This window comes from Salmo salar, chromosome ssa27 (genome assembly GCF_905237065.1).
Source record: "Salmo salar chromosome ssa27, Ssal_v3.1, whole genome shotgun sequence".
NCBI classification, from domain to species: Eukaryota; Metazoa; Chordata; class Actinopteri; order Salmoniformes; family Salmonidae; genus Salmo; species Salmo salar.
In genome coordinates, this window is record NC_059468.1 from 30,021,857 (window position 1) to 30,143,752 (window position 121,896).

General features: G+C 43.4%; 5 protein-coding genes, 1 long non-coding RNA gene and 1 pseudogene across 9 annotated transcripts in view; 2 read left to right on the forward strand and 5 right to left on the reverse strand.

Moving 5' to 3' along the window:
• Positions 1-32,243, reverse strand: part of LOC106588865 (adenylyl cyclase-associated protein 2) — a 52,975-nt gene extending 20,732 nt beyond the window's left edge. The window contains exons 1-4 of one of the 2 annotated variants that reach the window (XM_045709443.1): positions 32,054-32,243; positions 14,755-14,879; positions 14,440-14,549; positions 11,116-11,193 (exon numbers count right to left, since the gene is read on the reverse strand). In XM_045709443.1, the coding sequence (XP_045565399.1) occupies positions 11,116-11,193; positions 14,440-14,549; positions 14,755-14,869 (303 nt within the window). In that variant the 5' untranslated portion in view covers positions 14,870-14,879; positions 32,054-32,243. Of the gene's footprint in view, positions 1-11,115; positions 11,194-14,439; positions 14,550-14,754; positions 14,880-31,856; positions 31,979-32,053 lie in introns of those variants that run through there. The other variant, XM_045709442.1, reaches the window with a different exon arrangement.
• Positions 32,244-35,346: 3,103 nt separating this feature from the next.
• Positions 35,347-50,798, reverse strand: LOC106588906 (RNA-binding protein 24). Its single transcript, XM_014178452.2, has 4 exons — positions 50,330-50,798; positions 49,232-49,355; positions 48,652-48,706; positions 35,347-38,447 (listed from the first exon to the last, which is right to left on the reverse strand). Exons 1-4 carry the CDS (start codon positions 50,495-50,497, stop codon positions 38,093-38,095), a joined length of 702 nt encoding a protein of 233 aa, XP_014033927.1. The 5' UTR covers positions 50,498-50,798; the 3' UTR covers positions 35,347-38,092.
• Positions 50,799-56,207: 5,409 nt separating this feature from the next.
• On the reverse strand, positions 56,208-58,299 carry LOC106588911 (uncharacterized). Its single transcript, XR_001324730.2, has 3 exons — positions 57,754-58,299; positions 57,147-57,318; positions 56,208-56,997 (listed from the first exon to the last, which is right to left on the reverse strand). It is a non-coding gene; the product is annotated as an uncharacterized lncRNA (long non-coding RNA).
• A 4,741-nt stretch (positions 58,300-63,040) lies between these two features.
• nanos2 (nanos homolog 2) lies at positions 63,041-63,502 on the forward strand. Its single transcript, XM_045709524.1, has one exon. It carries the CDS (start codon positions 63,041-63,043, stop codon positions 63,500-63,502), a length of 462 nt encoding a protein of 153 aa, XP_045565480.1.
• A 422-nt stretch (positions 63,503-63,924) lies between these two features.
• Positions 63,925-95,830, reverse strand: LOC106588909 (nuclear pore complex protein Nup153). 3 transcript variants are annotated; one of them, XM_014178456.2, is made up of 21 exons: positions 95,680-95,830; positions 87,122-87,332; positions 84,909-85,196; positions 84,534-84,667; positions 83,560-83,688; positions 82,296-82,412; positions 81,760-81,804; positions 81,625-81,678; positions 76,889-77,017; positions 75,218-75,400; positions 74,869-74,982; positions 74,544-74,648; positions 74,345-74,429; positions 74,135-74,236; positions 73,324-73,896; positions 72,918-73,109; positions 71,877-72,716; positions 71,367-71,699; positions 70,866-71,114; positions 67,334-67,496; positions 63,925-65,436 (listed from the first exon to the last, which is right to left on the reverse strand). In XM_014178456.2, the coding sequence occupies exons 1-21, from the start codon at positions 95,755-95,757 to the stop codon at positions 65,343-65,345; spliced, it is 4,218 nt and encodes a 1,405-aa protein (XP_014033931.2). In that variant the 5' UTR covers positions 95,758-95,830; the 3' UTR covers positions 63,925-65,342. The 3 variants fall into 3 exon arrangements, with proteins under 3 accessions (XP_014033931.2, XP_014033930.2, XP_014033932.2); XM_014178455.2 differs by having other exon boundaries at positions 87,122-87,335; positions 95,680-95,829; XM_014178457.2 differs by lacking the exons at positions 63,925-65,436; positions 67,334-67,496; positions 70,866-71,114 and having other exon boundaries at positions 71,534-71,699; positions 71,855-72,716; positions 87,122-87,335.
• A 1,828-nt stretch (positions 95,831-97,658) lies between these two features.
• Positions 97,659-111,082, reverse strand: LOC106588913 (phosphatidylserine synthase 1). The gene is made up of 13 exons (XM_014178460.2): positions 110,788-111,082; positions 109,640-109,731; positions 109,338-109,382; positions 109,104-109,228; positions 104,913-105,071; positions 104,455-104,606; positions 103,815-103,956; positions 103,362-103,474; positions 103,082-103,147; positions 100,859-100,958; positions 100,562-100,630; positions 100,370-100,436; positions 97,659-98,606 (listed from the first exon to the last, which is right to left on the reverse strand). Exons 1-13 carry the CDS (start codon positions 110,964-110,966, stop codon positions 98,515-98,517), a joined length of 1,401 nt encoding a protein of 466 aa, XP_014033935.1. The 5' UTR covers positions 110,967-111,082; the 3' UTR covers positions 97,659-98,514.
• Positions 111,083-111,386: 304 nt separating this feature from the next.
• On the forward strand, positions 111,387-121,406 carry LOC106588915 (transcription termination factor 3, mitochondrial-like; annotated as a pseudogene).
• Positions 121,407-121,896: the final 490 nt, after the last annotated feature.

The window sequence follows — 121,896 nt, forward strand, 5'->3', positions numbered from 1 at the left end:
ATCGGTTTGATTTGAATAATAATCTTATACACTCCGACATAGTTTGCTGTATTTTACATACTACAGTTTCTCCTTGTGTGTCAGAGGGAGAGACAGAAAGACATCTATTTTTTGAGCAAATTCTTGCCCAAATCAGATGCACATGATTTTCATAACATGAGATAGACAGTCCTTTCATAGGGAGGACCAACCTCGACTGTCTTACTTTCACGCTCTCCAGATCCCATCGGAAACAATTAGCATGCTAGAGCATCCTTAAAAGAAAACCACTTCTCCATGAAATGGAGGAAATACCCACTGAGATAAAGTGATGCTATGACCAATTCATCTGTGATGATGATGATAAGGCCCAGGAGGTTTTCCTCCTGGCCCTAGTGACGATTAATCTGTGAGTTGTACATATCTTTCAGGCTAAGATCTCCCTCCCTCCCCTCGACTCTTTCATTTGCTGTACCAGGGGTATCTGATGGCCCAAATCTTTTATTTCAGCCACATTGGGAAGACAGGAGCCCCAAATTCCCCCCTCTCAATCATCCTCCACTTCCAATGGAGAGAGACATAAATAGCCAGGATATCTCCAGGCTATGAGTGGGTCAGGGGCCTACATTACACACCATTCACTGAGAAAGAATGTGTAATGAGAGAGAGAGAGATGGTAGAGAGAGTTAGACAGAAAGACAGGGAGAGAGACGATAGAGAGAGTTAGACAGAAAGACAGGGAGAGAGACGGTAGAGAGTTATACAGAAAGAGAAGGAGAGAGACAGTAGAGAGTTATACAGAAAGACGGAGAGACGGTAGAGAGTTAGACAGAAAGACAGGGAGACGGTAGAGAGAGTGAGAAAGACAGGGAGAGAGACGGTAGAGAGTTATACAGAAAGAGAGGGAGAGAGACAGTAGAGAGTTATACAGAAAGACGGAGAGACGGTAGAGAGTTAGACAGAAAGATGGAGAGACGGTAGAGAGAGTTAGACAGAAAGACAGGGAGAGAGATGGTAGAGAGAGCTAGACAAAAAGACAGGGAGAGAGATGGTAGAGAGAGTTAGACAGAAAGACGGAGAGAGACGGTAGAGAGAGTTAGACAGAAAGAGAGGGAGAGAGACAGTAGAGAGAGTTAGACAGAAAGACGGAGAGAGACAGTAGAGAGAGTTAGACAGAAAGACAGGGAGAGAGATGGTAGAGAAAGTTAGACAGAAAGACAGGGAGAGAGATGGTAGAGAGAGTTAGACAGAAAGACAGGGAGAGAGATGGTAGAGAGAGTTAGACAGAGAGGGAGAGAGAAAGTAGAAGAGAAAAAAAGGAACAAAGTGTAGCATCAAGTTATTTGATCTGTACCGTATAAGCACACTATCTGATACCATGGCTTGGCCTCCACTATGCTGACATTCACTGACTGGCCAGGCTATGAGCTATAATGACCAGGCTATGAGCTATAATGACCAGGCTATGAGCTATAATGACCAGGCTATGAGCTATAATGACCAGGCTATGAGCTATAATGACCAGGCTATGAGCTATAATGACCAGGCTATGAGCTATAATGACCAGGCTATGAGCTATAATGACCAGGCTATGAGCTATATGACCAGGCTATGAGCTATAATGACCAGGCTATGAGCTATAATGACCAGGCTATGAGCTATAATGACCAGGCTATGAGCTATAATGACCAGGCTATGAGCTATAATGACCAGGCTATGAGCTATAATGACCAGGCTATGAGCTATAATGACCAGGCTATGAGCTATAATGACCAGGCTATGAGCTATAATGCAAAACATGAGATCAAAGCTCCCAGTGGAAAGTGACCAAGGAGAAACCAACAGTGGGATTCTACAGTGTAAAGCCTCACAGCAGCGCAGAGGGCTGTTGAGGCGAGACAGCTGTAGTGTGAGACACACACAGACACAGAGTGAAAAGCCTCACGTGAGCCCAGTTTCTCACACACACACACACACACACACACACACACACACACACACACACACACACACACACACACACACACACACACACACACACACAGAGGAGCAGCTCAAATATAGAACATGCCCATAAAAAGCCACAGAGCACAACTCCGGGCCGGAGTGGCGGAGAGAAAAGCCAGAGGTTTACCGGCGGCTCTGGGGTCCCTATGGGAGAGATGCACAGGGTCACAATCCCTTTTCCACCAAAGGCTGCTCCAAATGGAAGACAAAGGCCATGATTGAGGTTAATATAAAACTACTGTGCCTTCAGAAACTATTCAGACCCCTTGACTTTTTCCACATTTTGTTACATTACAGCCTTATTATAAAATGGATTAAATAAAACATTTTCCTCGGCAATCTACACATAATACCCCATAATGACAAAGTGAAAACAGGTTTTTAGAAATGTTTGCACATTTATTAAAAATAAAAAACTGAAATATCTTATTTACATAAGTATTCAGACCCTTTGCTATGAGACTCGAAATTGAGCTCAGGTGCATCCTGTCCCCATTGATCATCCTTGAGATGTTTCTACAACTTGATTGGAGTCCAATTGTGGTAAATTCAATTGATTGGACATGATTTGGAAAGCCACACACCTGTATATATAAAGGTCCCACAGTTGACAGTACATGTCAAAGCAAAAACCAAGCCACGCTCTCTACAGACTACAGTCTTTCTACAGTCTCTCTACAGGCTACAGGCTCTCTACAGTCTCTCTACAGTCTCTCTACAGGCTCTTTACAGGATCTCTACAGTCTCTCTACAGTCTCTCTACAGTCTCTCTACAGGCTCTCTACAGGCTCTCTACAGGCTACAGTCTCTCTACAGTCTCTCTACATGCTACAGGCTCTCTACAGGCTACAGTCTCTCTACAGTCTCTCTACAGGCTCTCTACAGGCTTCAGGCTCTACAGGCTAGAGTCTCTCTACAGGCTAGAGTCTCTCTACAGGCTAGAGTCTCTCTACAGGCTACAGGCTCTCTACCGGCTACAGGCTCTCAACAGGCTCTGTACAGGCTACAGGCTCTCTACAGTCTCTCTACAGGCTCTCTACAGGCTACAGGCTCTCTACAGGCTACAGGCTCTCTACAGGCTACAGGCTCTCTACAGGCTCTCTACAGGCTCTCTACAGGCTACAGGCTCTCTACAGCCTCTCTACAGGCTACAGGCTCTCTACAGGCTACAGGCTCTCTACAGCCTCTCTACAGGCTACAGCCTCTCTACAGCCTACAGTCTCTCTACAGGCTCTCTACAGCCTACAGTCTCTCTACAGGCTACAGGCTCTCTACAGGCTACAGGCTCTCTACAGACTCTCTACAGGCTACAGGCTCTATATAGGCTACAGGCTCTATATAGGCTACAGGCTCTATATAGGCTACAGGCTCTCTACCGGCTACAGGCTCTCTACAGGCTAGAGTCTCTCTACAAGCTACAGGCTCTCTACAAGCTACAGGCTCTGTACAAGCTACAGGCTCTCTACAAGCTACAGGCTCTCTACAGGCTAGTCTCTACAGAATACAGGCTCTCTACAGGCTCTCTACAGGATCTCTACAGGATCTCTACAGTCTCTCTACAGGCTCTCTACAGGCTCTCTACAGGCTACAGGTTCTCTACAGGCTCTCTACATGCTACAGGCTCTCTACAGGCTACAGTCTCTCTACAGTCTCTCTACATGCTACAGGCTCTCTACAGGCTACAGTCTCTCTACAGTCTCTCTACAGTCTCTCTACAGGCTCTCTACAGGCTACAGGCTCTACAGGATAGAGTCTCTCTACAGGCTAGAGTCTCTCTACAGGCTAGAGTCTCTCTACAGGCTACAGGCTCTCTACCGGCTACAGGCTCTCAACAGGCTCTCTACAGGCTACAGGCTCTCTACAGTCTCTCTACAGGCTCTCTACAGGCTACAGGCTCTCTACAGGCTACAGGCTCTCTACAGGCTCTCTACAGGCTCTCTACAGGCTCTCTATAGGCTACAGGCTCTCTACAGCCTCTACAGGCTACAGGCTCTCTACAGGCTACAGGCTCTCTACAGGCTACAGGCTCTCTACAGTCTCTCTACAGCCTACAGTCTCTCTACAGGCTCTCTACAGGCTCTCTACAGGCTCTCTACAGGCTCTACAGGCTAGAGTCTCTCTACAGGCTAGAGTCTCTCTACAGGCTAGAGTCTCTCTACAGGCTAGAGTCTCTCTACAGGCTAGAGTCTCTCTACAGGCTACAGGCTCTCTACCGGCTACAAGCTCTCAACAGGCTCTCTACAGGCTACAGGCTCTCTACAGTCTCTCTACAGGCTCTCTACAGGCTACAGGCTCTCTACAGGCTCTCTACAGGCTCTCTACAGGCTCTCTACAGGCTCTCTACAGGCTCTCTACAGGCTACAGGCTCTATACAGGCTCTCTACAGGCTACAGGCTCTCTACAGGCTCTCTACATGCTACAGGCTCTCTACAGGCTCTCTACAGGCTACAGGCTCTCTACAGGCTCTCTACATGCTACAGTCTCTCTACAGTCTCTCTACAGTCTCTCTACAGCCTCTCTACAGGCTACAGGCTCTCTACAGGCTACAGGCTCTCTACAGGCTACAGGCTCTCTACAGGCTACAGGCTCTCTACAGCCTCTCTACAGGCTACAGCCTCTCTACAGGCTACAGGCTCTCTACAGTCTCTCTACAGCCTACAGTCTCTCTACAGGCTCTCTACAGGCTACAGGCTCTCTACAGGCTACAGTCTCTCTACAGCCTACAGTCTCTCTACAGGCTACAGGCTCTCTACAGGCTACAGGCTCTCTACAGACTCTCTACAGGCTACAGGCTCTTTACAGGCTACAGGCTCTCTACAGGCTCTCTACAGGCTACAGTCTCTACAGTCTACAGTCTCTACAGCCTACAGTCTCTCTACAGGCTCTCTGCAGGCTACAGGCTCTCTACAGACTACAGTCTCTCTACAGTCTCTCTACAGGCTACAGGCTCTCTACAGGCTACAGACTACAGGCTCTATATAGGCTACAGGCTCTATATAGGCTACAGGCTCTATATAGGCTACAGGCTCTATATAGGCTACAGGCTCTATATAGGCTACAGGCTCTCTACCGGCTACAGGCTCTCTACAGGCTAGAGTCTCTCTACAAGCTACAGGCTCTCTACAAGCTACAGGCTCTCTACAGGCTAGTCTCTACAGAATACAGGCTCTCTACTGGCTCTCTACAGGATCTCTACAGGATCTCTACAGTCTCTCTACAGGCTCTCTACAGGCTACAGGCTCTCTACAGGCTCTCTACAGGCTCTCTACAGTCTCTCTACAGTCTCTCTACAGGCTCTCTACAGTCTCTCTACAGGCTACAGTCTCTCTACAGGCTCTCTACAGGCTCTCTACAGTCTCTCTACAGGCTCTCTACAGGCTACAGTCTCTACAGGCTCTCTACAGTCTCTCTACAGGCTCTCTACAGTCTCTCTACAGGCTACAGTCTCTCTACAGGCTCTCAACAGGCTACAGGATCTCTACATTCTCTCTACAGGCTACAATCTGTCTACAGGCTCTCGACAGGCTACAGGCTCTCGACAGGCTACAGGCTCTCGACAGGCTCTCTACGGGCTACAGGCTGTCGACAGGCTACAGGCTCTCTACAGGCCCTCTACAGGCTACAGTCTCTCTATAGGCTACAGTCTGTCCACAGGCTGTCCACAGGCTCTCCACAGGCTACAGTCTCTCTACAGTCTATAGTCTCTCTTCAGGCTGCAGTCTCTCTACAGGCTACAGGCTCTCTACAGTCTCTCTACAGGCTACAGTCTCTCTACAGTCTCTCTACATGATACAGGTTCTCTACAGGCTACCGTCTCTCTACAGTCTCTCTACATGCTACAGGTTCTCTACAGGCTACAGTCTCTCTACAGTCTCTCTACATGCTACAGGTTCTCTACAGGCTACAGTCTCTCTACAGTCTCTCTACATGCTACAGGTTCTCTACAGGCTACAGTCTCTCTACAGGCTCTCTACAGGCTCTCTACAGGCTACAGTCTCTCTACAGTCTCTCTACATGCTACAGGCTCTCTACATGCTACAGGCTCTCTACATGCTACAGGCTCTCTACAGGCTACAGTCGCTCTACAGTCTCTCTACATGCTACAGGCTCTCTACAGGCTCTCTACAGGCTAAATTACCTGATCCACCTCTAAGCAGATGACACCATTCTGTATACATCTGGCCCTTCTTTGGACACTGTGTTAACTAACCTCCAAATGAGCTTCAATGCCATACAACTCTCCTTCCGTGGCCTCCAACTGCTCTTAAACGCTAGTAAAACCAAATGCATTTTTTTTTAAAACGTTCGCTGACCGCACCCGCCCGCCTGACTAGCATCACTACTCTGGACGGTTCTGACCTAGAATATGTGGACAACTACAAATACCTAGGTGTCTGGCTAGACTGTAAACTCTCCTTCCAGACTCATATTAAACATCTCCAATCCAAAATTAAATCTAGAATCGGCTTCCTATTTCGCAACAAAGCCTCCTTCACTCACGCCGCCAAACATACCCTCGTAAAACTGTCTATCCAACCGATCCTCGACTTCGGCGATGTCATCTACAAAATAGCTTCCAATACTCTACCCAGCAAACTGGATGCAGTCTATCACAGTGCCATCTGTTTTGTTACCAAAGCCCCTTATACCACCCACCCCTGCGACCTGTATGCTCTAGTCGGCTGGCCCTCGCTACATATTCGTCGCCAGACCCACTGGCTCCAGGTCATCTATAAGTCTACGCTAGGTAAAGCTCTGCCTTATCTCAGCTCACTGGTCACAATAACAGTAGCACGCGCTCCAGCCGGTATATCTCACTGGTCATCCCCAAAGCCAACACCTCCTTTGGCCGCCTTTCCTTTCAGTTCTCTGCTGCCAATTACTGGAACGAATTGCAAAAATCGCTGAAGCTGGAGACTTATATTTCCCTCACTAACTTTAAACATCAGCTATCTGAGCAGCTAACCGATCACTGCAGCTGTACATAGTCCATCTGTAAATAGCCCACCCAATCAACCTACCTCATCCCTATATTGTTTTTATTTACTTTTCTGCTCTTTTGCACACCAGTATCACTACTTGCACATCTTCATCTGCTCATCTATCACTCCAGTGTTAATCTGCTAAATTGTAATTACTTCGCTACTATGGCCTATTTATTGCCTTACCTCCTCACGCCATTTGCACACACTGTATATAGACTTTCTTTTTTTCTATTGTGTTATTGACTGAACGCTTGTTTATTCCATGTGTAACTCTGTGTTGTTGTTTGTGTCACACTGCTTTGCTTTATCTTGGCCAGGTCGCAGTTGTAAATGAGAACTTGTTCTCAACTAGCCTACCTTGTTAAATAAAGGTGAAATAAAATTGTAAAAAATACATGCTCTCTAAAGTCTCTCTACAGGCTCTCTACAGTCTCTCTACAGGCTACAGTCTCTACAGGCTCTCTACAGCCTCTCTACAGGCTCTCTACAGTCTCTCTACAGCCTCTCTACAGCCTCTCTACAGGCTCTCTACAGGCTACAGTCTCTACAGGCTCTCTACAGCCTCTCTACAGGCTCTCTACAGGCTCTCTACAGGCTCGCTACAGGATCTCTACAGGCTCTCTACAGGCTCTCTACAGGCTACAGTCTCTCTACAGGCTCTCTACAGGCTACAGTCTCTCTACAGGCTCTCTACAGGCTCTCTACAGGCTACAGTCTCTCTACAGGCTCTCTACAGGCTCTCTACAGACTACAGTCTTTCTACAGGCTACAGTCTCTCTACAGGCTCTCTACAGGCTCTCTACAGACTACAGTCTTTCTACAGGCTACAGTAAAGATACAGGACATGAAACTCCTTACCACCCGTCTTGTCATCCCTCTCCCCTCCCCTTCTTTCCTCTCTTCCTCCACTATCTCTTATTCCCTTCCTCTCCCTTCCATCCCTCCGTTTAAACCCTTCCTCCTTGTTTGTTTATCAGACAATTGGTGAATTCTCTCTCACTGCCACTTGACCAATGACCTACGAGATAGGAGTTAATCACTTCCTGTACAGCTCTGAGCTCCCGCCTGGTTCAATACAAACTGAAGGCTGACGGGATGATAACACATTAACCCCTCTTCCTCTCCATACCCCCTCCCTTTCACCCCCTTTCCCCCCTCCATTCCCCATACATAAATGCATTGGGAATGTGTTGTATTAGCGTTCTTTTTTAAAAGGGGTAATCCTATGTGAACAGAGCTCCGGGGCGCCGCATGGCTGCCCACTGGCCCAGCAGCACAGGGAAACACAGAGAGGAAAAGTCTGCTACTGGAACTCTGGAAAAGGTGTTCCTGAAATGGCCGATACTGAAAAGGGCAATACTGAAATGGCCGATACTGAAAAGGGCAATACTGAAATGGCCGATACTGAAAAGGGCAATACTGAAATGGCCGATACTGAAATGGGCAATACTGAAATGGGCGATACTGAAAAGGGCGGTATTAAAATGGGCGGTACTGAAATGGGCAATACTCACTTTAATATCTCTACCTACATGTACATATGACCTCAGTTACCTCGACACCGGTGCCCCCGCACATTGACTCTGTACCGGTACCCCCTGTATATAGCCCCACTATTGTTATATACTGCTGCTCTTTAATTATTTGTTATTCTTATCTATTACTTTTATTAGGTATTTTCTTAAAACTGCATTGTTGGCTAGGTCTACACCTGTTGTATTCGGCACATGTGACAAATACAATTTGATTTGATTTTTTATTTGAAATGAGCAGTACCGAAATGAACAGTACTCAAATGGGCGACACTGAAATGAGCGATACTGAAAGGAGTGATACTGAAATGAGCAATAATGAAATGAGAGGTACTGAAATGAGCAGTACTGAAATGAGCGATACTGAAATGAGCGATACTGAAATGAGCGGTACTGAAATGAGAGGTACTGAAATGAGCGGTACTGAAATGAGTGATACTGAAAAGGATGACACCGAAATGAGCAATAATGAAATGAGCGGTACTGAAATGGGCGACACTGAAATGAGCGATACTGAAATGAGCCGTACTGAAAGGAGTGATACTGAAATTAGCAATAATGAAATGAGAGGTACTGAAAAGGACAACACTGTAACGGTCGTCGTATGTAATGGACCAAGGTGCAGCGGGTTGAGTGCTTATTTGAACACTGACAAAACGGTAATGCAGGCCCCACACACACACACACACACACACACACACACACACACACACACACACACACACACACACACACACACACACACACACACACACACACACACACACACACACACGTGCAAAAACAACTTCCCACAAAACCCATTACAAAAACACCCCTCTATATAGGACCTTCAATCAGAGGCAACGAGGAACAGCTGCCTCCAATTGAAGGTCCATCCAATAACCCTAAACATAGAACTAAAAAGACTAGACCAGAACATAGAAATATACTAACATAGAACATAACCAAAAACCCCGGAACACTCTAAACAAACACCCCTCTACCTAAACACATAGCCTAACAACCCCAAAACACTCTAAACAAATACCCCCTGCCACGTCCTGACCAAACTATAATAACAAATAACCCCTTTACTGGTCAGGACGTGACAAACACTGCGACACTGAAATGTGTGACACTGGCTACATTAAGTATAGGATATAAGTCCACATTAGATAACTCCGTTGAAGTGAAATTGGCCAGTAGTCCTGATCCAGACAAATTTGTTTTACTTGCTTTGGGTACCAAAGAAGGCAAAGATAAGTGAACTAAATTATTATCACCCCGTAGCACTCACTTCTGTCATCATGAAGTGCTTTGAGAGACTAGTCAAGGATCATATCACCTCCACCTTACCTGCCACCCTAGACTCACTTCAGCATGCATTCCAGTCCACAGACGATGCGATCGCCATCACACTGCACACTGCTGCCCTATCCCATCTGGACAAGAGGAATACCTATTCTGTTCATTGACTACAGCTTAGCATTCAACACCGTAGTACCCTCCAAGCTCATCATCAAGCTGGAGGCCCTGGGTCTCAACCCCGCCCTCTTCTACTCCCTGTTCACCCACAACTGCGTGGCCATGCACGCCTCCAACTCAATCATCAAGTTTGCAGACGACACAACAGTAGTGGGCTTGATTACCAACAACAACGAGACAGCCTACAGGGAGGAGATGAGGGCACTCGGAGTGTGGTGTCAGGAAAACAACCTCTCACTCAACGTCAACAAAACAAAGGAGATGATCGTGGACTTCAGGAAACAGCAGAGGGAGCACCCCCCTATCCACATCGAAGGGACAGCAGTGGAGAAGGTGGAAAGTTTTAAGTTCCTCGGCGTACACATCACGGACGAACTGAAATGGTCCACTCACCAGACAGTGTGGTGAAAAAGGTGCAACAGCGCCTTTTCAACCTCAAGAGGCTGAAGAAATTTGTCTTGTCAACCAAAACCCTGACAAACTGGTCTGCACAACGCATTACCGGGGGCAAACTACCTGCCCTCCATGACACCTGCAGCACCCAATGTCACAGGAAGGCCAAAAAGATCATCAAGGACAACAACCACCCGAGCTACTCCCTGTTCACCCCGCTACCATCCAGAAGGCGAGGTCAGTACAGATGCATCAAAGCTGAGACCGAGAGACTGAAAAACAGCTTCTATCTCAAGGCCATTTTACTGTTAAACAGCCATCACCAACACAGAGAGGCTGCTGTCTACGTACAGACTCAATCATTGGCCACTTTAATAAATGGATGACTAGTCACTTTAAATAATGCCACTTTAATAATGTTTACATATCTTACATTACTCATCTCATATGTATATACTGTATTTTATACCATTTATTGCATCTTGCCTCTGCCGCTCGGCCATCGCTCATTCATATATTTATATGTACATATTCTTATTCCATCCCTTTACATTGTGGGTATAAGGTAGTTGTTGTGGAATTGCTAGATTACTTGTTAGATATTACTGCACTGTCGGAACTAGAAGCACAAGCATTTCGCTACACTCGCATTAACATCTGCTAACCATGTGTATGTGAACAATAACATTTGATTTGATTTGGGTATTTGCATTCAGAACAGTCCTCCAAGCCATTGCACATATCATCCTTACCTGAGCAGGCTCCTGGTGTGTGGTGGCCATTTTGAGGAAGCTTCTCTGAAGCTGTAGAGCGTTGTTCACCATCTCCGCCTGTCAAGCACAGCGGGAAAAGGTTAAAAGGTCAAATCTGAGGGCATTATAAGCCACATTTCCCTCTCTAACGAAACCTGCACTGCATCATGCTGATATAAAACTCTGCATTAGTCAGGTCCCATGAGGCATGTCCCATGTTTGGGAAAAGACCTCCAGAGGAACCCATAAAAGGAGCTTTCCAAACTTAAAAACCCCCACCTCTAACCCAAACACCCCCTCCTCCTCTTCCCTCCTTCACTGTGATGGGAGAAGGAGATTAAGTGAATGTTGTTTTACAAGGGAAAAGACCCATGAAGGACTATCCTCGCCCTATCCCCCAGTCCCATTTTCACTACAGATTGGGGCTATTTCTCTGTCATTCTGCTTTAACACATACTCAGTTATTTCATTCCCATTGGTAATCATGTCTCCCTTGAGAAAGTGATTTTTTCAAATTGGACATCCTGTCAGTGCCTGGTATGAATAAAGGTAAAAAATGTGTGCTATTTTGGGAGTCAAAAGAGAATTCATCAAAGTGGTTGTCAACATGATTACTAGCCACAAACTACGCCCCAACTCCTTGTGGAAAACGGCCTGACATCAGGGAGGAAAAGGTGCTTGTGTTGCGGTTTAATATTGGAACTCAGGGTTAAAGTTCAAACACACCGCCTCCCATTGGCTTTGTAGGGGACAGGAAACAGACTGTCATTTAAATCACTCTTCCTCTTCCCAGCTCTCTACAGTGGTTTTCCCTGGCCAAGGGCTGGACCCCACACAGTCAGACTACAATGCTCAGCTCCCAAAGCCAGGCAGACCTATGAGAGATAAAACAAGGGGAATCCTCCATGTCTTTATATAAAACTAGTCCCAATAACAGAGAGCTGGCAGGGAAGTGAAGTGGTCACTAAGTGCTCAACATTCATCCATCCCTATGGTCACTGTTAGATCTAGAGAGAATCTCAGTGTGTTAGAGAGAAATTACTATTACATGTTAGTGATGTTAGAGTTGGCTGGGTGACAACACATACATCAGGGATCATAAACTAGATTCTGCCGTGGGACAATTTTATCTTGAGCCGATGGTCAGCGGTCCGGAACATAATAACAAATCATTTGTAGACTTCAAATTGACCACAACAAGAGCATATATAATATTTTAAACCTTGCTTACATTTGGATTCGATCACATATGTCTCTCTATTATACGTGGGTATATACTTTGAAACAGATTTGCTGGTGTTTTTACAGTCTTTTATGTCAACAATAACATTTTGCTCAGAAAACTTGGGAGGGCAAATAAAATCACCCGCAGAACCCTGATATACAGTATCATTAATTAAATTTACACACAGAGTTTCTCTTAATGGAAGTAGAATAGTAGCGTGTGAAAACAGAGTAGAAGTAGAATAGTAGCCTGTGAAAACAGAGTAGAAGTAGAATAGTAGCCTGTGAGAACAGAGTAGAAGTAGAATAGTAGCCTGTGAGAACAGAGTAGGCAACTTCCTTATTGTCATACTTATTTATTTATATCATTCTGTGGTGATCCATTCTTTTCTTCAACTCCCTTTCTTTACTTTTAGATTTTCTTGTCTCTCAGTTTAATGATTTAAATGTGTTTTCTGGTATGTGCTAATGCTGTTCAGCTTTTAGCTGCCATAGTACACATTAAATAAAACTCAACTCAATTCAAATCCTAATTATATTTTTTGTGTATTCTCAGCGCCTACTCTGTTACAAATATCACATACTTTCAGTTTCTGTCCGTTTTTAATTTCAATTTTATTTCATCTTTATTTACCAGATAGGCCAGTTGAGAACAAGTTCTCATTTACAACTGCGACCTGGCCAAGATAAAGCAAAGCACTGCAACAAAAACAACAATACAGAGTTACACATAAACAAACGTACAGTCAATAACACAATAGATAAGAAAAATAGAAAAATCTATGTACAGTGTGTGAAAATGTATAAGAGTCGGGAGGTAGGCAATAAATAGGCCATAGAGGCGAAATAATTACAATTTATCATTAATACTGGATTAATGTGCAGATGATGATGTGCAAGTAGAGATACTGGGGTGCAAAAGAGCAAGAGGGTAAGTAATAATATGGGGATGAGGTAGTTGGGTGTGCTATTTACACATTGGCTGTGTACAGGTACAGTGATCGGTAAGCTGCTCTGACAGCTGATGCTTAAACTTAGAGAGGGAGATATAAGACTCCAGCTTTAGAGATTTTTGCAATTCGTTCCAGTCATTGGCAGCAGAGAATTGGAAGGAAAGGCGGCCAAAGGAAGTGTTGGCTTTGGGGATGACCAGTAAAATATACCTGCTGGAGCGCGTGCTACCAGTGGGTGTTGCTATGGTGACCAGTGAGCTAAGATAAGGCGGGGCTTTACCTAGCAAAGACTTGTAGATGACCTGGAGCCAGTGGGTTTGGCGATGGATATGTAGTGAGGGCCAGCCAACGAGAGCGTACAGGTCGCAGTGGTGGTAGTATATGGGGCTTTGGTGACAAAACGGATGGCATTGTGATAGACTACATCCAGTTTGCTGAGTAGAGTGTTGAGGGCTATTTTGTAAATGACATCGCCGAAGATGAGGATCGGTAGGATAGTCAGTTTTACGAGGGTATGTTTGGCAACATGAGTGAAGGAGGCTTTGTTGCGAAATAGGAAGCCAATTCTAGATTTAATTTTGGATTGGAGATGCTTGATGTGAGTCTGGAAGGAGAGTTTACAGTCTAACCAGACACCTACATATTTGTAGTTGTCCACATATTCTAGTAAAGGGAAAGGGACTGCTTCGTTTCACTTACTGTAGACTAACAGTTTCAGATAAAGCCCAAATATAACACCAGTGTGTTAACCAAGACAGCAGCTGTGGACAGCCCCCTGTCTGAGACAGCTGGTGTGTGTGTGTGTGTGTGTGTGTGTGTGTGTGTGTGTGTGTGTGTGTGTGTGTGTGTGTGTGTGTGTGTGTGTGTGTGTGTGTGTGTGTGTGTGTGTAAGTGAGAACGTTTGAGGGATTTGGGGATTGAGGAGGAGACTTTGTGCTCTTAATGGCACAGAGCCATTTCCCATTTGCAGCCTTTGCAAGACGCCACTCAAATACACTTAAGGAGAATCAGACGCACACCACGCGCACGCACACGCACACACACACGCGCGTGAACACACACACACACACGCGCACACACACACACGCGCACACACACACACACGCGCACACACACACACGCGCACACACACACACACACCACTCACATGGTTCTCCACATCGTCTCCTATGGCTCGGCTATTCTTCAGATACTCTGACACTGGCCCCAACAGCAGCAGGTCAAAGGCATCCATACACTGGGACAGACCGGTAGAGACTGGAGTGGAGGAGAGGAAGAAGCAGGATAAAACAATGACTATACAGTACTTTTACATACAGTATTATATGTTCATAAATGTTCATTGCATAAAGTAGTTCCCACTTGAACCTAGAACCTTTTTGAACCTTAAACATTGAACCTCCTGGTTACTCTGCCTCACTACCCAATGCTGAACCTGGACCATGAGAATTCTACTACTCACCTCCGTTGATCCCGTTACAGTCCCCGTTGGCCATGCCATTGGACACCTGCATGTTGACGGACACCTGCTCTAAGCGAATCACGGCCTGCTCCAGCCTCTGAACTAATTTTTCCATGGTGGCGGCCCTAGAAGGAAGTGGAGGAAGTCAGTCTGGGGCTGTAACCATGGCTGGTCCAATCAAAGAGACTTGAGCTGTAAGCATGGCTGGTCCTGTCAAAAAGCCTGGGGATGTAACCATGGCTGGTCCAGTCAAAGAGCCTGGGGCTGTAACCATGGCTGGTCCAATCAAAGAGCCTGGGGCTGTAGCCATGGCTGGTCCAGTCAAAGAGCCTGGGGCTGTAGCCATGGCTGGTCCAGTCAAAGAGCCTGGGGCTGTAGCCATGTCTGGTCCAGTCAAAGAGCCTGGGGCTGTAGCCATGTCTGGTCCAGTCAAAGAGCCTGGGGCTGTAGCCATGGCTGGTCCAGTCAAAGAGCCTGGGGCTGTAACCATGGCTGGTCCAGTCAAAGAGCCTGGGGCTGTAGCCATGGCTGGTCCAGTCAAAGAGCCTGGGGCTGTAACCATGGCTGGTCCAGTCAAAGAGCCAGGTTTAGATCAACAGTAAAATGCTTACTTATTGGCCCTTCCCAATAATGCAGCGAGAAAAATTATAGAAATAATAGAAAAGTAAAACACAAATTAATAAAACAATAATAAATACACAATGAGTAACGATAACATGGCTATTGTCACGATTCCCACCGACGGTGGCGCCCTCTCCTGCTCGGGTGGCGCTCGGCGGTCGTCGTCACCGGCCTATTAGCTGCCACTGATTCCCTTTTTTGGTTTTCCCTTCCTTTTGGTTTTGTGCACCTGTGTTTAGTTTGGTTAATTAGCGGGGCTATTTATGTTAGCTGGTCCGCTTCCGTGTTGTGCGGGATTATTTCTAAAGTGACGGTTCATGTTCGTGTCGGCGCTATTTTACGCCGTGTGTATTTTCTCCCCTGTGTGTGGGAGTATTTTGTTTAATGAGTGAGTGTACATTAAATACGCCACTACCCTGTGCTCGCTGCTTCCTGTGCCTCATTCCTTCACCACGACTGCCAATCCGTTACAGCTATATACACTACCAGTCAAACGTTTTAGAACACCTACTCATTCAAGGGTTTTTCTTTATTTTTACAATTTTCTATATTGTAGAATAATAGTGGAGACATCAAAACTATGAAATAACACATCTGGAATTATGTAGTAACCAAAACATTATAAACAAATCAAAATATATATTATATTTGTGTAACGCCCTGGCCATAAAGAGGGGTTTTTTGTTCTTTATTTTGGTTAGGCCAGGGTGTTACATTGGGTGGGCGTTCTATGTTCTTTTTCTATGTTTTTGTATTTCTTTGTTTTGGGCTGTGTGTGGCTCCCAATCAGGCACAGCTGAAGTTCGTTGTGGTTGATTGGGAGTAATTGTTTCTGTTCAGTGTTTCACCTGACAGGACTGTTGGCTGTCAGTTTCTTATTTTGTATTTGTATAGTGTTCACTAGTGAACACTAACTCCGCTGCGTTTTGGTCCACTCTCTCTTCAGACAGCCCTTACAATTTGAGATCCTTCAAAATAGCCACCTTGATGCCTTGATGACAGCTTTGCACACTCTTGGCATTCTCTCAACCAGCTTCATGGAGGTAGTCACCTGGAATGCTTTTCAATTAAACAGGTGTGCCTTGTTAAAAGTACATTTGTGGAATTTCTTTCCTTCTTAATGTGTTTGAGCCAATCAGTTGTGTTGTGACAAGGTAGTGTCACGCCCTGACCATAGAGAGCCCTTGGTTCTCTATGGTATAGTAGGTCAGGGCGTGACTGGGGGTGTTCTATGTTGGTTATTTCTATGTTGGTGTGCTTGGTATGGTTCCCAATCAGAGGCAGCTGTTTAGCGTTGTCTCTGATTGGGGATCATAGTTAGGCAGCCATTTCCCCACTGTGTTTTGTGGGATCTTGTTTTTGTGTAGGTGCCTATTTGCACTTCACTGTCTTCACGGTTCGTTTGATCATTTACTGTTTTTGTATTTTGCTGAAGTTTCACGTTATAATAAAGATGTGGAACGCTACTCATGCTGCGCCTTGGTCCAATCATTACGACGACCGTGACATGTAAGGGTGGTATACAGAAAATAACCCTATTTGGTAAAAGGCCAAGCCCATATTATGGCAAGAACAGCTCAAATAAGTAAAGAGAAACAACAGTCCATTACTTTAAGACATGAAGGTCAGTCAATATGGAAAATTTCAAGAACTTTGAAAGTTTCTTCAAGTGCAGTCACAAAAACCATCAAGCGCTATGATGAAACTGGCTCTCATGAGGACCGCCACAGGAATGGAAGACCCAGAGCTAGCTCTGCTGCAGAGGATAAGTTCATTAGAGTTACCAGCCCCAGAAATTGCATCCCAAATAAATGCTTCAGAGTTCAAGTAACAGACACATCTCAACATCAACTGTTCAGAGGAGACTGTGAATCAGGCCTTCATGGTCAAATTGCTGCAAAGAAACCACTACTAAAGGACAGCAATAATAAGAAGAGACTTGCTTGGGGCAAGAAACACAAGCAATGGACATTAGACCAGTGGAAATTTGTCTTTTGGTCTGGAGTCCAAATTTGAGATTATTGGTTCCAACCGCTGTGTCTTTGTGAGACGCGGTGTGGGTGAACGGATGATCTCTGCATGTGTATTTCCCACCGTAAAGCATGGAGGAGGAGGTGTTACGGTGTGTGTGGGGGTGGGGCTTTGCTGATGACACTGTCTGTGATTTATTTAAAATTCAAGGCACACTTAACCATCATGGCTACCACAGCATTCTGCAGCGATACACCATCCCATCACTTGTTTTTCAACAGGACAATGCCTCAACACACCTCCAGGCTGTGTAAGGGCTATTTTACCAATAAGGAGAGTGATGGAGTGCTGCATAAGATAACCTGGCCTTCACAATCCCCCGACCTCAACCCAATTCCAGGTGAAGTTGGTTGAGAGAATACAAAGAGTGTGCGAAGCTGTCATCAAGGCAAAGAGTGGCTATTTGAAGAATCTCAAATATATTTTATACACTTTTTTGGTTACTACTTGATTCAATGTGTTATTTCATAGTTTTGATGTCTTCACTATTATTCTACAATGTAGAAAATAGTCAAAATAAAGAAAAACCCTTGAATGAGTAGGTGTTCTAAAACTTTTGACTGGTAGTGTACATGGGGTACGTGCAAATTGAGGTAGATATGTGCATATAACTAGGAATAAAGTGACTAGGCAAGAGGATAGATAATAAAAACAGCAAAAGCAGCGTATGTGATGAGTCAAAAATGTTAGAACAAAAAGGGTCAATGCAAATAACCAAATAGCTACCCAGACTATTTAACTAACTATTTAGCAGTCTTATGGCTTGGGGGTTAGAAGCTGTACAGGGTCCTGTTGGTTTCAGACTTGGTGTATCGGCTTGCCGTGTGGTAGCAGAGAAAACAGTTTATGACTTGGGTCGCTGGAGTTTTTGACAATTTTTAAGGCCTTCCTCTAACACCGCCTGGTATAGAGGTCCTGGATGGCAGGGAGCTTGGCCCCAGTGATGTCCTGGGCCTTACGCACTACCCTCTGTAGCACCTTGCGGTCAGATACCAAGCAGTTGGGATGAGGCATTGTCGTGCCCTCTTCACGACTGTGTTGGTGTGTTTCAACCATGATAGATCCTTAGTGATGTGGACATCGAGGAACTTAAAGCTCTCGACCCACTCCACTACAGCCCGTCGATGTGAATGGGGCGTGCTTGGCCCTCCGTTTCCTGTAGTGCACGATCAGCTCCTTTGCCTTGTTGACGTTGGTCCTGTCAATGAGACTTGATATGTCCAGGACTGGAGCTGTAGCCAGGGCTGGTCCTGTCACTGAGCCTTGATATGTCCAGCACTGGAGCTGTAGCCAGGGCTGGTCCTGTCAATGAGCCTTGAAATGTCCAGCACTGGAGCTGTAGCCAGGGCTGGTCCTGTCAATGAGCCGTGATATGTCCAGCACTGGAGCTGTAGCCAGGGCTGGTCCTGTCACTAAGCCTTGATATGTCCAGCACTGGAGCTGTAGCCAGTGCTGGTCCTGTCAATGAGCCGTGATATGTCCAGCACTGGAGCTGTAGCCAGGGCTGGTCCTGTCAATGAGCCTAGATATGTCCAGCACTGGAGCTGTAGCCAGGGCTGGTCCTGTCAATGAGCCGTGATATGTCCAGCACTGGAGCTGTAGCCAGGGCTGGTCCTGTCAATGAGCCGTGATATGTCCAGCACTGGAGCTGTAGCCAGGGCTGGTCCTGTCAATGAGCCTTATAAAGGAAATAAATTGAGGGTAATTTGGGATGCAGTCAAAGTTTATCTTCTGGACCTCAACTTTTGCTACCCATCAATCATACCATAGGTGTATCAAAGGTGTATCATGACCAGTGGTGGGAAAAGTACCCCATTGTCATACTTGAGTAAAAGTAAAAATACCTTCATTTCAAATTCCTTATATTAAGCAAACCAGAGGACACAATTTTCTTGTTTTTTTAAATTGACAGATAGCCAGGGGTACTCTCCAACACTCAGACATAAAATACAAACAAACCACCCCCTAAAATATACATATATATTTGTTTCAAATAAAAAAAGAAGTATAAGAAAGTTATTATTACAAAAGAAAAAAAATGGAAAAAAAGCATTAGTGAGTCTGCCAGATCAGAGGCAGTAGGGATGACCAGGGATTTTCTCTTGATAAGTGCTTGACTTGGACCATTTTCCTGTCCTGCTAAGCATTCAAAATGTAACGAGTGCTTTTGGGTGTCAGGGAAAATGTACAGAGTAAAAAGTACATTATTTTCTTTAGGAATGAAGTGAAGTAAAAATAAAAGTTGTCCAAAATATAAATAGTAAAGTAAAGTACAGATACGACATAGTAGTACTTTAGAGTATTTTTACTTAAGTACTTTACACCACTGATCATGACATGGGTCATTGGTCATGGCTGATTCCTGTTGATTGAGTATGCCTGAGTTAATTAACCAATAGAATAGTAGCCTGTAAACTCCCCCTATCCGGCACTCCAGGCAGGCTAGAGCAACAAACGCTCAAAAGTCCTTGAAAGATTTCGAATAGAATTTGCACCCAGGTCTGAAGGAGGGTCAGTTCAGTTGTCAGGCCCCCAGCCACAGAGCCACACCTTCAGCTGGATGCTGCTCCATCTACTGGAATGTCACTAGCTATTTGATTATTCAGGGACAGGAACAGAGGCAGCGCTAAGATATCTGTTAGAGGGGTCGACAAACTAAGTCACAAAGGTGACAGTACAGAGTAAATATATACTGTCTGACTTTTATTTCAGACTTCTGAAGAAGCGAGAATCCCATTCCACTCGAGGTGTTTTTATTCCAAACTTGTGTCATTCTCCAAGACTCAAGATGTTAGAAATCAGGCTTCGACCCCACTATGGTAGGCTACACACAAAGGGAAGTATTCAAATCTGTGTGTGCACAGTGCCCCTGTGACAACAATTTTGGACCCCCTTGTGGCCCCCCTAAATGTGGAGTATGAAATCATTTTTACATAACAAAGTTTTGCTATCGTTCTTTTTTACATCCATTATTAGACAGTGGCAACGATGATGATTATGAACATGGTCTTCTGCCTGCTAATGCCTGCAATGCAGTGAAGAAAACAATGTGACAACAATAACGTCTAATGTAACTGGCCCCTCTAACAGTACAACTGGCCCCAGCTTGGCCCCCCCAGTTGAAATGGTCTAGAACCGCCACTGTATACAGGGAGTAGGGATCCATTTGGGACACAGACAAAGATAAAATAGAGGGAGATTGACAGGAGGCCAAGTGTAGAAGATGGATCTGGGACTTGCTAGAAATGTTCACCCAGCCCTGTCCAGTTAATTCTCCTCTGTATCAGTTATCTGAATGAACAGGGGAAGTAAAAACTACGGTACACATTACTTCACCTTTCATTTCCTTCTCTACTTTCATTCATTCAGGCTTCAAACACCAGTGATCAAGGAAGGTTAGAAGGAAAGAAGGATAGAAGGAAAGAAGGGTGCATTTCAAGCGTATTCAATCTATTACGTAAAGCAGTGAGGCTGAAATAAACAGAACACAGCTTTTAATACTTTCCTTTGTGTGTAGCCTACCGTAGTGGGGTCTATGCTAGATGTGTATAGTGCACTATTTTTGACCAGAACTCTATGGTCAAAAGTAGTGCACTATACAGGGGTCTGGGGATAGGGTGCCATTTGGGACTCACAGAAGTTCTTCCCTCTCTTGGTCAAGGAGAAACATTATCAATCTGGTCACCTGATCTGGTTGTTATCAGTGGAGATTGACCTCACTGGCCCGGCCATTCGCCTGACTGCGTTAGGAAGCCATCCCCATGCAGGGATCTACACCAGTGATGTCACTGTCACAGAGACTGGATTATTAGCCCTTCTAACACACGCACATGCACGAGCACATGAACAAAGACAATTGCAAATACACACACTTCAAATGTTATTTATCACATGCTTCGTAAACAACAGGTGTAGACTAACAGTGAAATGCTTACTTACGGGCCCTTCCCAACAATGCAGAGAGAAAAGAAATATAAATAATAGAAAAAGAATAACACAAAGAATAACTACACAATGAGTAATGATAACGGGGCACCAGTACTGAGTTGATGATAACATGGCTATATACACGGAGTACCAGTACTGAGTTGATGATAACATGGCTATATACAGGGGGTACCAGTACTGAGTTGATGATAACATGGCTATATACAGGGGGTACCAGTACTGAGTTGATGATAACATGGCTATATACAGGGAGTACCAGTACTGAGTTGATGATAACATGGCTATATACAGGGAGTACCAGTACTGAGTTGATGATAACATGGCTATATACAGGGAGTACCAGTACTGAGTTGATGATAACATGGCTATATACAGGGAGTACCAGTACTGAGTTGATGATAACATGGCTATATACAGGGAGTACCAGTACTGAGTTGATGATAACATGGCTATATACAGGGAGTACCAGTACTGAGTTGATGATAACATGGCTATATACAGGGAGTACCAGTACTGAGTTGATGATAACATGGCTATATACAGGGAGTACCAGTACTGAGTTGATGATAACATGGCTATATACAGGGAGTACCAGTACTGAGTTGATGATAACATGGCTATATACAGGGAGTACCAGTACTGAGTTGATGATAACATGGCTATATACAGGGAGTACCAGTACTGAGTTGATGATAACATGGCTATATACAGGAAGTACCAGTACTGAGTTGATGATAACATGGCTATATACAGGGAGTACCAGTACTGAGTTGATGATAACATGGCTATATACAGGGAGTACCAGTACTGAGTTGATGATAACATGGCTATATACAGGGAGTACCAGTACTGAGTTGATGATAACATGGCTATATACAGGGAGTACCAGTACTGAGTTGATGATAACATGGCTATATACAGGGAGTACCAGTACTGAGTTGATGATAACATGGCTATATACAGGGAGTACCAGTACTGAGTTGATGATAACATGGCTATATACAGGGAGTACCAGTACTGAGTTGATGATAACATGGCTATATACAGGGAGTACCAGTACTGAGTTGATGATAACATGGCTATATACAGGGAGTACCAGTACTGAGTTGATGATAACATGGCTATATACAGGGAGTACCAGTACTGAGTTGATGATAACATGGCTATATACAGGGAGTACCAGTACTGAGTTGATGATAACATGGCTATATACAGGGAGTACCAGTACTGAGTTGATGATAACATGGCTATATACAGGGAGTACCAGTACTGAGTTGATGATAACATGGCTATATACAGGGAGTACCAGTACTGAGTTGATGATAACATGGCTATATACAGGGAGTACCAGTACTGAGTTGATGATAACATGGCTATATACAGGGAGTACCAGTACTGAGTTGATGATAACATGGCTATATACAGGGGGTACCAGTACTGAGTTGATGATAACATGGCTATATACACGGAGTACCAGTACTGAGTTGATGATAACATGGCTATATACAGGGAGTACCAGTACTGAGTTGATGATAACATGGCTATATACAGGGAGTACCAGTACTGAGTTGATGATAACATGGCTATATACAGGGGTACCAGTACTGAGTTGATGATAACATGGCTATATACACGGGGTACCAGTACTGAGTTGATGATAACATGGCTATATACAGGGAGTACCAGTACTGAGTTGATGATAACATGGCTATATACAGGGAGTACCAGTACTGAGTTGATGATAACATGGCTATATACAGGGAGTACCAGTACTGAGTTGATGATAACATGGCTATATACACGGGGTACCAGTACTGAGTTGATGATAACATGGCTATATACAGGGAGTACCAGTACTGAGTTGATGATAACATGGCTATATACAGGGAGTACCAGTACTGAGTTGATGATAACATGGCTATATACAGGGAGTACCAGTACTGAGTTGATGATAACATGGCTATATACAGGGAGTACCAGTACTGAGTTGATGATAACATGGCTATATACAGGGAGTACCAGTACTGAGTTGATGATAACATGGCTATATACAGGGAGTGCCAGTACTGAGTTGATGATAACATGGCTATATACAGGGAGTGCCAGTACTGAGTTGATGATAACATGGCTATATACAGGGAGTACCAGTACTGAGTTGATGATAACATGGCTATATACAGGGAGTACCAGTACTGAGTTGATGATAACATGGCTATATACAGGGAGTACCAGTACTGAGTTGATGATAACATGGCTATATACAGGGAGTACCAGTACTGAGTTGATGATAACATGGCTATATACAGGGAGTACCAGTACTGAGTTGATGATAACATGGCTATATACAGGGAGTACCAGTACTGAGTTGATGATAACATGGCTATATACAGGGAGTACCAGTACTGAGTTGATGATAACATGGCTATATACAGGGAGTACCAGTACTGAGTTGATGATAACATGGCTATATACAGGGAGTACCAGTACTGAGTTGATGATAACATGGCTATATACAGGGAGTACCAGTACTGAGTTGATGATAACATGGCTATATACAGGGAGTACCAGTACTGAGTTGATGATAACATGGCTATATACAGGGAGTACCAGTACTGAGTTGATGATAACATGGCTATATACAGGGAGTACCAGTACTGAGTTGATGATAACATGGCTATATACAGGGAGTACCAGTACTGAGTTGATGATAACATGGCTATATACAGGGAGTACCAGTACTGAGTTGATGATAACATGGCTATATACAGGGAGTACCAGTACTGAGTTGATGATAACATGGCTATATACAGGGAGTACCAGTACTGAGTTGATGATAACATGGCTATATACAGGGAGTACCAGTACTGAGTTGATGATAACATGGCTATATACAGGGAGTACCAGTACTGAGTTGATGATAACATGGCTATATACAGGGAGTACCAGTACTGAGTTGATGATAACATGGCTATATACAGGGAGTACCAGTACTGAGTTGATGATAACATGGCTATATACAGGGAGTACCAGTACTGAGTTGATGATAACATGGCTATATACAGGGAGTACCAGTACTGAGTTGATGATAACATGGCTATATACAGGGAGTACCAGTACTGAGTTGATGATAACATGGCTATATACAGGGAGTACCAGTACTGAGTTGATGATAACATGGCTATATACAGGGAGTACCAGTACTGAGTTGATGATAACATGGCTATATACAGGGAGTACCAGTACTGAGTTGATGATAACATGGCTATATACACGGGGTACCAGTACTGAGTTGATGATAACATGGCTATATACACGGGGTACCAGTACTGAGTTGATGATAACATGGCTATATACAGGGAGTACCAGTACTGAGTTGATGATAACATGGCTATATACAGGGGTTTCCAGTACTGAGTTGATGATAACATGGCTATATACAGGGGGTACCAGTACTGAGTTGATGATAACATGGCTATATACACGGGGTACCAGTACTGAGTTGATGATAACATGGCTATATACAGGGAGTACCAGTACTGAGTTGATGATAACATGGCTATATACAGGGAGTACCAGTACTGAGTTGATGATAACATGGCTATATACAGGGAGTACCAGTACTGAGTTGATGATAACATGGCTATATACACGGGGTACCAGTACTGAGTTGATGATAACATGGCTATATACAGGGAGTACCAGTACTGAGTTGATGATAACATGGCTATATACAGGGAGTACCAGTACTGAGTTGATGATAACATGGCTATATACAGGGGGTACCAGTACTGAGTTGATGATAACATGGCTATATACAGGGAGTACCAGTACTGAGTTGATGATAACATGGCTATATACAGGGAGTACCAGTACTGAGTTGATGATAACATGGCTATATACAGGGAGTGCCAGTACTGAGTTGATGATAACATGGCTATATACAGGGAGTACCAGTACTGAGTTGATGATAACATGGCTATATACAGGGAGTACCAGTACTGAGTTGATGATAACATGGCTATATACAGGGAGTACCAGTACTGAGTTGATGATAACATGGCTATATACAGGGAGTACCAGTACTGAGTTGATGATAACATGGCTATATACAGGGAGTACCAGTACTGAGTTGATGATAACATGGCTATATACAGGGAGTACCAGTACTGAGTTGATGATAACATGGCTATATACAGGGAGTACCAGTACTGAGTTGATGATAACATGGCTATATACAGGGAGTACCAGTACTGAGTTGATGATAACATGGCTATATACAGGGAGTACCAGTACTGAGTTGATGATAACATGGCTATATACAGGGAGTACCAGTACTGAGTTGATGATAACATGGCTATATACAGGGAGTACCAGTACTGAGTTGATGATAACATGGCTATATACAGGGAGTACCAGTACTGAGTTGATGATAACATGGCTATATACAGGGAGTACCAGTACTGAGTTGATGATAACATGGCTATATACAGGGAGTACCAGTACTGAGTTGATGATAACATGGCTATATACAGGGAGTACCAGTACTGAGTTGATGATAACATGGCTATATACAGGGAGTACCAGTACTGAGTTGATGATAACATGGCTATATACAGGGAGTACCAGTACTGAGTTGATGATAACATGGCTATATACAGGGAGTACCAGTACTGAGTTGATGATAACATGGCTATATACAGGGAGTACCAGTACTGAGTTGATGATAACATGGCTATATACACGGGATACCAGTACTGAGTTGACGATAACTTGGCTATATACAGGGAGTACCAGTACTGAGTTGATGATAACATGGCTATATACAGGGAGTACCAGTACTGAGTTGATGATAACATGGCTATATACAGGGAGTACCAGTACTGAGTTGATGATAACATGGCTATATACAGGGAGTACCAGTACTGAGTTGATGATAACATGGCTATATACACGGGATACCAGTACTGAGTTGACGATAACTTGGCTATATACACGAGGTACCAGTATAGTGTTGATGTGTAGGGGTGCGAGGTAATTGAGTTAGATACACTACATGACCAAAAGTATGTGGACACCTGATTGTCTCATTCCAAGATCATGGGCATTAATATGGAGTTGGTCCTCCCTTTGCTGCAATAACAGCCTCCACTCTTCTGGGAAGGCTTTCCACTAGATTTTGGAACATTCCTGCGGTGACATGCTCCATCCAGCCACAAGAGCATTAGTAAGGTTGGGCATTGATGGCGAGTAGGCCTGGCTCGCAGTCAGCATTCTAATTAATCCCAAAGGTGTTCGGTGGGGTTGAGGTAGGTGCTCTTTGCAGGCCAGTCAAGTTCTTCCACACCGATCTCGACAAACCATTTCTGTATGGACCTCGCTTTGTGCACTGGGACATTGTCATGCTGAAACAGGAAAGGGCCTTCCCCAAACTGTTGTCACAAAGTTGGAAGCACAGAATCATCTAGAATGTTATTCTATGCTGTAGCGTTAAGCTTTTCCTTCACTGGAACTAAGGGGCTTTGCCCGAACCATAAAAAACAACACCAGAACATTATTCCTCGTCCACCAAACTTTACAGTTGGCACTATGCATTGGGGCAAGTAGCGTTCTCCTGGATTCCGCCAAACCCTGATTTGTCCGTCGGACTGCCAGATGGTGACGCGTGATTCATCACTCCAGAGAATGCGTTTCCACTGCTCCAGAGTCCAATGGCGGCGAGCTTTACACATGGTTAACTTAGGCTTGTGTGAGTGTTGCAACCGAGGACAGATGATTTTTATGAGCTTCAGCACTTGGCGGTCCCTTTCTGTGAGCTTGTGTGGCCTACCACTTCATGGCTGAGCGTTGTTACTCCTAGACGTTTCCACTTCACAATAACAGCACTTACAGTTGACCGGGGCAGCTCTAGCAGGGCAGACATTTGACAAACTTGCTGGTTGGAAAGGTGGCATCCTATGACAGTGCCACGTTAAAAGTCACTGAGCTCTTCAGTAAGGCCATTCTACTGCCAATGTGTGTCTGTGGAGATTGCATGGCGGTGTGCTCGATTTTATACACCTGTCAGCAACAGGTGTGGCTGAAATAGCCAAATCCACTAATTATGGGGTGTTCACACACTTTTGTTTATATGGTGTATGTACATATAGGATAAAGTGACTGACTAAGCAAAAGGATAGATAATAAACAGTAGCAGCAGTGTATGTGATGAGTCAAAAGAGTTAATGCAAAATTGGTCAATGCACACAGAACAGAATGACAAACACTCACACTTCTATACTTGTCACAGGACAGTCAAGTTCAGTCCAGATGAGCAAAGAAGGAGCTGTGCTGTGTCTCCCGACATCCCCTGCACTTCAACATATTAACATCCCTCACCGGTACTTAAATAAGAAGCAGAACAGGGTTTCAGACCAATGCCTCGGCCTTCCTCCTAGCTAAAATCAAATCAAATCGTATTGGTTGCATACATGTTGAGCAGATGTTATTGCGGGTGTAGCAAAATGCTTGTGTTCCTAGCTCTAACAGTGCAGTAATATCTAACAATACACAACAATACACACAAATTTAAAAATAAAAGAAAGGAATTATGAACTATAGAAATATTAGGACATCTGCTACAATAGGACCTAGCAGCTAGCATTCATCAGTGAGCTATAGCCTGCAGCAGGACTCAAACCAGCAGTCCTGTGAGTTCACTAACTCATTGGTGGTGGATGGGAGGTGCAGCCTGGGCGTAATCTGTTAATTACACTAGAGAATTCTCTCAGCAGTGCCAAATGTCTAACATGGGCTTCACTGTATATTTATGTGGGTTGCCAGACAGTACAGGGCCCTAAAGAGTCTGTTTAAGATTTGGTTTGAGGTCTTCAAACTGGATGTTTGAGAGATATTCAGACACCCTTGGAAGACAGTGTAAGTTGAAAGATAAATATATCTTGTTATTTATATATATATATATATATATATATATATATATATATATATATATATATATATATATAGTTGAAAACTAATGTGTTATGGCAATGTAACTTCATCAAAGTGACTCCTTAAAATATACAGTTGAAGTCGGAAGTTTACATATACTTAGGTTGGAGTCATTAAAACTCGTTTTTCAACCACTCCACACATTTCTTGTTAACAAACTATAGTTTTGGCAAGTCGGTTAGGACATCTACTTTGTGCATGACACAAGTAATTTTTCCAACAATTGTTAACAGACAGATTATTTAACTTATCATTCACTGTATCACAATTCTAGTGGGTCAGAAGTTTACATACACTAAGTTGACTGTGCCTTTAAACAGCTTGGGAAATTCCAGAGAATGATGTCATGGCTTTATAAGCTTCTGATAGGCTAATTGACATTGTTTGAGTCAATTGGACGTGTGTCTGTGGATGTATTTCAAGGCCTACCTTCAAACGCAGTGCCTCTTTGCTTGACATCATGGGAAAATCAAAAGAAATCAGCCAAGACCTCAGAAAAGAATTGGAGCCCTCCACAAGTCTGGTTCATCCTTGGGGAGCAATTTCCAAACGCCTGAAGGTACCACGTTCATCTGTACAAACAATAGTACGCAAGTATAAACACCATGTGACCACGCAGCCGTCATACCGCTCAGGAAGGAGACGTGTTCTGTCTCCTAGAGATGAACGTATTTTGGTGCGAAAAGTGCAAATCAATCCCAGAACAACAGCAAAGGACCTTGTGAAGATGCTGGAGGAAACGGGTACAAAGGTATCTATAACCACAGTAAAATGAGTCCTATATCGACATAACCTGAAAGGCCGCTCAGCAAGGAAGAAGCCACTGCTCCAAAACCGCCATAAAAAAAGCCAGACTACGGTTTGCAACTGCACATGGGGATAAAGATCGTCTTTTTTGGAGAAATGTCCTCTGGTCTGAACTGTTTGGCCATAATGACCATCGTTATGTTTGGAGGAAAAAGGGGGAGGCTTGCAAGCCAAAGAACACCATCCCAACTGTGAAGCACGGGGTGGCAGCATCATGTTGTGGGGGTGCTTTGCTGCAGGAGGGACTGGTGCACTTCACAAAATAGTTGGCATCATGAGGAAGGAAAATTAATGTGGATATATTGAAGCAACATCTCAAGACATCAGTCAGGAAGTTAAAGATTGGTCGCAAATGGGTCTTCCAAATGGACAATGACCCCAAGCAAACTTCCAAAGTTGTGGCAATATGGCTTAAGGACAACAAAGTCAAGGTATTGGAGTGGCCATCACAAAGCCCTGACCACAATCCTATAGAAAATTTGTGGGCAGAACTGAAAAAGCTTGTGCGAGCAAGGAGGCCTACAAACCTGACTCAGTTACACCAGCTCTGTCAGGAGGAATGGGCCAAAATTCACCCAACTTATTGTGGGAAGCTTGTGGAAGTCTACCCAAAACGTTTGACCCAAGTTAAACAATTTGAAGGCAATGCTACCAAATACTAATTGAGTGTATGTACACTTCTGACCCACTGGGAATGTGATGAAAGAAATAAAAGCTGAAATAAATCATTCTCTCTACTATTATTCTGACATTTCACATTCTTAAAATAAAGTGGTGATCTTAACTGACCTAAGACAGGGAATTTTTACTAGGATTAAATGTCAGGAATTCTGAAACCTGAGTTTAAATGTATTTAGCTAAGGTGTATGTAAACTTCCGACTTCAACTGTGTATATATATGGACTGTGTAGGGTAATGACTGATAGGTGGAGGTGTTCTAAGTACTGATCTTGAGTCTGTTTTTGTGCTTGTGTTCCAATGGGTGAGATAAGGTCAAATGTAGGGAAAGCTGATCTTAGACCAGTGCTCACTGGCATACATAACACTGAATATCTGATCAAAGAGTGTACAGAAGTAGGATCTTCATTTGACCAGTTTCTCACATCAGGAAAATAATCCTTCAGCAACAGGAAATGTGAATTATTATGTGAATTATGGATATTTGTTTAGGGGGTGACACATTTATTGTTAGGGCAAATTAAGTTGTAATTTTTTTAAAGCTTAAATACACCACAAGTTTGCACTTCTTGCAACAACATGGTGATCAAATTAAAATCCTATTTATTCCAAAATATCAAGATGTGCTTTGTTTGAAATAAAACATTTGACAAGCCTTGCAACGTGCTATTGAACAGAGTACAGTCTGACACTATTTTCCCAAGCCGTATTCATAATTACTTTTCCCTGGAAGATATGTTGAAAACATTCAAATTGAAAATTGAGTGAAAGCAACAGCTAGAATCTGGCACAGTATGACTTGATTAGCATCTCTTCACCACTGTGAGTTGGCCAAAGAATCCATGGCGATCGAAATTGCATGGAGAATGACATTTTTAGCTCTTTCGCTGTTGAACTCCAGCTATACAGTGTTACAATAAGTTATTTGTATACAGTGATTGAGGGAGGAGAGCCAGCACAGGATTTGAACCCACAACCCTGAGGTTAGAGATTTAGAGAATTATATACTGGAGGAATATTGTTTTCATAGCAAACAAAGCACCTAACAATTGTCTGACCAATGGGGAGGGATTTAGACCCAACAGCTGTGAAAGCAGACATTGGGGGTGTGTTATTATTCTACTGAAATGAGAATGGCATTTTACTCCCAGATCCCCATGGGGTCTCAAACTCCATGCCCTGTGTATCTGATCTCAGAGCTATATTGGGCCCCTGCTTCAAGTGAGTGGTGGTGATATACTGTCATCTATTCTAAGTCTAAAGGTTCTATGGTTGGTGCTTGATAGGCCCCAAAGGTCTCTGGGCTATGGACCATCTATTTCTTAGACATGATGATGGGCCTTCTACCTAGAGATCTGGAAACTCTTATAGTTATAGGGCTTATGAATAGTACATTTGAGAATATGAAAATAATCAGAAAGGCTTACATGTGAGAATTGAAAAATTGTCAATCAGTGAAATAATATTTCTAGACATCAATCTTTGTGAAGCTCATACTGTTTTGGACAGCATTAAACTGTGTCAACATTCATAGTGTTCCCGAAAAGGTTCATTCAAGGTTGGTGTGACACAGGTGCACTGATTCTGTGTGAGAAGTATAGTATGTTGTGTTTATGTGTCCTCACATCACATAGAAAGTAGGTATGAGAGGTATGACATTAGCATCACATAACATAGGCATACTAAAAGCGATGATGGACTCGGCGCCACACATTACACCATAATAATACTACAACTATGTTGACATGTCATCTTTCCAGTTTCGTCCTGCGTCATTGGCATGCTGCATTGTATGGGCTACCGTTGTCATCACATACACCAATTGCAATGACATCGACATACATTTATGAAATAAAGTTAGAAATTATTATAGTCCAACAGTAACGGTAGACTGTTTGACGCCTCACCCGTTTTCTGGAAAACAATGAAACGCCGCGAATACGCAATGATGTAACTAGCCATAAAAAAAAACACAAACACAAGACACACAGACCGCACACAAAGAATATGAAAAGGGCGATTGTTCAGACCTTTGTGGTTATCGGTGTCTTCTTTTCTCCTGCCAACACAGCGAATAGAATAACCGCACGCGTTTCAATGAGGCTGAGCCAGTTACAAACGTACTGCCCTGGCCCCCACCTCCCTGCACCACTCCCTCCCGTTCCCATCTCGTCAAAAACATTACAGTCGGTTGAAAACAAACTAACCAACAAAGTAACATATTTACCTTCGACTAAAGGTCCCTAACAAATCCTGGTGTAGTGTTTTCTTTCGCTTTTGTAATATCCCGGCAAGATTTGTCCCTGGGTATTCCGCTGTACCCAGCCTCCCTGTCAGTCAATCGCGCAGCTAACTCAGTTTCCGGGACTTCCAAATTAAGTAACATTGGTGAACCTGAGAAGACAGTGGATTAAGTGGACCACTGGCAAAGTACCAGTTGGTGACTCCAATCTTTCTCTGCCCCACTGCCCGGTTTTGAGAAGCAGTAATGTGAGCCCCAGACACCTAAATATGGAATGTCTAATTGAAGTCTAATGTTGTGTAGGCAGGCTAACAATGGACTTGCCCATGACTCAAGGGAGAAAGCACTAGTGCCTAGTTTCTCCATAGTGCTGGGTGGACAATGAAATTCTAAAAGCTTGTCATCATCATCACCACCACCACTACCATCACCATCATCGTCATCATCACCACCACCGAAACCATCATCATCTTCACCACCACCGACACCATCATCATCCCCACTACTATCATCATCATCACCACAACCACCACCGACACCATCATCATCATCACCACAACCACCATCATCATCTTCACCACAACCACCACCGACACCATCATCATCACCACTACTATCGTCATCATCACCACCACCGACACCATCATCATCACCACCACCGACACCATCATCATCACCACTACTATCATCATCATCACCACCACCACCGACACATCATCATCATCACCACAACCACCACCGACATCATCACCACCACCACCACCACCACCATCATCATCATCATCATCACCACAACCACCACCAACATCATCATCATCACCACAACCACCACCGACATCATCACCACCACCACCACCACCACCATCATCATCATCATCATCACCACAACCACCACCAACATCATCGCCTCCAAAATCATAAGGTTGGGGATCATTCTGCACTGATATAATCAATGGTTATAGCTAGTTTGGTATTTGTTATTTTATTAGGATCCCCATTAGCTGTAGCAAAAGCTTCCTGGGGTCCACACAAAACATGAAACGATCACATATAACAGAACATTAATAAACAACAACAGCTCAAGAACAGACCTACATAAAAAAATGTAAAGGCACACGTAGCCTACATATCAATGCATACACACAAACTATCTAGGCCCAGTAGAGGAGAGGCGTTGTGCCGTGAGGTGTGGCTTTATCTGTTTTTAAACCAGGTCTGCTGTTTATTTGAGCAATATGAGATGGAAGAGTTCCATGCAATAATGGCTCTATAAAATACTGTATGCTATCTTGAATTTGTTCTGGATTTGGGGACTATGAAAATACCCCTGGTGGCATGTCTGGTGGGGTAAGTGTGTTGGTCAGAGCTGTGTGTAAGTTGACAATGCAAACCATTTGGAATTTACAACACATTAATGTTTCTTATTAAAAGAAGTGATGCAGTCAGTCTCTTCTCAACTCTTAACCAAGAGTGACTGGGGCCTGCATAGTATTTATATTAGCCCTCTGATTACAACGAATAGCAAGATATGCCGCTCTGCTCTGGGTCAGCTCCAGTTTAACTAGGTCTTTCCTTGCAGCACTGGACCCCACGACGATAATCAAGATTAGACAAAACAAGAGCCTTCTGAACTTGCTTTTGGTGTGGTGTTAAAAAAGCAGAGCATCTCTTTATTACAGACAGACCTCTCCCCATCTTTACAACCATTGAATCTATATGTTTTGACCATGACAGTTTATAATCTAAGGTAACGCCAAGTAATTTAGTCTCCTCAACTTGTTCAACAGCCACACCATTAGTTCACATCAACTCAAATAAAACTGAGGGCAAGTTTCAATAGGGCTATTCACCGTGACCCTGATCATGTTAACGGCTCCTTCTACTCCCTGACTGTCACATCCCAATTCACAACCTGCCTCTGAATTCCATCATGGCGGACGTCAGATGCCATGGAAGCCGTAGTGATGTCATGCGAAAGGCCTATCTCTGCTGTGTCATGGCAGCTGCCTGGGCCTGGCTGGCCAGCGTCTAGTTACACTGCAGGCTGAAATAGACCATTTGTGTTCCAAACGGCAGCCTGTTCCCTATGCAGTGCACTACTTTGGTCAGGGCCCAATGGGACACAGCCCATGCTGCCTCCATGCCAGGTTAGGGGAGGACAGGGTTGGGAGGTACGTCTTGGCAGCCAGCATCCAGGCCTCTTGGCATCTTTTATTGATTAGAAAGCCTCTGAATTATTTATATGCTTTCCCAGAGGACTCCATTCTCTAACTCTCTGCTTCCAGACAGGTTTGTTTGAGTGTGAGGTCAATGCTTGTCCCATGTCATCGACGGCCCGGCTAAAATGGTGGAGAGGCCTTGGGTGACAGTGTTAGACAATGAAGAGCAGCAACACACCAGGCAGCGGACACCCGGCGGACATTTTGTGTGTAATCCCATAAGGCTCCTGACTACCTATTGGCTGCTCTGTGGTCACTCGCACACATGCACGCAAGCACAACCACCCACACAGTGACATGTACTCAGCTACCTAAACCAACTAAACTAAGAACATTGTTTTTAAACACCAGTCCCCCAAAAAGGTTTTACAACCATATTAACAGTTTTTTTTAAATGTTTTATGTTTATGTTTGCACAAAAAAACAGCAAGTCTGTTTATAGGTGTTTCAAAGACATCAACAGCTTTTGCAGCTTCATATGTAATTTGCTCTGCAGACTATCAATGGTCTCAGGCCTCCATACTAAGGCCCACAAAAATACACCCACCCTGAAGACAACATCAATTCAACATCAACTTAACATCAATTCAACATCTATCTTAAAAAAAAACAACAGTATTCTTTTTAAATATAGAACCTTTTATTTCAATTTCGAGTAAATAGTGTTGAAATTCTGAAAGAAAGTTTTAATACCAACAGGACCTTTGCATTTAAATATAGTAAATAACACTGTACATGCCTTAATCCAGTGACAATGAAAAGCTTCCTTAAAATGTTTTTTTTCTTCATTTATTTTCATATTTTCCCTTGTAAGAAATAGTTCAAGTATAAAAATTCCCAACAGTGTAAAATAGCCCATCTGATGTATATTAAAAGCAATAGAAGCACAGCTATCTGAACCATGACAATAACTATACATTCTAATGTATAAAGCAGCATTTTGCTCATTTTTGTGAGGATTTTTTTTGTCTTTTCCAACAGTTCTAAACACAAAAGAGACAGAGTAACAGTCTGCATGCAAATAGGCCTGCATTTAAATAAAGTTTCATAGAAAAGGCATTAAACTAACCAATATTTATTCTAAGATTTCAAAAGGCAAAAAGTATAATTGTACAGTGCACATACAGAATTGTATCTTATATAAATCCTACATTAACATTTTTGGTTGAGTATGTTAATAATAATTATAATACAACTAAACCTACTCAATAACTTATATACCTTGAGATGAATACATAATAAAATGAACAGAGTACCATCACTAAGCCTCTGTCCTTAGAGCGCATAGAACATAGTCCAATCTCAAAATAAATATCTTAAATAGTACATCTCCTTTCTTACTCTCTTAAATAGCAATACAAATGTAAGGCACACTAAGAACCCATAGATTCATATGTCAAGCCCCTGCAGCCCCACCCCCCCACCCCTTCTCTACATCCCCCATCACCACTCCAGGGTACAGGGCCAGGGGGCTGGTGAGGCTGTGAGGAGTGGGTACAGGGCCAGGGCCAGGGAGTTGGTGAGGCTGTGAGGAGTGGGTACAGCGCCAGGGCCAGGTCCAGGGAGTTGGTGAGGCTGTGAGGAGTGGGTACAGGGCCAGGGCCAGGGAGTTGGTGAGGCTGTGAGGAGTGGGTACAGGGCCAGGGCCAGGGAGTTGGTGAGGCTGTGAGGAGTGGGTACAGGGCCAGGGGGCTGTGAGGAGTGGGTACAGGGCCAGGGGGCTGTGAGGAGTGGGTACAGGGCCAGGGGGTTGGTGAGGCTGTGAGGAGTGGGTACAGGGCCATGGGGTTGGTGAGGCTGTGAGGAGTGGGTACAGGGCCAGGGCCAGGGGGTTGGTGAGGCTGTGAGGAGTGGGTACAGGGCCAGGGGTTGGTGAAGCTGTGAGGAGTGGGTACAGGACCAGGGCCAGGGGGTTGGTGAAGCTGTGAGGAGTGGGTACAGGGCCAGGGCCAGGGGGTTGGTGAAGCTGTGAGGAGTGGGTACAGGGCCAGGGGGTTGGTGAGGCTGTGAGGAGTTGGTACAGGGCCAGGGGGCTGGTGAGGCTGTGAGGAGTGGGTACAGGGCCAGGGGGCTGTGAGGAGTGGGTACAGGGCCTGGGGGCTGGTGAGGCTGTGAGGAGTGGGTACAGGGCCAGGGGCTGTGAGGAGTGGGTACAGGGCCAGGGCCAGGGGGTTGGTGAGGCTGTGAGGAGTGGGTACAGGGCCAGGGGGCTGTGAGGAGTGGGTACAGGGCCAGGGCCAGGGGGTTGGTGAGGCTGTGAGGAGTGGGTACAGGGCCAGGGCCAGGGGGCTGGTGAGGCTGTGAGGAGTGGGTACAGGGCCAGGGGGCTGGTGAGGGTTAGCATAGGAGGGAAGTGTGTGTGTACCTGACACCAGCCCAGCCGGTCGGCTCTAGGAGAGAGGACAGAGGAGAGAGGACAGAGGATAGAGGACAGAGGATAGAGGACAGAGGATAGAGGACAGAGGAGAGAGGACAGAGGAGAGAGGACAGAGGAGAGAGGACAGAGGATAGAGGACAGAGGATAGAGGACAGAGGATAGAGGACAGAGGAGAGAGGACAGAGGTGGAAGTGCTGACAGGGCCAGGCAGGCAGGCAGGCAGGACAGAGGAGAGACAGTTCCCAAATGGGCCCCGGGATTAAAATGTGACAGCTCAACAAATGAGGACAAGTGATGCGTTATTTCCAGAGTGATCCGTCTGTGTGGCGCTGGGCGAACTGCGCCAGCCCCCTCCCCAGCTGCTCCCTCTCTCTCTCCCTCTCCCTCCCTCTCTTTCTCCCTCCCTCCCGCTCTCTTTCTCTCTGACTAGATCCCATTGCACAGAGCCAGAGAGCACGACTGGGCCCATTGTCCTTTACCACTATGTACGCAATTGTGTATGCGTGTGTGTGTGTGCGTGTGTTTGCATGCAGCCATGCGTATGTGTTTGAGACTAACTGATTTGGTGCTTCTCATTGTCTGAAAACATGCTTTTCTTTCTCTCTCTGTGAGTTGCCTTCATATTGTTTGTGATGCCCTTTGAAGAGTTGACGGCATTTTCGGTTATTCCTGCAGTTTTTTTGTCTCCTGGTGAACTGTTTGCTTTGCATAGGTCAAGAGGTCAAGATACAGAGTCAAAAAAGGGACATTCAGCATCAGGAAGTTAAAAAGGTAGTTCTTAACGTGTGACACGAGCTACAAATCTTCTCCTTTTCTCCACAGTTATTTCAACTACTCCCTGACATGCAGAGGTCGTCTTTACTAACACACTGGAAACTGGTACATTTCCCTGATTATCACAACATTTACTTCAATGCACTTGAAAAGACAAAAGGACAAGAGCCCTCGAAATGTGATAGTAAATATAGGTTGCAAGGGCACTTCGGGACACGTCTAAGTGTCCCATAAAGAGAACGCTCTCTCTCCTATGTTAATGACAGCAATGGAACATAAAGTCATGTTTTACACCAAGCTACAACCACTGTGATTAGTTGTTGCATTTCTCCTCTAGAAATAAATACTCTACTACAATTATAATGATAGTAATAATTCTATTAATAACAACAATAATAATCATAAGGATAAATCCACCTTCCTTACTTTGCTTTGTGAATTTATCAAGTTTTTCTTTTTTGGTTTAAACACAGCAAGTTGGAAAGCTACTGTATGGAGTTCTCACCATCATCATCATCACCCTCTTACCGACTCCGTCACTTAACAACACGGCCCCTCTCTCTTCCTCTTCATCGTCCTCTCCTCTTCACAGCCAATCAGCCGAGGCCGGCCGCGGGCCTCCCATCCCATTGTGTCCAATGGCTGCAGTGGCTGCTATTGCATGCGGTCAGCTTGCAGCTGCTGAGGCTGGTACTGACCGAAGGCTGCGGCTGCAGCGACGGCTGAACCCGGTGCGGCCGTAGCCAGGGGCTGCTGAACATAGCCATAACCGGCTGCGGTTAGGTACCCGGCCGCCGCAGGGGAGGCGGCGTAGGGATACTGCTCGTAGGCTGCGGCGGCAGCAGCGCTAGCCGCCGCGGCGGAGTACTGTGCGTAGGCTGCTCCGGTGTAGTCGATGTACGGGGAGGAGGCGGTGGAGGCAGAGGCTGCGCTGGGCTGCATGCCGTGAGGGATGACCATGGTGCTTGGCTGCATGAAGGCCTGAGGGTACACGTAGTGAGCAGGGATCCTGCAGGACAGAAACAGACAGACAGGGAGTTAGAGGTAGAGATCCCAGACCTGGCCTTACACAGCCACCGACAGACAGCAGCAACCCCCCAGCCTGACAGCCAACCCAACCACACTGCGGCCAAGCGCCCCCCAATACATCAAAACACCAGTCAATAACACCACGGAGACACTTGCTAGTAGCTAATAGAGATATAGGGTTGCCAAAATAGAGATCTCTCTGTGGAAAAATGGTGAGGTGTTCAAAGCTCAGAGGGGTTGTGTTCTCTGATAAGGGATATGAAGACATTTTGGGTTTTCAATGTCCCTGCCTGCCTATCACATGTTGTAAGAGATTTAGGCAAAGGAAGTGTTTGGTAGCATTGATGCCATCTTGGAGAGACAATCCATGTACACTAAGCTTTGCTGACTACAGGATTGAGTTTGGTCGATGGAGAGAGAAGAGAACATGATTTGTCATGTCGATTTGACCCTGGTGCCATTCCTATTTAGGAGGGGATAGAGTAAGGGAGGGCGGGAGGGGGAGGGGAGAATATGGTAAAGAGGGAGGGAGGGGAGGGAGGGGATGGGGTAAAGCGGGAGGGAGGGAGGGGATAGGGTAAAGAGGGAGGGAGGGAGGGAGGGAGGGAGGGAGGGAGGGAGGGAGGGAGGGAGGGAGGGAGGGAGGGAGGGAGGGAGGGAGGAGATAGGGAGGAGGAGGGAGGAGATAGGGTAAAGAGGGAGGGAGGGAGGGAGGGAGGGAGGGAGGGAGGGAGGGAGGGAGGGAGGGAGGGAGGGAGGGAGGGAGGGAGGGAGGGAGGGAGGGAGGGAGGGGGAGGGAGGGAGGAGATAGGGTAAAGAGGGAGGGTATAGGGTAAAGAGGGAGGGAGGAGATAGGGTAAAGAGGGAGGGAGGAGATAGGGTAAAGAGGGAGGGAGGAGATAGGGTAAAGAGGGAGGGGATAGGGTAAAGAGGGAGGGGATAGGGTAAAGAGGGAGGGAAGGGGAGGGAGGAGATAGGGTAAAGAGGGAGGGGATGAGATGAGGGGGGCATTGTGAAAATGTCACTGTCATTTTGACAGCTGGACAGCTTTCAAAAAGTACACTGCTGGCTGTTTCCCCCTCTGTGCTTAGACAAAGAGCCCCGGGCGGGGTGCTAGGCTAGCTGCACTCAGAGGGACCTTTTCATTAAATAAGCAATCAGGAACAATGAGCACATTCTGCCTTTCATGACATATCCTGACCGTGAGGCTCGGCTCGCTAGGCTCTCTCTCGTGCTATCAGCTAGCATGATGATGGGAATGTTATACTATTGTTTTGGTGGAGGAAACTCAAGTTGTTGACCTGGATGGGGAAAACATGAATCCAATTCCTCAAAATACTAAACAAAACTAAACTGCAGTCAAGTTCATGATTCATGATTCAAAGGAATGAGTAACAATCAGTGTTATGACATAATGAGTGACATAATCACTTTATAATTGGCATATCACCATTTTATCAGTTGTGAATGTTGGATTTAGATGAGTTCTGGTCTGGTGTGGATTTTTGACAGTCTGGAATGCTGTGCATGATGTGATGTTGTCATCAACAGCTCATTACAATCTGTTGAGAAACAACCTAACATTTGATTGGACCAAAAATATACTGACATCAATTAAGCCAATAAGAAACAATATGGCGAGATGAAGCTTTTGTAGTCATACAGTTTGGAAATGAAAGACAAGATCTATCGTGGCAACCCTATTGTCAGGACTCCATTACCCAACCAATCACATCTCAAAACACTAGCCCTGAAGAGGAAGCAGGAAAAAACAACAGCAAGTCTACAAACACAGGCGTCAAAAATAATAAATGTCAACACAGTCCACATGGATCACCAACACAGCACAACCACAACCACTCATTGAAAGAAACAAAAAGGAAATAAATTAAACGGGGTCAGAGGTTAGAGGCGCTCCTTTGACATCACATCCTTGGCAGATGCCTCGGCCTGGCCTGCTAGCACGCTTCTATCTCAGCACAGTGTTACAGTCACAACACAGGCTGGAGTCACACACACACACACACACACACACACACACACACACACACACACACACACACACACACACACACACACACACACACACACACACACACACACACACACACACACACACACACACACACACACACACACACAGGCTGGACGACGCACAACAACACAACAAACACACACACAGTGGATGTACACAGACCACAAAAAACTCACACAACACGAGACACAAGGGCGATTACAAAGAAAAACTCTCACACAAACAGGCACGCAAAGGATGGTGACAGCGAAATATAAAATGCGGTGTCCACCGCAAAACAACACAAACGCCCAGACTGCCCTAGTCATTCTAAACCGCAGAGTGAAGAATTTAAACACATTCAGACACTTTGGTAAATTCCTCAACTAACACCCATGGCCTCCGTAGTTAAGTAGACATTGTTGTGCCTCCCCATTAATAGCTATATTAAGACATACGGTTCTGGTTAAAAGTAGTGCACTATATAGTGAATAGGGTGCTACCCAATCATGTTCTCCCGCGGGGTCAAATAGGTATTTCATAATGCTATTTTCGACACTATTATATTTTACAGTATGGAGAAAACTCACACAAAAATAAGCTCTTTCACACCCCATATGAAACATGTTATAGGCTATCAAATCAAAAAGGCATATTTTGAACAATGTGTTACGTATTGTGTAGATAATCCTCTAAGAAAACCAAAGGTCCAAACCTCATGTCTCCATCACAATCCGTTCAAAAGTTAGAGGTTTTACCCTTGTAGGATGGCCAAAATTATGTTGAGTAAATCAATGGAGGCCAGAGATACTAAGTCGTATGTTTTCGCCTCAGCTAGGCTGGATGCGGTGCAAGAATGAAGGCTACCTGACAGGCTCACTTTCCCGTTGAACTCAACCCCTCCTGTCTCAGCCTCCAGTATTTATGCTGCAATAGTTTATGCGTCGGGGGGCTAGAATCAGTTTGTTATATCTGGAGTATTTCTCATGTTTTATCCAGTGTCCTGTGTGAATTAAGAATGCTCCCTCTAATTCTCGCTCTCTCTTCTCTCGGAGGACCTGAGCCCAAGGACCATGCCTCCGGACTACCTGGCCTGATGACTCCTTGCTGTCCCCAGTTCACCTGGTCATGCTGCTGCTCCAGTTTCGACTGTTCTGCCTGCGGCTATGGAACCCTGACCTGTTCACTGGACGTGCTACCTTGTCCCGTACCTGCTGTTTTCGACTCTCTCTCTACCGCACTTGCTATTTAACTCAATGATCGGCTATGAAAAGCCAACTGACATTGTCTCCTGACGTGCTGACCTGTTGCTCCCTCTACAACCACTGTGATTATTATTATTTGACCCTGCTGGTCCTCTATGAACGTTTGAACCTCTTGGCCATGTACTGTTATAATCTCCACCCGGCACAGCCAGAAGAGGACGGGCCACCCCTCAGAGTCTGGTTCCTCTCTAGGTTTCTTCCTAGGTTCCTGCCTTTCTAGGGAGTTTTTCCTAGCCACCGTGATTCTACATCTGCATTGCTTGCTGTTTGGGGTTTTAGGCTGGGTTTCTGTATAGCACTATGACATCAGCTGATGTAAAAAGGGCTTTATAAATCAAATTTGATTGAATTTGATTGATTATCGAATCTGCAGGGCATAAAACAATACAGAGGTGAGATAGATATTGATTTTGAGACATTACGTAGTATTTTAATCTTTTAGTATAAACTTCTCATACTAATGCGAAATTGCTATAATTTTTCAACGATTTCTCACAAAAACAAACGTTTTTGGGCACATACAAAGCTTGAAGAAGACACAGACGCTAAAATGGCCCATGCTCGTAAGCCTAAATTGGACTGTTAGAAGTGATCATTCTTCCCAAGAGAGAATCATCCCTGTTTGTTTTTTAGAAATATTTCATAGTCCAGTATAGGCAAGGTACAAACAAGTACGTTTCCATAAGTAGTCATATAACTGCAGGAAGCCTTTCCTGTAATGTGGATCTGGTCTCCGACATGCTCTTTGTTGCCTGGCCTCATTTATGATTGACAGGAGAGACTGGAGGCTGGGCCCCAGCTATTTTCTGCTTGCCTATCATCCTACATACATTTTACTGTGGAATGTTCCCATCCCTAGAAGTAATCTGGGAATAAATCCCACCCTACCTTTATTCACTTTCTCTTTCTATCTAGCCCATCCTCTCTCTCCCTCCCTCCATCCTTCCTACTATTTATCTCTCCCATTGAACATTAGACTACCACAACCTGTTTCTCCATCTCCAACAGCATAAACCTAAAACACACACACACACTATTCTACCATGGATTCATTTCTGTATCACTGTTGATCATGGGAAGCACTGTCTACCCTCTGACTCTATTGGATACAGGTGACGTAAAAAAAATACTAGGGTTACTATGTTTCTCAATGCTCTGTGTGAATATACAGTGCCTTGCGAAAGTATTCGGCCCCCTTGAACTTTTCGACCTTTTGCCACATTTCAGACTTCAAACATAAAGATATAAAACTATAATTTTTTGTGAAGAATCAACAACAAGTGGGACACAATTATGAAGTGGAACGAAATTTATTGGATATTTCAAACTTTTTTAACAAATAAAAAACAGAAAAATTGGCCGTGCAAAATTATTCAGCCCCCTTAAGTTAATACTTTGTAGCGCCACCTTTTGCTGCGATTACAGCTGTAAGTCGCTTGGGGTATGTCTCTATCAGTTTTGCACATCAAGAGACTGACATTTTTGCCCATTCCTCCTTGCAAAACAGCTCGAGCTCAGTGAGGTTGGATGGAGAGCGTTTGTGAACAGCAGTTTTCAGTTCTTTCCACAGATTCTCGATTGGATTCAGGTCTGGACTTTGACTTGGCCATTCTAACACCTGGATATGTTTATTTGTGAACCATTCCATTGTAGATTTTGCTTTATGTTTTGGATCATTGTCTTGTTGGAAGACAAATCTCCGTCCCAGTCTCAGGTCTTTTGCAGACTCCATCAGGTTTTCTTCCAGAATGGTCCTGTATTTGGCTCCATCCATCTTCCCATCAATTTTAACCATCTTCCCTGCCCCTGCTGAAGAAAAGCAGGCCCAAACCATGATGGTGCCACCACCATGTTTGACAGTGGGGATAGTGTGTTCAGGGTGATGAGCTGTGTTGCTTTTACGCCAAACATAACGTTTTTCATTGTTGCCAAAAAGTTCGATTTTGGTTTCATCTGACCAGAGCACCTTCTTCCACATGTTTGGTGTGACTCCCAGGTGGCTAGTGGCAAACTTTAAATGACACTTTTTATGGATATCTTTAAGAAATGGCTTTCTTCTTGCCACTCTTCCATAAAGGCCAGATTTGTGCAGTATACGACTGATTGTTGTCCTATGGACAGAGTCTCCCACCTCAGCTGTAGATCTCTGCAGTTCATCCAGAGTGATCATGGGCCTCTTGGCTGCATCTCTGATCAGTCTTCTCCTTGTATGAGCTGAAAGTTTAGAGGGACGGCCGGGTCTTCGTAGATTTGCAGTGGTCTGATACTCCTTCCATTTCAATATTATCGCTTGCACAGTGCTCCTTGGGATGTTTAAAGCTTGGGAAATCATTTTGTATACAAATCCGGCTTTAAACTTCTCCACAACAGTATCTTGGACCTGCCTGGTGTGTTCTTCATGATGCTCTCTGCGCTTTAAACGGACCTCTGAGACTATCACAGCGCAGGTGCATTTATAAGGAGACTTGATTACACAAAGGTGGATTCTATTTATCATCATTTGTCATTTAGGTCAACATTGGATCATTCAGAGATCCTCACTGAACTTCTGGAGAGAGTTTGCTGCACTGAAAGTAAAGGGGCTGAATAATTTTGCACGCCCAATTTTTCAGTTTTTTATTTGTTAAAAAAGTTTGAAATATCCAATAAATTTCGTTCCACTTCATGATTGTGTCCCACTTGTTGTTGATTCTTCACAAAAAAATTACAGTTTTATATCTTTATGTTTGAAGCCTGAAATGTGGCAAAAGGTCGAAAAGTTCAAGGGGGCTGAATACTTTCGCAAGGCACTGTATTATCTTCCTGTGTTTGGACCGTTGCAGTCCTGGCGACCAGTGGTTCGTAAAGTTCAAGGCTAAATAAAGGTCTGTTCCCATCACATGCCATGTGGGTGACATCGTCGATGAGGGGGGGGGGGGTACACACCTGTTGTTCTCCGCCTCATTAGAACCGTTGGGATTCTGCTAGCTGAGGAGCCAGGCCTTAACTAAATGTGAGAAGCGTAGAGGGTTGGCATGGTGCTATAATAACAACTATGGACCGGGTTGGTGCTGCTACATGGTATAGTGTGGTGATAGCCATGGAGCTGGTTGCTGCCCTCCCACAGCTGTTTCTATGGATGTGCCCCATATGGTACCCTATTCTCTTCATAGTGCACTATGTTTCATCAGGGCACTGGTCAAAAGTAGTGCTCTATATAGGGAATAGGGTAGCATTTGGGACACACCCTATGTCTCTGGCCTTGGGCTATAATGTATGGATGTGGTTGACCTACCACAGCTGTATCTATGTATGCCTGTGGCCCTTTAAACCTCCCCGGGGCCGCTAGCCAGCATCTGTTGGGCTGTTTTTAAAGAGCGGACGATTTTGACATGACAGAGAGAGCCCTAGCCCCCTGCTCCCCAGCGCACACTTCATACGACTGCAGCGTCAGCACTCCAGCCTTTGTGTGGCACAATGGAGAAGCTTGTTTTCCTTAACGCTGCAGCCCATGTGACGAAAGCTTGTTCAGAGGCTGTGGCATCCAGACATTTGTTTGTGTCACAGTAGAGACTCTGGGGCACTGCTCTACCACTGCACTGGACTACTACACACAACAGGACACACACATACTTACACAAACACACATGATAGTAAGGTGTTTTGCATCAACTAAACTAGTAAAAATATATCCTTTAGTGTGGAGATACAGTGCCTTCGGAACGACTTCAGACCCCTTGACTTTTTCCACATTTTGTTACATTACAGCCTTATTCTAAAATGGATTAAATATTTTTTTTTCTCAGCAATCTACACACAATACCCCATAATGACAAAGCGAAAACAGGTTTTTAGAAATGTTTGCAAATGTATTAAAAATAAAAACAGAAAAACCTTATTTACATATGTTTTCAGACCTTTTGCTATGAGACTCAAAATTGAGCTCAGGTGCATCCTGTTTCCATTGATCATCCTTGAGATGTTTCTACAACTTGATTGGAGTCCACCTGTGGTAAATTCAATTGATTGGACATGATTTGGAAAGCCACACACCTGTCTATATAAGCTCCCACAGTTGACAGTGCATGTCAAAGCAAAAACCAAGCCATGAGGTCGAAAGAATTGTGGGTAGAGCTCTGAGACAGGATTGTGTCGAGGTACAGATCTTGGGAAGGGTACCAAAAAATGTCTGCAGCTTTGAAGGTCCCCAAGAACACAGTGGCCTCCATCATTCTTAAATTGAAAAAGTTTGGAACCACCAAGACTCTTCCTAGAGCTGGCCGCCCGGCCAAACTGAGCAATTGGGGGACAAGGGCCTTGGTCGGGGAGGTGACCAAGAACCTGATGGTCACTCTAACAGAGCTCTAGAGTTCCTCTGTGGAGGTGGGAGAACCTTCCAGAAGGACAACCATCTCTGCAGCACTCCACCAATCAGACCTTTATGGTAGAGTGGCCAGACGGAAGCCACTCCTCAGTAAAAGGCACATGACAGCTCGCTTGGAGTTTGCCAATAGGCACCTAAAGAATCTCAGACCATGAGAAACAAGATTCTCTGGTCTGATGAAACCAAGATTGAACTCTTTGGCCTGAATGCCAAGCGTCACGTCTGGAGGAAACCTGGCACCATCCCTACAGTGAAGCATGGTGGTGATAGCATCATGCTGTGGGGATGTTTTTCAGTGGCAGGGACTGGGAGACTAGTCAGGATCGAGGCAAAGATGAACAAAGCAAAGTACAGAGAGATCCTTGATGAAGACCTGCTCCAGAGCGCTCAGAACCTCAGACTGGGGGCAAAAGTTCACCTTCCAACAGGACAATGACCCTAAGCACACAGCCAAGACAACGCAGGAGTGGCTTCGGGACAAGTCTCTGAATGTCCTTGAGTGGCCCAGCCAGAGCCCGGACTTGAACCCCATCGAACCATCTCTGGAGAGACCTGAAAATAGCTGTGCAGCAACGCTCCCCATCCAACCTGACAGAGCTTGAGAGGATCTGCAGAGAAGAATGGGAGAAACTCCCAAAATACAGGTGTGCCAAGCTTGTAACATGTTACCCAAGAAGACTCGAGGCTGTAATCTCTGCCAAAGGTACTTCAACAAAGTACTGAGTAAAGGGTCTGAATACATATGTAAAGGTGATATTATTATTATTTTGTATATATATATAAATAGTCTATATTGCAGTATATATTGCAATATACATTTGAAAAAAATGTGTAAAAACCTGTTTTTGCTTTGTCATTATGGGGTATTGTGTGTAGATTTATGAGGAAATGTTATCAATTTTATAATAAGGCTGAAACCTAACAAAATGTGGAAAAAGTCAAGGGGTATGAATACTTTCCGAAGGCACTGTATATGTACTCATCCCATGTGCCTTGATAGTCATTTTTCCAAAGATCGCTTTCCTGTGAACAGACATCATTATCTCTGAATGAGACACAGCAGCTCTCCTGAGAGTCGTAAGGGCCTGAAGTATACCATATAGGGATAGATAGATGGAGGGAGAGAGAAATAATGAGAGTGAGAGAGAGGGATAGAGAGAGAGTGCGAGAGAGAGCGAGAGAGAACGAAAGCGAGTGTGAATACGAGAATGAGAAAGACAGAGAGCGAGAGAGTGAATACGAGAATGAGAGAAAGAGAGAAAAGAGAGAGAGAATACGAGAATGAGAGAGAGAGAGAATACGAGAATAAAAGAGTGAATACGAGAATGAGAAAGACAGAGAGAAAGAGAGAGAGAGAGAGAGAGAGAGAGAGAGAGAGAGAGACAGAGAGTGAATACGAGAATGAGAGAGAAAGACAGAGAGAGGGGGACAGAGAGTGAATACCAGAATGAGAGAGAGAGACAGAGAGGGTGAGTTTGAGAGTTTAGGTGTTAATGCTAGAATTATTAAAAAAGACACATTCAAGAAATGAGTTGATGGGTTTTGGTGGGGGTCAGTTAGGAGTATGGGTGAGAAGTAATTTTTTTAAATCACACCGCAAATCGTCACTCACTCCAACAAGACATCCCAAAACATATAAAGAACATCCTATTACCAAAGAAAAGGTCAACCACAAGCTACAGCACAAAAGCATCAAATCAAAAAAAATGTTTTACTCTCCTACTAAAGTCCACATTCTTCCAGAAAAATGGAAAAGAACACCCCCAAAAATCTTCAATTCATATATTTTTTTCATTAAATAGAAAACACAAGGTTTAGCTGTCAACACCACTTCATAACAGTAAAACAGCACACAAAGCTCTAATTGCTATTCAAAATAACAAATTTAAATTCAAAACCAAAATGTAAAATCAACATACATGCATCTATAATCACCATTTGAGCTTGTTTGTGTGTGTTTGAGATTACAGGTAATTCCCCTGGTCTGATCTGTGACATGGCCACAGAACTAATCCTGAAACCACCAGTTAGTTATCTTAACCCATATCGAGCCTGTCGGACCAGAGAGATAGATAACATTGAGTCATTGAGGCTGTAACTTTCCATCAGTTGTACTCAACAAATAACACACACACACACACATGCACACGCGCACACACACACTCATACTGTGAACACACACTTTCTCTTTCACTCACACAAACCTTAAATGTATATTTTGGTCAACTGTAGTCAGTGATAAAAAGAAAGAGGATTTGTGAAATGTTTTGTTTCAACATAATTATCGTGCAAGTATGGAGAAAAATCAGAGTAAGCACAAAACAATTAAATAAACAGATTATATAAACATACATGTCATTGTATGAACATGTCTATCAACGCTAGACTTTAGCCAAATGAGGGACATTCGGTCTTTAGATGTTGTGTAGTTACACCAATGAGGTTTCATATACAGTAGCTCAATGATGATGAGGTCATTTAGAAATGTATTCTTATCAACACCCAACCATCCCTTTCAACACAAAGATGCTGCAGTTCTTACCCATAAGGCCTTTGGATAAAGGCAGGATGAATTTGTGGAACCCCAAAGGTGAAACCTGGATGGAGATGTGGAATGGTCAAAATGAATTGATGATCTTATTCATGTCACTGAGTATGTCCCAAATGGCACCCTATTGCCCATTTAGTGCACTACTTTTGACCAGGACCAATAGAAGTGCACTATATAGAGAGAAAAGGGTGCCATTTGGGACACAGATATTCAGAACATTCTAGACACAAGTTATTTTAAGAACATCCTGAATCATGTATTGAATGAACACATTCATTTTGCATATTTATGCGACAAGCATTTAGCTCATCATGATGGTATTCTGAACCAGGCATGATTTGTGTGGAAAACATGTGGACAATATGAAAAAGAAATGCAAAGCTATAAGATGATACATGATGTATGTTCTTTAGGACACACCCTCAATGTTCTCAGAACATTAAGATACTGGACAGGTGGCTGAAAAAGTACTGTGTGTGTATGTGTGTGTGTGTGTGTGTGTGTGTGTGTGTGTGTGTGTGTGTGTGTGTGTGTGTGTGTGTGTGTGTGTGTGTGTGCGTGCGTTTTTTACCTGGCTGCATCACCCGTGGCTTGGCCCCCAGGTACGCCAGGTTGACGTTGGCTTTCCTGCCGTCGATGATGGGGTTCGGATCTTTACATGCCCTGTCTGCAGCCGAGCGGTCAGCCATCGTCACCTGTATGGACACACAGAGAGGGAGAGAGCATAGGGAAGAAGCAGGTTAAGGTGGTGAAGAAGAAGTGTGAGGGGGATGGTTAAAGTATGATCAAAACAATCAGTATTCAGCAATGTTCATATTCATTAGCTAAAGGGGCAAACACTTGAGAAAATATGGACATTACACTTGGAACCAACTGTCACTCAATATTTATAAAATATAGGTAACTGTCATTCCTTATAGTAAGTTGAGATCTTAGGCCCTGCGGAGTTCTTTCTTTGTTTTCCAGAAGAGAAACTGGATAGAAGACTTCTCTATCCACAGATATTATTTACTCAAAATAATTTCACCTCTTGATGTCACTACATAGTTTTTCACTGTACTTGGCTGAGGACAAGCTTACTTTATTAAGATCTTAACTGCTTCTAGCTGATGACTATAAGAATGAGAGTAATTACTCTTTGTAAGAGCTTTTGGGGCTGCGGTAGGTCTTTCTCAAATAAGTTGACACAGAAACCCAAGGAAAACTTTTCAACTCAGATACTACAGGATCATTTTTCACATAAAATGTGTTTCAAACTAAATGGCGTCAAACAGGGGGGGGAACCATGGTCCTAAAACAGTTGTATAGTAGCCTATCTGTCTCTCATCAATGCTCTTATAGACGTTGACATGATGATGACGTCATGCACATCATCTTCCCAAGAGTCATTTTCTGAACATGCCAGGGCGCAACAAGTTGGAATGTAGCCTATCGGTTGTTTCAATGATAGAACGCTCCGAACTGAAAACACAGGCCTACTTATGAACAATAAAACATTTACACTTTTCAATGTCTATTAAATATTATGAAATACACTAGCCTAACCAACACCCACTTTAACGATGACATGTGATTTGCTGCCATTTCAAAGATTGCAGGCATTTGACAGACAGTGCAAGTGAGGTCCCTGTTTAAAGTTATGTCAAATAAATACTATATTGATACTTACAAATCCATACCCCCTGGATTTGCCGGTTTGTCGATCGGTAATCACGACAGCTTCCTCAATTTCTCCGAACACTTCAAAATATTTCCTGAGACTGGAATCCGTGGTGTGATACGGAAGACCCCCGACAAAAATCTTCGTGTAGGTCGTGTCCTTCTGCGTGGTGTGCATCTTCACCAATATTTTAGTGCAAAATAGTAGAATAGAAACAATCCAAAATATAGTGCAATGTTTCCTTATCACCTAGTTACGTTATTTATAAGTATTTCTATAAAAATGGACAATATGAGATTTACAATTGGAGAGGCTTCAGAGAAATAACACAGAACTCAACAAAAATCAAGATTCGAGGTAGATTATCTTTCGACACTTAAATGAGATATGGAGCGGATTGTCCAAGAGATCATCAGGTGTTTTCAACTCTTCTCCGTAACTGTCTTGACAAACTAAATTTGTTTCGGACCCATTCCTAAAAGCGCTGCCCATTAACTCCACCCAGTTCCAAGCACAAGGGCGGTACAGCGCGTGCATTGCTGCCCGCCCACATGCTCCGCTACACGCTCCAGCTAACAGCTGGGAAGCGCGCAGAATGAAAAAGATCCATTCCTGCAATGTGATGAGGAAGAATAGGGTATATTACCACATATTTAACCAACATGACGGTTATGGTCATCATTCCCCCCCCCCAACTGTATAGCTCAGAGGGAGGATGGTTGGGTACATTTTTGGCATTAACCCACAGTCTCACATACAATACCCAGTTATACTCCATAAAGGTATGACTTAAAAATGAACATATTGGTTCTCTCCCTGTCCCAAGGGATACCTTCCAGCAGGTGGTCGGCCCGAGCCGGCCCATTACGCCCGGAGAGGATCAGTGGCCAAACCCAGGGACGCATGTGTTTTAGTGGCAGCAGCAGTGCGGCGTGACCAATGCAGACAGGTGTAATCTCTGGGCCTCAAGATGCCAATTAGATTGAGTTTCTTTATAGAATAATGCAGTACCGTCGTGTTTAGTTTTGTTCGGGACTATCAAACACGGGACGCTGCTATACCAAGATCGTTAGCCTATGTAGGCATATAGGACAATGGGTCGGGACAGCAATTTACAGTTTTCTGGTCCCCTGATGTCTCATATGAAGATACTGATGACTGAACTGTGGTAACACGCGTTTAGGAGTGAATTCAACCGAGTGTTGATGGATCTTACGCCGTTTATGTTAACCTTTATATGTGACTTGCATGGATGATCTGTGCGTGCGTAAAGACGCGGCCGAAGTAATTGCGCACGCTTTGCACTGTCCATTCAAGATCATATATTCAGAAAAAATGTTTAATGCTTAAGCGTGTGGTTATATATCATACGAATAGGTTAAATTGTATATTTTAGTACAGGAGTGCCTTGAGGTCAGATGAAAGTCCACTTTTGGGTCTTGAAGGGCTTGTAATACAACATAGCCTAACGATAATGATAATGAGACGTAATGTGGTGATTATTATCTCGGTCGGAAATCATGGAGACCTCTGTATTTCATGACTGAATGTACATTTCATATTTTAGTCATTTAGCAGACGCTCTTATCCAGAGCGACTTACAGTAGTGAATGCATACATTTCATCCATTTTTTTCTCCGTACTGGTCCCCCGCGGGAATCGAACCCACAACTTCTACAATTATGAGCCTCTCTCCTGCTTTCCACAACAACTGGTCTAAGACGGATAGTTGTATTTTCCTGTAATTTATACGGAGACATCTGATACGGAACTCTGTCTAAATCATTTATATGGTTCCACCTTCATGGAGTAAGTCAGCCATGGAGACACGCGGCCTACATAGGCCCTAATACCGGTATGTGTCCGGTTGCTTGTACTGTAATATGATAAATTGCCAAATGTGATGCGACCGGCTAGCTGTCATTTTGTTCTATGACTTGTCACCTCCTCCACTACCTGAACGTAATAGCGTGAATTGCCAATGGACTCTCCAGTCCCCAAAATACCATACCCATCTCCTAGGTCCCTATTACGGGCACGAACCTGATAGAGCGACTTTGCGGTGTCTCTGTGTGGATCACTTACTATTTTATTCATTTATGCCCACACGCCCTTTACAGCCCGGAGCGGAGCCGCCGTAAGGTCAGTCTCGGGTTTCAGCGGCCACACAATGGAGACGCTATCTGTTGAGTCCCCTTTTTGTCTTCGTTCTGTGCAGCATGCTGACTAATCAGAATCCCCTTACATTTTGGCTAAGAAAACGTACAGGGTCTCTGGTAAATCCTCATCAATAGGTTGTCCTTAATCCCTTATGTGCATATCTCTGATGTGTTTATAGGCCTATATCATAAACGTAGGCTATACGTTTGGGAGTGTGCCAAATAGACCCAGAAAAATGTAATACATAGGTCAACATACACTGAGTGTACAAAACATTAGGGACACCTTCCTAATATTGAGTTGCACCCCCTTGTGCCCTCAGAAGAGCATCAGTTCGTCAGGGCATGGACTCTACAAGGTAGAGGAATTTTGGCCCATGTTGACTCCAACGCTTCCCACGGCTAGATATCCTTTGGGTGGTGGACCATTCTTGAACACACGGAACTCAGCAGCGTTGCAGTTCTTGACACACTCAAACTGGTGTGCCTGGCACCTACTACCATACCCCATTCAAAGGCACTTAAATATTTTGTCTTGCCCATTCACCCTCTGAATGGCACACACACAATCCACGTCTCAGTTGTCTCAAGGCTTAAAAATCCTTCATTAACCTGTGTCCTCCCCTTTATCTACACTGATTAAAGTGAATTTAACAGGTGACATCATTAAGGGATTATAGCGTTTACCTGGATTCACCTGGTCAGTCTGTCATTGAAAGAGCAGGTGTTCCTAATGTTTTGTACACTGAGTGTAGACACTCTATATACAGGTCCTATTATGAATGATGGATGTAGCTTAAACTGAAAAAATATATAAACGCATGGGGGGCCAGTGCCCCTGTGACAACAATTTTGGACCCCCTTGTGGCCCCCCTAAATGTGGAGTATGAAATAATTTCTACATAACACATTTTTGCTATCGTTCTTTTTTTACATCCGTTATTAGACAGAAAATGCAAATAAATTGTTGAATGATTATGAACATGGTCTTCTGCCTGCTAATGCCTGCAATGCAGTGAAGAAAACAATGTGACAACAATAACGTCTAATGTAACTGGCCCCTCTAACAGTACAACTGGCCCCAGCTTGGCCCCCCCCAGTTGAAATGGTCTAGAACCGCCACTGACCACGGGGCACTCTGTTCACAACGTTGACATTAGCAAAGCGCTTGCCCACACAACGCCATACACCCAGTACAGTTTGAACGGATTCATTCGTGAAGAGCACACTTCTCCAGCGTGCTAGTGGTCATTGAAGGTGAGCATTTGCCCACTGAAGTCGTGACAAATACATTTGATTTGATGTTGTGTTTACATTTTTGTTCAGTATAAATACAATTTTGGAATTCCATTACAAACTTTATTCAGCATTCTACTTAAAGTGCAGCATCATGATGGGCAACACCACTTGATTAAGCGCTATGGGGATGGTCATTGGTCATGTTTGGAAAATTGAAAAGTAATACTAGAAAACTGTTAAATACTTAACCTGCTGTTACTAGTTACCTGTACAAAATTGTAATCAGTAATGTAACTTTTGGATTACCCAAACTCAGTAATCTGATTACTTTCCCCTTAAGAAGCATTGGAAGAAGACAAAAAATAACCATCAAACGAATTTAGTGTCATCATAGCTGTCTCTGACTTGTGGTCAAACTCGCTCAGGTGGAACAAACTTGAGCCTTTTTTCAATGCTGAATTGAATGTCATTGAGAAAACAAAGTTGTCCAAGTGTATTATTTCGCAAACATCCTTTCTAAATTGAAAAGTAATCCAAGAAGTAATCATTTACTTAATCAAATGTATCTGTAATCTGATTACAATATGTTTTGCTGGTAACGTAACTGATTACAGTAGGCTGGGTTTCCCAAAACCATCGTAGCACTAAGATCATCTTTCGTCAATTTAGTTTCAATGGAATTAAGATAATCTTAACGCAGCAGGTAGCCTAGTGGTTAGAGCGTTGGGCCAGTAACCGAAAGGTTGCTAGATCAAATCCCCAAGCTGACAAGGTAAAAATATGTCGTTCTGCCCGTGAACAAGGCAGTTAACAAATTCTTATTTACAATGACAGTGGGTTCTTAACGGACTTGCCTGGTTCAATTAAAAATCTACAATCCTTTTGGGAAACACAGCCCTAGTCATTCTGAGAATTTCAAAAAATTCTTTTTCACCAGTTGAAAAACACAGCACACCTGTCAAGTATATAAAGCCCAAAGGTCATGGGTCATTTGAGAAAAGCTGAATTCTACACACAGTCAAACCACAGTTGTCCTCAATCAAACACACCTATTTCTCTCTCTCTCGCCTTTGGTCTCTCTCATACAGTCTTATAGAGAGCAAGAAAGAGGGGGGGCACTTGAAATTCAAACTGACACACAACATATTACATTTTTATTTACATAAAAACAGATACAATTTAAACATTGAATACGACCGCCTGATGCATCGTACCACCACACCTTACATGCCAATTTCCTTTGAATATCCCATAGACAAGCATTGAAATGGCCTGTGACCTCAAATCATTTCCGGATGGATTCTCCTAGGGTTTTCGCCTGCCATATCAGTTCTGTTATACTCACAGACATTATTTTAAGTTTTAGAAACTTCAGAGGGTTTTCTATCCAATGCTAACAATTACATGCATATCCTAGCTTCTGGGCCTGAGTAACTGGCAGTTTACTTTGGGCACGTCAGTCATCCAAACTTCCGAATACTGCCCCCTAGCCCAAAGAGGTTTAAGACATGAAGGTCAGTCAATACGGAACATTTCAAGAACTTTGAAATTTCTCCAAGCGCAGTTGCAAAAACCATCAAGCGCTATGATGAAACTGGCTCTCATGAGGACAGCCACAGGAATGGAAGACCCAGAAGTACCTCTGCTACAGAGGATAAGTTCATTTGTTACCAGCCTCAGAAATTGCAGCCCAAATAACTGCTTAACAGAGTTCAAGTAACAGACACAACATCAACTGTTCAGAGGAGACTGTGTGAATCAGGCCTTCATGGTCGAATTGCTGCAAAGAAACCACTACTAAAGGACACCAATAAGAAGAAGAGAATTGCTTGGACCAAGAAACACGAGCAATGGACATTAGACCGGAGGAAATGTGTCCTTCGTTCTGGAGTCCAAATTTCAGATTTCTGGTCCCAACTGTCATGTCATTGTGAGATGCGGTGTGGCTGAACGGATGATCTCCGCGTGTATTTCCCACCGTAAAGCATGGAGTTGGTGTGATGCTGCTTTGCTGGTGACACTGTCTGTGATTCATTTAGAATTCAAAGTACACTAAACCAGCATGGCTACTACAGCATTCTGCAGCGATACGCCATCCCATCTGGTTTGGGCTACGTGGGACTATCATTTGTTTTTCAATAGGACAATGACCCAACACACCTCCAGGCTGTGTAAGGGCTATTTGACCAAGAAGGAGACTGATGGAGTGCTGCATCAGATGACCTGGCCTCCACAATCACCCAACCTCAACCAATTGAGATGGTTTGGGATGAGTCGGACCGCAGAGTGAAGGAAAAGCAGCCAACAAGTGCTCAGCATATGTGGGAACTCCTTAACTGTTGGAAAAGCATTCCAGGTGAAGCTGGTTGAGAGAATGTCAAGAGTGTGCAAAGCCGTCATCAAGGCAAGGGTGGCTATTTGAAGAAACTCAAATATAAAATATATTTTGATTTGTTTAACACTTTTTTGGTTATTTCATGATTCCATGTGTTCTCATAGTGTTGATGTCTTCACTATTATTCTACAATGTAGAAAATAGAAAACATAAATAAAAATCCTTGAATGAGTAGGTGTTCTAAAACTTTTGACTGGTAGTGTATGATGACACCAAAAACCTGTAAATTTGCGATACTGAACAGTGCTGGAGAGTAATTGAATTCCATGGAAACAGTGCCATCTTGTGTTCAAAACAGCTTTCAACGAAACGTTCATCATGGCGACATAAAGTGGGGGGGAAATCCCTTAATCTTTATAAATGAATGGAAAATAAATCTCAGGATTTATTTTTTGGTTAATTTACAATGTTTTTATAATAATAATGACCCTCTCCCTCGCTCATTTTCTCTATCCTCTTCTAGTATTTCACCCCTATTTTCCATTTTCTACTTCCCTCATTTTATCCATCCTTCTGTTCTCAGACACACGAATACATGAATAAGGTGCTCCCAGGCAGGTGCTAGAACGTCTCCACAGTTTGCTCAGTCTGATGAAACGTGGAGTCATTTCTCCATCTCCAGAGAGGTTAAGAGAAGCTGCCCACTGACCCCACTTCTGAATTCCACTCTCCCTGACCCCTCCACTCCCTCCTCTCTGGGTTTGGGGTGGGTCGGTATCCGGGGGGTCCTGCTGGATCCCTGTCAGGCTGGGTGGGGTCTCAGAGGTCTGGAGGACCTCCACAGGGGTGACTACGTCCCCCTCTCCGGTTATCCCTGCAGTGTCTGGGCCACAGACACCAGCTGACTTAGTCCTTGGGCTCACCTTCAGCTCCTCCTCTTTGACCTGAAAGAGAAAACAAAGAAATGCAGAGTGATGAAAGAGTATGTGTGTAGTCTGAAGCTGGCTATGAGCACAGGTCATATTCAAGGCAAATGTATTTCAAGTTGGTCCCCGTTTAACCCCCTAAACCCAGTTTTCCCCTATTCCCTCACCTAACATTCATATTTTTCATGATGTCATAATCACTAGCTCTTCATAGGCCACTTATATATTTCTCAGCTTGTTACGTCTCTCCTTGGCCTGCCTCATCAACTCCTCCATGTCCTCTTAGCTGGTGACAGACTGGTCCCTCCTGATCTTCAGAGACGCCTGGTGAGGGTGCCTCTGTGTCAACAATTGGACAATACACACACACAGCAATTTAACCATGAGTGAATACACACACCAACAACAGATATTAGGTAGACACTCATATATTGTAATTAGTGTAATTAACAAAAAAAATACCATCTCTTCAATAGCGTTACTGTCCTTGGCATATTCAATCAGTTATGCACTCACTTACCATAAGATGGCAGCAGTTTTATAAATAATCAGAACACTAATCAAAAGACTACCCAAACAAAGCCCCAGTCTTAAAATGACAAGAGATTATGGAACTCATCCTCTCACTGAAGGTCCCCACCTTACTGGGGTTGTACCCAGAAAACTACCACCACTAGCAGGAGTGTGTGTTTTATTCTGTGTTTGATTCTGACACCACTATAGCGGTCTGAGGCTACAAAAGACTACACTTTGCTCTGCCCCGCCGGTACCCACCATGTTGTATGCCGCCCCGCTGGCCCTCTCCCTGGGATAAGCAGCTGCTCCAGGATTTCACTGGACCTGGGTCTCTCACCACTCTCATGAACCAGGCTAGGGATGTGGGCTGGGAGTGGGACACACACAAGGTCTCTGACAAGCATACACTCTTTTACACACACACACACACACACACAAGTGGTGGTAGTTTCCAGGGTACAGCCCGTGGTAAGGTGGGGACCTCTCCAGTGTACAGGACCACTCCACTGTCTGTGGTGAACTCTGACACTGCAGAGTCACCCCTACTGCCTTGTCTACTCCCAGTGTCATCCTGTTGGGAGGAATTAAAGTCACTTATATGAGGTAAATACACAGTGGCAATGTCCTAAATGTGCTTAAAAATATACTGAACAAAAATAATAACACAACATGCAACAATTAACGATTTTACTGAGTTACAGCTCATATAAGGAAATCAGTCAATTTAAATAAATTGATTAGGCCCTAATCTATGGATTTCACATGACTGGGCATGTGTCGGGGGGCTAGGGTCAGTCTGTTACATCTGGAGTATTTCTCTTGTCTTATCCGGTGTCCTGTGTGTATTTAAATATGCTCTCTCTAATTCTCTCTTTCTCTCGGAGGACCTGAGCCCTAGGACCATGCCTCAGGACTACCTGGTATGATGACTCCTTGCTGTCCCCAGTCCACCTGGCCGTGCTGCTGCTCCAGTTTCAACTGTTCTGCCTGCGGCTATGGAACCCTGACCTGTTCACCGGACGTGCTTGTTGCACCCTCGACAACTACTATGATTATTATTATTTGACCATGCTGGTCATTTATGAACATTTTAACATCTTGACCATGTTCTGTTATAATATCCACCCTGCACAGCCAGAAGAGGACTGGCCACCCCTCATAGCCTGGTTCCTCTCTAGGTTTCTTCCTAGGTTTTTGGCCTTTCTAGGGAGTTTTTCCTAGGGAGTTTTTCCTAGCCACCATGCTTCTTTCACATGCTTTGCTTGCTGTTTGGGGTTTTAGGCTGGGTTTCTGTACAGCACTTTGAGAATATCAGCTGATGTACGAAGGGCTATATAAAAATAAATTTGATTTGGGCAGGTGCACAGCCATGGGTGGGCCTGGGAGGCATAGGCCCACCCTCTGGGGAGCTAGGCCCAGCCAATCAGAATAAGGTTTTCCCCAAAAGAGCTTTATTACAAACAGAAATACTCCTGTTTCATCAGCTGTCCGGGTGGCTGGTCTAAGACCATCCTGTAGGTGAAGAAGCTAAATGTGGAGGTCCTGGGGTGGCGTGGTTACACGTGGTCTGTGGTTGTAGGGACGGTTGGATGTACTGCCAAATTCTTTAAAACGAAGTTGGAGGCAGATTATGGTAGAGAAATTAACATTAAATTATCTGGCAACAGCTTTGGTGGACATTCCTGCAGTCAGCATGCCAATTGCACTCTCCCTCAAAAATTGAGACATCTGTGGCATTGTGTTGTGTAACAAAACTGCACATTTTAGTGGCCTTTTATTGTCCCCAGATCAAGGTACACCTGTGTAATGATCATGCTGTTTAATCAGCTTCTTGATCTGTCACACCTGTCAGGTGGATGGATTATCTTGGCAAAGGACAAATGCTCACTAACAGGGATGTAAGCAAATTTGTGCACAAAATTTGAGAGGAAAATACGCGTTTTTTGCATATGAAACATTTCTGGGATCTTTTATTTCAGCTCATGAAACCAACACTTTACATATTGCGTTTATATTTTTTTCAGTATAAAATGTTGCCTATTACTATATTAGATAAAGCATTAAAAGGCGTGTCATCTGTATTGTTCAATGGAAGCCGAATAGTTTGGTTGATTTTAGAATCGTGACAGCGGATGAAAGGATCGCCTTCGACTCACTCTGGAGCAGAAAACAGCGCCACTTGCAACGCCGAATGTGTGTCATTCCATTAACATTATCTAAACCTCCAACTTTCAAAAGACCAGTCTAACATTGTGATATAGTTTTAAATAACAGGATTGAGGAACTGTCTGTAGCCTACCACGATTCTCGAGCTGCCGCATCCAATATTTATTTCCAATAGAAAAGCTTTCGGCTAGAGGTTCTACAGTTTGAGAATTACGCGGGATATTGACGCATAAGGACCCTCTCAAGCAGTCGGGTTCCTTCACTTTCCAAGACAGAGCGACCCATGTCGCCGTGGACTCTGTGCGTTACCATGGCACGTTGCTACAATACATCTGACCCGGTTTAAGGCCAGTAGTTGTCAGGGTGACCACAAAAACAACAGCAAATCCATTGTCCTTTATATAAATCCCCTTCCAAATCGTTCTTAGTCTTCTTAGGGGCCCCTGTGCAAGCAGGTTGACTCCAACCAATTACGTGACTTGAAATTTAAAATAGCACATAAGAAAAAAATACTTTTATGAAATAGAAATATTTAATATATGCTCTGGGAGGAGAAAGCAGGGCCAGGCGTTCCTGTGTTGGCAGTGACCACGGTGGTTCCACACAGGGGCAGGAGATGCAGACAAACCTCCTGTCGATGTCCAACGCCTGGCTCTTAGCCGCATATGCATGGCCTCCAGAGTTTTCCTGTATGTCAGGTTACAGATAGATAGCTATCGAGCATTTAAGTGTGTTATGTTCATTTAGTCAAGTCAACTTTTTTCAAGACAAAAAAAACTCAATGGTCTTTCATACCCACAACCACAAGGAGGCGATATTGAGGTGTGTGTGGTGTTGCTCTCATAGAACAGTCACTTAGTTCCAGAGAAGGTACGTTTTAGCAGATTCATTTGTCTTCTTCACTACTGTCGAGGGATCACTCGCAGAAAGGAGTAATTTCTTCAGGTTCTTGGTCTCTTGCAGAAGACCAATGTGGGGCTGGAGGGGTAGAAGCACTGGGTTAGGGCAGCCACACACATACTGACAACAATTAACATTGTATTGTTACCATGAAACTATTATAGGATGAGATAAGGCAAGTGACATACAGACAAGACAGACAGGCAGGCTGACCAGCAGGCTAGACAGGGACAGACAGACCTGGTCCATGCAGAGCTCGTAGTTGGCCCTTTGGGCCAGCTGCTGCTCGGTGTGGGCCAGCTGCTGCTCGGTGTGGGCCAGCTGCTGCTCGGTGTGGGCCAGCTGCTGCTCGGTGTGGGCCAGCTGCTGCTCAGAGTTCATGACCAGTCTCTCCACCTTCTGCATCTCCTTGACCAGGCCCACCACTGTCTGTCACCTGGGGACAGTTCAAAGGTCAGTCACCTTATTTCATCAGCATCACTAAGGCTACTAAGCACAAGAAAACATTGTTTTACATGACTATCCTTTTCTAGTCTGTTTTATAGACCTTTCACAACTGAACTGAGTGGAAATCTTATGTGGATTTCTTATGTAGAACTCTTTAGGTCTCCGTCAGGCTTACTGCACGTTTCACAACAGTGTAAATATTTACAGAAATGCCAAGTGATCACAAGGCAGGTCCCAACTGCACGGCAGATGAATAAACATGGCAAGGACCAGGAGATCTAAACACCTGCCGTTCTCCCACTCCAGAGTATCCCTGTCCCCAGCACAAGGTGCACCTGTGGAATGATCATGCTGTTTAAACAGCTTCTTGATATGCCACACCTGTCAGGATGATCTTGTCAAAGGAGAAATGCAGACTAACAGGGATGTAAACACATTTGTGCACAAAATTGAGAGAAATTAGCTTTTTGTGCATATGGAATATTTCTGGGATCTTTTATTTCAGCTCATGAAACATGGGACCAACACTTTACATGTTGCATTTATATTTTGTTCAGTAATATCTTGCATTTTTCAAATTCTACCAACTGGACAATTATTGACTTGTAGCTAAAAGGTTGTCATTTTTATGCAATTTGTACCAACACTGGCTTCTTCATGTCCACTTCTTAGAGTGAAAAACATTTTATCAGATTTCACAGTCCGTGCCTAAAATGGTATTAAGCCTTTACTAACAGGAGAATGCATCAAACCACTTCCAAAATAAATCACTTACCACATGAATTCAAACTTATAAAAATGACAGAAGAATATAGCAAAGAGCTTGAACGTGGAGCAGCTTATTAGCAAAGACAAAAGTGAAATGTGGCAAATTTCAAAACTCTTCAGAATCACTTGGAACCCTCTATTGGAACTATACAGTCCGTGACAAAACAACTTCTGACATCCCAAGTAAGCCAGTAAACATATTGTATGTTGAAAACAGAATGGTGCAGGGTCACAACAGAGTACAATGTTTGCAGTTGTACTGGCACCTATCAATGATTTTATAACATTGTCATTTTTTTCTCACTGCACATGGTCAACTGTGTCAATGTAAGGAACACATGCAAGCTGGTGGACAATACATGAGGGTTTGCATGCATGCAGTCAAAACGCTAAGAAGCCTAAATGTGATACTATGTTTCTGACCAGACCTCAGTCTAGTCATCCTCCGTCTAGACATAAATGAGGCTCCATGTGCAGCTGCAAAACAAAATCAAGAAGATACCCATTGACCTTTAAAGTTTAAACCCTCAGGGCCTTATTGATCACTCTATTCATATAACTGACATATCAACACATTTGCTGTAATAATCTGGAATTCCAGCACCAATGCACAGTTGAAGCATTTGCTACACAATGTTGGCTTTAAATGCATAAGACTATAGGTTATTGTTCATGCAACTTTGAGAATGCATTAAGGAGAATATGAATGCAAATTGACAAAAGGGACCACTTCAATTCGATTTAACCTGTTCTACCGAAACCCTATTAAGCTACACAATATGGGAATAAAATGGTCCTACATATATACATTTAAAATCTGCATACAAGCTTCCTCGTTTGGTGTACCGTGTTAAAAATCTGTGTTAAAACACTGCATAACTATAAAGAGAGAGTATGGCAACATCAAACAGAATGACCTTCAAACCTTTAATTCTGACAGACAGCTCAATGTCTACTCATGTGTTGCTGCTTGAAAAAGTTAGTCAAAACAATAACTGCACGTGGCAATGTTTACCACCTGGCTGGGGCCAGTCCCTTGGGCAGACACACTTCGCAAGCATACCGCCCCTCCGACTAGACAAGCTACATTCCTAAAATGTTTGGCCCGGGCCACTAGGCTACTATAAATTGCTGGAATGCTTCCAGGCCACAAACATTATTGATGCAGAGTTCCAGAAGCGTGTACATGATTTCCGGGAAGATTACAACAATGCAAAGAAACCTAATGGCTGAGAGCAGCCTCGCCCCAACCCATTATTTCGACATGTGGCATGACTATATGAACCTAGGGAGGCTGCTGGAGAAACTGTGTGACGTTGCAGATCGGACAGCGACCACCTGTACCCAGTTAAAGGAGCACGGGCCGGACGCAGAGGACCACCAGACCGGTCGCCAGGACCAACAGTGGTTTCGTCTGAATTCCATCGGGACTGAGAGCCTGAGTTCTGCAAGCAGCATTTCAGGCAACACGAGCCACAGCCTGGCTTCCGGTGATTACTGCGGCTTCTGCAAGCAAAATGGAGAAACGGCAGAGATCTTCCGGAGCCACAAACTGAAATCCAAAGACAGCAAAGTCATCTGCCCCATTCTGAGGAGCTACATTTGTCCTATGTGTGGCGGCACCGGAGACAACGCTCACACACGCCGGTACTGCCCACAGCGCAACGGCGTGGTGCCGAAATACTGGGGGACTGGAGTAGAAAACAGGAGGAAAATCAATCTGTAAATACTTATGGAGAAAATATATCCAACGTTCTTGTTCAGTTAGATAGGCCTAACTATATATTTTTTTTTTTACAAAGTGGGTAATGCGCCTTTGATGTTCTGCGATGAAAAAAATAAACCTATTTTCGTACAACTTATTTCGTTTTTGTTCACGTTCTCCTCAATTCTGGTATATGACTCGTTATAAAAGTAACTAATTTCTTACTGAACCTTTATTTAACTAGGCAAGTCAGTTAAGAACAAATTCTTATTTACAATGAAGCTTACCGGGGAATAGTGGGTTAACTGCCTTGTTCAGGGGCAGAAATACAGAATTATACCTTGTCTGTCAGGTCTGGGACTCGATCCAGCAACCTTTCGGTTACTGGCCCAACGCTCTAACCACTGCCGCCTATTATTTTGTGGGAAAGAAATCACAACATGTTAATTACATATTATAGTTTTATTGACAGCAATTACCCATGGATCTTATTTTATTACTAATCCAGTAACAATCATGGCTTTAAAATTAAATCGACTTCCTTATTATCCAAAGTCACCCTAGTCCATTTAAACAAGCAATATAAAAATATATACTAATACTTTGTACAATACTGGTTTTGGTCCAAACAAAAGTGGATCAGAAATGCCAATATACCTTTAGTCTTCAAAGGATCCCAATATGCATTTAATTTTTTTTAATGGATTTCAGGCAACTTTGAATATAGGGATTTACATAATAAATTCTAATGACAAAATGCTGAATGCAGAGTTGGTTTAACACACAAATTCAACTTCACAGATAAAAAAAAAAGCAAGTTACTATTTACAGGTTATAATGTTCAAAGGCCAATTAAGAGAGCGGCAGGAGGTGGTGAAGGGAGAGAACATGAATAAGAATAAAAGGGAAGAGAAAGAGGGCACAAGAGAAAATGAGAATAAAGGAGATGGAGCGACAAAGGGGTTAAAAAAGTAGTAAGAACAGTGAACAGATGTGGAACTACAGATTTACAAAGTCCTAAGGATGATATTTCAGGAGTCGGTCTCCAGCCCCAATCTCTACAGTGCTGGGGTAACGGTCCTCTCTTCCCCACCCTCCTCACTGCCTCCATTTAAACACATTCATAAGCTTCTCACCTACAACTGTGAGCCTCAACCAGCCACTACCACACATGACACTTTCGTTCAGTTTACACACACACACACACACACACACACACACTGAAACCAAACAACTCAAATCTCTATACAGAAAACAAGCACGCGTCATTCAGTACACAGAAACATGTTCAAACAGCATACACGCCATAGACACTGTCTACGTCTCCAATAGTACCCTATTCCCGACCCAATGATGTGCACTGCTTCAAACTCACAGGTTAAACTAAAGTTCACTACATAGGGAGTAGGTTTCCATTTGGAATTCGCACCACAGCTCTTATTAATCTCTGCATTAACTTTCGCAGTTCATAACCTGATCACCCATACTAATCAACTTAACAGTACGATTTTTTCACTGTCAACTTTCAGTTTTTGCATTTTAATTACAAAAAGTCACGACAATGTTCTAGACATTTGGAGGTGTTGTTAAGCAGAAGTTTCTCGTTTGATTGTGTTGTTGTCGTCATCACACTGTAGGTTCATTAGCAGTTTATTTTTTAAGCCTGACACCTGCCCTGTAGGAGGGTCCCGCTTTCTAGTAGCTCTGGGGTCTAGCACCCCCCCACCCACCCGAGTATCACCCATTCATCTCCAGATGGGGGCTTCACCAGAGCTTCTTTACATGCTAAGTAGTTCAGTGTTTGTACAGAGGAAGTAGTCCCGTCTATGCTCGAAGGGTCAAGTCTAGTCTGATGGATGTTTTACTTCTTACGCCGGACAGCTGTTTTGATCTTGCGTCTAGCGATTGAGTTCTGTCCTGCAGGGGCTGCAGTGAAAGTGGTGCTCTTTGTTGACCTGTAGTAGGGGATAAGACGTAATCAACACACAATTCAAACTTAGCGTGCGCACATCCAATAACTTGCAGATGTTCGGTACAAAAAGGCATCGATTTGTATCTAATTATTATCAACATCATCACAATTACAGTGGGGAGAACAAGTATTTGATACACTGCTGATTTTGCAGGTTTTCCTACTTACAAAGCATGTAGAGGTCTGTAATTTTTATCATAGGTACACTTCAACTGTGAGAGACGGATTCTAAAACAAAAACCCAGAAAATCACATTGTATGATTTTTAAGTAATTAGTTTGCATTTTATCGCATGACATAAGTATTTGACACCTACCAACCAGTAAGAATTCCGGCTCTCACAGACCTGTTAGTTTTTCTTTAAGAAGCCCTCCTGTTCTCCACTCATTACCTGTATTAACTGCACCTGTTTGAACTCGTTACCTGTATAAAAGACACCTGTCCACACACTCAATCAAACAGACTCCAACCTCTCCACAATGGCCAAGACCAGAGAGCTGTGTAAGGACATCAGGGATAAAATGGTAGACCTGCACAAGGCTGGGATGGGCTACAGGACAATAGGCAAGCAGCTTGGTGAGAAGGCAACAACTGTTGGCGCAATTATTAGAAAATGGAAGAAGTTCAAGATGACGGTCAATCACCCTCGGTCTGGGGCTCCATGCAAGATCTCACCTCGTAGGGCATCAATGATCATGAGGAAGGTGAGGGATCAGCCCAGAACTACACGGCAGGACCTGGTCAATGACCCGAAGAGAGCTGGGACCACAGTCTCAAAGAAAACCATTAGTAACACACTACGCCGTCATGGATTAAAATCCTGCAGCGCACGCAAGGTCCCCCTGCTCAAGCCAGCGCATGTCCAGGCCCGTCTGAAGTTTGCCAATGACCATCTGGATGATCCAGAGGAGGAATGGGAGAAGGTCATGTGGTCTGATGAGACAAAAATAGAGCTTTTTGGTCTAAACTCTACTCTCCGTGTTTGGAGGAAGAAGAAGGATGAGTACAACCCCAAGAAACCCATCCCAACCGTGAAGCATGGAGGTGCAAACATCATTCTTTGGGGATGCTTTTCTGCAAAGGGGACAGGACGACTGCACCGTATTGAGGGGAGGATGATGGGGCCATGTATCGCGAGATCTTGGCCAACAACCTCCTTCCCTCAGTAAGAGCATTGAAGATGGGTCGTGGCTGGGTCTTCCAGTGTGACAACGACCCGAAACACACAGCCAGGGCAACTAAGGAGTGGCTCCGTAAGAAGCATCTCAAGGTCCTGGAGTGGCCTAGCCAGTCTCCAGACCTGAACCCAATAGAAAATCTTTGGAGGGAGCTGAAAGTCTATTGCCCAGCGACAGCCCCGAAACCTGAAGGATCTGGAGAAGGTCTGTATGGAGGAGTGGGCCAAAATCCCTGCTGCAGTGTGTGCAAACCTGGTCAAGAACTACAGGAAACATATGATCTCTGTAATTGCAAACAAAGGTTTCTGTACCAAATATTAAGTTCTGCTTTTCTGATGTATCAAATACTTATGTCATGCAATAAAATGCAAATTAATTACTTAAAAATCATACAAATGTGATTTTCTGGATTTTTGTTTTAGAATCCGTCTCTCACAGTTGAAGTTGTACCTATGATAAAAATGACAGACCTCTACATGCTTTGTAAGTAGGAAAACCTGGAAAATCGGCAGGGTATCAAATACTTGTTCTCCCCACTGTATATATTACACGTGTGTTATATGCAATGACTTGGGACTAACACCTGAAGCACTAAACCAGGGAAGGCAAAAACTCTGAGAGCATATAAATACCACTGTATTTACATAGGATTGGCCCAAATTCACCCGTCCCTTTTTCAGGAGTTGGAGCTGTTGGACTCACCCAATAAAGTTAAAGCCACCTCCAGGTGCACTGGGTTGGGGTGCCATGGAGGGCGTGGCAGAAGGGGCGGTGGACCCTCCTGGTGCCCCTCCGAAAGCAAACACCCCTGTGCTGTTACTGGACGTGCCGAACGCACTGACTCCTCCAAACTGGAAACCACCACCTGGTAAAACCATGGACATCGGGTGAATCTTTAAGTTGAATCTTTAACGTTGCGTGATAGGATGATTCAAAAGCAATCTACCTACTCAGACTTAGTAAAATGTAGTTAAAAAAATATATCTTAAATGGCACTTGTTTTTGTATTGGCTTCAGAATATATTCATACCCCTTGAATTATTCCACATTGTGTTATAGCCTGAATTCAAAATATTTTCACTCATCGACACACAATACCTCAATGACAAAAGAGAAAACATGTTAACATTTTTGCTAATGTATTGAAAATGAAATACAGAAATCTTATTTACACATTCACACTCCTGAGTCAATACTTAAGAAGCAAATTTGGCAGCTTTTACAGCTGTGTAAATCTAAGCACTTTGCAACCCTGGATTGTGCAACGTCAAGTTGGTTGTTGATCATTGCTAGACAGCAATTTTCATGTCTTGCCATAGATTTTCAAGCTGATTTAAGTCAAAGCTAACTAGGCTACTAAAGAACATTCGCTGTTGTCTAGGTAAGCAACTTGTGTATATTTGGCCTTGTTTTAGGTTATTGTCCTGCTGAAATATGAATGTCTCCCAGTGTCTGTTGGAAAGCTGACTAGGTTTCCCTCTAAGATTTAGCTTTTGCTGAGCTCTATTCCATTTATTTTCATAATAAAAACACTCCTTGCCAATGACAAGCAAACCCATAACATGTAGCCGCCACCACACTTGAAAATATGATGAGTGGGTGTCAGTGATGTGTTTGCCCAAAACATAAAATTTGATTTGAAATACAAAGCATTATTTGTCACATGCGTCAAATGCAACAGGTGTAGACCTTACCACGAAATGCTTACTTACAAGACCTTAACCAACAGTGCAGTTAAAGAGTTAAGAAAATATTTACCAAATAAAGTAAAAAATAAATAACGAAGCTATACACAGGAGGTATCGGTAACGATCGTGGATTACAGGAAAAGGCCGGCTGAACAGGCCCCATTCACATCGACGGGGCTGTAGACTTACAGCCCCGTCGATGTGAATGGGGCCTGTTCAGCCGGCCTTTTCCTGTAATCCACGATCAGCTCCTTTGTCTTGCTCACATTGAGGGAGAGGTTGTTGTCCTGGCACCACACTGCCAGGTCTCTGACCACCTCCCTATAGGCCGTCTCATCGTTGTCAGTGATCAGGCTTAAGACTTGTGTCGTCAGCAAAGTTAGTGTTGGAGTAGTGTTTGGCCACACAGTCGTGGGTGAACAGGGAGTACAGGAGGGGACTAAGCACACACCCGAGGGGCACGAATGTTGATCATCAGTGTGGCAGATGTGTTGTTGCCTACCCTTACCACCTGGGGGTGGCCCGTCAGGAAGTGCAGGATCCAGAAGCAGAGGGAGGTGTTTTGTCCCAGGGTCCTTAGCTTAGTGACGAGCTTTGTGGGCACTATCGTGTTGAACGCTGAGCTGTTGTCAATGAACAGCATTCTCACATAGGTGTTCCTTTTATCCAGGTGGGAAAGGGCATTGTGGAGTGTGATTGAGATTGCGTCATCTGTGGATCTGTTGGGGCAAGTATGCGAATTGGAGTGGGTCTAGGGTATTTGAGATGATGCTGTTGATGTAAGCCATGCCAGCATTTCAAAGCACTTCATGGCTACCGAAGCAAGTGCTACGGGCAGTAATCATTTACGCAGGTTACCTTTGCTTCCTTGGGCACAGGGACTATGTTGGTCTGCTTGAAACATGTAGATATTACAGACTCGGTCAGGGAAAGGTTGAAAATGTCAGCGAAGACACTTGCCATTTGGTTCGTGCATGCTTTGAGTACATGTCCTGGTAATCCGTCTGTCCCCGTAGCCTTGTGAATGTTGACCTGTTTAAAGGTCTTGCGCACATCGGCTACCGAGAGCATAATCACAGTCATCCGGAACAGCTGGTGCTCTCAAGCATGCTTCAATGTTCCTTGCCTCGAAGCGAGCATAAAAAAGACATTTAGCTCGCCTGGGCAGCTCGCGGCTGGGTTTCCCTTTGTAGTCCGTAATAGTTTTCAAGCCCTGCCTCATCCGACAAGCATCAGAGCCGGTGTAGTAGGATTCAATCTTAATCCTGTATTGCCGCGTTGCCTGTTTGATGGTTAGTCGGAGGGCGTAGAGGGATTTCTTAGAAGCGTCTGGATTAGTGTCCCGCTCCTTGAAAACGGCAGCTCTAGCCTTTAGCTAGATGCAGATGTTGCCTGTAATCCATGACTTCTGTTTGGGATATGTGCATACAGTCACTGTGGCGACGACGTCGTTGATGCACTTATTGATGAAGCCTGACTGAGGTGGTATACTCCTCAATGCCATTGGATGAAACCTGGAACATATTCCAGTCTTTGCTATCAAAACAGTCCTGTAGAGTAGCATCCGCATTATCTGACCACTTTCGTACTGAGCAAGTCACTTCCTGCTTTAATTTTTGCTTGTAAGCAGGAAATCAGGAGGACAGAATTATGGTCAGATTTAACAAATGGAGGGTGAGGGATAGCTTTGTATGAGTCTCTGTGTGTGGAGTAAAGGTGGTCTAGAGTTTCCCCCCCCTCTGGTTCCACGTGACATGCTGGTAGAAACGAGGTGAAATGGATTTCAGTTTTGCCTGCATTAAAGTCCCCGGCCACTAGGAGCGCCGCCTCTGGATGACCATTTTATTGTTTGCTTATGGACTTATATAGCTGGTTGAGTGCGGTCTTAGTGCCAGTATCGGTTTGTGGTGGTAAATAGACAGCTACGAATAATAGAGGGAAAGTTAATTTCTTTGCCACATATTTAGCAGTTTTACTTTACTGCCTTATTGCAAACAGGACACGTTTTGGAATATTTCTTATTCTGTATAGGCTTCCTTCTTTTCGCTCTGTCATTTAGGTTAGTATTGTGGAGTAACTACAATGTTGTTGATCCATCCTCAGTTTTCTCCGATCACAGCCATTAAACTGTAACTGTTCTTCTTTGCGAAGCATTGGAAAACTTCCCTGGTCTTTGTAGTTGAATAGGTTTCAAATTCACTGCTTGACTGAGGGACCTTACATATATGTGTGGGGTTTGTATGTGTGAGGTACAGAGATGACCATGTTTATTATGTGACACGTTAAGCTCATGTTTACTCTATGCTTGCCATAAAGTGTTTGAATACTTATTGACTCGACATTTCAGCTTTTCATTTTTAATTCATTTAATTAACATTTTGAATAACATTATGGAGTATTGTGTGCAGGCCAGTGACACAAAATCAATTTAATCCATTTTAAATTCAGGCTGGAACAAAATGTGGAAAAAGTCAAAGGGTGTGAATACTTTCTAAAGGCTCTGTACATACACAAAACAAACCCAGAAAGTGACCGTAGCAACCCACCTGGTGTGGCGGATGAGCCAAAAGCGGGCGTGGAGTTGGCTTGCTGGTCGAACACAGGGACAGAGTTGGCCTTCCCCCCGAAGGCAGGGGGCTGGGAGGCCGTGGCAGGGAAGGGGGACGGGGCGGGAGAACCAAACGCAGGGGCATTGGGCTGGGAGGTACCCTGACCAAAGGTAGGAGCTTGTCCCGACCCAAAGCCAGAGGAGGAGGCAGGGCTGAATACAAACGGAGCAGGGGCTGCTGATGGAGCTGGAGAGAGACAAGTTGATAACATTTCAACCAACAACAAAAAACAGAAGAAAAAAAAAAGAGCGCTTAAGTGGAAAAACATCTTGGGTCAACTATTGATCAATGCAGTCAACAGCTACACGCATTAGATCAAGAGAAGTGAACAGAAAAAGCACAACATTATCAATTCACATTAGTAAAAGCCTTCCTGTGGCAACATTCGGGGTGTAAAAAAAAAATGTTCCTTGAAAATAAGTCCTAAAAAGAACCAACCTGTAGATGAGGCAGTGGAGAGCGGGGCCGCTCCAAAAGTGAAGGAGGGAGCAGCAGTGTTAGGTCCAGACCCAAACAGGAAGGGTTGAGCTGGGCCAGGGTTCAGGGAAGCTGCAGGGGCAGGCAGGCTGTCCTGGCTCTGCCCAAACAAGAAGGACTTGGCTGGGGTGGCCTCACTGGAGGCACTCTGCCCGAACAGGAAGGTACTGGGGGCCGGGATAGGGGCTGGGGTAGTGCTGCTGGTGGGCCCAAACAGCCTGGGGGCAGGGGTGGTGGAAGTAGAGGTGGTGGTGGTTGCCATGAACCCAAACGCTGGCTTTGAGGCTGCAGTATCTGCAAGAAAAACAACAAAAACGATGGAAGTAAAGAATGATTGGTTTAGGTGCAGACAGTGTACATTCAGGAAAAAAAGTATAATAATTTTATAGTAGAACATCCATTTAAAGAATTGACAAATACAAAATGAGTTAATAATAACATGAACTAACTATTGCAGCGTATCCCTCCCACCTGTAGCGCTTTGCCCAAAGCTGAATGAGGGCTTAGGGGCTTTTGCTGCTGGGGTCTCACTGTCTGCCAGCTTCCCAAAGGTGAAGGTAGGTGCTTTGGGCTGGTCTGCAGATGGATCTACCATAAAGAAGGAAAAGCCTCCAGGGGGAGCCGATGCCTCCGCCTCTTTACTAGCAGCACTGAACAGGAACCCAGACCCCATAGAGGCCTCCTTCTCAGACTTCCCAATGGTGAAAGGGTCCTGGTCTTTCTCTAGCGATTCCTCAAATATGCTGCCCCCTAGTGGTGTGGCCAGGGAAGGAGGCTCAGCCAGCTTCCCAAAAATAGGAGCTGCTGCTGTTGTGGTAGTAGTTTCTGTAGAAGCTCCACTGTCGTTCTCTGTAGAGACAGGAAGGCTTAAAGTAGAGGTGGTGGTTGTTGGTTTTGATAGTCCAAAGAACCCTCCGTCTGAGGGTTTGCTCTCCGTGCTAGCAGCTGCTGCAGTGCCGAACGAGATCCCACCGCTAATGCCAAATCTGAATCCGGCACCCATACTCTGGGCTTCAGCCTTCTTCCCCTCGTCCGCTGCAGGGGTGGAAGCAGTGGATGCTCCAAACGTGAAGCCCTCTGTGGAGCTGCCGAATTTGAAGCCTGCAGAGCTGCTGGTGTCTGTTGAGGTGGTGTCTGATGAGGCAGCTGCACCGAATTTGAAGCCCCCCGAAGAGGAGTCAGAGAGGGTGCCGCCGAATTTGAAGCCCCCAGAACCAGAGGCAGAGTCCGATGACGCCCCCATGCCAAACTTGAATCCACCTGAGCCGGTGTCAGACAAGGACTGGATACCAAATGACGAGGAACCGAATGCTGAAAGAGACGGAGGATCACATTAATTAACTACTTCAGTATTCTGTATATATATAAAAAAAAAAACATATCACAAATTTCCTTAGCCTAGTTCAGGCTTCACATCTCTCCTCACTAATATCAAAGATCTTGCTACAATGACAAAGCCCTCTAACAAAGCCTCTATAACACACAAAGATGGCAGTTGACAGCTGTACGTACATTTAGGCTCTACTTTAGCCCCAGGCTTGAGGGTCTGACAGGCCACACACGCCTGGTCTGCTCCCTTGTTCTGAACACAGCACACGTCACACTCCCACGCTCCATCTGGCTTCTTGAACTGGGCCCCAAAGCCTAGTAGAGGAGTGGTGCTGACAGGGGCAGGAGTTAGAGATGGAGTCGCTGCCGTCACTCCTGTTAGGTAGATGAAGATATGAGCGATAAGCAAAAATGTAAACATTCATTTGCACCAGATTTCTTTAAAATACTTTCTTGAAGATCTTCTGATGCAAAATGAACAGTGGGCCAAGATAGCAGTATTGAGACAAATTCTCTCAATGGCAACTTCATGAGAAAAAAAACACTAAGCAAAAAAACAAGACAGCAGGTTGTTCTCTCTTCTCATTACCTGGCTTAGTGCTCATACAGGAAACACACTTGATGTCCTGCGCCTTGTTCTGCACCATGCACATGTCACACTCCCACGCTCCCTCCGGCTTCTTAAACTTGTCCCCGAAACCCAAGAGGGGGGCAGCAGCGGGCAGAGTCTTAGCCTCCGAGAAGGCATGCAGGGTCAGTGTGGCTTTAACTCCAGTCCCAGGCTTGGCTGTCTCACAGGCCACACATTTGACCGCTTGAGGCTTGTTCTGAACCAGACAAGTGTCACAGTCCCAGCTTCCCGCAGACTTTGTGAACAGGGCTCCAAAACCAGCTGCAGTAGTAGTGGTGGAACCCTCCAGCCCGGACAGCGTTGTGAAGTGTTCACTGTCGGTCTTCGCTAAAGTAGAATTTGGATGTGGGGTCATACAGGCCACATACTTTGTGGCAGTGGGTTTATTCTTCACCATGCAGACGTCACAGTCCAAGGAGGCTGTGGGCGCTTTGAACAAGTCCCCAAGGGAGGGGGTGGTGGTGGACAGGGCTGGGGTCTCTTGGGGGGCTTTGGGGTCAGGGGAGGTCTGAGTAAAAGGAACGGCAAACCCTATGGGAAAGAGATGGGGTTAAAAACCACCCTAAAACCAGAAATGAATATAAAGACACTATTTGAAAATACACTCATTTAAACCCACCATTAAAAAAAGAGCCACAACACTGTCATGACAGATTACATAAGTAACGACAAATGATGGCAAATGACTTGTAAGTCGTATAAGAGAGAGATCAGGTTAAGCATTAATAGAAACGTCAAGGTTCTGTATTCATGTTTCCGTCATTCTCACCAGGTCCTTTGAGGAGCTCCAGCACACTGCCCTGTTTCAAAATCTTGGCTGGTTTAAACGGCCCTTCAAACTCCTCCATGCTCTCACTGGCAACATGCTTCACTACAGAGACACCAATGGAAACAGAAGACAACCATTAGCTATGAAATTGGTTTCCCTTTACATCAAGGCTTGGATCTTGTTCCATTCCCGAAAGTGATCCACGCTTACCTGCTGCCACGACTGGGGTGACCATCTTCCCGTTGGATAGTGACAGACCCGTTTTCACTACAGGTGCACTGAAGGTAAATCCAGACTAAGAGACAGAAGATGGTCAACATCTCATCATTGTTGAATGTCAGAACAGAAACAATATTCTATGGGGGTCACAGTGTCATCATAGCAGGTATACTCAAGCTGCGGGACTTACAGACGGGGATAAGGACGGTGGGCTAGCAGCAGTTGTCATGACAATAGGGGAGGAGAAAGTGAAAGGTGTGGAGGGAGGGGTAGAGGGGGCTGTAGTCGGTGGCACCTGAAAGACAGACAGACTTCATGGTCATTAGGATGGACACTAAACACATTTGGATACTTTGAAATAAAGCCAACTGAAGATATTAAAAGTCAATGGCCGTGTACCAAATGGCACCAAAAATAGTGCACTTCTTTTAAGCAGGGCCCTATTGGGCCAAAAGTAATGCACTTTTAAGGGAATAAGGTGCCCTATGGACACAGTCAAATGGAGCTGGACGGACCTCATTAATGACGGGCTCCACCAGGACAGGTGTGGTCGTGACAACAGGCTTGGGGTTGGGGAAGCTGGGCAGACTGATTGAGGTGTTGGCCGGCAGGGCCGGTAGCTCAGCAATCTGAAGAGAGGAGTCAGAGTGTAGAAAACCGTTAGCAGTACTACACATTAACCAGAATATCTCTACTACACATAGCGGCATATGGCAATAAATGCCTTGCCCAATTAGACAATGGTTTCAACCCAACCACCCACCCAGAAACATTTCAGAACCAACCAATAATTTATTGCCTGGATCACAAACTTCTCGCCAGACAGAATAGAAGGGGTCATATAGATAAGAGATGTGTACCCACCTCGTCTTCAGGTCGTTTGGACGAGGGTCTTGTGCTGGTCCTCTCCCTCTTCATCTTCCCTCCTCCTGACCCTGTGCTGCTGGTTGCAGGAGTGCTGGACAGAGGGTAGGTGGGCAGGCTGCTGCTTGTGCTTTGACAAGGACCTGCCACTGCTTCAGGAATCAGAGGGGATTGTCTTGTGGGCTGGAGAGGAGGGAGTAAAGGGTAGGGTTAAACATGAAGCATAAATACGTCTGGTTCTATGGACTGGCTGTAATTTGGAAAGCAACTATATTGAATAAAACAACTTCAGCTTGTTAAGGCTTCTACACATCTATCCAACTACAGCCAACCCAACAGTCTATGGATGCATTTTAAAGAATCAGCCCGGTGTGTAGTCTCAGTTGGTAGGGCTGGGCTATACGGCCTACAAATCATATCTAGATTTTTTTTCAACCTTATGTGCGATGCACAATATAAAGTATAACCCCCCCCATCTCTAAATAAGCTTTGTTTCACAATCAAAGGTCAATACACCGCAATTCAAAACAGCCAGGAATAATCAAATTAATTCAGGGTTTGTAAAATCATACCTAGGCTAAATATAAGCCTTCCACAAGCATAACTTAATTATTTATTTTATCAAAATAGTTTAACCTGCTTTTTTTGCAATAATCACTGATCTGGCTTTCATGTATGTCTATGAAAATGCAATTTTTGAACAACGCACATCCACTAATGACGACACACTTCTGGTAGCAGGCATTATAGAACATTAACACAGGTCACAATCTCAAGCCCATGTATTTAAAGTCTAGCCAACTTGGATCTAACTTGCTTGCTAAAAACCAAAAAACAGGACAGTTGAACTATTATGAACACACCCTCCTGTCCGTCACCAACTGTTTGAACAGCCTGTTCACTTTGTTTAGATGTTGAAATCCAGCGGCCTACCTGGATAAGGAGATTTCTAAGAATGACAAAGAGTTGGCAATTCCTTACATAAATGCGTCTTTTCATGCTCATTGCACATTTATAAAACACAAACTAGACAGCTAGCGAATAAGCCTGTGGCTAAGATGCTGCTAGAGGTACGTGGCACCGCAATGCCACGCGTGACAAACTGCGCATTAATTTCCCACAATCATGTTCATTGACGCTCTCGTTTTAGAAGGGTCTGCTCTGTTCTACATTTTGGGAGTTGAGGCATTTACAAACATCTCATCCATTACAGTAAAATAACATCTAAGCGTTTCTGTCTCCATATGACCTACTCTTTTGAACCAAACCTCAAAGAGCGAGTTTAAAACTGCTTGTTGTCAGAGGAAGAAGTTCTTGGTCATTGTGATGAAGGGCAGAGGCTTGGTGTCTGTGTGCGAGTGGGAAGGTGCACAGTGCACACAGAACAAAGGAGACGAGACCAAAAACACATAAAACCAAACGAAAAATGAATGCGATACAGGCATTTGGAACATGACACCAAAACATACATTCAAATTAATTAACTTGATAAATCGCCCAGCCCTAGTTGCTGGTCATCATAATTGGTCCCAATTCAACATGTAGAAACAGCCATAGACAGTCTGATTTGGGGGTAACCTTCAACACATGGATAGTTAAGTTGGCTGTAGTTGTATGGATGCCTAGAAGCCATTAGGTGACTAATCTGGAGGTGGTGGTGGGGGTCCTCACCGTGCCTCCGGGGGTCTGGGTCAGGCCCACGGGGGTCAGAGAGGGCCTGAAGGACATTGAGCGGCTCCCAGACACCAACGCTGCAGCCGGGATAACCAATTTCTGGACTGGGGGGAGGGGAGAGTCCAGCTGGAGGGGAACACACAGAAAAGTAATAAATATTCAAAACAATGTGTCCCAGGCACACACGAATACAAACATTTTAACCTGTTTAGGATAGGAGGCAGTATTTTCACGGCCGGATAAAAAAAACGTACCCGATTTAATCTGGTTATTACTCCTGCCCAGAAACTAGAATATGCATATAATTGTTTGATTTGGATAGAAAACACCCTAAAGTTTCTAAAACTGTTTGAATGGTGTCTGTGAGTATAACAGAACTCATATGGCAGGCCAAAACCTGAGAAGATTGCATACAGGAAGTGCCCTCTCTGACCATTTCTTGGCCTTCTATAACCTCTTTATGGAAAATAGAGGATCTCTGCTGTAACGTGACATTTTCTAAGGTTCCCAGAAGGCGCCAGAACGGGGAATGATGACTCTGCAGTCCCTGGCTGAAAAACAGTAGCGCATTTGGATAGTGGCACGTGAAGAGTCCATTTTACATTTTCAGTCTTTGAACGAAAACGACGTCTCCCGGTCGGAATATTATCGCTATTTTACGAGAAAAATTGATTTTAAACAGCGTTTGACATGCTTCAAAGTACGGTAATGGAATATTTTGAATTTTTTTGTCACGAAACGCGCCGGCGCGCCACCCTTCGGATAGTGTCTTGAACGCATGAACAAAACGCCGCTATTTGGATATAACTATGGATTATTTGGAACCAAAACAACATTGGGTGTAAACTAGAAGTCCTGGGAGTGCATTCTGATGAAGAACAGCAAAGGTAATCAAATTTTTCTTTTAGTAAATCTGAGTTTGGTGAGTGCCAAACTTGGTGGGTGTCAAAATAGCGAGCCATGATGGCCGGGCTATCTACTCAGAATATTGCAAAATGTGCTTTCACAGAAAAGCTATTTTAAAATCGGACACTGCGATTGCATAAAGGAGTTCTGTATCTATAATTCTTAAAATAATTATGTTTTTTGTGAACGTTTATCATGAGTAATTTAGTAAATTCACCGGAAGTGTTCGGTGGGTACGCTAGTTCTGAACGTCACATGCTAATGTAAAAAGCTGGTTTTTGATATAAATATGAACTTGATTGAACAAAACATGCATGTATTGTATAACATAATGTCCTAGGAGTGTCATCTGATGACAATCAAAGGTTAGTGCTGCTTTTAGCTGTGGTTTTGGTTTTTGTGACATTATATGCTAGCTTGAAAAATGGGTGTGTGATTATTTCTGGCTGGGTACTCTCCTGACAATCTAATGTTTTGCTTTTGTTGTAAAGCCTTTTTGAAATTGGACAATGTGGTTAGATAAAGGAGAGTCTTGTCTTTAAAATGGTGTAAAATAGTCATATGTTTGAAAAATTGACGTTTTGGGATTTCTGAGGCGTTTGTAATTCGCGCCACGCCCTATCATTGGATATTGGAGCGGTGTTCCGCTAGCGGAACATCTAGATGTAAGAGGTTAAAAGTCCATCACTGGCAGCGGGCAGCATTTGGTAAGCTAACACACCCACACCCCTCCCTGCTCCGTTTTCACCTATTCTAGCAATGTGGGTCAACACACAAGTTAACCTGTTTCTACATATGCATTGCTTGCCGTTTGGGGTTTTAGGCTGGGTTTCTGTATAGCACTTTGGTGATGTAACAAGGGCTTTATAAACACATTTGATTGACTGAACCTAGCAATCTCAGGTCATACATTACACATATTCTTACCTCCCTTCAGTAACAGTTTGGTATAAAGAATACGAAGACAAGCCTTGATGTTTCTTTTAAGTGACGTTTATTGTACTTCACTTTTTGAATCAGCTCTGTTTCTTTCTGTTCCTCTCTCTCTCTCCGTCTCTGTAGCTTCCGGGTCTGACTGAATAAGGACCTGAGCTATGGCAAATAGGGCTGGCTTTGTAGTGCCTGTCCATGTGAATGGGCGTATTGGAAGACAACCCCACCGCTACTGACAGGGTATGTAAATGTTTATATTTAAGCATAAGGGCCGAGGGGGGTGTGGTATATGGCGAATATACCACGGCTAAGGGCTGTTCTTAAGCATGACGCAACACGGAGTGCCTGGATACAGCCCTTAGCCACGGTAAATTAGCCATATACCACAAACCCCCAAGGTTTTGAAGATGAACACTAGCTGGGCGATATGGACCAAAATCCATGTCACAATAAAAGTATTCAATTATCAGAATAACAAATAGAATTCTAAGTTCATAACATTAACCTGTCTGGGCTAGGGGGCAGTATTTTCACGGCCGGATGAAAAACGTACCCAATTTAAAACAGGTTACTACTCTGGCCCAGAAACTACAATATGCATATTATTAGCAGATTTGGATAGAAAACACTCTGAAGTTTCTAAAACTGCTTGAATGGTGTCTGTGAGTATAACAGAACTCATATGGCAGGCAAAAACCTGAAAAAAATCCAAGCAGGAAGTGGAAAGTCAGAATTGTAGTTCTTTTGATTCTCTATCGAAGCTACAGTGTCTGTGGGGTGACGTTGCACTTCCTAAGGCTTCCATTGGCTGTCTAAAGCCTTCAGAAAGTGGATTGAGCATTCTCCTGTCACTGGGCAGATAATAGGAGCTCAGTTTCTGAGTGGACTGCCTGGCAACAAAGGGATTGGATATGCGCGGTCACGCTAGCACGCTGTACCTTCTTTTTCTACTTGAATGAATATGCCATTGTCCAGTTTGAATATTAAATCGCAATTTTACGTTAAAAATACCATAAAGACTGATTTTAAACAGCATTTGACATGCTTCTAAGTACGGTAATGGAACATTTTGACTTTGTCTCTCATTCCGCGCTCGCGCGTTATGCCTTCGGATAAGTGATCTGTACGCACGAACAAAACGGCAGTATTTGTACATAAATATGGATTATTTCAAACAAAAACAACATTTCATGTGGAAGTAGCAGTCCTGGGAGTGCATTCTGACGAAGATCAGCAAAGGTAAGAGAATATTTGTAATACTAATTCTGAGTTTAGGTTGCCCCGAACTTGGCGGGTGTCTGAATAGCTCGCCGTGATGGCTGAGCTATGTACTCAGAATATTGAAAAATGTGCTTTCTCCGTAAAAGCTATTTTAAAATCTGACACAGCAGTTGCATCCAGGAGTAGTCCATCTATAATTCTTTAAATAATTGTTATATATATTGTCAACGTTTATGATGAGTATTTTTGTAAATTGATGTGCACATTCACCAGACGTTTTGGTGGGAATACATTTTCTGAACATCACGCGCCAATGTAAAATGCTGTTTTCGGATATAAATATGAACTTTATCGAACAAAACATACATGTATCGTGTAACAATGTCCTAGGAGTGTCATCTGATGAAGATCGTCAAAGGTTAGTGCTTCATTTAGCTGTGTTTTGGGTTTTAATGACACGTCCTTGCTTGGAAAATGGCTGTGTGATTATTTTTGTCTATGTACTCTCCTAACATAATCTAATGTTTTGCTTTCGCTGTAAAGCCTTTTTGAAATTGGACAATGTGGTTACATCAAGGAGAAGTGTATCTTTAAAATGGTGTAAAATAATTCAACTTTCTCAAACATACAACGATGACATTTTGTTGTTTTTGAATTTGCCGCCCTGATATTTCACTGCCTGTGTCCCGCAGGTGGGACGCTAGCGTCCCACGTAGCCCATAGAAGTTAATGTGCACTAGTTATATATACTACCCATAAAACTACTTTAGCCCTAGTCGCACGGGACTAGTATTACTACAGAACGTTGGTTATATAATTATCACTTCAGAATGTTCATTACTACAGACGATTCGGAAGGGATTAGCTTTTTTCCAAACTGACCCCTGTAATTCTTTCTTTTTTCTCACTAAATTGACAGTTATGACGAAAACCCAGACGTTTTTTATTCTAGGCGTGAAGATATTTCAACATGTCCAGGTCATAGGGCCCCACTGATAACTCGAGCTTGGTTCCCAAGTTTCTAAACCATACCATCTCTGGTATCGTGTCGCCATAATATTTGAATTGAGTAAGTGTGATCACAATCATGTGAATATTTTAGCGATCTGCTGTACGTTCTTAATGCCTTCAGATGTGAGTTAAACAGCGCACTTGCACCCGAGATGCGTTTTAAGGCTATGGATGAGAAATTGATCTTATTTCCAAACATTTAGGTCAGTTGTATGCTGCTTTGCGATCTATTAATAGCAAGGGTTACATTAAATAGGCGCAATAAACTCAGACATTTCTCTCAAAACACAGGGATGTCGATTCGCACGGGACTAGTACTTTCAGAGGACCTTCGAGTTCACAAAAAAATATATTATTCTGGCTGGAATTATTACTCTCCTGTAATGTAAAAATAACTGACATGAAAGATTCGGACAGGACTGAAATTACAGTTGTGGTCTTCTGTGCGCAAGCACATAATTACATTACCCAACCTCCTCCAGTAAAACTAAATCACGTCCGAATAGGGCTTTTGACTGTTGTAGCTATCAATTGTCCCATTCAGAATCATCCATATTGGCAAAATTACTTCACTTCAAAATTCACATTTCTCTAGTAGGTTATTTACCGTAATGATACAAGCAAAATGTCCACGATAAAGGGTCGGAGTCTCAAACACGTACCCGTTTTTTGGGGGCCTGGAAATGTGAAAGGTCTAGAGTGCTGCCATCAGGGGACTGCAGGACATAAGAGAAAGAAATGTGAGCTATGTGACAACAATTGAGAATAATAAAAAGAGAGAAATTCACAACACTTACTTTTGACAAGGGAGAGGACACCGTAGAGGGGATTCTTTTGGCATCCTGTTAAGACAAACACACAAATGATGCATTTGTTACCATAAATAACTTCCTACAGAGACAGAAATATTTACCATAGCTTGGTAGCCAAATGGACACCACAGGAGGTTGGTGGCACCTTAATTGAGGAGGACGGACTCATGGTAATGGCTGGAGCAGAATGAGTGGAAAGAAATAAAATACAAACATATGGTTTCCATGTGTTTGATGCCATTCGCTCCGTTCCAGCCATTATTATGAGCTGTTCTCACCTCAGCAGCCTCCACTGCTTGACACGTAAACATTATTTCCTTGTGAGGATTCACCACTACAAATGGCTTCGACAGAAATGTAGGCCTAAGAGCTGACACTAATACTATATACACAGAGGATCTATACAACACTTTTCTATCAGATGGTTCTGTAGCCATTCTGCCAAGCTGAAATGGCCCCTGATAATGCGAATCTGAGGGTTCCATATTTAATTCAATGTAAACAACTTTATTGGTACACACAGCGAGGGGGCTGGACATCCGCTCCAGGGACTGTAAGATGCGTCGGGCGGTAGCGCTGGTCACCCCACAGGGCGGAGTCCCAGCAGGCTTAGCCTTGATCTGCCGCCGCAATGGAGCCTAGAGGGGAAATACACATCCATCAATCACATTCTATTTACATAGAGAAGCACTATTCAAAAAAAACATTTGCCACAAAATGGTTAACGGCAAACATGGTTTGAATGAATGTCAGGTTAGTTAAACAGCAGTGGTGGAAAGGCAGAGCTTTGGTCAAGTCGTGCTGCAGGTTAATACCCTGTACCTCCTGTTAATGTTCAGCACAAGGCATCAAACAGCTCAGGGGTGGCGTTATCGCAGGAAAAAAGATCACGCATAAGAAAAATATTGCTGTGTTTTAGAAACACAGATCTAAAATGCTTCTTATTGTAATTTCTGCCGAGCATCAGACTAATTGTGTGCTTCAGTTGCACTTCTCCACTCGGATGAGAATTCACAAATGTGCATCCTGTCAGCAGACAGCGCTCAGACTGAAGTGTAGGTACTTTTCTCAGTGTAGCCAGCCTAGTTCTTTGGTAAAATACAAGATTAACTTCAAGAAAAACATTAGGAAATGTAGATGGATATATTATTTCTATGATAAACAGAAATATGATGGCCATGCATCATTTTTGCAAAAAAGCAATTTTACTTGTGTGGCTGCTAGCCAAATAGTGATGCACTTCTGTGAAGCTATGTTCTGCCGAATGTGTCGCAATAATGTATTTTCTGTGAAGGAAAACTATAGTTGCACGCCCCGATCACTCAATTCAGGAAACAAAATAACACTTCACTTTCAATATAAAACAGCAGATTTCTCAACTCTAACATGTTCCCTACAGCTCTATTTCCCCTGACGAACATAATATCTGTTATTAATCAGATCGTCACAGCTCTATTTCCCCTGACTAACATAATATCTGTTATTATTCAGCACAGGGCATCACATCTCTATTTCCCCTGACTAACATAATATCTGTTATTATTCAGCACAGGGCATCACATCTCTATTTCCCCTGACTAACATAATATCTGTTATTATTCAGCACAGGGCATCACATCTCTATTTCCCGTGACGAACATAATATCTCCTATCCGTTTGAAATTAAAATGTTGGTGCTGGCAGGCCAGAATATTGCTTTTGGGGGGAGGGGGGGGGGTATTGCTTGCCGAGGAGAAAATCTATAGGGAAAACACTTGTGAGTTGTAGTGGAGTGGGGAGCATTACCTGGTAAGGTGTGGCTGTGCGTGAGCGGGCTGTTCTAACAGCAGCTGCTCCCCCGTAGGTAGTCTTCCCTGGGTAGAAGGGGGAATCCCCCAACTGACTGGCGTTCAGCACTGAACTGCTCAACGTAGACTAGTGGACAAGAAAAACATGGAGGCCGCATGTCAAACAATCACAACGGCTCAAAAACAGTTTCCAAGCCACATGTATGTATGTATGTATGCAGGTTTTCTTGTAACGAATCGGTCATTATTGCAGCTGGTCAAAGTAAATCACCGTAACATCGATAGCTAAGCAAGTAATGTTAGAGTTTGCGGAATCTCGACTGACACTCACAGTGGAGGACTGACTTGACTGACTGACACTCACAGTGGAGGACTGACTTGACTCACAGTGGAGGACTGACTGACACTCACAGTGGAGGACTGACTTGACTGACTGACACTCACAGTGGAGGACTGACTTGACTGACTGACACTCACAGTGGAGGACTGACTTGACTGACTGACACTCACAGTGGAGGACTGACTTGACTGACTGACACTCACAGTGGAGGACTGACTTGACTGACTGACACTCACAGTGGAGGACTGACTTGACTGACTGACACTCACAGTGGAGGACTGACTTGACTGACTGACACTCACAGTGGAGGACTGACTTGACTGACTGACACTCACAGTGGAGGACTGACTTGACTGACTGACACTCACAGTGGAGGACTGACTTGACTGACTGACACTCACAGTGGAGGACTGACTTGACTGACTGACACTCACAGTGGAGGACTGACTTGACTGACTGACACTCACAGTGGAGGACTGACTTGACTGACTGACACTCACAGTGGAGGACTGACTTGACTGACTGACACTCACAGTGGAGGACTGACTTGACTGACTGACACTCACAGTGGAGGACTGACTTGACTGACTGACACTCACAGTGGAGGACTGACTTGACTGACTGACACTCACAGTGGAGGACGTCCCAAAGACAGACAGGTTGAACGCAGGCTTCTTGAGACTGGACTGCTGGGGCCCAGAGTGGGTCCGGTCCATCTCCAGAGAACAGAGCTGGGGTAGCGACGTGGTCTTAAAGTTTGGTACATCTGGGTACAGAGAAGAGACATAGTGTGATTACTCAAACTTGTGTCATGCAAATATGTAACAAAGGACTGATTTTCAGTAGTACTGGCTATGGATGCTAAAATGTTATTTTCAAAATTTGGGAAATGATTTCTTAAAGCCACTTTCAACCATTAAAATATATTCTGCTGACTCTAGAACTCAACAGGATTGTTCGTGGCGAAAACGTGATTCAGTACTCTTACCACACACAATCCACACTACCTTTTTCTGATGCGCGTGATGAGAAGCCGCTGGTGGTGGAGATGTTGTCATCCTCGTGCTGGGAGCTGTTGTCCTTGATCTCCTTGACTAGGGAGAAGCTGGTCGACGCCCCAGCGAAGGGGCCCCCAGCGAAGGGGGCGGAGGAGGTGGAGGGCTGGGAAAAAAGGGAGCTTGGTCTCCCCAGGGCCGGGGAGGAGTCCAGAGAGGGGAAATGGAGGTGGGAGCGGTTGAGGGGGGGCCTTGACAGAACATCCTGGAAGTTCAGGGATACCCTGCTTGTCGAAGGCTCTGGAGGGGTGGAGGAGAAATGACTAGGGTTAAGATGGGTTGATCCATATTTTGAGCTTCAAAATTGCAATGAAGGGGACCCTTCTCCAGGCTTTTGACATTAACGATGAGTCTGCTGCACAAAAACGGTGTTATGGCTTTACACCTCCTATATTGTGGCTAAAGAGCTGTCTAACAGAACACAGGTGTTCTTTAATGGAAGCCTCTCCAACATAATCCAGGTAGAATCAGGAAGTCATGGATTTTGTGTGTTAGATACACTACCGGTGAAAAGTTTTAGAACACCTACTCATTCAAGGGTTTTTCTTTATTTGTACTATTTTCTACATTGTAGAATAATAGTGAAGACATCAAATCTATGAAATAACACATGGAATCATGTAGTAACCAAAAAAGTGTGTTTTATATTTGAGATTCTTCAAATAGCCACCCTTTGAGTTGATGATGGCTTTGCGCACTCTTGGCAGTTCCCACATGCTGAGCACTTGTTGGCTGCTTTTCCCTCACTCTGCGGTCCGACTCATCCCAAACCATCTCAGTTTGGTTGAAGTCGTGGATTGTGGAGGCTAGGTCATTTGATGCAGCACTCCATCACTCTCCTTCTTGGTAAAATAGCACTTACACAGCCATTGTCCTGTTGAAAAACAGGACAATATATATCGCTGCAGAATGCTGTGGTAGCCATGCTGGATAAGTGTGCATTGAATTCTAAATAAATCATTGACAGTGTCACCAGCAAAGCACCCCCACACCACCTCCTCCATGCTTCACGGTGGGAAATGCACGTGGAGATCATCCGTTCACCCACACCGTGTCTCACAAAGACATGGCAGTTGGAACCAAAAATCTCAAATTTGGACTCCAGACCAAAAGGACAAATTTCTACCGGTCTAATGTCCATTGCTTGTGTTTCTTGGCACAAGCAAGTCTCTTCTTATTGGTGTCCTTTAGTAGTGGTTTCTTTGCACCAATTCAACCTTGAAGGCCTGATTCAAGCAGTCTCATCTCAACATCAACTGTTCAGAGGTGTCTGTTACTTGAACTCTGAAGCATTTATTTGTGCTGCAATTTCTGAGGCTGGTAACAAATGAACTTATCCTCTGTAGCAGAGGTACCTCTGGGTCTTCCATTCCTGTGGCTGTCCTCATGAGAGCCAGTTTCATCATAGCGCTTGATGGTTTATGCGACTGCACTTGAAGAAATTTCAAAGTTCTTGAAATTTTCCGTATTGACTGAACTTCATGTCTTAAAGTAATTATGGACTGTTGTCTCTCTTTGCTTATTTGAGCTGTTCTTGCCATAATATGGGCTTGGTATTATACCAAATAGGGCTATATTGGCTCAAACACATTAAGAAGGAATGAAATTCCACAAATTAACTATTAATAAGGTATACCTGTTAACTGAAATGCATTCCAGGTGAAGCTGGTTGAGAGAATGCCAAGAGAGCAAAGCTGTCATGAAGGCAAAGGGTGGCTATTTGAAGAATCTCAAATATAAACACACTTTTTTGGTTACTACATGATTCCATGTGTTATTTCATAGTTTTGATGTCTTCACTATTACTCTACAATGTAGAAAATAGTACAAATAAAGAAAAACCCTTGAATGAGTAGGTGTTCTAAAACTTTTGACCTGTAGTGAAGTATGGGCCTGAGGGCACAAACTTAGTGTTGTGAATTCTATAATGAATGTATTGTAATGTTGTTAAAATTGTATAACTGCCTTAAATTTTGCCGGACCCCAGGAAGAGCGGGCAGCAGCTAATGGGGATCCATAATAAATACGACTACTGGAATTAGGCTACACAATCACAAAACAAAGGATAAAATATATGAAAATATATTACGACCCCAATGTGCTAGATCTCTGCCATATGGCATAAATATATTTGATATACTGTATAATATGCCATATCAGCTCACCTGTATTAGTGGTAGCGGGCTCCGCAGAGTCCCATCCATCAGGAAGGGGGTCTAACTCCTCGCTGCCATTAGGAGGGGCCTGACTGTTCGGCTCCTCCCCCAACATGGCCCCTCCCCCTTCTGCAGTCTCCCCGTTTGTGAAGTATTTCTGCATCCAGGAAGGAACGATGCTCTTGACTGTGTCTGTCACTCGACTAATCAGGCCTGACTGCTGCTGGTGAACAGAAAGAAGAAACAAGGATGGAGATAATAGCAGAGGGAGAGAGAAATGGGAAGGAGGGAGATATTTAGGACAATAAGTTGATATTTAATGAGAAAATAAAAACAATATTGATGAGCATCTATTTGGTGAACATCTACTGTTATGTGTTGAGAGGAATGTGTTACTAGGTATTGATCGAGAGACAGAGCAGTGGGTGCACGTCAAAGTCATTCCTCTCAAGCGAAGCCCTACTTAAAAGCTCTTAGTAGCCATGTTTCCATTAACTTGTCCAGTGATTGTGTCAATATTTACTACGTTTGCATTGAAAATGTAACAATTATCTGCTACGGTGTGTTTCCATTTAAATGGTCTTCTATAGACATAAAAAGCTGTATATAATGTCACAGCAAAGAATAACAAATGTTTTGCTAAAACCTAGAGTGTCTAATAAAAATGAAGTAGTTGAAATGTTTCCATTAACCATTTAGGCAAATCGACATTAATAAATTGGCGACAGCCTGTATGCCCTCCCATCTATCTGTCTCATGTCTCAGGTAGCCTGCAAAAGCCAGCATGGATAGAATCAAATCAAATTTGATTTGTCACATGCGCCAAATACAACAGGTGATGAGCTTACAGTGAAATGCTTACTCACAAGCCCTTATCCAACAATGCAGTTTAAGAAATTGAGTTAAGAATATATTTACTGAAACAAAAAAACAGGCTATATACAGGGGTACTGGTACTGAGTCAATGTGTGGGGGTACATGTTAGTCAAAGTAATTTGTACATGTAGGTAGGAGTAAAGTGACTATGCATAGATAAAACAGTAAGTAGCAGGGTAAAAAAAAACACTGGGGGGGAGGGGGCAATGTAAATAGTCAGGGTGGCCATTGGATTAATTGTTCAGCAGTCTTATAGCTTGGGGTTAAGAGCTGTTAAGGAGCCTTTTGGACCTAGACTTGGCGCTCCAGCACTGCTTGACTTGCGGTAGTAGAGACAACACTATGACTTGGGTGACTGGAGTCTGACAATATTTTGGGCTTTCCTCTGACACTGCCTAGTATAGAGGTCCTGGATGCAGGAAGCTTGGCCCCAGTTATGTACTACGCCGTACGCACTGCCCTCTGTAGCGCCTTACGGTCAGATGCCGAGCAGTTGCCATACCAGGCGGTGATGCAACCGGTCAGGATGCTCTTGATGGTGCAGCTGTAGAACTTTGAGGATCTGGGGACCCAAGACAAATATTTTCAGTCTTCTGAGGGGGAAAGGTGTGGTCGTGCCCTCTTCACAACTGTCCTGGTGTGGCCATGCAGTCGTGGGTAAACAGGGAGTACAGGAGAGGACTAAGCACGCACCTCTGAGGGGCCCCCGTGTTAAGGATCAGCGTGGCAGATGTGTTGGCGCCTACCCTTATCACCTGGGGGCGGCCCGTCAGGAAGTCCAGGATCCAGTTGCAGAGAGAGGTGTTTAGTCCCAGGGTCCTTAGCTTAGTGATGAGCTTGGAAGAAACTATGGTTTTGAACGCTGAGCTATAGTCAATGAACAGCATTCTCTCACAGCTGTTCTTTTGTCCAGGTGGGAAAGAGCAGTGTGGAGTGGAGTGCAATAGAGAATGCATCATCTGTGGATCTGTTGGGGCGGTATGTGAATTGAAGTGGGTCTAGGGTATCTGGGATGATGCTGTTGATGTGAGCCATGACCAGCCTTACAAAGCACGTGATGGCTACCGAATGCAAGAATTTACTAATACTTGAAATATTCAAATAAGTCTCATCTGCCAATGTATAGCCACAGCCCATGGTGAAACTTACTGTAGAGCTGAAATAATTGGATGGTGAAACTTGCATCCAGCCAACCAGAAAAGTGAGGCAAAGCAAGTCAGGCATTCTTGAAAGATTAAGCAAGCAGTAGGCATTTAGAATTAAATGTAGAGATTGGAGCTTTGATAACATACCTTCTCAATTATTCAACAATCATTTGTCACAAGTAAGTTTGACAAAAGAAAAATCAACCCCGTCGAACAGATAAAAAGTTGTTGATCTTCAAAACATTTCTCCTATAGCTGCCGTTTCCATTAAACATGTCGCAATTTTTTTTTGCGACATTGCTTGTGTCAAATAAACCTGGGTCAATGGGAACTTGACTAATGAACAGTGGGCCAGACAAGAGTCTGATGCAGCACGGAGCTGGTGCTGCAGTTAATAATGCAATAACAGTACACCCATCTTCTACAGTATATATATATAAGCCTATCAACGAGTTACGAGGGACATGCTTCCTGTCTTTAAACCAATAACACAATACAAGATAGTCCCTAAGTGCTACCCAGCTCCATTAACTACACTAAAATGTCCTTTTAGAATGGTTCTGCAGAAACCTCAAGCCTGGGTAAATTTTTGTTGCAGCAGTATAGAGAAAAAGAGAGGACAAGGGGATGTAAAAATGATGTTGCTAGCACCACTTCACATGTACATCGGCTAGTCTACTCTCTTGGGAGCTTTCTACTCCTGATAACGACCATATCTTCCACTCCACTTCTGCTTAACTGCAAAAGCACTGCTTATCTGTAAAAAGCACCAGTCGCGCAGCGCATCTGCTATTCAACCTGTCCACACTAAATCCACAGTGTTTTACCAAGCACGGACCAGTGTAAACAATCACTCTAGATAAGTCTAACTAACCCATGTACCAGGCCCAGCCTCTCAGAGGGCCATTTAGAGCTTGCATGCCTTTGAACGCAGCTCTTGTGATTCTACGGATTTAAGGACACTGCATTTCTCCTGTGAATGGGGCCATGAGACCACAGGACCATGCCAGAATGCTGCTCTTATTGTTCTCCCAGGAAGCACTTCTGTGTGGGGTTGAAACAGTGAGATGAGGGTGAATAGGGTCTGGCAGTGTACAATTGACAGATGAAGTTCAAGTGAACCAAAGAGCTGCTAGCCTATACAACAAACTGGACAATGTGTCTGACTGACCGTAGGCTTTTCAAAACCAAAAAGGCCAAGTTCTGTGCGCATTTCAAACCACCGCACAGTAATACAGAGCATCAGTTGAACTTGCATCTGTCCCATTACATGTGCCAGCACAACCATAACTCATAATTAAGGACCACTACTAAAGCTGCCAGATTTCAAACCCTCTGTCAACACTAGCTCGTGGCGCCACACAAACACATAAATGCAATGTTTATGTGCAATGATTTCCTATATGACTGGAAGAGCCTACAATATCACAATATGCCCCTGAGCTAGAGGTAGTTAGCTCCATGACTCACTTCCTGACTAGAGACCACACATGTTTAAACAAGACTACTAGGCCTTCCTATATCAGTACGAGGGGGGGGTAATCTACAAGGGAGTGCATGCACGGTCAAGGGAGGCCCAATCTATCTGTAAAGTTAAGAGAAGCTACATGGTTGGTCCACCACAGTTCAAAATGGCAGACAAAGTGAGAGTGGGTTTACTGGAAATCCCCCCCCGCAACCAAAATTATTAATTAGTGATTTCACTCTCCAGTAACATGAAAAAAGCTGCTGTGATGACACCATTCCAAACGTTTACATTAAAAACTGAGTAGGTCTACTGCTTCCCTCTCAAGCATTTCCCAGTTGATAGGTGAGAATTTATGCTTGTGGGGTCCAATGAAACAAATGGAATAATCAGCTGACATGTAGGCCCAAACAAAACCCCAACTGGAAGTTTGAGTTCACTGGTCGAAAGTAAACTCCAAGTGAAACATTCCACTAGTTTGCTTTGGCCTACACATGCTCTTTATTATTACTGCTGGCAGACTCTCTGCTTTCACTTTCCAATGACCAATCTAGTAGGGGTGCACAATATAGTCAGTGAACATATTGGAATAGGACGATATTTGCTAAAAATGATAACATCGGTATCGGTCCGATGTCTAATTTATCGCTAATGTGCAAAACCGATGTCAAAGCTGACATGCATACCTATTTAACATAGGTACATGACGTAATGACGCCGCACAACATTTTGCGCTACACATGGCACACAGCATTCCTAACCTAACCCACAATGTCTGCTGTGTGGATGGAGCAGGCAACAAGTCGAGCAGTCATTTGAAAGAGTAAGAAAATTTCAGCAAGCCAACTCAAAGGCAAAATTCATTAACGCCAAGATAATGGAATCCATTGCCCTTGACAATCAACCGTTCTCTGTCGTGTGCGATGTTCGCTTTCGCCAACTGGTCGAGCACCGGTACACGTTACCCTACCAGAGTTATACAGTAACAGCATCACTACTATTAGCTTCACGACATACTATGGAACACCGCTCGGGTCTTTGCATTTCAAAAAAGATACACGTCAAATAACACAGCTCTATTATAGAATGTTGTGTGTTCTGAATTTGCACGTGCAAGCCAAGCGCCACCACTACTATCAGGAGCACTGTCAAAGCTGTAAAAAGTCTGCAAACAAGCAAACACCAATCATGAACGATGTGTTTACAATACCGCATTGGTAATAAAGTATTTTTTGTTTGACCACAACTTCTGGGGTACCTAGCTAGCACCAATACAACCAGCCTGAAAACAAATGACCAATAGAAACTAATCATTTTCATTATTCTTAGCAATGATTTTGGAATCCTTGTGACTAAGTATTAGCTAGGTAGCCACTTGTTGTTCGCCTACTGAAATTGAACTTCATTAAATTAAAAGAAATAGCTAGCCAGCCACTTAACCCTGTTGCCTAAAGCTAACATTATAAGTAGCCAGCTAGCTTAATCTGGCTAGTGAGGCTCGACCGGACCGGGTTGTGAAGCTAGCCACAATATGGATTAGGCACAATAGTGGAATTTGCGGTTTGCCTTCAAAATAAAGGTGTCATTGACAGTGATGCAGATGGATACTACAATTGGTGGAATCATGCAATATTTAGACTAGATAATGTTAAACAAGGTTGGAATGTGACAATGAAATGGGGTATCAGTCTACTCGATCTACACAGAACACAACTGTGAAGAGTTTACGCAAATATTAGCGTTGTAGCTCTTATCGCGGGACTGCGACTGTGTGAAATCACCTCACTAGTCAGCCTATTGCATGTATTGACATTCATTTTGCACTACAGAGCTTCACCTAAGGATTGGGGATCAATGAAATGGGCTATCAGTCTACTCAATACCCAAGACATTATTTCCCATGTCCTCAGAGTTATCAGACTCCAAAACATCCACACAGTATTGTTTTTCCTCAGGAATAGTGTTCAATACACATAGGTTGACAATAAATGTGGCTCAATTCACAGTTGTTTCAGAGACCCGCAATAAGAGGTACGATGCTAATGTTCTCTGGGTGTCACTGAGTAGACTGATACCTATGGATTGTGGATCAATGACATGGGGTAAGGCTCTACAGTGAAATAAGTATGCCCCAATGCAATTCTAAAGTATAATACGTCAGTGAGATTAACAGATTTGTCAAAATAACAAATTGTCTTTTGTTGATTTTATATAACATTACAAGCTCGTTTATCATGATCTATTCAATTATGGCATAATTCTACTATTTGTATTCATTTGCATCACTGTCAATTTTTTTATTTCACCTTTATTTAACCAGGTAGGCAAGCTGAGAACAAGTTCTCATTTACAATTGCGACCTGGCCAAGATAAAGCAAGCAGTTTGACACATACAACAACAGAGTTACACATGGAGTAAAACAAACATACAGGCAATAATACAGTAGAAAAATAAGTCTATTTACAATGTGAGCAAATGAGGTGAGATATGGGAGGTAAAGGCAAAAAAGGCCATGGTGGCAAAGTAAATACAATATAGCAAGTAAAACACTGGAATGGTAGATTTGGTCAATGACATACTTTTATTTTAAAGGCTAACCACAAAGTTCACTATTGTGGCTAGCTTCATAGATGGGTCAGACCACCATCAATCAAATAAGAACTGTCTTATAAATTAGGGTTATTTTAGATGACACCTATCTATATAGTTAGCTAACTATAGCTACTGAAACACATGTTTCGCTATGTTTTTGGGGAAGAACATTGTTTGCATCCATGAGCTAGAGAGCTTTTATTTATGACCATCACTGTAGGAGCTTGAGACAACTTCACCAGCATCATAGCATACATATCGATGAATCGATGAATATCGATGAATATGAAATACGAGTGATAGCGCAATCAATGTGTAATAACTATGTAGAAAATGTATGAACACGTTAAATTATTATGTGACGTGCAGTCATATTCAGGTAAAATAACACTAGTGTTATTTGACATGCAAAGACCCCATAGTATGAGAAATCCTGGTTGAGAATGACATGACTGACCAAATGAACAACAAAACAGCACAGAATGTAAGTGAAAGAAATAGGTTTTGATTATGTCTTACTGGTAATGGGGACATACGTAAATGCCAACAAAATGTATTTTTGATCATTGTGGTATGTAACCTTTATTTAACTAGGCAAGTCAGTTAAGAACAAATTCTTATTTCCAATGATGGCCTACCTCGGCCAACGCTGGGCCAATTGTGCTCCACCCTATGGGACTCCCAATCACAGCCAGATGTGATACAGCCTGGATTCGAACCAGGGACTGTAGAGACGCCTCTCACACAAATGCAGTGCCTTAGACCGCTGCATCCATGTGTTACCTATTTAATTGTACTAGAATGCTTAAAAGGAGGCAAAAATTGTAAATACCTGTATCGTTTCTTTGGCAAGGAAAATATCAGATATCGTATCGGTCAAAAAAATTAATATCGGTGCATCACTACAATGTAGCAGTCCTAAATGGTGCATTGTCCCTGTCATCTGAAATAAAATTTTAAAAAAATAAATAATAATATATATATATATATATATATATATATATACACACACATTTACATATATATATTTACTGACATGTATTGAGGACAATGAAAACCTACTGTGGGATTTCATGTCAAGTTAATGGTCCTGAAAATCTGGATAATGATATGACTTAGAATGACCCTGTTCTAAACAACATGGACAACCATGACCAGTCATTCTAAAATCCCATTCAACAGACTGGTTGCAAGTCAAATAAGTGGGACCTGTATTGAATTTACCTGCAAAAAAAAATCTACAAAATCAGATGAGCAGTCCAATAAATCGCAGTTACTTTTTGCAGTTCACTGCCGTTATCTAGCTAGATAAATAAGAAATTAGCTAGGAAGCTATATACATATCAAGAACAGCGCAACACAAGTTAGCTACTACACAGATATTCGAATTTCCAACTGTAGCTACACAACAACAAAAAATCACCTACAACTAGCAAGCAGTACGACTAACGTAGAGAGATCAATGAACCCTGCTCAGTGCATATGTATCCCGCCTTTCTTGTGGTGTGTTCTCACTGGGCTACGACTGGTTACGTTTCCACACCGCCTCACATTTATGCCCCTTTCGAAATGTACAAAACCAGGTCATAATATTGCCTTGATTTAAAGAAATATGGTAACAGACTGAATAGCTACCATCACGGACTAATGTTGACAGTTAGTTTACTTATTGTATTTGTGTTGCCTTTGCTTTGTAACGTTAGATTGTTACCACGTCGTAACGTTAACTAGCCTCTACTTGCTTAGCTAGTGGTCAACCATGTGGGTTGACCTAAAACAATACTTTATTAACTAACGTTACCGAACTCGTTAACTATCACAGTGCGCACTACACATTAACGTTAGCTAGCAACTAGTATCTAGCTAAACGGATAAGAAACGGAAATATACCCCACTGCCGACTGTATTTAAAAACATAGAAAATATATAGTTAAATACTTTCATGATTTAAGTTAGATAATGTAAGCCTCAAAGAACTGATATGATATGCCATAGTGAACGTTACATGACAATGACGTTGGCAGCGAGACAATGAAAAGCTAACAAATGATACCTAGCTTGTACATTTGGCTAGCTGTTAGCATCATAACCTAGATAACTACTTGCTAATGCATAGCTACGCAGCAGGTACGCAAACTTGACAAGAAGCCAGTATTACGTCTAAGCTAGTAGAGTACAATATTCCTACACGACAGCGTGTTAAATAAGTATGGCTGCCGTTAGTCTTACAGTAAACTGTCTTAAAAAGATACACACCTGTTAACAGATATTCGCTGGTAATATTAGCTTGTTCCCCGAACCAGCAAAATGTCTATCACTTTGCTAAATTAGCTAGCTTGACACAGCGTGGAGGCCATGAGCGCTAAGACTAGGCCGCACAAAATGTCTCAAAGAAAACAATAACACAAGAGCGAAAAGACAACTGTTAACAAACTACATGCTATCCTTCAATGTGGAACATCCATACGAACTTGGTCATTTCATTTACCTGTTTGCTTTTGGCGTAAGGTTTAGAAGCGATATGATATCTTCTGCTTCTAATTTTCCCTCCACCCGTGTCCGCCATGGCTAGATCGAATCTCGACTAGCCGCCAGATAGTTGTCCTGTCATATCCTTGAGTTCAGCGCGCTCAGTCCTCCAACATACCATCATGCAAGGAAGCTTCACGTAAATGAGAACTATGGGAAATGTAGTTTAGGCATTAATCACGCTTGTGCGCCTCTGCTAATAACTCTTAAATGTCGATTTTCAAAGGCCTTTGGTTTGACAAGGGTATTAATTTCGTATGCGATTTGTTAGACAACACAGGGGAGATTCTGCCGTTTGGTGAGTTTATTGGTCAATTTCAGGTTAATATTACTCAGAGAGAATATATTAAGGTTTGCAAAGCAATTCCACTTCCTTTACTTGGACTTTTTCAGAACACTTTGTTGTATTGTCAGGTTGTTCCCACTTTTCCAAGTTTACAAATGAATGACTTGAACCTTTTGGATAAAAAAAATCAACAATAAGTGGATACGATTGTCAGTTAAGTAATTTTTGGTGATTATAATTCAATATATTGCTATGGAAGTGACCAACCCATGCTATGGTCAAAAGCGACTACTTTTTACCTTAATTGTCCAGTTATCCCAAAAGTTAAAGAAACGTATTTTAAAACATTTTCTTCCATCTAGCCAGTTAAGGACCCATTGTACAAAAGGTTCAAATTTGACAAAGTGCCTTGTGTTTTTTGTTCCTCTGATTCTGAATCTATAGAGCATTTATTTTTTTCATGCCACCATTCCAGTAAACTATGGTTGTGTATAAAATCTCCAAAATTACCTATGTTTACCTTTGATGATGTTAAATGGCATTATGCTTATCCTTGTAATGCCGATCATAACTATTTTATTAACATTATTATTGTCCTGGCCAAATAACTATATTCACAAATGTAAACAGGGGTAGGAAAATTCCTTATTTAGGTTTTTTTTCATTGAACTGTTACAATTTTATAAAGTTGGAAAATGTAGAGGTCATGTCTCTGAATGTCTGTTAATGTCTCATTGCCTTGTCACATCTAAATGATGTCCATGCCTGGTGTTTTATTATTTTATTTATTAATTGGATTCACAGGAATGTCCCTGTATTGATGTGTAATATTTTTTTTTTTTACATAAATATCAAACATATCTGACATTGCCCTGAGTGACAAGTGAAATGAACAGGCTTAATAATGTGACGTTGCCTACATTTCCCAGTGAAAAATAAATAAATACCAGTTGCGTAAAGTACTTAAGTAAAAATACTTTACAGTACTACTTAAGTCGTTTTTTGGGGGAATCTGTACTTTACTATTTATATTTTTGACAGATTTTACTTCACTGCATTCTTAAAGAAAATGTACTTTTTATTCCATACATTTTCCCTGGCACTTTAAGGTATTTGTTACATTTTGAATGCCTAGCAGGACAGGAAAATTGTTTATTCAAAGCATCCCTGGTCATCCTTGAGTGTGCCCCTGGCTATCTGTTAATGTAAAAAAAAAAAAAAAAGTTTTTTTTAAATCGTTTGGTCCGGTTTGCTTAATATACAGATTTACTTTTGATACTTAATTATATTTAAAACCAAGTAGTATTTTACTGAGTGACTTTCACTTTTTCTTGAGTCATTTTCTATTAAGGTATCTTTACTTTTACTAAAGTATGACAATTTGGTACTTTTTCCACCATTGATGAAAACAAACAGTTGCACTAGAATCAGACCTTCAAAACATGTGTATGCATGCATTCTTTTGTCATAGTGTAATTTCTTCAAACCACAAAGCATGGGAAATTGATGGGAATATATTTTTTCCCCAAACACTCCAGTAATAAATCCACTGACACAACAATGAGATGAATTTGTTTTTCGTAAGAATGATTCTCTGCTGCCACCTACTGGTAGAAATTGTTTGTACACAAAAGACTACAAAACAAAAACAATTCTTTGTCCTGTTTAAAATATTTATTAGAAAGCTATATTCATATAAATTATCTTGCAACAGTATGCAGTTCACATAATTCATACTAAACAAATGCACTCTTAATTCTTGTATAAAAACAATGGTTAATCATATTACCTTTCACACACTCAAACAAAGTGGGTCATCATGACATGATCAACATTTTAAACATTTAAGGCCTGGAATTATCTTAAAAACAGATCTGTCCAAACAGGGTTGAGACCAACTCCATTTCAATACTAGTCAGTTGTAAACATTTATTGAAATTATCTTCGAAATTCTCATAGAAAAATGTGAACTCTGACTTTCAATATTTGGCTTGAATTGATTGAGTTAAAATAAGTATCAATAATAAACTCTGAATACGGAAAAGGGAAACCAGGCATCTAAAACATTCAGGCTTTGACTTCACATAATTTAGGTTTTCATTGTACGTTAAATAAAATCCATCCTGTAATATTTATGGTCATCATTTGAACAAAAGAGGGGGAAGAGTTGGAAGAGTAAAAATGCACCTTGGTGTTCAGTAAATTCTGTGAAGATTGTAAACTCAACAGCTGGTGCCTCCTCATCAAGTGGTAAATGCGGTCACCCAAGTGTAGTAAGTTGTTCTGGGTAAGAGCGTTTGCTAAATTACTAATGTAAATGTAGTGAAGCTCTCTGCTCAGCCTTTTCCATTCAGTTTATGCTTCATTTATCTTGTCATTGTTCTTCAACCAATGTAATATCCCCACCTCTTGAACCTCCTTACCCAAATTCTCTTCCTTCCATCTCCCCACAGAGTTGTTGGATGTAGTAGGGATGTACCGTAGTCCCTTCATTGGCTCTCATTGCTTTTAATCTTCGTGTCCATTGACAGCTTTGGTTCTCGCAGAGCCTCTCCCTTGTTTAGATGGGCTGGCTGAGTTATTCCGAGAGTCTCTCTCACCTACAAGAGGATACATATAGGAAATACGCTCCTTGACAAACACCAGCAAATATATACAGTTGATGTTGGAAGTTTACATACACCTTAGCCAAATACATTTAAACTCAGTTTTTCACAATTCCTGACATTTAATCCTAGTAAAAATTCCCTGTCTTAGGTCAGTTAGTATCACCACTTTATTTTAAGAATGTGAAATATCAGAATAATAGTAGAGAGAATGATTTATTTCAGCTAATATTTCTTTCATCACATTCCCAGTGGGTCAGAAGTTTACATACAGTCAATTAGTATTTGGTAGCATTGCCTTTAAATTGTTTAACTTGGGTCAAATGTTTCGGGTAGCCTTCCACAAGCTTCCCACAATAAGTTGGGTGCATTTTGACCCATTCCTCCTGACAGAGCTGGTGTAACTGAGTCAGGTTTGTAGGCCTCCTTGCTCGCACACGCTTTTTCAGTTCTGCCCACACATTTTCTATGGGATTGAGGTCAGGGCTTTGTGATGGCTACTCCAATACCCTTGATTTTGTTGTCCTTAAGCCATTTTGCCACAACTTTGGAAGTATGCTTGGGGTCATTGTCCATTTGGAAGACCCATTTGCGACCAAGCTTTAACGTCCTGACTGATGTCTTGAGATGTTGCTTCAATATATCCACATAATTTTCCTCCCTCATGATGCCATCTATTTTGTGAAGTGCACCAGTCCCTCCTGCAGCAAAGCAGCCCCACAACATGATGCTGCCACCCCCGTGCTTCACGGTTAGGATGGTGTTATTCGCTTGCAAGCCTCCAAATTTTTCCTCTAAACATAACGATGGTCATGATGACCAAACAGTTCTATTTTTGTGTTCTAGTGTACTATAGAATATATTGCTTTCTTATTGTTGACACTTCTCCCAGTCTTATTTAAGGTTAGAACTACCTTTCTAAGTGTTCTGATACTTCTAGCTTGGAGTTGTATTTTTATGATAACATAGCTACAGTATTTCACTTTTTAATGTGTATAGTATTGCTTACTAGGTGTGTTCAATCTGCTTTGTAACCACTCCCTCTTCAAATTAGGGCTAATGTGAAAAGCTGTTAAAAAGAGGACATTGTATTATTTCTTTGTACTCCCTGACGAAGGCCATGCAGCCGAAACGCGTCAGATTTTTAAAACCTTGTTTCTATTGAACATGCCATACTAATAAAGGCATATTAATTAATTATATGAAGAGTGCCTTGGTCCTCCTTTCCTTTTGTGGTACCTTCAGGCATTTGGAAATTGCTCCCAAGAATGAACCAGACTTATGGAGGTCTACAATTTTTTCTGAGGTCTTGGCTGATTTCTTTGGATTTTCACATGATGTCAAGCAAAGAGGCACTGACTTTGAAGGTAGGCCTTAAAATACATCCACAGGTACACCTCCAATTGACTCAAATGATGTCAATTAGCCTATCAGAAGCTTCTAAAGCCATGACATCATTTTCTGGAATTTTCCAAGCTGTTTAAAGGCACAGTCAACTTAGTGTACGTAAACTTCTGACCCACTGGAATTGTGATACAGTGAATTATAAGTGAAATAATCTGTCTGTAAACAACTGTTGGAAAAATTACTTGTGTCATGCACAATGTAGATGTCCTTACCGACTTGCCAAAACTATAGTTTGTTAACAAGACATTTGTGGAGTGGTTGAAAAACAAGTTTTAATGACTCCAACCTAAGTGTATGTAAAGTTCGGTATATTTTCTATATAAAAATACCTCATTAAGTCGAATGCTTACCTGTAATGTCATCAGGGCTGTAACCACATGACTCTATCAGGTTGCCATCATCACTCTCAGAGACGCTCTAGAAAAGATGGTTCTTGATAGTCAGTTAGAGGCAAAAATAACAATTAGAAAGACAAAACTACGCTAGACAAAGGCCGACATAGCCTTTCTGTGCAATAGACTGGAAACTGGCTGCAGACTTACCTTTAACTCAGGCTCATACTTCTGCTCATACCGCACCATCCCATACAGACAGAGAAGTGTGATGAAAGCCTACAGAGAGAGAGAGAGAGATGTAGAGAGCACTGACAACACAATGGGAGCCCTTACAGTACCACCCACATAGCAGTCACATGTCAGAGCATACCAATGGTATTACACAGTCTAAATAGCATGTCATTGTTATGGACACTTGAGGTATGGTAATTGAAGCAGGGAGAATTGTTTTGGAGGTTAACACATACGCACACACAGCGAGAGAGAGACACACACAGCCCTTACCACACATAGAAGCCACTGGAACACAGACCGAGCTTGTGTTTTGGAGAACACGTCCTGTCCAAACTTGACGCACACCAGGGCCTCCAGGAAGGCTATGGCCCTGTGGGTTAGATAGAGACGTTGTTAACGGGCCTCCAGGAAGGCTATGGCCCTGTGGGTTAGATAGAGACGGTGTTAACGGGCCTCCAGGAAGGCTATGGCCCTGTGGGTTAGATAGAGACGGTGTTAACGGGCCTCCAGGAAGGCTATGGCCCTGTGGGTTAGATAGAGGCCGTTGTTAACGGGCCTCCAGGAAGGCTATGGCCCTGTGGGTTAGATAGAGACGGTGTTAACGGGCCTCCAGGAAGGCTATGGCCCTGTGGGTTAGATAGAGACGTTGTTAACGGGCCTCCAGGAAGGCTATGGCCCTGTGGGTTAGATAGAGACGTTGTTAACGGGCCTCCAGGAAGGCTATGGCCCTGTGGGTTAGATAGAGACGTTGTTAACGGGCCTCCAGGAAGGCTATGGCCCTGTGGGTTAGATAGAGACGGTGTTAACGGGCCTCCAGGAAGGCTATGGCCCTGTGGGTTAGATAGAGACGTTGTTAACGGGCCTCCAGGAAGGCTATGGCCCTGTGGGTTAGATAGAGACGTTGTTAACGGACCTCCAGGAAGGCTATGGCCCTGTGGGTTAGATAGAGACCGTTGTTAACGGGCCTCCAGGAAGGCTATGGCCCTGTGGGTTAGATAGAGACCGTTGTTAACGGACCTCCAGGAAGGCTATGGCCCTGTGGGTTAGATAGAGACGTTGTTAACGGACCTCCAGGAAGGCTATGGCCCTGTGGGTTAGATAGAGGCCGTTGTTAACGGACCTCCAGGAAGGCTATGGCCCTGTGGGTTAGATAGAGACCGTTGTTAACGGGCCTCCAGGAAGGCTATGGCCCTGTGGGTTAGATAGAGACGTTGTTAACGGGCCTCCAGGAAGGCTATGGCCCTGTGGGTTAGATAGAGACCGTTGTTAACGGACCTCCAGGAAGGCTATGGCCCTGTGGGTTAGATAGAGACCGTTGTTAACGGGCCTCCAGGAAGGCTATGGCCCTGTGGGTTAGATAGAGACGTTGTTAACGGGCCTCCAGGAAGGCTATGGCCCTGTGGGTTAGATAGAGACCGTTGTTAACGGACCTCCAGGAAGGCTATGGCCCTGTGGGTTAGATAGAGACCGTTGTTAACGGACCTCCAGGAAGGCTATGGCCCTGTGGGTTAGATAGAGACCGTTGTTAACGGGCCTCCAGGAAGGCTATGGCCCTGTGGGTTAGATAGAGACCGTTGTTAACGGACCTCCAGGAAGGCTATGGCCCTGTGGGTTAGATAGAGACCGTTGTTAACGGACCTCCAGGAAGGCTATGGCCCTGTGGGTTGGATAGAGACCGTTGTTAACGGGCCTCCAGGAAGGCTATGGCCCTGTGGGTTAGATAGAGACCGTTGTTAACGGACCTCCAGGAAGGCTATGGCCCTGTGGGTTAGATAGAGACGTTGTTAACGGGCCTCCAGGAAGGCTATGGCCCTGTGGGTTAGATAGAGACGTTGTTAACGGGCCTCCAGGAAGGCTATGGCCCTGTGGGTTAGATAGAGACCGTTGTTAACGGACCTCCAGGAAGGCTATGGCCCTGTGGGTTAGATAGAGACCGTTGTTAACGGACACTGACCACCAACAAACATTCACCTCTAACAATAATTACATTTTACAACAGGCATTATCAATTAGAAAATATCTATTTGTTTTTTTATTAACCAATGGCCCCATCTTTTTGTTAATCACACTATGTTAAGATACACCAAAAAATTACAACAACAAAATTACAACAACAAAACAAAATCACAGAAAACAAATACATTTCCTCCTTAATTTTAGTCACCAGACTGCAGAGGGTACTTAGACTTTCGCTGAGCTTATAATATTGAAGGGGTGAAGCCAGGGGCATATAAGGGCCTCATTGTTTTGTATTTTATAGTGAGAGAGCAAGAGAAAGTAAGTCTGGTTCCCATGGTTACCAAAGCCTAGTCGGGGCAATCACCAGCTTGGGACAGCGATGAGGTCAGCATCAACATTTTGAACAAAATTGGACGTGACCCAATTTGCCATCCACAGCATTTCTGAGACATTTGTCAATGACGTGGTCCCAAGATTAGAGTGGAGTTCAGCAACAGCAGGAAATGGCCACTAGAGGATACAGGAAAGACTCACCCAAACATCCAGCACTGTGTTCCCACTCGTTTGCACTGTGTGTCTGTCAGATATGCATAATACTGTCTGAGAGAACAGGAAGACAAACATTCAATACAGCCATCACAACAACAACTGTCATCAAGATAAACAGAAGGGTTTACAGAAATCATTTAAAACTTCTTCCAACTCCATTCCATCTATACGAAAAGAGACTGCACATGTCGAACTGTCATAATTCCCTTCTGCCTCTAGAATGTAGAGTACACGTGTGGAGTGGTGTGGTGGAAAGGGTCCCTACCGTACAGTAGGGGCTGTGATGATTCCAAGAAGGAGAATCCGGCACCAGCTGAGAGCGTGAGACGCCTGGAACACGAAGATGTGCTTCAGGAAGAACGTGTTCAACTCAGTCAGCTGTTTAGAGGAAAGGAGGTAAAGACAGACAGGAAGTAAAGTCGTAGTACAGCAACATGTATATTAAAACATCACTGTCCACACAGCTTAGATATCATACAATCTACCCCATAACCTTCAGGTATGTAGTAGGATCATAGAAAACATACCAACTGCTCAACTACAAAAAAACACCACACATTTTTGTAAATAGTTGAACTCCATTTGTTTCCCAAAAGAGTTCAATCACAAATTACTTTCAAGTCAATATACACAGAGTAACTACATAAAACTGGATTCTGACTTCTAACCCTGGCACTAAATGCTATGTATCATTTCCAGGTCAGAGGGTAGAGCTCACCTGCCAGAGGATCATAAAGACGTAGATCCCTGCCACCCTCTGGAAGGAGGACTTGGGGTCTAACCATCGTACGTAGGTCCAGCTTGCTGGGGTGAACTGGAGCACAACCCGCTTCAGCTTCCCTGTGGTCGTGTGGATGTCTCTGAAGACACAGCATAAAATACAGATATACATAGAGGCATACACTTACGCACTGGGAAGTAACACCGATGGGTGTTGACAGACAGTTAGGCTCACAAGGTTAAACACAGAGATACTGTACAGGCATAAAGAGACATACATAGACGAGAAAGCACACATGCACTAAATCAGAGCAGGCAGCAATTCCATAGAATAAATGTATTTTAATTGGGACTGGTGAACTGTATTGTGTCATCTGGGCTCCCGAGTGGCGCAGCGGTCTAAGGCACTGCAACTCAGCGCAAGAGGCATCACTACAGTCCCTGGTTCAAATCCAGGCTGTATCACATCCGGCTGTGATTGGGAGTCCCATAGGGCGGCGCACAATTGGCCCAGCGTCTTCTGGGGTAGGCCGTCATTGTAAATAAGAATTTGTTTTTAACTGACTTGCCTAATTAAATAAAATTTAAATCTGTCATGATACTACAGGAGAAGGGAGGAAACCAATAGGAGAACTCACTTGATGCTGGCCCATTGGTAGGTCCGCATCTCCAAGAAGCGACACACAGTCATGCCCAACCAGATGCCCCCTCCATTACACAGCAGGATGTCCAGGATCAACTGGTCCCACCAGCACTCAGCAAAGTTAGGCAGCAGGTGCATGAAGAACAGCTGAGGGAGAGACAGACACATAGAGACAAAGGTGAATGGAGAGCTACAAACTGACTCAAAACGTGCCAATGCAATAGAATATTTCAAATCAATCAGAGCCTAAATACTGTTTGAAACCTAAATGGGATCTGTTGACGGAAATCGAGCAGTACTTCACAAAGATACGTGTCCCAAACAGCACCCTATTCCCTTTATAGTGCCCTGCTTCTGACTAAGGCCGTTGCTCTGCTCAAAATAAGTGCACTGTATAGGGAATAGGGTGCCATTTGGGAAGCAGACACAGACTTCCTTACACCCTTTATTTACCTCAGTGAGCTCCCAGGTGATGCTGATGGTCCAGCAGAGGGCGTAGCTGCGGATGAGCATTGCCTTCATGGCCCAGCCCCCGAAATGCCCAAACGCAAAGATGTCAAAGTGGCTCAGGATCCGCTCCCAGGTGATCACGTGACAGTTCACTGCATATTCCTGCAGGGGGAGAAAGGCCAGGTAAGACACAGACGAGCCAGGTAAGACACGGACACAGAAGAGCCAGGTAAGACACGGACACAGAAGAGCCAGGTAAGACACGGACACGGAAGAGCCAGGTAAGACACGGACACGGAAGAGCCAGGTAAGACACGGACACGGAAGAGCCAGGTAAGACACGGACACAGAAGAGCCAGGTAAGACACGGACACGGAAGAGCCAGGTAAGACACGGACACGGAAGAGCCAGGTAAGACACGGACACGGAAGAGCCAGGTAAGACACGGACACGGAAGAGCCAGGTAAGACACGGACACGGAAGAGCCAGGTAAGACACGGACACGGAAGCGGAAGAGCCAGGTAAGACACGGACACGGAAGAGCCAGGTAAGACACGGACACAGAAGAGCCAGGTAAGACACGGACACGGAAGAGCCAGGTAAGACACGGACACGGAAGAGCCAGGTAAGACACGGACACGGAAGAGCCAGGTAAGACACGGACACGGAAGAGCCAGGTAAGACACGGACACGGAAGAGCCAGGTAAGACACGGACACGGAAGAGCCAGGTAAGACACGGACACAGAAGAGCCAGGTAAGACACGGACACAGAAGAGCCAGGTAAGACACGGACACAGAAGAGCCAGGTAAGACACGGACACAGAAGAGCCAGGTAAGACACGGACACAGAAGAGCCAGGTAAGACACGGACACAGAAGAGCCAGGTAAGACACGGACACAGAAGAGCCAGGTAAGACACGGACACAGAAGAGCCAGGTAAGACACGGACACAGAAGACCCAGGTAAGACACGGACACAGAAGACACAGGTGAGACACGGACACAGAAGAGGCAGATGAGACACGGACACAGAAGACACAGGTGAGACACGGACACAGAAGAGGCAGATGAGACACGGACACAGAAGACACAGGTGAGACACGGACACAGAAGACACAGGTGAGACACGGACACAGAAGAGGCAGATGAGACACGGACACAGAAGACACAGGTAAGACACGGACACAGAAGAGCCAGGTAAGACACGGACACAGAAGACCCAGGTAAGACACGGACACAGAAGACACAGGTGAGACACGGACACAGAAGAGGCAGATGAGACACGTAACAAGACAGTGGTGGCTCAGCAGTATGGTGAGTCATGATGATGCTAGCCTTGGATGCCCAGGCTTTGCTCACATATAGTTGAGTCACAGAGATTTGTAAGGAAGGCCTTTGCGAGACTATGATGGTGCAAATTCATGCTGAATGGCGCTGGAGGGAATAGCAGGCGTTTTACAGGCTCCTGACCAATTGAGCTATTTTGTGCATTTCTTTGCGCAGATTGTAACTTTTTTTGCACATAATGTTTCTGCCATTGTTTCCTATGACCGAAAATAGCTTCTGGACATCAGAACAGCCATTACTCACCTTTATTTCGACGAGGACTTATACTTCAATGAGTCAGAGGCGAAAGAGATATTGATTATTGCGGACCAGGACCAAATACCGACACTCGAAGGAGGAGAAGATGGCGCCATAGAGGCCGGCCTGCGGGATACCTGACGAGACTACATCGGAGAGCGGATAAATCACCTCTACCCTCCGTTCTATTGGCGAACGTGCAATCACTGGAGAATAAACTCAGTATCCTATCAATGTGATCTGAAGAACTGTAATATCCTATGTTTCTCAGAGTCGTGGCTGAACAAGGAAATGGTATATATAAATAAATGTTTTTTCTATACATCGGTAGGACAGAACGATGGCATCGAGGAAGCTCAGAGGAGGGGGTGTGTCTCTTTGTTAACAACAGCTGGTGCGCAATCTCTAATATTAAGGAAGTCTAGAGGTTCTGCTCGCCTGAGTTAGAATACCTCATGATAATCTATAGACCACATTTTTTACCAAGAGTGTTTTCAACTATATTTTTCATAGCTGTCTATTTACCACCACAAACCAATGCTGGCTCTAAAACCGTACTCAACGAGCCGTATATGTCCAATAACAAACAAAAGAATGTTCACCCATAGGCAGCGCTCCTAGAGGCTTTAATGCAGGAAAACTGAAATCCGTTTTACCTCATTTCTATCAGCATGTCACCTATGTAACTTGTGGCCAAAAAAAATAACTCTAGATCACCTTTACCACACACACACACACACACACACACACACACACAGAGAGAGACGCATACAAAGCTCTCCCTGCATTTGTCAGATTTGATTGTAACTCTATCCTCCCGATTCCTGCTTACAAGCAAAAACTCAAATATGAAGTACCAGTGACGCGCTCAATACGAAAGTGGTCTGATGAAGCGGATGCTAATCTACAGGACTGTTTCGCTAGCAGAGAATGGAATATTTTCCAGGATTCATCTGATGACATTGAGGAGTTTACCATATCAGTCACCGGCTTCATTAATAAGTGCATGGATGACGTCGTCCCCACAGTGACCATACATAGATATCTCAGACAGAAGCCAAGGATTACAGGCAGCATCCGCACTGAGCTAAAGGCTATGGCTGCTGCTTTCAAAAAGCGGGACACTAATTCGGACGCTTATAAGAAATCCCGCTATGCCCTCCAACGAACCATCAAACAGGCAAAGCGTCAAAAAAGGACCAAGATCGAATCCTACTACACCGGCTCAGACTGTCGTCAGATGTGGCAGGGCTTGCAAACTATCACAGATTACAAAGGGAAACCCAGCCACGAGCTGTCCAGTGACGGAGGCCTACCAGATGAGCTAAATATCTTCTGTGCTCGCTTCGAGGCAAGCAACACTTAACCATGTATGAGAGCACCAGCTGCTCCAGACAATTGAGTGGTCACACTCTCCATAGCCCTTATTTTACTATGTAAGTTGACTGAGAACACATTCTCATTTACATAAACAACCTAGAGAATAGTTGCAGGGGGAGATGAATGAGCCAATTGGAAGCTAAGGATGATTAGGTAGGCATGATTATATGAGGGTCAGATTGAAGATGTAGCCAGGACACTGGGGTTAACACCCCTACTCTTAGGATAAGTGCCTTGGGATCTTAAGTGACCACAGTGAGTCAGGACACCCATTTAACATCCCATCCGAAAGACAGCCCTCTACACAGGGCAATGACCCCAATCACTGCCCTGGGGAATTATTATTATTTTTAGACCAGAGGAAAGAATGCCTCCTACTGGCCCTCCAACAGCACTTCCAGCAGAATCTGGTCTCCCATCCAGGGACTGACCAGGACCAACCCTACTTAGCTTCAGAGGCAAGCCAGTAGTAGGATGTAGGGTGGTATGCTGCTGGTTAACATTCACAGACGGATTACCAGGACGCATACTTAGAGCATAAGCTGACAAGCTGGCATGTATCTTCACTGACATTTTCAACCTATCCATGAACCAATCTGTATTCCTATGTTTCAAGCAGACCACCATAGTCCTTGTGCTCAAGAAAGCCAAGGTAACCAATGTCTAAAGGACTATCGCCCCATAACACTCTCATTTGTAGACGTGAAATTCTTTGAAAGGCTGGTCATGGCTCATATCAACACCATCATCCCAGTATTTTACTGGGTGACTTTCACTTAAGTCATTTTCTATTAAGGTATCTTTACTTTTACTCAAGTATGACAAGTGGGTACTTTTCCTACCATTGATTAAATAGTTAACCAAATAGCTACACGGACTATCTGCATTGACCCATTTTGCACTAACTCAACCCATCACATACACTGCTGCTACAGTTTATTATCTATCCTGTTGCCTAGTCACTTTTTCCCTAACTATATCTACCTCAATTACCTCGTACCCCTGCACATTCTATTATTTCTCCCTGCATTGTTGGGAACGGCGAATAAGTAACAACTTCACTGATAGTCAAAACCAATTGTTTATGAAGCATTTGACAAATGAAATGTTATTTGAAGTGTAACAGCGATTTAATTTTCTTTATCTCACAGCTTTTGCATGATGAGATAAGTTATCAATATTTAACAATAAAAGTTTTACCAATAACGTTTTGTGATCATAATGACTCACCATGACATCAGCCTCACGGGTAGCGTAGCGTAGGTTGGGGTCCACCCAGTACATGAGCCTCTTCACCTGGGCCCAGTTCAGGAAGATGAGGAAGACCAGGAACAGGAAGTACAGAACACTCAGACCTGACAACAACAGGAAGGAACCAATCAAAGCGGAGTTCCATGGACATGGTTCCATAGAGGTGCTCCACTGACGATGTAACTTGTTGAACGGTGCAGTAGGACTACTCACCAAATACCATGCGCCAAATTGCAGGATGTGGTCTTGTGAATGGACCTGAAGTGGATAAATACCATTATCAGAGTGGATCGACCAAAACCCTCATATACTGCATTTCAAAAGTTAACATAGCATAACCGCTAGCAGTAGGTGTACCATTCACTCGCACAGTCAAAACCAGAAAGACCTGAATGTCTATTAACCATTGATCTACACTAGAACAACATTCCTCCCACCCATCAACATTCAGACACACCCTTTCTACCAGGTGCTGGGCTATGGACAAGTACAAGGCAGTGACATTGAGTAACTACCATTGGGGAATGCCAGGACACTGATGACAAGGAAGAAGGAGACGACCAACAGGAAACCCACTCGAAAGTTGTTGTCAACATCAGCATCATCCCTGGAAAAGAGAGCAGGGTTTGATGTCAAAAAGCATTGGCTGAGATTTGCAATTTGTACATTATTCTCAGAGGATGAAGTGAGGTTTACTATGATACAGTAAATGTGGCATTCAAATGTGACATTTAATAAAGTTTCTGTTCGATTATTGCTTTTTCAGCATTGTATATATTATTACAATAAATAACATTAAAGGCCCAGTGCAGTCAAAAACGTGATTTCCCTGTGTTTTATATATATTTCCACACTGAGGTTGGAATGATACTGTGAAATTCTGAAAATGATGATAATTTTAGTGTGAAAGCTGTTTGAAAAGAGCTGCTGAAATTTCAGCCTGTTTTGGTGGGATGGAGTTTAGGCCTGCCTGGGTGACATCACCAGGTCGTAAATCATTTCATAGATCAATACGAAAGAGAGTTCCAAACCTCTCTGCCAATAACAGCTTGTTTTCAGTTTTCCCCTCCCCGCTCAGGCCACTCCCAGACAGTCAGAGAAAAATTATTGCTTGAGAAATTGCTACCCACCAATGATTTTGAACTAAAAAACGGCTGCATTGGACCTTTAAAGATGTAATCAGCAGTTGAAACAATAACAATGTGTTTTCCACAGCCCTGTTTCAGTAAAAAGCTGAGAGATGGGGCTGGAGAAATTAAACCACTCTCAAATTCATCAACAGAGCTATGGATGCATGACCATCCATGATATCAAAGTGTACTTTTACCCATGTTTTGAGTCTATATAGTGTTTGTTTACATTTACTTTGTTTACAAACATTGGAGTAAAACAAGCTTATCTTTTGGGTTCTGATGGGTTATGACAGTTGAACTAAGCTCATTAAGCATTTATAACGTATATTCTTCCAGAATCAATGGGTACATATAATTAATTAAGTCCAAACATGGATGTAGCAACTGCATATTGCCCCTTTAAATGTCTAATCAACTGTAGTTTAATTATACAATTTAGGTTTACACTTGGGTTAGATAGCTAAGCCAAGTTAGCACAACCACAAGGCCTACCGGCAAGTCAAATGAGCTGTCAACGGCTATTGGGTTACCTGGAAAAGACGAAGTACATCAAGCTAGCCACAGTGAACGTCAAAAGGGTGAGAGTGTGAGGCTTGTAGAAAAAGTTAATGCTGATGCCCTCCACTTGTTGCTCGTTAATCATCCGAAAGTGTAACATGTCATTCACATCATCCTTGCTTAATGTATGGGACCCCAAAGCAGGCGCCATGGCGAGGGATAAGGAGTTTCTTCCACAAAATTCCCCGTGTCAGCAGTTCTCGACAGGACAGGTTGATCTGCCTGTAAATAAATTGATGAGGACTGGGGATGGGCGGAGAGAGGACGGAACAAACCTGAAAACGGCCAATCAACTCAACAAACTATAGGGCTGTAGTAGGAATGCACATTCCAATACCAACACTCCCAATTAATTCCACTGCAATCTTCCTTTAGAAAGAGTTTATATTATAATATTTATAACACCAGACATTCACAATGAAAGGACAAGGGAGTTTTCTTTATTGGTCCTTCATAGATTGTTTTAGATTGAACTAGCTAATTCCCCTGCTGTATGCGTATTTTGGTACATCCCTTGGAGAGGACGCTTCCATAATACTTCCGTGAGAGCGCACACGTGAGTAGACTGACATTGGCGCTATCTATTGTTGTTCTTACGTCTGCTCAGCGGGCATATTCATGTTTTGACCCATTTTCTGTAATTTATTGCATAGTTTCATCCATTTTGTACTTGCAAAAACGACAATTTCTGTCTGCTTGCTGGCTGCCTGTATGATTGCTCCATGCAAGCTAGCTAGCGTTAGCTACCTAGCTAGCCATTAGCTCAATGAAACATGCCCCTCAATCATTGTTTTATCTATTGCTTCTCTACACAACAACAACATTCTCCACCAGTCAAGCTCAAATAATACATATAGTGGCTAAACAACGTGTGACTTGAGTGATATTTTATTCCAGTTAGCTGCATATATTTAATGTACAGACACCCTTCTCATGTCACAATGTACTCTGTGTTTCTACAACAGATCTCCATCGCTTCAACCTGTATCCAGCTGTGTCAGAGATGTACCTCATTACTGTCAAGGACTGTGGGTATCATCACCCTCCAGTATTCCACTGATGCCCTGCAGCCTAATGGAATTATTTCAGTGTTCCAGTCTTGCTTTCCATGCTCTAGAGAAGTCAGAACCCATCTCAGATGCAATAGAGGTGGGAACTAGGAGTGCGGAGTTACTGTGAATCTCATGACAAGGTCCAACCATTTCAAACGGAACACAGGGATACTGATGGGACTGATATGGTGCAATATCAGAATCCTCTCTCCCATCAACTCAGAAATGAAGGGATGTCGCTGAAGGAGTGGCAGACAGCTTTAGGTACTAATGCTACCCCGTGTACAAACACACACACACGCACTGTGGTCATTTCTCCCTAAAGTTTTTGCCCTCTCCAGATTTGGATGATTCCCCAGGACACTCTGCATTAGAAGAGATCAGTAATGAAGAGGCGGTTCGTATGGACAGCCCAGCTGCCCAGCCTGCTGTATCCATCTCCCTCAGACTATGTCAACAAGTCAGAGACACTCAGCAAGCTTGTACAGCTAGGTAGATCCAGTCCATTTAGGGTTTGTATCTGATTAGCCATTAGTTTCCCATTACTTCCCCATGTTGTGCAGGGATGGGCAACTGGCGGCTATGTCAGCGAACAAGGCCGTAACCAGGGTTTGCGTTTTAGTGAGGTCAAGAAGAGGGGATGGGGGGGTGCAAGGGGAGGTACCCCCCTTTGTTTGTTTGGGGGATGTCTGTAGACACGGCAGTTGTCGCAGAACGGTTTTAAAATTGCCTTTTGTCCGGCATCTCGCAAACACACTCGGTATCGTTTCTGACTCTAGTTGTCTACTTGAGCCAAGTGCGAGCTGTGGTAGTTCGTTTCACGTCTCTGGCCCTCGGGCCTGTGCCGCAATAGGGAGGATTTAGCCATGTGAGAAAGTGGTGTTCCTAAAAAGGCAAATACGAGGGATGCAGGTGAACATAAGGAAAAAACCACTGTTCATGATTCCAGTCAGGAAAGTAGAATTATAACTATTAGAACTCAGTCATATCGAGAATAAGCGTTCTAATCATTGATCAACGCTGGCAGCAATATTTAGATGTTGACCTGTAATTAATTTTCTTTATTTTGTACAAAAATATATATTTATGTTATTCCTTTTTATTTTATTTTTCATTATTAGAATAAAATACAGAGGTCCGGACCTCGATGCCCTCGTATGTAGTTAGGGACATTTCAGCGTTTATTGTTTTTATTTTATTTTTTGCTTGGTAAATTAGTCTAGCAGCCAGATATCTAAACTTGTAGTAATCATGGTCGAATTACATACCGGGTGGCCCCCATTGATTTTGTTAGTCACTCTCACTCAGATGTTATATTAAAAAGGGCGAACAAGTCTCTCTGCCCTATGGCAAATAATTGCATGAAATTTGTTATAAAATTCAAAAAGCTTCTCTCTGCCTCATGGCAAAATGTGTAGAATTACAGCAAATTTTCTTTAAAACTGTAACATTTGCTGTACAACCCATTGCAACATTTGTAGAATTGCAGGAAATTTGCTTAAATTTTTTTTATATGTTTTTATCTCTGCTGTCAAGACAAAATGCTAAGCAGGTTTTGCTCGCAAGGTGGGGGCGCCCGCCCCAACAAAATGTTGCTTTGGGCACTTAAAAGCTTACAGTGAGGGAAGGCAGCATGACTGCATACAGTGAGGGGAAAAAAGTATTTGATCCCCTGCTGATTTTGTACGTTTGCCCACTGACAAAGAAATGATCAGTCTATAATTTTAATGGTAGGTTTATTTGAACAGTGAGAGACAGAATAACAACAAAAAAATCCAGAAAAACGCATGTAAAAAATGTTATAAATTGATTTGCATTTTAATGAGGGAAATAAGTATTTGACCCCCTCTCAATCAGAAAGATTTCTGGCTCCCAGGTGTCTTTTATACAGGTAACGAGCTGAGATTAGGAGCACACTCTTAACCTCTCTGGGGTATGTGGGACGCGGGACACACTATTCAACAGCCAATGAAATAGCAGGGCGGCAAATTCAAAACACCAAAAATCTCATAATTCAAATTTCTCAAACATACAACTATTATATCCCATTTTAAAGATACACTTCTCGTTAATCCAACCACATTGTCCGATTTCAAAAAGGCTTTACGGCGAAAGCATAACATTAGATTATGTTAGGACAGCGCTGAGGCAAGATAAACCACACAGCCATTTTCCAAGCAAGGAGAGGCGTCACAAAAACCAAAAATACAGCTAAAATTAATCACTAACCTTTGACGACCTTCATCAGATGACACTCCCAGGACTCAATGTTACACAATACATGTATGTTTTGTTCGATAAAGTTCATATTTATATCCAAAAACCCCATTTTACATTGGCGCGTGATGTTCAGAAAATGTTTTGCCTCCAAAACTTCCGGTGAATGAGCACATCAATTTACAAAAATACTCATCATAAACGTTGATAAAATTTACAACAGTTATTGAAAGAATTATAGATAACACTTCTCCTTAATGTAACCGCTGTGTCAGATTTCAAAATAGCTTTACGGTGAAAGTACATTGTTCAATATTCTGAGTACAGAGCTCAGCCATCAAAGCAAGCTATACAGTTACCCGCCAAGTTCTGGAGTCAACAAAACTCAGAAATAGTATTATAAATCTTCACTTACCTTTGCTGATCTTCGTCGGAATGCACTCCCAGGACTCCCACTTCCACAGGAAATGTTTGTTTTGTTCGATAAACTCCATATTTATGTCCAAATACCTCCGTTTTGTTTGCGCGTTCAGATCACTATTCCAAAGGCACAATGCGCAAGCGCAAAACCCTAGATGAAAAGTCAAAACGTTCCATTACCATTCGTAGAAACATGTCAAACGATGTTTACAATCAACCCTTAGGGTCTTTTTATCATAAATATTAGATCATATTCCAACCGGACAATAGCGTATTCATTACAGAGGAAAAAGAAGGAACGGCGCAGTAAACAACTCATTGGCCTCAGGCAATCCACTTGTTGAGTCAGCTCTTATTCTCTCCCCAGTAACAGTAGAAGCATGAAACAAGGTTCTAAAGACTGTTGACATCTAGTGGAAGCCTTAGGAAGTGCAAAATGAACCCTAAGTCACTGTATACTGTATAGGCAATCACTTGAAAAACTACAAACCTTTTTGCCTGCCATATGAGTTCTGTTATACTCACAGACATCATTCAAACAGTTTTAGAAACTTCAGAGTGTTTTCTATCCAAATCTACTAATAATATGCATATCCTACCTTCTGAGCCTGAGTAGCAGGCAGTTTACTACGGGCACGCCTTTCATCCGGACGTCAAAATACTGCCCCCTACCCTAGAGAAGTTAATCCAGCCGCTGTGTCAGATTTCAAGAAGGCTTTACGGCGAAAGCACACCACGCGATTATGTTAGGTCAGCGCCTAGCCACAGAAAACCATACAGACATTTTCCAACCAAGGAGAGGTGTCACAAAAGTCAGAAATAGCGTTAAAATGAATCACTTACCTTTGATGGCCTTCATCTGGTGGCACTCCCAGGTCTCCGTGTTAGACAATAAATGTTCGTTTTGTTCGATAATGTCCCTGTTTATGTCCAAAAACCTCAGTTTTGTTGGTGCGTTTAGTTCAGTAATTCAAAGGCACAATGCGCGCTCTCAACATCCAGTCGAAAAGTCAAAAAAGTACAATAAAAGTTAGTAGAAACATGTCAAACGATGTTTAAAATCAATCCTCAGGTTGTTTTTGTCATAAATAATCAATAATATTTCAACCGGACAAAAGCGTCGTCAATAGGAAAGTAGAAACAAGAAAGGCGCGTTCCCGATCACGCGCTAGACTCATGTCTTGAAATCTCCACTGTCCTCTTATTGAAAGTACTGTATCTCCCTCATTTTTCAGAGTAAAAGCCTGAAACAATGCCTAAAGACTGGCCACATGTAGAAGAAGCCATAGAGATCGTGAACTGGGTCCTAAGTCTTTGTATGGTGGATAGGCTTTCAATAGAAAAACAGCCTTTCAAAATAATAGTACTTCCTGGATGGATTTTCCTCAGGTTTTCGCCTGCCATATCAGTTCTGTTATACTCACATACATTATTTTAACAGTTTTGGAAACTTTAGAGTGTTTTCTATCCAAATCTACTAATTACATGCATATCCTAGCTTCTGGGCCTGAGTAGCAGGCAGTTTAATTTGGGCACGCTTTTCATCCAAAATTCCGAATGCTGCCCCCTACCCTAGTGAAGTTAAAGGGAGTGCTCTTAATCTCAGCTTGTTACCTGTATAAAAGACACCTGTCCACAGAAGCAATCAATCAATCAGATTCCAAACTCTCCACCATGGCCAAGACCAAAGAGGTCTCCAAGGATGTCAGGGACAAGATTGTAGACCTACACAAGGCTGGAATGGGCTACAAGACCATCGCCAAGCAGCTTGGTGAGAAGGTGACAACAGTTGGTGCGATTATTCACAAATGGAAGAAACACAAAAGAACTGTCAATCTCCCTCGGCCTGGGGCTCCATGCAAGCTCTCACCTCGTGGAGTTGCAATGATCATGAGAACGGTGAGGAATCAGCCCAGAACTACACAGGAGGATCTTGTCAATGATCTCAAGGTAGCTGGGACCATAGTCACCAAGAAAACAATTGCTAACACACTACGCCGTGAAGGACTGAAATCCTGCAGCGCCCGCAAGGTCCCCCTGCTCAAGAAAGCACATATACATGGCCATCTGAAGCTTGCCAATGAACATCTGAATGATTCAGGGGACAACTGGGTGAAAGAGTTGTGGTCAGATGAGACCAAAATGGAGCTCTTTGGCATCAACTAAACTCGCCGTGTTTGGAGGAGGAGGAACACTGCCTATGACCCCAAGAACACCATCCCCACCATCAAACATGGAGGTGGAAACATGCTTTGGGGGTGTTTTTCTGTTAAGGGGACAGGACAACTTCACCGCATCAAAGGGACGATGGACGGGCCATGTACCGTCAAATCTTGGGTGAGAACCTCCTTCCCTCAGCCAGGGCATTGAAAATGGGTCGTGGATGGGTATTCCAGCATGACAATGACCCAAAACACACGGCCAAGGCAACAAACGAGTGGCTCAAGAAGAAGCACATTAAAGTCCTGGAGTGGCCTAGCCAGTCTCCAGACCTTAATCCCATAGAAAATCTGTGGAGGGAGCTGAAGGTTCGAGTTGCCAAACGTCAGCCTCGAAACCTTAATGACTTGGAGAAGATCTGCAAAGACGAGTGGGACAAAATCCCTCCTGAGATGTGTGCAAACCTGGTGGTCAACTACAAGAAACGTCTGACCTCTGTGATTGCCAACAAGGGTTTTGCCACCAAGTACTAAGTCATGTTTTGCAGAGGGGTCAAATACTTATTTCCCTTATTAAAATGCAAATCAATTTATACAATTTTTTGACGTGTTTTTCTGGATGTTTTTGTTGTTATTCTGTCTCTCACTGTTCAAATAAACCTACCATTAAAATTATAGACAATAATTTCTTTGTCAGTGGGCAAACGTACAAAATCAGCAGGGGATCAAATACTTTTTTCCCTCACTGTATGTGGGTATGCAGACCCACGAGCCACGCATTTCTTTGGTCCCCATCCCCATCAGTGCCCATCCCTGGTCTAGTATGAAGTGAACCAGAGCAATAGATGTTCTGTATATCTATGTCTCTGGATCGTATTCACCAGGCACCAAACTGAAACAAATGGGGAGGGATTACGTGAACTTACGCAAAAGCAAACTTATTTTTGCGTGTTTTCCACTTCAAAGCATTTTGCCATGATGTGCACTTATGAATGCGACCCTTGTGTTAACCCTTTGGGTCCCTATTCAGGTGTTCAGCTATGGAAGCTGGAGCAGAGGCCCAACGTGGGCTCCATGTTGCTGAGGCTAGACTTCCAGACAAACGTAGCCCCCCCCCGGCTGGTGTTCCTGAAGCAGCTGGGAGTGGAAGACTCGGCTGGGCTACCTGATCAGCCACAACCCTTTCATCCTCACAAAGAGCCTGGAGAATCTGCAGGCCAGGTACAGGTGCAGATAGGGTGGTTGTTGTTTTAGCCGGTGGAATTTGCTACAGTCAGCAACACATAGGGTTGACTATCTTAGGGACAGAGAGTACACTTGGTGTTTCCAACTGATATACCTATAGCTGTAGGCACGTGTTGTATCTCCCATCTGTCAGCTTTAGCTCTTATAGGACTATGACAGGTGATACATTTCATTGAGATATTACAAATGATCTATAGTATAAAGTAAGGAAATAATCTATTTTTTCACATTAGTATGGCATATCTTGGGTCCAAGAAGTTCAATGCTGAGTCTGTGGCCTCCATGGTGGCCTTCAGTGTGAAGAGGATGGACAACCACCAGGGATTCTACAAACAGCAGTTAGGCCTTAGTGCTCAGGAAGTCAGGTTTGAATTTGGTAAACAATTTGGTATGAAAGGTTTGACCCAAGACAATCACAATTGATCACATTGTTTTGTCCCACTTCATAGCTCATATGTAAATAGCCCATCCAATCTACCTCATCCCCATACTGTATGTATTTATTTATCTTGCTCCTTTGCACCCCAGTATCTCTACTTGCACATTCATCTTCTGCACATTCTACCATTCCAGTGTTTAATTGCTATATTGTAATTACTTCGCCACCACGGCCTATTTATTGCCTTACCTCTCTTATCCTACCTCATTTGCACATGCTGTATATAGATTTTTCTACTGTATTATTGATTGTATGTTTGTTTATTCCATGTGTAACTCTGTTGTATGTGTCAAACTGCTTTGCTTTATCTTGGCCAGGTCGCAGTTGCAAATGAGAACTTGTTCTCAACTAGCTTACCTGGTTAAATAATGGTGAAATAAAATAAAAAAATTCATAGAATATTCACACCACAAATTACATACAATTGCTTAAGAATCATAATCTTACTGTATGTTCTTTCAGACACGGAATGTCGTGGTTCGCCTTCCCAGATTTCTGTGTGAGAGTTTGGAGCCAGTTAAGGAGAATCTTAAGGTATGAAAAGTGCAAACATGAGTTGTGATATTTGTCTTAATTCTTGTAAAAGGAAAAAGGTTGAATTCTCAGAATCCATATTTTTTATCCTAGATTTGTAAACTGGAGATGGGGTTTCGTGGAAATGAACTCCAGCACATCGTCACTGTAATCCCCAAAGTTCTTACAGCTAATAAGAGGAAACTGACCCAGATATTTGACAATATCCACAACACCATGAACATACCCCATGACCTGATTGTGAAGTTCCCACAGGTAAGCTATAAACTACCAGTCTTGAATCATCCTTTTCTGCACTCTCCCAGAAAATGTGTATCAGTATATATTAGTTATTTGCTATGTGTAGAGGGTAACCCCTCCTGGATCATGGCCGAAGACTGAGTTGTTGTTAAAAACAGAGGTTTTGTTTATGTAAGTTGGTTGGTCACAATATAATTCATAAGGCCTTTAAACATGGCATAAAATCATAATTCCCAATGCTGTCACCTATGTGATCTGTCCTCTTTAAAGGTCCTGAATGCAAAGTACCTTCGTATGAAAGAGAGACACCTGTTTCTGCAGTACCTGGACAAGGCTCAGTACGACCCTGCCAAGCCTAACTACATCTCTCTGGACAAGCTAGTCTCTCTGCCAGATGAGGCCTTCTGCACTGAAGTAGCAACAGCGACACCGAAGGACTTTGAATTGTTTCAGAAGACAGTGTGATTGATGTAATACTACAGTTTTTGTATATGTGTGTTATGTGAATAGAGAAGATGTTGAAGAATTCTACAATTGAATCTAGCTACGGCAGGTAGCCTAGGCGTTAAGAGCGTTGGGCCAGTAACCAAATGGTCATTGGGTCGAATCCCCGAGTTGACTAGGTGAAACATTTTTGTGCCCTTGGGCAAGGCACTTAACCCTAAATTGCTCCTGTATTTCGCTCTGGATAAGACTGGTAAATGACTAAAAGGTCAATGTTTATTTTGAGGTGTCTGTTGAATAAGAGCATGTGTGTACCAAGTTGTACCAGAAGAGGGTGACAGATCAGTCAGAATCGTGTTTTTGAAAATGTAAAATCTCATTTTATTTGTCACAATTTCTTTGGGCCTTCCTCTGATACCGCCTAGTATAGAGGTCCTGGATGGCAGGAAGCTTGGCCCCAGTGATGTACTTGGCCGTATACAACCGGTCAGGATGCTCTCGATGCTCTCGATGGTGCAGCTGTTAATACTATTTTTTTGGGGGTCCTTTTTAACCCCAAGTCTTGTCCCATCGCTGCAACTCCCGTACAGACTCGGGAGAGGGGAAGGTCGCGAGCCATGTGGCCTCCAAAACACTACCCTGCCAAGCCGCATTGCTTCTTGACACCCTGCTCGCTTAACCCAGAAGCCAGCTGCACCAATGTGTCGGAGTAAACACCGTACAACTGGTGACCAAAGTCAGCGTGCATGCGCTCGGCCCGCTACAAGGAGTCGCTCGAGTGCAATGGGACAAGGACATCCCGGCCGGCCAAACACGGACGACGCTGGGCCAATTGTGCACTGCATTATGGGTCTCCCGGTCACGGGTGGCTGCAACACAGCCAGGGATCGAACCCAGGTCTGTAGTGACGCCTCTAGCACTGCGAGGCAGAGCCTTAGACCACTGCGCCACTCGGGAGGCAGCTGTAGAATTTTTTGAGGATCTGGGGACCCATGCCAAATCTGTTTGTCTCCTGGCGGGGAATAGGTGTTGTTGAGCCCTCTTCATGACTGTCTTGGTGTGTTTGGACCATGATAGTTTGTTGGTGATGTGGAGGGGACTTGAAGCACTTCATAAGGAGTAACTTGTAATAATAATAAATGGGAAATATATTGGATAAAGTATATTATAAGGTGGAGCACATAAATAAAATCAAAGTTTATTGGTCAAGTGCACAGATTTGCAGATGTTATCGCAGGTGCAGCGAAATACTTGTGTTTCTAGCTCCAACAGTTCAGTAATACCTAACAATACAATAAACACATCATCCAAAAAATAAAAAGGAACAAATGTTTGGAGCTTATGTAAATGAATGTAAAGAACATAATATTCTACACACCATACTGATCAAGCACTAGAGTCTATGGTGTTATATCATGGGGGACTGTGGTCAGAATGCCTAGCAGCACATTCTACTCCACCCATTCCATTGGTCCCAATGCAATACACTAATACACTGTAAGCCTATAAATGACATATTGGCTTATAGAGAAAAAACGATTCTACATGCCGATGTAAAAGTACGGTTGGGATTACTCACTAGGGGTCTAGAATCTTTATATGGTGTTATTTCATGGGGGACTCTGGTCTAAATACCCAGCAACACTACATATTATTCAGAACCCCATGAAATGACACCATATATAGACTCTACAGACCCTACTGAATACTCCCCACCCCACTTTTACATCGGCACAAATAATCGTTTTTCCTGTACAGTGTTATAGTTAGACTTTACACTGCAGTGGAGGCTGCTGAGTGGAGAATGGCTCATAATAAAGGCTGGAATGGAGCGTTTGAAACCATGTGTTTGATGTATTTGATACCATTCCACCTATTCTGCTCCAGCCACTACCATGAAACCATCCTCCCTAATTAAGGTGTCACTAACCTCCTGTAGTATAGTGTCCAAGCACCCCATTTTAAGCTGTTTGACCACAGGAAAGTCCAGCAACACTCCATATTATTTATAGATCCATGAAATGACACCATTTGACTATCTATACATAGTCACTTTAATAACTCTACTTACATGTACATATTTCCTCAATTGACTCTGTACCGGTACCTCCTATATTGCTATTGTTATTTACTGCTGCTCTTTAATTATTTGTTAGGTTTTTTTTGTATTTTTTAAAACTGCATAAGGGCTTGTAAGTAAGCATTTCACTGTTGTATTTGGCACATGTGACAAAATGTGATTTGATACATAGATTCTATAGACCCTATTGAGTACTCCCCACATCAGCACAAATAACATGATTTTCTCTATACCATACAGTGGAGGCTGCT

Bases quoted from the DNA above. Each gene is read 5' to 3' on its own strand.
- LOC106588906 (XM_014178452.2), bottom strand. From the start codon at position 50,497: ATGCACACCACGCAGAAGGACACGACCTACACGAAGATTTTTGTCGGG. The intron at 49,356-50,329 runs GTAAGTATCAAT...GTGTCCATACAG, and splicing joins AATCCAGGGGGTATGGATTT to GTGACGATGGCTGACCGCTC. The intron at 38,448-48,651 runs GTAAGAACTGCA...TCTGTCCTGCAG, and splicing joins TTTATCCAAAGGCCTTATGG to GATCCCTGCTCACTACGTGT.
- nanos2 (XM_045709524.1), top strand. From the start codon at position 63,041: ATGTGGCATGACTATATGAACCTAGGGAGGCTGCTGGAGAAACTGTGT.
- LOC106588909 (XM_014178455.2), bottom strand. From the start codon at position 95,757: ATGGCGGACACGGGTGGAGGGAAAATTAGAAGCAGAAGATATCATATC. The intron at 72,717-72,917 runs GTACGTACAGCT...CGTCTCTTTCAG, and splicing joins GGCTAAAGTAGAGCCTAAAT to CATTCGGTTCCTCGTCATTT. The intron at 71,115-71,366 runs GTTGGTTCTTTT...GTCTCTCTCCAG, and splicing joins CTCCACTGCCTCATCTACAG to CTCCATCAGCAGCCCCTGCT.
- LOC106588913 (XM_014178460.2), bottom strand. From the start codon at position 110,966: ATGGCGCCTGCTTTGGGGTCCCATACATTAAGCAAGGATGATGTGAAT. The intron at 104,607-104,912 runs GTAAATAAAGGG...TCTCTCCCTCAG, and splicing joins TCACCTGGGAGCTCACTGAG to CTGTTCTTCATGCACCTGCT. The intron at 100,959-103,081 runs GTGAGTCTTTCC...TCTAACCCACAG, and splicing joins ACACAGTGCTGGATGTTTGG to GGCCATAGCCTTCCTGGAGG.